The sequence below is a fragment of the Astatotilapia calliptera genome, chromosome 8 (assembly GCF_964374335.1).
Source record: "Astatotilapia calliptera chromosome 8, fAstCal68.1, whole genome shotgun sequence".
NCBI classification, from domain to species: domain Eukaryota; kingdom Metazoa; phylum Chordata; class Actinopteri; order Cichliformes; family Cichlidae; genus Astatotilapia; species Astatotilapia calliptera.
In genome coordinates, this window is record NC_137429.1 from 25,694,188 (window position 1) to 25,822,735 (window position 128,548).

At 41.0% G+C, this 128,548-nt stretch overlaps 3 protein-coding genes and 2 long non-coding RNA genes across 7 annotated transcripts; 2 read left to right on the forward strand and 3 right to left on the reverse strand.

Annotated features, from left to right (window-relative positions):
* Positions 1–2,516: 2,516 nt before the first annotated feature.
* wfikkn2b (WAP, follistatin/kazal, immunoglobulin, kunitz and netrin domain containing 2b) lies at positions 2,517–5,704 on the reverse strand. The gene is made up of 2 exons (XM_026177653.2): positions 5,190–5,704; positions 2,517–4,685 (listed from the first exon to the last, which is right to left on the reverse strand). Exons 1-2 carry the CDS (start codon positions 5,373–5,375, stop codon positions 3,141–3,143), a joined length of 1,731 nt encoding a protein of 576 aa, XP_026033438.1. The 5' UTR covers positions 5,376–5,704; the 3' UTR covers positions 2,517–3,140.
* A 5,670-nt stretch (positions 5,705–11,374) lies between these two features.
* abcc3 (ATP-binding cassette, sub-family C (CFTR/MRP), member 3) lies at positions 11,375–69,363 on the reverse strand. Of its 2 annotated transcripts, none has more exons than XM_026177372.2 (31): positions 68,500–69,363; positions 49,569–49,745; positions 48,754–48,867; positions 43,387–43,524; positions 39,999–40,124; positions 39,692–39,753; positions 38,079–38,213; positions 34,363–34,611; positions 31,601–31,778; positions 31,273–31,434; positions 30,508–30,600; positions 30,178–30,381; positions 29,004–29,150; positions 28,824–28,911; positions 28,582–28,648; positions 28,376–28,502; positions 26,935–27,111; positions 26,544–26,711; positions 24,515–24,698; positions 24,312–24,420; positions 23,908–24,064; positions 23,532–23,739; positions 21,641–21,954; positions 17,265–17,464; positions 15,922–16,048; positions 14,869–14,970; positions 14,199–14,345; positions 13,948–14,106; positions 12,991–13,157; positions 12,715–12,909; positions 11,375–12,183 (listed from the first exon to the last, which is right to left on the reverse strand). In XM_026177372.2, exons 1-31 carry the CDS (start codon positions 68,533–68,535, stop codon positions 12,072–12,074), a joined length of 4,629 nt encoding a protein of 1,542 aa, XP_026033157.1. In that variant the 5' UTR covers positions 68,536–69,363; the 3' UTR covers positions 11,375–12,071. The 2 variants fall into 2 exon arrangements, with proteins under 2 accessions (XP_026033157.1, XP_026033158.1); XM_026177373.2 differs by lacking the exon at positions 21,641–21,954 and adding an exon at positions 22,747–23,057.
* On the forward strand, positions 13,049–14,195 carry LOC145430471 (uncharacterized). Its single transcript, XR_013911048.1, has 2 exons — positions 13,049–13,180; positions 13,915–14,195. It is a non-coding gene; the product is annotated as an uncharacterized LOC145430471 (long non-coding RNA).
* A 5,118-nt stretch (positions 69,364–74,481) lies between the features above and the next one.
* radil2b (Ras association and DIL domains 2b) lies at positions 74,482–112,341 on the forward strand. Of its 2 annotated transcripts, none has more exons than XM_026177377.2 (18): positions 74,482–75,128; positions 81,626–81,831; positions 83,090–83,264; positions 86,022–86,254; positions 87,231–87,652; positions 93,332–93,628; positions 93,749–94,141; positions 94,680–94,717; positions 94,803–95,029; positions 95,279–95,391; positions 99,095–99,359; positions 102,481–102,653; positions 104,686–104,830; positions 104,911–105,077; positions 107,746–108,223; positions 108,299–108,495; positions 110,862–111,001; positions 111,078–112,341. In XM_026177377.2, exons 1-18 carry the CDS (start codon positions 75,001–75,003, stop codon positions 111,169–111,171), a joined length of 3,891 nt encoding a protein of 1,296 aa, XP_026033162.1. In that variant the 5' UTR covers positions 74,482–75,000; the 3' UTR covers positions 111,172–112,341. The 2 variants fall into 2 exon arrangements, with proteins under 2 accessions (XP_026033162.1, XP_080161766.1); XM_080305640.1 differs by lacking the exon at positions 74,482–75,128 and adding an exon at positions 81,291–81,388.
* Positions 93,070–95,574, reverse strand: LOC145430475 (uncharacterized). The gene is made up of 2 exons (XR_013911049.1): positions 95,272–95,574; positions 93,070–94,944 (listed from the first exon to the last, which is right to left on the reverse strand). It is a non-coding gene; the product is annotated as an uncharacterized LOC145430475 (long non-coding RNA).
* Positions 112,342–128,548: the final 16,207 nt, after the last annotated feature.

A 128,548-nucleotide genomic window follows, 5' to 3' on the forward strand; every position in this document is an offset into this window, starting at 1 on the left:
TTTAGCATTCTAACTCATTCTTTCACTATGCAATCATTTGAGTACTTTTCTTTTAATGATAAACCCTCTTCTTTAATGCAGATTTTCAGTCTTTATCTTTTTGTCCATGTAGAATTGGTCATTAATGTAAAACTATGCAGATAAGCAAGTACCACTATACCCTGGTGACAACCACACACATACAGAATAATCCAACAAAAGATTTGAATATCATGGTAATTTAGACCTTTCAGTGACTTCTTTGAACTGGTCTTTTTCTTGGGTGGAATGACTGACATAATTCGGGCTGGATACTTGACCATTCATCTTGGTAGAATTTGTAGAGCCCATTTTAATTACTTGGTTTACAGTTAGCACACTCAAAAAAATTTCAGTGGGGTTGAAGCAGGAGCTTTGGGAGCCATTTCTTAATAACTGCAGATTCTGAGAGTTATTCAGCACTTAAATTCTGGACAAAAACCTTAACTGCTGCCCTCAGATGAGAATAAATTGGTTAGGATGTTCAGGAACAACCAAGGAACCACCATGGCTCAATCCTGCCAAAAATCAACACCTTCAAGCGTGACTATAATGTGCAGCTGCCCATATGGATGAGCCAAACGTCTTGAGATAACTTTAATGGTTGCATGTAACAAACAGTGAGCAATTTGGTCACAATGAGAAGACCTATATTTGGAGGATGAGTAAACCTGAGGCTTTCAAACCTAAGAAAATTAGACCAACTGTCAAACATGGTAGTGGTAGCATCACGCTCTGGGGCTGTTTTGCTGCCAGTTGTACTGAATATTGTTAGAATAATGAAAAAGTGGGGCTACTTCCATGTCCTTCAACTTCATGTCAAATCAACAGCTAGTTGGTTGAAAGTTTGATTCAGTTTGGGTGTTTCAACAGAAAATGATCCCAAACAAACAAAACTGGTTTGGAATAGATAACAACAATTAGCTTCTGCAGTGGTCTTCCCAAAGCCCCAACCTCAACCCTACTGAAAATGTATGGACTAGGCTTAAAAGCCAAGTCTGAACAAAGAAAACCAACCAATTTAAATTAACTCTACAAATTCTGTCAAGAAGAATGGTCAAATATCCAACTAGGATTATCCCAGAACCTCATTGATGGCTACTAAAAGAATGTGGTCAAGGTGAGTCTTGCTAAGGGAAATTTAACCAAATCCTGCTTTTCACCTTGTGTGGATTGAAGAAAATCCAAAATTTCAAACTTATGCACCAAGCAATCGAGCAATACAGTTGAAAACAGCTTTTGCTAGCTTTGCTTGACTCCTTAAATATACATTAAGAAACATGGCTGTTTTGTCTTGTGCCTTGAAGCCCTTCTTTGCAATGTGCAGAAGTTAGGGAATTATAGGGAGTAAGCAAAACCACTATGTAGCTTATGAGAGTCTATGTTTCAAAACTTAAAAGTATCTTGTTTTGAATTGATAATTTGCACAAGATGTGGAGGTGCCACCCTGCACTCCCCTGTTACACCCTTTTTGTACAGCTATACTTGCATATAGAGGCCCCAATCTCCGTAATTAAGTCCTTTAATCAGTTATCAGGTATATCTAATTAACTTGTATTTCTAAACGGCCATCTTTCCAAAATAGCATTTTGATCCATACAGTTAGTTTGCTTTTAGTTGTCAAAATCTGGAAAATCTGCAAAAACATACCAAAGATTAAACTATCTTTAGATCAGCTATGTGAATGAAGCAGTCAAACCCACAGACCTCAGTGTCCTGAGGAGTTGTCTGTAATGTCATCCCGTCCATAGTGGATGGGATGAGGGATTGAGAGATTCTAAAATGAATTAACAGCGTATCAGAGAGCAATAAAAGGTTGGCAAACTTTGTGTTTGTGTTGTTTATATCACTTTCTGATGTGATCCAAGGTGCTGCAGATCTAATATTTTTCAGTGTCTAGAGACTCAACAGCTGCTGAAGTGCAGGTCTGACCTCCCGGGGGGTTTTGCCAGTAAAGGAACACCATACATGGGCTGATCTCTGCCTCCATCACCGCTCTGGATGGGAGAAACAGAATCTCATCTGGGAAGTAGAACACCCTCGTCGAAGCCCACCAAGGCCTTTTCCTAGTAACCCAGAGATGCCGGCTGGCACGGCATGAAACACATAACTCTTGTATGGGAGTGGATCTGAGGTTTACGGCCTGGGATCCTTACCCAATTAGGCTGGACCATGGAGGCAAAACAAAATAGGGTGAAGTTTTTACAATGCCACATGGGTGTTTGGAATGGATGGGTTCTGTTTGGAGGTTTGCAGGGATGAGGAGGGGGGCAGGGTGGACTGTGGATATGCTATTCCCAAGTCTCTTTTATCACAACCTGTCAGCGGAGCTACACAGGTACAGTACACAGAGAAGCTGCTGTCTGTCATCACAACAGGTACAAAGGCACCAAATCTGGTTCCGCACTCCTGTTAGCCTTAAAAAGTAAGATCGCTATGACTGTGCCCTATAATCCCTCATAATATGGTGTTACAAGACAAGAAATGAGGAGGAAAGAGAAGATCCCAAATGTTTATTTTCTTTATACATTACACAAAATACAAAAGTCCACTTGATTTCAGAGAGGATGTGAGGTACAAAATCAAAGACAAGCTTCCATGGTAATAAATACCCAAGAAATAAGAGAAGGACGATATAAAATGAGCAGCTGCTTTGGAGAAAATGTGGTAAATAGAATATTCTACAACTCATTCTTTTGGATGAAATCTATGCAGTCATACTGCATATGCAGTATGGCACATGTCCTGGTGTGCCACACCGAGTAAATGTTAGGATGTTAAAAGTTCCTGGTCACATAACAAGTATTTAAAATGGAGAGTTCAAATTGTTTCATGCTTTGATGCCAAACGTCTACAAGCTATATTTCTGCATAGGTCAGAGAGGATATGAGGGAGGGCAGAGTAAGGTAACTCTCCTGTGTTCACTTACATGGCATTTGGGTTAATAACTCCAATGGCTGGACAAAGAAATGCTTCCCTGCAAACTGACAACACAAAACATAAACAACATCATAGTGAAACATTAAGAACTCCAAATGTAGCTAGAATGCTCAAAAGATCTCGACAGTACTGTGGGCAATGTTCAGAATATAACAGCTTAACATTATGTACAGATATTAGCCCTACTGAGGGCTGTTGGTGATCGCTTTGAGAATGTCACATGTGTTCTTAGAGATGACTTCTTTCAGTTTCCGTACCCGACGAGGGCTAGATGCTCCCACGTAACTCTCAGGCTGAAGGATGGCCATGCCATCGCTGACATTGCCCATGATGATGACCTGGCCCTCTGCAGCAGCAGCTGTGATGTTGGGGCATGGGCAGTTCCAGTCCATGTTGATAAAAGTGACCTCAAGGGGCTCCTTGCCAAAGAAGCGGAGACCCATCTTCTCATCTTTGAAGATCTCCTCCACAGTCACGAGGGCGTGGCCTGAGTCTTTCTCCTCTGTCAGCTCAGACATGCGACCCAGGATGACGAAGTCGCTGCGGCAGAAGCTCGTCACCATCTTGCCTCTCGGCTTGCAGGCCTTGCAGTTTTGGTTTTTGGGGAAGGGGCACATCTCCTCGCAGCCTTCTTTAGATTCAAAGTTGTTGTCATTTCCTTCACAACCGCCGTAAATGAAGGACTGACACTGCTGTAGGGTGGTGCTGTACGCCCACCGCGGCTCGTATGCCTTGCAGGGGCCTTGCAGGGTGGGGAGCCCACAGGGGCCCGACAGTTCTGGACCACAGCACTGCATGCACTCCTCGTATGTCTGGAACACCTTCCTGGGCTGCTGGCTGCTGTTGTGGCAGTGCGTAAAGGAGAAGCAGTTGTTGGATTTGGACTCGTAGTACCAGCTGACTTTCTGCAGCTCACTCCCACAATCATCTGCGCTGTCAAGGGGTTTCAGACATTCGTCAGGCAGGCAGCGGGTCTGGTTCTTGGGTTCAGGAGTTCTGTGTAACTCTGTGGGCAGCACAGTGAATGGGTGTTTGGCTTGCACTAAACCGGATGGGTTCTGAGCCGTGCAGGTGTAGACCCCTGAATCGCGCAGCTGGGCGTTATAGATGACAAGCTGACCGATGTTTGTGACCACCATGTTACCCCTAACATGATTGGGCCTCATGAGAACCCTCTCTACCCCATCAGGCATCTGCTTCTCCCATGTGATCTCAGGCCGGGGGCGACCGATGATGTCACACAGGAAGCTTGCCGTTTCCCCGACATTCACAGTCTGTGGAGTGGGGCTGCTGATCAGTACAGGTGGCTGAGGCTCGGTGGTGGGTGGGATAGTCGCCTGAAGGGTCGCAGTGGTTGGCCGGAGAGTGGTCACCTGGGGGAGAGAAGGGCTTGTGTTGGGCCACATCAGATGGAAGCGGCACGTGACAACAGTCAGGGTGATGCCCTTGGAGCACGCCTCTGCATCCATGTAGCACTTGTTGTAGTAGGTCATGCTGTCAGAGGCGCAGGTAAAATGTGGCTCCTTCTCACAGCGGTCCCGGCATTTGCACACCGGCTGACCGTCCCAGATGTCGCACTCAGAGCCCTGCTGAGTGCACATGAAACCAGCGCAGGTTGCTTCCTTTGGCATTCCCACGGGGCCCTTCTTTCCATCCACATAACGGGCTGCCACACAGCTTCGATTCCCACACACATTTTGACAACACTTCTCATAGGACTCGCACTCCTGCAAGAGGAGAAGGGGGGGAAAAAGTGCTTTGAATCCAAGATGGAACAAAACTAAACTTTCCATGTGAGATATAAACAGTTAAAAAAGTCAAAAGCAACTTACATACCTAAAACAGAAGCAGCTGAAAAATAACTACAACTAGAAAGAGTCATGCATGATATGATATTTACAAATTAAATAGAAATAAAACAGAAATATTGCACCAGTAAGGCACATATTCTAATAAAGTAAATAAATGTGTAATTGTTCTTTTTCTACAGTCATAATTACAGAGTCTGTCATCATTTTTGTGCACTTGTATTTTGAGTTTAGTCAATTTGATAAAAAACAAAACCAAGGACATCAAACAATGTGGCACACTACCATCACAATAATATAGCTATCCTGACTTTTCTTTCTTTCTTTTTTGTTCACTCTATTTGAAAATCCCACATGCACTATTAACAAAAAATAAAACAAACCACGATAAGCTTTCATTCCAAGTTACTGCCATGACATTACCTGGTCAGATTCACACTCTCGTGTGCAGGTGCTCATGGCGTCTACCCACAGGTTGGGGTTCATATCATTGGGGCAGATCCCCCCGTGCGTATAGTCAATGTGGGTCAAAACTCCGACCTGGAGCTCCATCCACACTGACACACACGTCAGGAACCAGATCCAGCGCGGAAACAGCATCCACCACATCTTCAGAGCGGCGCGCAATTCAACAAGTGCTGAAAGTTAAAACAACCAAACGAACAAAGTAATGTGTGTTTCTGTGATCCGGCTGTAAATCAGTTGTTCTCGAAATAAAGGCAGGTGTGCAAACGAGTCAAAGCGCATCAGTCTCCAGAGTCCGTGCGATGTGTGTCAGTTGATAAATTCACTTCTCTATTTATACCACCAACCCTCCGCCATCGCTGCTAACAAGACGCGCCAAGTAACTCGCAAAATGACAGTTATGAGTTTCTCCTTAGATGTTGAAAGAAGCTTAAAAAAAAGCGAAAAGCTGGCGGGGCACCTGCCTGTGAAAAGGATTGCTGGTAACCCCGTTTAACCCTTTGCGGTCCCCGCCGGCGCCAGGGCGCACCGTGCGCTATGACGCACGGAATAAAAAAGTCTCAAAGGCATTTTTCAGCTTACAAAAAATGTAGTTCTTATTATTTAACGACTGCAAAACAGCAAAAAACACATGTTAACACACATTCAGACTGTTTGAATTAAAGCTGCGGTTTTTACAGGTAACAAGAAGTGATGTACTTTGCCTTTACATACTATGAATATAGAATATTACTTATATCACACACACACACACACACACACACACACACACACACACACACACACACATATATATATAAGAAAAATGAGTCACTTTTACACAAAATAAAAAGACAACAGCTGAAATAATGAAAATTTAAACGATTCATATTTTAACTGTTCATCATTTAAGCATATTTGCAACAGCTAAATTTATCTGGGTGAAATCATTTAGAGGATTTTTCTTTTCTTTTTTTTTACAGATGTTGAAACTCATATTTTAACAAACACAATATGCTCTTGGAAAAGACTGCATTTTTAAAGAAAACAAAACCATGTCATAGTTATAATTTTATTCTAATATGCTTAATTTTTTCATTACTTAATATTAAAGACAACTGTTTGTAAAAATCTATAATGGGCCAAATAAAGGGAAATTGTGACCTGCAGTACTTTGTGATCAGCACTAATAAATGCAGTACATTTCCTTCAGGTTAGACATAATGATGATGTCGATAACAACAATTATAAACAGAATCCATTTCAATGTGATTGCATTCATTGGGATTCCATGAAACACACTGACGTAGCTGATTATATACTGTTCCTCACTTTAATAGACTTTCTGCACTGTGTAAAACATGATAACTTGCAGCCTGAGCTCAATAAAGCCATTTTAGCCATGTACAAGTTCATGCTTCTACCTGCTTGATACATTGCACACTCTGTGGACTTTTTCTTGTCTCTGTAAATGCATGCAATCTGTGATACGTGACTGGTGTTGCACAACAATCTCTATTTTCCACGTAGCACAGTTTTCCATTTATACAGTCCACATTCTTCAGCCGTCTGCATACATCCTACAAAGCATGTCTTTGTACACAGGATTACTTTGAATTTATGCAAATGTACAGACTTGTTCTTAAATTCCAGAAAAGAAAAAAAAACGGTCTCTGAATCTTGGCTTGAGGACATTATTTGACAAGAACAAAGCTTAATTGGAGCACTGAAACAGGTTATCACCCAAAACGTAAGTACTCATTTGGGTTTGGGTTCATATCCAAGACTTAAAATAGAAAACATGAGTCCAGCTTTTCGTTCCTTAACAAGTCCGACTGGCAAACCAGCAGAGGTGAGATGAGGACAGTGCAACTCAAAAACGGGGAAAAAAAATACTTTGAAGGTGTGCTCTGCAGTGGGCGTGAGAGTTGGCACCATGTTTAATGAATGAAGTTGTTATTATCATTTCTTCAGTCCTTTCCTGTGTAAACCGTTTCCTCCACAGTTCAGCTGAGGACAGGGTAGCTATTAGACTGCCTTCCAGTGCAATAACGGTGGACTCATGCTGAGTTTAAGTATGTGTGTGCAGGAGATTGTTTGTTCTTCATGCAGACGTGGTGATTTTTGTGTAAACCTGTGTGCGTGTGTGTATGACAAGCTAATAAATAAAGCCTTGTTTATCTGGATCTTGCCATGCTCCGGATCCTGTAGAAGGATTATTTTAGGTCCATTTCAGTGCTAATCATAAAAAACATATTCCCATATTCTCCATGATTCACTATGTCACCTTATATTAGTGTTTACTGGATATGTGTTTGTGGTTGGGGCAGCTTACTGTACTTATTGTTATAGGATATTCACTAGGGGCAAAATGTGTGCGTGTACACAGGTGAAAATACCTGTCGCTCTCCCCAGGACAGAAAGAGTTACAAATGAGAGGTTTCATAATGAGGGAGGATTGTAAGCTGTTAACTGTTGTCAAACTCAGTAAGGCCAGACACATCTTGGGGCTACAAATAATAAGCTTATTTTGTAGAATCACAAAAATTCTCCAGGTGTCAGGAAAATTACAAAATCATGAAATGGCACGCCCTCGGGTGAGAGGTTATGTGAGGATTACAAGCTTTGATATCAGTTTTTTTTATTTAGACTATTAAAGTCAACACCTGTCAAAGTAGAAGAGACAAAACATCATCATAGTTTTTGAGATTACCCCAGTAATGAAGCTCAGCTGGCTGACATTAGACCTTTGGGTTGTACAAAAATTTTAAAAAGTATTTTGAAGAATTTAGCAACAGGTTGGTGAAGTAAAACAAAATCCAAAGAAACAACTTTGACTTCAGCATCTTTAGCAAACATCTGCATGTTTGGTTAAAGCGATATCAGCAGAAGTAGGGCATCTGGCATTAAAAAAAAGTATATATATATATACTTCGTTTTTTTTTAAGAAATCTGTGCCAAATCAAACACTACACATTATCTCATATCATCATCCATCTGCTGTGGCGACCTTTAATGTTGTGGCCCCTCATTTACAAATGGTAAATGGACTGATTCTTATATATGCAGCCACCCCCACCTACACATCTACAGTGTATATGCCAAAAGAAGCTACCAGGAAACTGACTCTAGCTTTATATTACCGTAAAATCTGACTAATGTCAGCCTATTCATTTTTCAAATTAAAACCAGTTATGCATTTCTCAAAAATCTAGGCCTCTTCTATGAATTTCCTGACATCTGTGGGTGGCTTAGACATATCAAAAGAACATCTTGCTCTGTCTGGTACTCCGATATTGAGCAATACTGAGCAACATTCTGACAAGGCATCAAAAAATAACACTCAAACCTTCTTGCTGTATCACTGTTGTGCTAAAGTTGTTTTTAATCTTCCTCTCACCTCTGGGTCTGATTCTGTACATCTGTGCCAATAGGCAGGGACCTTATCAAGGAAGCTGGCAGCACAGCTTTCATTCATGCCGCCCTATCAACATTTATCAGTTTTAGCATGTTGGAGACAAAGAAAGGTGTGTGCCAGGGAAAAATACTGAGAAATGTTAACTGCAGTGTTTCTGTGTGTGGGGCAAGAGACATCTTGCTGTAAGGAATCTAAGGTGAACTTCTCTTCTTTGCCCCGTCATGGTCTCTCTTCCTACTTTCTCTTAATCCCCAATCAGTTCTGAGAACAGACAACCCAATTTCCAATAACATATCCACAGAATCAATGTATAAAACAATAGAAAAAGCAACAAATCCCTCTTGATCCACAGTTAGGAAAGCTCTTACATTAACTCTCTTGTCTTATTAGATTTTAATTTATTGTATTTTTGTATTAGTTTCTACCAGCACTGTAGTAAAATTACCATATTTTTGCCTGTTAGGATACATTAAGGAAAAAACACAAGTTCCTTCAGTTGTAAGTGAAGAAGTTGGGGCAACAGTCACTTTCCTGGCTTGCTGACTGAGTGTGAGCACACTCTAGTGGATGGTTGGAATAATTACATAATGACTGGCACTGACGTTAGATTACCCCCCAAAAACTGGTGATTTGCAACACTGTCTCTTCTTAATTGTAAAAAAATAAATAAATCTTTGCTGCATCACTGTATAAATGACATTCACACAAAGCACAACTGAAACAGTCTTGTTTTGTTTTACCTGGAAAAAAAATTCCAAATATGTAAAAGATCTAATTTAAGAAATCTGTACTGACTACAAGGCTACATGGGAATGATTCATTAGCCACAACTTGAATGGAACAACCCTCTGGACATCATCAGCATACATTTTTTAAACTAAGGCTTCTCCAGAGTCACATAACCAATTATAGAACTGATTTGCCTTCCAAAGCAGTAATCCCTGTGACCACTGAGACCCCATTTGGATTTTTAGGCCGCTGTGTAAGATATTCTGAAAGTCCCGTCTGCATCCCTTTTTATCAGGTCAATGCAACCTTTGCTTAAAGGTTAACTCTAACAAGTTTCACTTCATATAATTCATCCACACCTGTATTCCCGAGTTCCAAACGGATTGACCCTGGTGCTGGTAACTTTAAAAGAACTTTCTGGGTTTCTTTTATTATCTTTGCCAATAAATATCCCCACAAAAATGTGGAAGAAAAATTAGTTGCACACTTCAACCCATGTGAGTAGTATATAATTGGTACATTTGCATGTATGTGCACACAAAAAGTTCCCACTTACATACTACTCCTAAATTCTACAAATAAGGTCTTCGAAGAACTCTCATCTGGTAGAAAAATCCAAGAATTAAACCATCCTTTTTTTTAAACCTATTAATATTTTGTTTTTTTTTTAAGGCTTTTCTGTTTGGTTGTTTAAAGGGGTGGGCTTTAACCCAACCCCTAACCCTAGACCAGGGGTGGGCAATTCTAGGCCTCAAGGTTTTAAATGTGTCCTTGATCCAACACAGCTCATTTAAACGGCTAAATTACCCCCTCAACATGTCTTGAAGTTCTCCAGAGGCCTGGTAATGAACTAATCATTTGATTCAGGTGGACACCGGCCCTCGACGGTCACCCTGAATCTGGTGGATGCTTTGAGATTAACTAGAATCAGACACTAAACAAAGACTCCTGCAGAAGCTTATATGATACATTTTCTTGCAATGGCGTTATCATTACTGATGATTTATTAAATCTTTATTACAAATGTCCCAAAAGATGATGGTAACCTTTCAGATACGCATTATGTTTTATTTTCTTCAGGTTTTTCTGTTGTTGTGGTGTTTCTGTCATGAAATGTTCTTCAGTGTTGTGAGTATGTGACGAGTTGCAACCAACAACAAGAACACTTGATATGAATGTGTAACATTTTAGACTTGGTAAGCAGGATTGGCTGGGCTTAAAATATGAGTAATTCTAAATATATTTTTCAGATAAACAAAAAACAAGTCAATCTTCCAACAAGCTGTTCAGTTTCACTATTGGGTTAGTGGAGGGACGTCAAACTCATCTCAGCCACATGCAGCCCACTTTGACCTTAAGTGGGTTGGACCAATTCATTCATTTCCATAGCGCCAGACGACAACTGCCGCCGCAACCAGTGAAGCTTCCCTTCCCAGAACTTTAGCTGCACAAATTAAGGGCCTCTATAATTCAGGTTTTTCTGCATCACAGAGAAGTTGCTGTAGAAAATGAAAGAAGTTCAGAAAGGCTCTTTGGACTTGTAAGAAATATATGGGTAAAACTGCAGATAGGGTTGTGGCGGCTATTAAGAAAATATAGTTAATATAGTCCTCTGGGTTTTATGTTTGACACACCTGGGCTAGAATAACCAGTTTACAACAAACCTGTTATGTGCCCAAACTAACAACAGAGCACATTAATCTCTTAGCATCCACGAGGTCACAGCAACCCATCTAGGATAAAGGTTCCACACCCAAGTGGAAAAACGTAAAGGTTTTCATTTGAAAGGCAGCATTTAAAAAAAAAAAAAAATCAGACATATGGCTAAAACAAAATAAACCCCAAGCAGCCTCTTTAACATAAAAAGCAAATATCTTGATTGTAAAATGTTAAAGTCATATCATATTTGACCCTTTGGCATGCAAATGACAATCCCATCTGGAACCATGACTTCAATAAGCAGAAACAAAAATCTGAAGTTTTTATACCCCAGCACCATTTAGAGACAGCACAACAATTTCGTTCTTCCTTTTTTATATATAAAGGCATTTTCATATTACATATTTTGGTGGTACATAATTCAAGTTTTTATAGATTTGGTTCACAGAAGAATCACATAAGTAACTGAGCACACTTCCCTAGATAAGACAATTCTTTAAAAGTAGCTTAAATAATAGTGCAGTACAAAAATAAGTGGGTTCATCACAAAAATGTAGGGTTTTTCTCATGTGAAAGGTACAGTGGCACATTATTCTTCTTTGTAGAAAATATGACATTAAAAAGGTCCTCCTTTTTTTGTTGTCGTGTTGTTTGTTTTGCAGCAGAGAGCCGATTAGAAAACGATACATTCACTGGCTTTCTTTATCCCACTGGCAGAAGGCACTAGAGAGCAGACTTGGCTCAAATGACATTTGCACTTATGGCTTTTTTTACTTGCAGGACAATCAGAGCCAGAAACTTCCTACTGAAACATTTGTTTATGTCCTGATGTGTTTTTGACAGACGCTGCAACTACTTGCAAGTGCTAAATGACCCAAGTCTGTAGAGGAGCTCAGGATTCATTCAAAGAGAGCAATAAGGTTCCTGAAAATGATAACAAGTGCACACAGAAAGTATTCTTCAGTTCCACTGCCAGGTTTCAAACAGACTCAGACTGAAGTGAACTGAGCTGAATTCCAGACTCTGGTTTACAACATCGGGACAAAAAGGCAGTTCTACTGTGCCAGTCCTGCATCTTTAGCCATGCCGTAGAAGATTCCTCTCTTAGATATAAGGTTTGTAGGAGTATCAAACTCAGCTATCCGTCCCTTGTCCAACACCAGCACTCTGTAAGAAGAGAGGAAGAGAGTGTGATTCATTCACAAGACCTATACAGGTTTTAAATCAGTACATTCTTATTTTCTTTTACACACACATCACATTATCAAATTTACTCCTACTTTGCTTTTGGTAGAAAAGCATCAGTATTGTGTGTTACAGTTCTAAAAATCTCACTTACTTCAAAATAATGAGCAGCTATTTCTAAAATAGTTTTAAAGTGGCCCATTTCTGCCCCTGGGACCTGACTAGAGTAGCTTTGCATGATTCAAAATAATGAATAATAGATGTTTTAGCCACATTCTCTTTGAGGGCATCCTCCCTTTAAGCCAAGGATGATAAGAATGGCTCTCCCTTGCAAAAAAGAAGAGTTGAACAGCAGGTCGGCTACAACCACAGTTTTGTTCCTGAGATGACCATACTAAGGATATCCATCGTCTATGAGCGTTCACCATTGTAACAGTACATATAAATATATGACAGAAAAAAGGAAAAGCAGGTGGTGCATTTTCCCTTCAAAGTAATCGGTAAGGTACTAACCTTGTGTAATCCATTATTGTGTTGAGTCTGTGTGCAATGGTGAAGACGGTGCAGTCTTCAAACTGAGTCCTGATGGTGGATTGGATGAGGTCATCTGTCTCCAGGTCGATAGCAGCAGTAGCTTCATCCAGGATGAGGATCCTGGTCTTCCTCAAGAGGGCTCGAGCTAAACACACTAGCTGCCTCTGGCCCACACTGGAGACACCAAAATCCAGTAAGTGAAACAGCATTTACAGACAAGCCTTGCTCACCGTGCTTCTTTGTCTCTGAACGTACCTGAGGTTCTCTCCTCCCTCTGAACATTCGAGGTCCAGTTTTGCTGCCTGGTTACTGACAAACTTGTGGAGGTGAGAATGTTCCAGGGCTTTCCACACCTCTTCATCGCTGTACTTCTCAAAAGGGTCCAGGTTCATCCTCAGTGTCCCAGAGAACAGCACAGGCTCCTGAGGCAAACACAGAAACACAGGTGAGCAGGAATAAGCTACCACAACCCTGGCTGGAAAGGAAAACCGACAGATGGACATTCAGCTGGGCTCTCACTCTGATATTATTCGATGCTACAGAGTGGCAGGGTGAACTTGGGTGGGTGCAGGGTGGTGGTGGGTATCACTGGTAAGGTGCAAAGCACTAGCTTTAGTTTACAGCACACAGACAGATCAGCAACTAAATTAAGAATTAGCAGTCTCCAGAGCCTCAGTCAACATAACAACAATCTAAATAACCCCGTTTATGTGACTCAAGCTGTTTTCACATAATCTTTGAACAATTTTTACAATAACATTTTTACAATAACAGGCTCAGGGAGGGGCAGATGGCCTGGTTCTTCCTGTTAAAAGGGAGCTTTTCCTTCCCACTGTCGCCAAGTGGCTGCTCACAGGGGGCTGTTTGACTGGTGATTTCAGATGTTTCCCGACTAGAGATAGTGGAATATAGAGCTTGAGACAGCAGTAGCAGATATCACAGTTAATAATATTAACTGCGCTATGTCCGCATTGGCTTAAAAGTTTTGGTCCTTGAGTTATACCAGACCCTAATAAGTGTTAGAAGTAAATAGATGCTTTTTATACTGTAATTACTACTCTGAATCATTTAGTTTAGTTTTTTTCCTGTTGATGTATGAGATCTAAACTGTACATATTTCATTGGAAAATTAAGATTATTCGCACAAATACTGACATATAATCCTTTTCAAACATACAGGTGCTTCATTCAGGCAGAATTTGACAGTCGTACCTGTGGAATGATGGTGAGTTTAGACCGCAGGTCGTGCAGGCCTATCTCTGATATCTTCACGTTGTCGATGGTGATCTCGCCTCCCGCAGCTTCCAGCAATCTGAAGAGGCAGAGCGTCATCGAAGACTTGCCGGCCCCCGTACGACCTACGATACCGATCTGCGCAGAAACACACGGAGTTGTGTTGAACACCCCACTGAGCCATTATTCTGCACTGATAAATAAATCATCTCGGCATATCCTCCCCACACCTTCTCTCCTCCCTTGACTCTTAGCGTGATGTCCTTCAGAACGAGGTCCAGTCCCTCTCGGTACCGAACGCTGTAGTCGTTGAACTCCACATTCCCCTGCATGGGCCATTCAGGTGGGGGCTTCTTGTCCTCCACCTCCCAGGGGGCCTGTAAACACAAACACAGCTCTTCATGGTAGGAAAACTTTCTGAGCAACTCATTAGCCTATTTGGCTTGGACCAGAACCGATTTGTTTATCAGGCTAAGAAGTCAGAGAGCTGTACTTCTTTGCACAGCCACTCGGAGCTGCCAAATATTTATTTCACCTCTGGGATGCACCGGATGCTTCAAACAGAGGCTTTCAATAACAGCTACACCAACTAATGCACAGAAGGGGCACTTTCTGTGATGGCTACTGAAAAAGTACACTCTGTACAGTATAAGTGCCCTGTTTCTCTGCAACAGAGGGGCCCTTGTTGGCAGCAGGTAAGCTAACATTTCTGGAACTAGTTACAGTTTATAGGTCTTGTGTTGCAGAGTTGAGCAACAAGGCAGGTTTTTTTTTTTTAACGTGGCTAAATTCCTACATTTTAACCGTAGCACAAAGCCAACACCACTTTAAAAGCAAACACATGAACAGTCCCATCTTCACAGAGTATTAGAAAGGTGCTTAAAGGGATTCATGACATACCTCTGTCTTGGTCTCAGAGTACTCCTTCACTCTCTCCACTGCTACTATGTTGTTCTCCAGTTCTGAAGTCATCCGCACCATCCAGTTCAAAGACATGGTCACCTATTGAAACAATGCCTTATGAAACACTCCAGAAATTTACAATAAGGGATGCTGTGTGTCCACTACAGCAAAGTAAGGCAAAGCAAAACAACTTCCAGAGCCTTGTAAATAAAAAATGACTTACATAAAAGACATTAAGACAAAATGAAAAGGAAAAAGTTTTAAATTGAGCAGAAAACAAGTAGGCCCTTCACATGAACGTGAAGCAGCTCAACTAGATACTAACGAGCTGAACTTACAATATGAAGACTTATTCACATATAACTTCATTCAATTAAAGCTGTATAATATTTGGTGAAGTTCAAGGGAAGCGTTAGCATGCAAGTAAAGTAAGGTTTATTAGCTAAAACTGAGCAAAAGGATAAATGATGTTACTAAACAACCCCATCCAATAAAATTGTGATACAGAGTAAAATGCAGATACATTCAGAAAGCAATGATCTGCTTTAAGTGAGAAAATGAAGCTCATTCTTAATTTGATGACAGCAACATATCTCAAAAATACAGAGACAGATCCATGTTTACCAAAGTGCAACACCCCCCTCTTCTTTAAGCAACAGTCTGTAAACACTGAAATTTCTCAAGCACATTATAGATCAGAAGAGTAGTAACTGTGAGGCACAGATGATAAAATATTTAAAAGGATAAATGCTAGAAACTAAAATTTGAAATAAATTAAGATGCTTTGCTAAACAACAAACATGAGTTTTCATAAAGTTAAAAGTAACTGATAAAGTGATAAGAGGCAATACTGAGAACACTTATAGCGCTCTGTATTTCAAGCAAACAATAGGCTAAGAGGATAAAACACTGATTTGATCCATGGTAAAAATACCAGTGACTGCAGCTTTACTGAGAAAGCATTATAAATATAAAAAATGCTATAAAGTGACATTATTACTGGTTAAATGAGATATCTAGGTCATATTCTTGCAATAGCTGTAGTAGTACCTGTAGAGCATAGGACACCGACAGACCCACGAGGCCGGGACTAAGACTGTCCTTTCCTGTCACCGCAAACAGGCCAGCAAACAACACAATGCAGTTTCCAATGAACTCAATTCGCACTCCGAGCCACCTGTAAAACAGCAGATGCAGTTGACCTTAAGAACACCTGAGAAACTAAAACACGGGATAATTCAGCACCTCGTGTTACGACAATAATGACTTATACTCATTACTGGGATACAAGGGGCAGTGCCATTGATAGAGCCACAAGTTTTAGAAATATTATTTATTGTGGAGCAACACTATAGTAAGTACAGTATATTTTCTTATGTGTGTATAGACAGTGTGCGAATTCCTTTTGTGCTTTTCACTCTTTGCACTCAGACAGTGTTTCACATTAACGCCATCTTTCCAATAAGATGGACAGATGTTAGAAAATCTGCTTTTTTCTTAAAAAAGGATCAGGTGAGAATTTTGATATTGACCTTTCTCACTATGTGTTAATAGACCTCTCTGCATTGAACAATACTTGTTATTAATCTCTGGTTCTCTTCCACAGCACGTATTTTATCCCGTCTTCCTTCTCTCACCCCAACAGATGGCCCCGCCCCTCCCTGAGCCTGGTTCTGCCGGAGGTTTCCTCCTGTTAAAAGGGAGTTTTTCCTTCCCACTGTCGCCTTGCTCAAGTGCTTGCTCAAGTGCTTGCTCAAGTGCTTGCTCATAGGGGGTCAAATGATAGTTGGGTTTTTCTCTGTATCTATTATTGTAGGGTCTACCTTACGATATAAAGCACCTTGAGGCGATTGTTGTTGATTTGGCGCTATATAAATAAAATTGAATTGAGTTGAATATTACCTATGCTACACCCAGTTAGCTTAGCTTATCATAAAAGCTGCACACAGGTGCAAACGATTTGCTAAGCTTTGTTAGAAGCCACCAAAATTTCACTGTGCAATTTGAGTTTAAACAGTCATTGTAGTTAACCATAATAAACCTACAGACACGAGCAGGATTGATTTTCTCATCTTGTCACTCAAACTTAAGGCTGAATAGAAGAGAAGAAGTCTTTGAGCATGAGTACTCCTTACCTTTCTATAGTTATAAACACTAGATATTCGCCATTTGTGCACACGAGACAATGAGATTTTTAAAAAACCCACCTTATAGAACTTTAGGGGCTCCATAAGTAACAGATTATGTGCAGCCACAATTTGAAACAAAATTCAAAGCAGAAAGAATCAGCCAAACAGAGACGCAGAATTTTTACATGCAGTGGCTGTGCACAGAGCGACACAAGAACTCAAGACTGGAACACAGCTGCTTCTCTGCTGGAGCAGGATACTTGCCTGTTTGACACTATACCAGGGTAGTAACTCTTTTGGTTCTCATCCACTTTGATATCGCTCATCAGAACAAAGGCAGAGTGCCTGCCATATGCTCGGATTACACTACAGCCAGTGATGGTCTCAGAGAAATGGGAGTATATGGGAGAGCGGCTGACCGACTCCAGACGCTTTAGCTGCCGAGACGTGGCAACGTAAAATCTCTACAAGCATTGAGGGGGAGAAAAACAGACAATGTTAAAACACAACAAGGCTTTCCACGTGCTCAGATATGTTTAAATATGATGCAAATACAGGCTCACACGCATACACACGCACACCCACACAGAGTAATGAAGAAAGCCTATGTTAACAAAACAACTGCAGATATTTGACCCTGAGCTTTTAAGCATTTAAGCATATTAAACTAATACAAATAACAAGATTCACTGATAAAATCCGCAAAGCTGACAGAACAGGTGATTTTTATCTGCAGGTGTTTTGTTTTTCATTACACATATATCTGCATCCAAATCAAATTTATACACAAACAGCCGTAATATTTCTGAAAGTGTTAGAAGCTTGAAGCGATAGTTCTGCTTTTCTGAGTATTTGGTAGTTTCTGAGCACAGTGAGATTAAAGACGAATATGGCAGAGAGACAAGCGATGCAAAGTGGATGCCATGACAAAGCTGCAGGAACAACATTTAGTGTTACTGTTAAGCTGATATTAGTTGTGTGAGTGTGCAGTTAGTATCACGTAGTGAGGACACAGAATATTCCCTTAAAGACAAACTGAGAGTTGGGTAAGCAAATCTTTGGGCAGTGACGCAACTTTTATCATTTTTTCCCTTTATGCCACATTTGAAATGAAAGATGCAATTTTATTTATTAAAAAAGAAATAAATCGTATAGACAGTTTTATATGTTCATGATGTGAAATATGACTAGATAATTAACCTACGTTATAGATATTTTTATTAGTTACACAGGAAAAGGTTAGAATATGAGACGTATATACCTCATGTGGTCATGGCACAACATGTGGCTAAATGAGCCCACTTTAATCAGGCTTCCCTTTGACTACAATGGACTGTAGGAAGATTAATGGCTTAATAAACATTTTAGATCATTTTAAAAGAGTTAATGTGTACTTAATAAGATAAAAAAAAAAGACATCTGCAAACATCTGCGGAAAACAAAGATAATGGATGAATGATCACAGGATTCCTTCCATGGTTTAAAAAAAAAAAAAAACGTAGATAACACTCTTTAGGATGTCCGTAAATCATTATCCACACCTATGGTAAATCGAGATGCCACAAGAGTAAATATAGAGGGTTCACCACAAGGTGCAAACCAGCGATCAGTCTCAACATTAAAAAGAATTGGGCACTGGTTTAAATCACAGGTTGAGTTGGAGCCAGGTGAATCTCTCCCCAACCGGTCGCGGCAGATGGCCCCGCCCCTCCCTGAGGTTTCTGGAGGTTTCTGGAGGTTAAAAGGGAGTTTTTCCTTCCCACTGTCGCCAAAGTGCTTGCTCATAGGGGGTCATATGATTGTTGGGTTTTTCTCTGAATGTATTATTGTAGGATCTAACCGTACACTATAAAGCGCCTTGACACGACTGTTGCTGCAATTTCTGTATGAATAAAATTGAATTGGATTGAATTGAATTGAATCATTGTCCTTGAAATGTCTCACGTTTTTGTTGCACTGGCAGAATCGCATGTTATTCTCCATCTACATGCTTCTGTTGGGTCAGATTACTCTGGAAATGTTAGTGTTAATTTCCAATCTTCTGTGGATAATATGCAGTTATATTTTCTGCCGACAGGCTGTGACGTAAACACAGTCTCACATTGCTGGGCTCACTCAGATTCAGCCAAGCATTGAAGTTTAACAGACAACTTTCTTCATCTACTACATCTTCTGTGGCATCAGAGAGCTTAAATTGTGAAAATTGTGTCACTTCCCAGTCACCTCCAGGCTAACTGTATTATCCTGAATCAGGGGTGGGCAATTCCAGGCCTCGAGGGCCAGTGTCCTGCAGGTTTAAGATGTGTCCTTGAGCCAACACAGCTGATTTAAATGGCTAAATGACCTCCTCAACATGTCCTGAACTTCTCCAGAGGCCTGGTAAGGAACTAATCATTTGATTCAGGTGTTTTGACCCAGGGTGACATCTAAAACCTGCAGGATCCTTGAGGCCTGGAGTTGCTCACCCCTGTCCTAAAGCCTTTCAAAATCCTATAAGAAAAACCTGTAGTGAGTTGGCACCTGACAAAAAGAGATTCATACTCATTCATATTCTAGTCACCTAGTTATTGAACAGCTGTTTGAGCCTTCAACTAAATGCCTGCACACTTAACTGAAAGCCAAAGGGCTGACACTGCACAATTTCATCCGATGAGTTAGATAAACCTGTGATATGCAATAGAAAGCCGAGATAACCCTGATACCAGAAAAGTAAAAAGGACACCATGTGTTAAAATTGTTAGTTTGCCCTTTAACTGCATATAGGCAACAAAGTGTTGCTTGAGCACTGAGACAACCACCTTTTCTATGAGTCTTTAAAACTGACGACGTAATCAGCAGAAATTTATTTTGTGAATGTTAGTGTTGATTTGTGAATGTTAGTGTTGATTATATCTCGTAGCATTTAAAACGTATATTAACACAGCAGTGCTGAACACTATAGAGAGATACCACCAACACTAACCACTGCTGCTGACACCAACACCACTAAACAGATTAGAAAGGGCTGCTCTCACGGCAGAAATGTTTGCCCTGTCCTCGGTGAAGTTGCTCATCTTTTGTGCATGTGATTGTTTAAAAAACAGGATGTAAATAAAGAAATGTAGTTCATGCATGAGCTTTTTAATAAGTAATACGAGCTCCCAAACTAGAACCAAATTACACTGGATCCTTCAAGGCTGGGGCCAACACATCTATTGAAATAACCTGACAGCATTGTAGCCAAAATTATATTTTTTTGTGGTGTATATGGGACAACATATATGATGATACAGATATATCTGTATGAGGCCAACAATGACAGTTAATTTAAAGCGCAAAGGCCCAAATATGTTTTGCGAAATGAAAAATAAAATTCCTTAAAAACTGTTCTTTACTGCTTTATGAAACCTCGCAGAGGAACAGATAAGTTTCTTTTTGACACACTGAACGATGTTAAAAGCAGGAAAAACATGCACGGCTCTTTATCCACATCTGATTTTCAGTTAGTAATATTATTTCTGCCCTAAGAGAAGCCCTGCCTCCGTGGATCGACTGTAACGAGTGCTGGGCTGTATACCTTTATATCTGGTACACAGAGACGTTTCTCAAGGCTAACAGGTGTTTTTTTGGGCTACAAAGTTTAGAAGAATAACTTATAAATGTGATGCTTCACTCACAAGCTCGTATGCAGGAGCACTGACGTGAAAACTTTTTGTTATTCGACTTGCTAAAATGACGAAAAGTGGCATCATATCAATTCTTGAATCAGAACTGACAGGAATTTTAGGAATTAAGCCCATTACACGATGAGTGTGTTGCAAAAAGTGACACGAAATTCTGAATTTTTCAGATATGAACTTGTAACATACACACACCGAACCGAACGAGTTCACTGAAAAAACAAACGTGGACGTGAAATGAGCTGGTCCTGATGTTTGTGAAGAAGAAAAGGAAGAAACTTGAGATTCTGGTTTTATCCGATTCTCGTGAGAAGGCAGCGGCGGGGAGAATTTCATGGTTTGATTCCAGAGTTGAAGCTTTCATACATATCTCAGCATGTCAGTGGGGCTATTTTACTATTGTTGGGACAGCATCTGACGACACAGAAATCATTTCACAGAGCTGACTGACTTAGAGACGTACAGCTGTGTCTCTCGCAAAGTACTATTATTTTACCACGTCTATATTCAGTACCAGTGCGCGCTTTGAGATACGAGTGCCAAATGCAGTGACGTGATTGGTCAGATGTGTTCATGCAGTAACTATAACAAGAACAACAACATGATCTACTGTGCAAATACTTGTGTGATAGATATTTCAGGTCATACTGCCCAGCACTAACTGCAATCCAATTCACATTTGTTGATTACAGCAAAAAACAGTTTAACTGACGTTTTGCTGCATTTTAAACCCATAAAACAACTGAAATAACTACGGCTCACACAGTCTTAAACTACAGACTGGCTACTGAGCGACTAAGGCCACAACAATTTATGACTACTGGACTAGACCAAACCACACAGCAACTAAATCTAGACGAGTAACGATCATTGCCTCAACCACATGCAGCTGTTTACTACCACACACACACACGCACACTCAACAGCACTCGCAGACATGCATGTTATATTAATGAGTTAGCAGACTCTTTTCCTATTTACCTGAACCCACCAATAGAACACCATTAACGGGGCTATGACTATGAGGAACATTGGGGTGAGGGCACAGCATATGAGCAGCACATTCAGTGTGTACCAGAAAGTGCGCATCCATATGTCAATATTGTCTGGGATCTGGGAGTCTATAGCATCCACATCTTTGCTGAAGCGGTTTAGTAACCGCCCAGTAGGGGTGCTCTCGAAGAAGCCCTGCGGAGCTCGCAGGACCCCCTGAAGTAAGTTTCGGTGTGTGAGCTTGGCTGCCTGCAGCATACTGTAGGCCCGGCACAGCAGGCAGTTAATCAACAGCAGCGCACCTGCGAGACAGGAGGGGAGGGGGTCAGGTGTGACAACACAATAACGCCTGCATTAAATGGATGAGCAGCCTGTGAGACAGCAACTTTCAGTGTCAGTGCAGGTTTCCCAGAGTCAGTCCTCTACGCCACTTATACACCTCATAAGTGGCATTTTATCATCATATTCTTTCATTTATGCTTCCCTTTTGTGCACATGGTGCTTACTTTTAATATCTAATGGAAAACTACCAGATGTGGAAATTTTAAAAGACTAAATAATTAAAAATTTCATTAACTTCAACAGAGAAATGTGAGATACTGCTATCATTTCACCTAAGAAGGTGAGGTCACACTGGCCTTCGATAAAAATAAAGTTTATTTAGTTGTGTTAACAGTGCTTCACCACTAGAGGGGGGTATAGATCACTAAAAACTGACTGACGTGACTTTGATTTTGTTCACGATATAGTGATGGTGTGAATGTGTTTAGGAGCGTGATCTGTGAGGTGTGTGTGTGCATGTGCATCGCAGCAAGCTGCAGGCAGGACAGGAAGTGTTTTGGCTGTGGAGAAAGAGCAAAGTGAGTTTACAACTGAAAAGGAAAAAATGACAGCAGGAGGTGCTCATCATGGACAACATTGCAGGCTACAGAGGAAACAAGCCAAACCTGACGGTTACAAATTTTGCTGCGGCAAACATGCAAGCAGCATGCCACTTGAGGAAGAGGAAGAGCCCCACATTTTCAAGGAAAAGAAGAACTGAGAGGACACATTTGGCACGCGAGCCACACTGCCACCCGACCCCACCCAAGTACCTGGACAAAGACGTATATGACAGCCAGGGGTACTATGACAACAGCAAAAATGGGTGTGCTGGAAACAATAACTAATATAGTGGAGAGAGAAACGAAGAAGGTGCCCAGGAACATGAGCACAGTGGACGGCAGAGCCTCATCTATCACGTAGATGTCCTTGGAGAAGCGGTTGATGATGCGTCCTATAGGGGTGGTGTCAAAGAAAGACTGGGGCGTGTGGAATTTGTTGGTGAGCAGGTTAAAGTGCAGCTTCTTGGCTGCACCGATGTTCCCCATGGCTAATGTGAAGGAAGCAATCATGATCAGGATACCTGGGATTAGGTTAAACCACAGGAGCAGAAGAAAAATTGATTAGGGGGAGGAACGTTTCACTGTAGAACGAGAAAGCAGCTGTTATAAATAGACATGGGCAGCTTCTGTCCTGAATGTGAGGTAGTCAGGGGAGCAGTTCACCATGAAAGGAGCCGCAGTTAAAGAAAAAAAGGATGTCTCTTGTATACAAGAACAATGCTCAGTGTATTCCAATTAACGATGCTGTAATCAGATTAACTCTCCTTTGGCTCACAGCATCTCTCCAGAGTTTACTGTACAAAAGAGAAGCATTTCAACTGGCTGCAAAGCAAATCTGTTCCGATTATTTCAGTAAAACACAAAGAAAAAGCTGTGAGGGTGGAAGTGGAAGTATAAAGTAGGCATTCAGGTTCAACAATCCGACATGGCAGCTGTTTGCATTTCCGCATAAAATACATGCATTTAAATAAACATTCAGCATCAGCGTGTCTTACCTTGTGCAAACCCCAGTGCCGCGTACACCCCCACCCTCATCTGAACATTTTCCGCGGTGCTATTCGTCACGGCGTCATTGGTCCACTCGCTGAGCCAGATGTTTGTTCCGATGGAGGCAGCGCTCTGACAGCCATACAGGAAGCAGATGACCACTGACAGCAGTGGTCCGACTGCCTTGACGTACTCCAGGTACACCTTTCCTTTCACCTGGGATCAAAACAAAAGATAATTCAGGGGTCGATGTGGTCCAACCAGTGAATACCAGGTTGCTATGTTGCAGTGAACGCTGAGCAGTCGTGGGTCAAAGGTGGAGAACTTTAAAATGAGCAGTTATATATTTGCAGGTTAAAAAGAATTGAAATATGATGCACCGACCTGGCCGGTTTCTGCCGTTTCTGCCTGGATGAGTTTCTCCATCTCGCGCGGTTTCTTCTTGTCTTGCGACTCTGAATGTTTTCGCTGGCTGCAGCCATGTCTCCTTACTGAACGGGACCTGGGGTTCTCTCCGTCTGAGGACATAATGCTCATCTGCCTGTAAAAAGGGGCACAGGGCAATGAGCTCACGCTACTGAACAGGGTCAGGATAACTGGTGGCGATAATGCATTTATTCAACTGCTATTTTGTGCAAAAAGACTCCATATTTTTCAATTTGCTTAATGTTTTAAAAAGCTCATATAATTCTTGAGAAATTCCTGATAAAAAAAAGACAAAGTTTGGAGTTTATGCAACAACCGTTTTATCTCATCCAAGTTTAAATATCCAGTTTTTTTCAATTTACCTTATAAAACTTCTTTTTGCTTCATTGATCATTGGTTCACTGTCCACCATGTCTGTGTGGTTGCTAAGGGCGTCATCGGGGAACAATTCGTCATCTTCAATGATCTCATCTGTGAGAGCAGAACACCAGCATGAGATACTATTGAACCATCAATCCGTTCTGCACCAACATGAGGTGATATGTAAGGGGAGGAAATGCTGTACCGCTGGCCTCATCCTCCTCCATAATATCCTCCAGGGCATAATTTCTGAGGAACTCGGCGAATGCTCCGTTCTGCTTGAGGAGATCCTGATAGGAGCCCATCTCTGACACCCGGCCATCCACCATCACCATTATATTATCCACCTGAGGCAGGAAGCTGATGCCATGTGTCACCAGGATGCGTGTCTGGAGTCAAACACAAGAAACTTCTGTCATGCAATAAACCAGTATGACAATTACCATTTGCATGAACAAGACCAATTAAACTGCCGAAAATGAAAATATTAGACTTAGTGGTTTAATTATTGAGGAAGATCATCCTTTAGCCCAAGGCTATAATCTGGCATATTTACATTTGTTATGTTCATTAATATGTATTGTCCCTCTTTCTAAATAAAACTAAAATTAAATTAAAATTAATATTGTCCATCTGGGAGGGGGAAAAAAGCACGCGATCCCAAGCGCTTATTTTCTGCGTACAGCCTTGTGCAACAATCCCTCGAAAACCACATTTGCAGGAACCGCCGATCTGTCCTGCACATTAGGTTAGAGGAGCTTTAGAGCAAGCTGGATTCCAGATATTCACTTTCATGGTATTTCTATTATTACAAGGTCAGGACTTTGACTTGGCTGTTCCAAAACATTCGATTTCTTTTGTATTTGACCGTTCTGATGAAGAATGACTTGCAAGTTATGTTTGTTTTGTTATGTTATGTATGTTTTGCTGCATGACTCAGGTTTTCCTGAGATTTGGTTCTTGGGAAAAAAAACATCCTGAATTTGCTGAATCTGGGTGATGGGAAGCAGGTCAGGCCAAAAATAAACTTCTCTCAACTTCTAGCAATTTAATCCTAGAAAGCACTGAGGTGACAAAGCCATGTGTGACGATTGAATCTCAGAAGATTATCACAACAACTCATCTTCTGGGAAGCTCAGAGATATGTGTGCATGCACTCATAATTTCCTTTCAACTCTCCTTTTCATACATCCCTGTTTCTTAAATAAATACAGGACGCACACTCACACCTGACAGGAAACACCTGCATTTAATTTCACCAAAAGGCAGAGGTCTCCACACCCTTCCCCTCATTTTTTTTTTAAAAAATATTGAACCGCTGTGTACTTTTTAGGTTCTTGTTCCTACTTTTAAAAGCTACAGCCATTACAATTTAGCTGAATGCACTTTTGGTTCATAGTTCTCTTTAAAGTAACAAAAGAGAGAAGGAAAAAAAAACAACCCAAAAAAAACCTAATGAACCGGCAGAGAACAGTGAGTAGCATCTTACTAATGAGGGAGAAAAAGATACAACTGTACATACTATATTAAATACTGCATTGTACAGTATATAAATAAAGAAAACCTGAAGGCCAGCTGTTAGTCAGGTTCAGTAACTTCTGAATATGACTACTTCCAGCAGAACGCTGCCACACAAAGTTACTCTTTTTACAAACTGGTGTCATAAATATGAAAAATCAGCAGATTGGAAAGTGATCAAACCTCATAAAACTTCCTGTCCAGTAGAAAGATAAGACACAACTTCCTCTTCTGATAAAATTACAGCTCTGCGAGGCTGTCCGTTTCACACTGAACTGCAGAAGTTTATAATGGTAGTCTAAAGCACTTGGGTGGTCAGGAAGAGTAGGAAAGTACTACATAAATACAAGTACATGAAACTGTTCAGACTCTAACGGTCGCATTCCGGCACAGAGCCAGACAACCACCTGATGTCCACCAACAGAAGGCCGGTGGATCGATGCCCAGCTCCTCCAGGCCATGTGTTGGAAGTATCGGCGTGTAAGTTACTGAACGGAGTGTGAGTGTATGCAAATATTAGATAAAACGCTGTGTGTGACTGGGTGAATGACACTTAGTAGTAGTAGACTTCAGCAGTAAAACTGAGCCGAAAGTAGCAGTTCATTTACAACATAATAGGACAAAGATTCATGTCATATTTACTGGTTGTGTTGTTTACAGAGAGCCTTTACATCATCAACTAACCAGGACAGAAGTTGAGTTTAGAGTCTCCTCACCTTGCCCTTCAGAGCCCCTTCTGGGCCGATCAGGTTGTCAAAGATGTGTTTGGACACGTGGGCGTCCACCGCGGACAGCGGATCATCCAACAGATAGACATCAGCATCACTGTACAGAGCTCGAGCCAGGCTCACCCTCTGTCTCTGACCACCAGACAGATTGATGCCCTGCAGGACAAAAACCAAATAAAAAGGCCGAGGCTGAATTTATATCAGAGTTCCTCGAATCAGAAGCCTGATTACATTAGCAACGAGTATCCAATAAATTCAGGAGAGATCTTTGATGAAAGTCATCAACAAGTGCTGAGAGAAAATTGGAAATAAAACAGATGCAGAAAGAGATTAAAAATTAAAATCAAGGAGACTAAACTCGCTCCCTGTGCTTCTGTACCTTCTCTCCTATCTCAGTCATGTCTCCTCCAGGCAGCACCTGCAAGTCTGGGGTTAAGGCGCACGCTTCCAGGACAGAATTGTATTTCTGCTCATTGTACGGGTTCCCGAACAGGATGTTGTCCCGCAGGGTGGCGTTCTGTATCCAGGCCTGCTGAGGTACATAAGCCACTGACCCCTGAGGATAGAGACAGACAACCAGGTTCTTCTCACTTCCTCAAATAGGAAACCTTTTATTATCAGAATAAACCATGCCACATTTTCTAGAAATGATTCCCACTGCAATAGGACTGATGTGCCCTTTTTAAATGTAACGTTAAGCAAAATAATATACACATATATTCTACTCAAGACTAAGCTTTACAGTACTAAGTTATAACTTCCTTTTTGTCTAACTGGATTTTATATTTTATTACTTCCAGAATTGAGCCTAAGTTAAGCTAAGCTAAGAGACTGCTAGCTCTCCTCATTTTTTTCCCCAAAATGTCAAACTCTTATGAACGCTGTCTGCAATATTTTAAAGAATGAATGTACCCATATATTAAATACATGTTTATGTTAATAATGGTCTTAAATGTATTATGTAGACTGTTTTTAATTAACAAAAATGTTTAAAAGATGAGAAATTGAAGCCAAGTCCCATAAACCTGCATCATTTTCAAAGAAAAGCACGGGGCAACCTTATGGAGAAACCTTTAGGGAGCGGCCCTCAGCTCATTTGCTTTGTAATCTTGGTAAAAAGGTTCCTGAAGACTTTATGGGCTGCAGTATATTCTGTGTCCTTTATCTAAAACAGAGCAACTTGTCAGAGCCACTCCTCGTGCTTGACGTCTGGTTTTAAAGCAGCTGCATAGTGTCGTCACGGTGACCGTCCATTTTCCCACCATTACTGTTACTGAACCACAAAGATCAAAGAGCGTCATTAATTTTAGGCACAATGGCTACAGTCGTTTTTTTTCATTCTTCAGTATCTGTGTTGATGTTTACCTGCAACATTTCAGACATAAACTGGAGGTTTATGCAAATATCAACATTCAATAAAATGAAAAACATTTGTAGAAGTTCAGATATTAATGTTCATTCTGCCAGCGATATTCGGGAAATTGAAAATGCTTGTTTTGTCTGTTTTGTTTTGTTTATTTGTCACTTGGCAGTAGTAAATAAACGCATCTTTTCAGAGGACAAATATCTAAAAACGAGTTTATTGAGTTTATCAGAGTTTTTTAGTAAGTAAGTTGCGTCAAAAGGAGCAAAAAAATTTGATGACAACTATTTGATCATTAAACACGAGCCGTTTCATTTTACATCTGGCCAACTGATCCAGCTTTCACACGAAAATATCAAATGGCGAAACTTTACAGGAAGGAAAACTGCAATAACTGGGTCAAAACCACCTGCTGCTTCCCGGTATGTTATTCAAAAAACACTAGGGGAATTCCTACCCGAACAGAAACCTCTCCCTCCACTTTTTCCATGTCACCCAGTAATGCTGAGATCAGGGAAGACTTCCCACAGCCAACATGGCCCACCACAGCCAGCAGGGAGCCCTGGGGCACCATCACGTTAATACTGCAAGCACACAATCAAATATTTTACTAAAACAAATACGGTGAATATAAAAATACGATGTGTGGCTTTCGTAGCATACTTGTGTAGAACAGGAGCGTCGTCTTTGCCCCACGTGAATTTCCCATTGACAACCGTGACTGCAAACTCTGTTGAGCAACAAAATGACACAAGTGAGAAAAAAAATCCAAGTCATCCAAGAACTGGCCAGGCAGGAGTCACTAGGTGAAAAAGAAAACAGTGAACTTGCACTCAAGCATAATGTAATCTAAGTGACTAGACAAAGCAAAGTTTTGACAAGTTAATCCAAGTGTTTAATTTCACCTGTGACTGTGTTGCTCCTGTTTACGGAATCTGGATCCAGCTCATCATGACTCAGGAAATTTTGGACTCGCTTCAATGAGACGCTCGCCTGAGATGTAGAATAAACAGATGCATGCAATGAATTCTGCTAAAGAAAACCCGAAACACGAACACAGCGCAGGACGTGAAAAAGGTTCCCACCTGTACCAGGCTGCTGATGACTTGGGGAAGCATGTTGAGGGGAAACCTAAGGATGTTAAAAAGCGAGATCGACACGAAGGCCGTCTCCGCATCCAGGATGTTTTTTTCATCCACAGTTACATACACGGCAAATGTTGTCAAGGCAACCTGGAAACACATGGGAAAAGCAGACCACTCAGACATCAAGGTTCATCGGTTTAATGCAGAGAGGAGGCAGAGCCGTGATGCCAGACAGTCAGTGACTCAGCAAGGATCTAAATATCAACAGCACCTTTAAGGCTGAAGTGCTCATTTACCCAACTAATAAAACATGCGTCCACAAAATGTGACCTAAAGAAGATAACAATTGCAGGCAGGAGCACATGTGAAAAGAAACGCTGCTCACACACCATATGAAGACTTTTCTCCTTTCTTCTTTGCACAGAAACTTGACCTCAGGGTAAGGCCATGTGTATATATACACGTGCTTCAGTTCAGTTTCCTGTGGTTTTGTTAGTCCGCTGCAGAAAGACGCCTGCTGAGTGGTGAAAGTCAAAGCACTAGAAGCACTCTGGTTCTTCCAATATTGTCTCAAAAATCACACTTTTCTTAATATTTTAGCCTTTCGCAATTGGGACACAAACTTTCTGTGGTGGCTCCAAGTGCACCAGAATACTTAGTCACTGTAGGTTTATCCAGAGCTTTTCAGACTGCTTAACAAACTTTGATGGGAGATGTTTAGACTCATCATAAATCATTCGAGTAAATTATGTGTATGTAAATTAAACTGTAAATGCTAAACAAACAAATGGGGTTAGTGTGATCGTATCTGCAAATAATCTTATTTCAAATATTTTCATATCAAGGCCTAAAACCCCCTAACGAGGAGCTTCCTAATAATAATGCCAACATGTGACATTCTTATACAAGTTGGAAATGAAAGTCATGTTAATGTAAAGCAGCTTCCAACCAGTAAAGTTATTAAAATATGACTTTAAAAACTGACCTAGAAACTGACAAAGCTCTTTGTCAAGGCTTTTATTAACAAACCATAACAGACAAAAAGCTGTGCTGAAACCTATAGTGGTGTCATAATAATAAACTGTCAAATTTGAACAAGTTTTCATCCTGTTTAGATTTACTGTGTAGTCAACTTTACTTCATGAGTTTCTTGAGTTTTTTGGGGGAAGCCTACCAGGAAAGGCGCACTGGTCCAGGCCATGGTGGACAGTGCTCCGAGGTAGGCCGTCTTGCGTAGCACGATAAGCTCCTTTTGCCGAATGGCCAGAACCTTTTCTTTGAAGGAGCTCTCCCACGCGTACAGCTTGAGGACTTTGATGCCGTTCAGGATCTCGTTCATCAGCTTGATACGAGCATCTTTGTGCTGCATCTGCTCCACCTGACGATGATGGTGAGACCAGCTGTTTTTACTTGTGAATTTTGATACTTAAAACACAAAGGGGACTTATTTTTAAGCAAATCAATTGTGTGAATGTCTCATTCTGTTTGTTTTACACTGAAATACCTGATAGGCTCGAGTCTTCATAGCGATAAATGCATTAAAAGGGATCAGCATGATCATAACAGCCACCCCAGCAAGCACAGATGGACCGAGGATCTGTAAAATAAACAAGAGTCAGCAAATGATTAAATTTATGATACAAAATAAAGAAGAACTCTCCTGTGTGTAAATAAAAACGTGGCAGGTCCTGGATAACCACTACCTCCCACGGTCTGGTGAGGAAACTGTAGACTGACTGGATAAAGAACTTGATCCAGTGTGGCTCAGCTTGCCACAGCTCTGACCACGAGACCTTCCAGTCCATTCCCTTCTCCCACTGAGCCCACACCCCTTGCTGTCACAGTCTGTCTCTAGCTGTGCAGGTTTCCTCCACCCCTGTTCAGATTCCTTCCTAAACCAACTGGGTTCTTTCTTCTTCCCAGGTTTTGTTGCATCATGGTATTGGCATGCTGTTGCCAACACCAAAGTCTGCCGCAGCGGCTCTTCTGCCTGGTCAGCTCCTCCTGAGCCCTTCACTTCCTACCTGTCCTCACCTTTGTGGTGGTTGAGGAGGCTCTCTTACCAAACAAACCACAAATTTTTCTGACAGGCTGCTGAATGGAAGTCATAGCTTGGAAGATGACGAAGATGATCTCAGTGACCGACAATGGTCAGACAGCTTCCGAATTACAGTAAATTTTAGCTGTTATTCTCATGAGTGCATTAAATAAAGTCCCCTTGGCATAAGGAGAAGACTCAGTGTAACAGAAATACAATCTGTGCATGTACCTGCCAGAGGAAATATAGTGCCAGCATAATCTGAAGAGGGGCAGACCACAGCATGTTAAGGAAGGTGGTCAGATCCATGAACCTCTGCGCATCCACAGACATCAGGTTGACTATCTCTCCCACAGTAGATGAACGCTTGGCTGCATTAGTTATCACTAGTGCCTGTAAAAAAACAAACAAACAAGCAAAACAGAAGATCAGGGAACAAAACCCTTAACACCACAAGAATATTTTCTATGAAGCAATTGATTTCTCCCTTCTAAATTTAAATATGAATGTAATTTGTTTGCAGAACAAAAAAAATCTAATGGGATCGTTTCCTGCATACCTTCCTGTAGATAGCTCCGATGACAGCAGTGCGCACATTCATGCCAGTGACAAAACAGTACTGAAATTGATGGTGGAGTATGAGGGTTTGCAGCAGGGCCGTGAAGAACATAAGGCAGGCCAGCGTGTACCCCCACCAATTAGGAACATCTTTTTCTTTAATGAACAAGATCAGCATCCTGGAAAGATAAAGAAGAGGAATAATTTGATTAAAGCACATGAAGCTGAAATAACCAAAAGTGTAAACTCCTGTGTAAGCCCTCCATCCTCCATCCATGCAGACACACACTGCAAAATGTTAGTGTCATTTAGCGCACTATGATCCAGGTATCCTACAGTTTGGACTGTACAGACATCTGTTCTTTAACTATGGCCTTAAAATACTGGGGAGAACTGCTGACCTTCAACACCTGAAAAAAAAGATTAAAAAAAAAAAGTCTGGCATTCACAAAAGAGTGTTACTATTAGCAGAGACCCTAGCGGCTTTGTTGACTCATGGTGTGAGTGTGTCAACACACCACTGTTTCCCAGGCCTCTAATTTCTTCTGTGCTCGCCTGTTGAAATCAGACCAAATCAAACATGTTCTTTAATCAGCCGTCCTCTGACACCGTTACGAGGACACAGAAGTCACGAGGCTCACGAGACTTGGAATGTCCTCCGACAATCACCTGAAGCTCCTTTGTTCAAACTGTGCTCATGCTTTTGCCCTCAAGGCGAGTCACGTTCCCCGAAATCTCAGCTAAACCAAAAATCTAGTCTGTTTTAACTTTTCGTGCATTTTACTTCATTAGTCTTGCAAAGTTTTTAAAGCTACAGACTTATTTGTATCTTTTTGAGTTAGCGACTCAGGACACACGTTATTTAGCTTAGCATGTCACCTTTAAAGCTTTACATACTATATATCAGAAACTCACTTATTCCTGACACTCCCTAACTTCCCTAATGTCGCATTCCAGAAGGACTGCTATTTCGTGCTATAGGGACAAATAACAGAACCTGTTTAACCTGAGATAGATACACTTAATCTGCAGATTATCTGCTCTTTCCATGGGTGATTACAGTATGTAAAGGCAGCTTAAAGGCCAGAGCTAGAATGACAGGTACATTCTGTTGTAACAGTAGATTTTTCATAGTATAGCATAGTATATAAACCAGTAAAGGGCTCAATGGCATGTCAAAGCTGAACATGAGGGACAAAATAGTTGTCTTTAATGTTTAAGTGTGTGGCAACTGCTTCTTCTGGTTAAGGGTTTTGTTATTACTGTGGTTATACTCTTAGAAACCACTTTTACAAGTTTGATTATAAATACAGTGCATCTGAAGAGCGCTCTTTACTTGCTCCACAGTTTGTCCAGTTACAGCCTTCTTCCAAAATGAGCTAAATTCATTACCACAAAATTATGTACACAATACCCCATGATGAAGGTTCCTGCTGACCTGAGTGACCTGTCAGGGTCGAGGCAAAGATGAATGCAGACATGTACTGAGACATCCTCGATGATAACCTGCTCCAGAGCACTCCTGACCTCAGACTGGAACAAAGGATTTTCACCCAAACGAACAATGACTCTAAGTACACAGCCAAGATAACAAAGGAATGGCTTTGAGACCACTCTGTGAATGAGTGGCCCAGTCAGTGACTAGCTGGGCACTGATGCGCTCCATCCAACCCGATTCAGCTTGAGAGGTTCTCCAAACAAGAATGAAAGGTGTGCTGAGCTTGTGGCATCATACTCAAAAAGACTTGAGGCTGTCACTGAGGATACCAAAAGTGCTTCAAGTACTGAGCAAAGGCTTTTAATTCTTATGTGCATGTTTTATGCACTTTTTCCGTTTTTAGTAAATTTAAAAGAATTCCAAGCAAAGTTTTTGCCCACTTTGTCATCATGGGAACTGTGTGTAGAATTTTTAGCAGAGCAATGAATTTATTAAATGTTGAAAAAGACTGTAACATGACAAAATTTGGAACAAGCAACAACAGCATCTCTGTGAAAGGAAACATGCTGTACATATAAAATATAAATAGGAATCACTGGATGGCGTTACCACCGACATTCTAATGAATGTTTGGAAGGACTGTAAAGTTTTCCCTTCACTATTTTTTTCCCTCTTTCTCAGACGGTATTAACTTCCAAAAATGGCTCAAAATTAGTTTTTCTATTTTACATATAAGGCATCGTATTAAATCCTGAGATCCATTTTTCCATAGAGGAGAGGCTGGAACTTTAACATTAAGTTAGGATTTTACTTGGGCATACTACAAAAATAAATGAAAAAGCTGTCTTATCAAAAGATAACTGTCAAATAAAAGGACAGAAAATTTGAAATTAAAATTTCCCCCCACTGTGCCGCAAGTAAGAATGATACATCAGTGTCAGGAGGGAATGTTCAAACACATCAGTCCCACAAAAGACACATGCAGGAAAACTATCTGGGAAGCCATCTCTGACAGCTTATCTACACAGTGATAAGGATTTCTGAGAAAGACTCCTATCATTGAATTTGCACCCTGGGCTACTAAAGGCATAAAGAGGAAACATATTTACATGAGGAGTTTGCATCCTGAACAAGGCCAGTGTATGCCTTTGAATATAGACAGCTAACATGCTCTGCATAAAGAAGACCGAAATGCAAAAACACAAACGCAGCATGCAAAAATGTGTCCTGGAAATGGTATTCACTGGAACAACACTGGAACAATAGTTGTTTGTGTGCTGTAGTAAAGAGAGCACGCAACAGTAGAGTAGAATCTTTGTCTTTACTTCAGGAGCTGTGGGTTGACAAAGGTGATGATGTCCTGCAGGAGCTTGTAGCCTGAGCCAATCAGAAAGTAGGGTCCAAAGGCCTTGACGAGGGCGCGAAGGAAGGATGGCTGGTGCGCGACTTTCTTACTGGACAGCAGCACCTCTACTTCCTCTGGGCTGCTTTCGCCTTCTCCTCCTCCTGAGATGTGGTTGGTGGTTGACGGCGGGGGCTTAGCGTACGTAGCCTGGCTAGCCACACTCTCTTCACTGTAGGGGGGAGGATTTGGGTATTTAGGATGGGAATGAAAGAAAAAGAGCAAGAGATTCAATACAATTACATTTTATTTATATAGCACCAAATCATGACCAAATCATCACCTCACGATTTATATTGTAAGGTGAAGATCCTATGATAATACAAAAAAACCCAACAATCAGATGGCTCCTAGAAGCAAGCACTCGGGAGGAAGACTCCCCAGTAACAGGATGAAACCCCTGAACTAGGCAGAAAGAGGCTTTTGCACTGGACCTTCACCAGGACCCAAGCATAGTGATTGAATCATGTGAGGCCAAGATAACATGTTACTCAAGATTCAGAGGTGCTTTTTTCTGAATAACATCTGTTGTGAACAGATAATTGGCACAACAATTTGGATCAAAATGTTTGGAAGGAAAAGTCTAACTTAAGTTTCTTTAATGACACATATCCTGACTGTTTAACTACAGCAGCAGAAAGTGGCACTCTCATACTGATAAAGCAGCATGTTATGTGTCTGACTCCCTCTGCCAAATATTTAACATTTGCTAACCCTTTCAGCAGGCTTTCAGGGTCAGCACTGGCTTTCGTTAAAGCCACATGCTAGGCACAGGCACAGTTCAGAAACGAGAAGATGCTGCGCTTCACATGAAATCTCATACATCTTTGGCATTACAGGTCTTATGTTAGAAGATTTTGCATTTGTGTGCTGTGCTCGCAAAATATTTGTCTCCAGATTTTTAAAATATTTCAAAACAATTACTAGTAATAATTTGATATGAGTTTCGAAAAAGTAAATTAAACTGCCAGAGCTCCTGACTATCATTGGATTTAAATAGCTTTACCGTCTGAGGTCCAACCCCAACAACTAAATCTAACTAACTCCATAAGAATGCGTAAATTTTGACACATCAAAAAACTATTCACATTTGTTCCAAAAAAATGAAAATTCTGCCTTTTGCCTCCCAAATACAGGGTTATGGTGTGGTTAGGGTTACCACCTATGCTAACGTAAACCTCAGATCATAATACTGGGGCGATCGTGGCTCATAGAGTTAGCAGTTCGTCTTGTAACCGGAAGGTTGCCGGTTCGAGCCCCGGCTCGGACAGTCTCGGTCGTTGTGTCCTTGGGCAAGACACTTCACCTACTGGTGATGGCCAGAGGGGCCGATGGCGCGATATGGCAGTCTCGCTTCTGTCAGTCTGCCCCCTGTGGCTACAACCGTAGCTGCCTCCACCAGTGTGTGAAGGTGAAATTGAATGAATAGTGGCATTGTAAAGCGCTTTGAGGGCCCTGAAAAGCGCTGTATAAATGCAATCCATTATTATTAAAGTCAATTGTTCTCTTGGTCAAAGTGACTGCTATTATATCCGTTTGATATTGTACAAACTTTTCAAATGCTTTCTTAGCCAATCACTTTCCTTTGATGAAAATACCAAATGCATTTAGGAAAGTGTTCAACAAAAGATACAGGAGGTAATATTATTGACCTTTAGACGTCGTCTCAGGTTGCTAGCAAAATTTCTTCAATTTGAAGCTAGTTTAGCTGCAGATTTGATGATGTTTATAAATGAGAAAAATGTTTGCCAGTTTATGGCAAACATTGGAGGAAACGACTGACTACTCAGTCCTAAATTGCAAAGACACTGTAACCCATTAAAGGATTCAACTTAAATGTAAAGTACAGTGAACTGTTGATACTAAATCCCTGGAAATGTAATAAAAAAAATCCCAGAAAAGCAGTAAATCACTGTCACGTACTGACTATAATTTACCATAGCTGATGAATTACACTATGAGAGCAACTGCCAATGTTCAGTAGCTAAACTGTTTTAGCTCTAAATTATACCGCATAAACAAATCATACTTCAGATTCCCTCTGCAAACCTGGATCCTTCCAGCCTGACAGAGGTCGGAGTTCAGCAAAGTTGTCAAGCGTGTTTGCTAAAGCGGTACAACGTGTAGCTGGAATGCTGTTCCCAGCCGGCAGGCAAGGAAAGTAATTTCTCCTGCATGAAGCTGAACAAACTCAAAAGAATAGAATCCAGCATCCTTAATATGAGAAAAGTCATTCACTTTGCAGAGCAGCGGGAGGTGGACTTAATCCTCACAAGCTCTGACAGTAAAAGCCCGAGATATTCCACAAACGTACAGGAAACATCAGAGCAGCGTTACTACAAACGAGCTGCTTTCCTTTATAATGTTGCAGTGCATTTCGTATAACCTCTCTGATGCCTGCAGACGCTCTCTGTGTGAGTTGTTGCTGCAGTCTGTGTGCATGGAGTTTCCCACAACTCTTTAAAGTAGAAACGGTGTGTGGTAGCTTCAGATACTGATACCCTCCTGCTAGGGTTACAAAAGAAACGCGCTAGTAGTTTCACTTGTGCAAAAAGGAATGAACCTACGCCTGCATGCGCACAACCATACACAAAGAGCTCTGCCCTCTACGACAACATCCCTTCCCTTTTCTAGTCTAACAAAGAACTAATAAATCTGCCCTTCCTTTGAAAGCCTGAGCCCGGGGCTACAATCAGCTATGGCTTTTTTTAAATTCACATTATGTGGATCAAAGAAAGCATTTATAGAAATTCAAATTAGTTTATAAATGTGAACTCTTAGGTTTTCACTGACTGCTCACTGCTCAGACAGCCGGAATAAATGACAAACAGGAGAAATGTAAACGGTCTAGAGGAATACATGCACAACAAGAGAAAGGCACACAACAGAAAAGTCAGCGTGTTGCAGGAAGACAAAGTAAAAAGGTTTTAAAAACACAAAAAGGTGCAATATTAGCCGCTGCATACGTCTGTGTGCGCCGGCATCATTGGACTATGTTACATTTAAAAGTTTTGTAAATGTCATTGAGCCACAAAGAGAACTTAAGGCGGACACTGTTCAGCATCCCTTACCCCATCTTCAGCTGGCTCAGAATGTGCTCTCACTGGCGAGTTAGCAGCCAAAAACAACACATTGTCTGTGTCCTTGCTTGGCTTCCAGTAACATTTTGAAATTGCTAAGACCTTATTCTAGCATCAGCCTTCTCCAATCATCAGATCAAGGCCTTTTAACTATTCCCCATTTAGAACAACACTTCATCAGCTCATCAGGCCGGTTGAATCCCAGTGAAAAGGGGTTTGTACAATTCTGATGAGCTTGAAAGTCAAGTTGGTATGACCACCTTTTTTTTCTCATGACCCCCAACACCAGCAGCCCCAAACCATGACAGTGCAAGAATTTAAAATATGGATTCATCACTCTATCGGACCCATGGACACTGATTTTCAGCCTAGTTATAAGTCTGCAGCCTTTTCTCACAGCTTATCTTCCTTGAGAGTGACTGAAGATAGTTCTCCAGGTTTAGTCTGAAGCCTGGAGAACTGTCGTGTAAGACCACCTTAAAAGACATCAAAGCCTGTCTTATTTTAAGCAAAACACAAAGAAATGAAGTGTAGCTCAAAGCTTTTAAGTTTAACATACCTTAACTTTGCCTTGGCCTCCTCCTTCTCCCACTCATTAAGGAGCCTGGGCACCATGACTTTGGAGCTATCGCGCTTGTTTAGAGACCACAGGTCTTTGGCCTCCAGGGGCATTTTGTAGCCCTTTACAGCCATACTGGGAAAGAGAAGCAGCAACTTAATTCAATCTGTTACATTAAAGCAATTCATTGCTACAAGTGTGACTGAAACAAATGAGACATTATCTAAATGGTTAAAGTGCATGTTTGCCTCTTTTTTCTGTTTAGTTTGCTTTGATTCATTGCCAACATGTAACACTAAAATTCTTTATCCCAGAGCCATCTTACCAATACATGTTGTCCTCAAAAATACTTAATTGAGTTTACTGAATTAGCTAATGATCATTATGTATAACTGGATTGAATTTCACCGGAAACTGGCCTCATGTTTTTTTCCCCCACAGAGATGCATGTCTATGCAAAAATAACAGATAATAATAATAATAATAATAATAATAATAATAATAATAATAATAATAATAATATGATATTGCAGTATTAAATAAGCTTAAGCTACATTATGAACTAAGTAATTATAATCACAGTGCAAACTACCCCCATGTTTTGACATCATGTGATATAGTAAGTAAACAAACTCTTCAGTGACAGGTTTGGCTGAACAGTGATTCATGAAAAATTATCAGGAAACAATATTTGTAGCATGGAGTAACGGTGCCAGCAACATTTCTTTTTTTTCTTCAAAAGGTATTAAACAACTAATAAACTGTAACCAATAAACTGTACAATGAAGGAGTAAATAACTCTTACATTTAGGTAAAGTTGAGGTCAAGCAATACTAAATAATATAGCCACAGTATGTGTGCATTAAAAAGAGGACTGAAGGGTTGAAGCACTAATATGAATGAAGGAATGTTAGCATGGTTTATGATGACCTTACATTTATTTATTACCATGGCAATTGCAGTCACTATGAGAGATGTGAACAAAGATCACACTTTTATCATTCTGCATGTTTGAACACAGTGAATACTGTGTAAACAGCCACTAACATAATGACATATATTATTAATTGTGGATTAGCTAACATAGTATGGAACAAGCTAACAGCAAAAGTAACAGCGATTTCTAAGCTTCTTCATTCATTGTTTTTTATGACTGCAAACGTTTTACATTTTACCACCAGCTGTGGTCGAGGTAAGTCGACACTGCTTGTTCAGTTTCACTGCGTTTATGATCACTGCAATAAAAAAGGAGAAAGGAAAGGAGAAACTAGCGCTAATCTAAACAACAATAGTATGAAGCCAAATGACTCTCAGGCTAAGCTAAGTGAGATACGTCCAAATAAATTAGATTGACTTAAATTATCCTAAAACATTTTTCTTGTTTTAAGAGGGCTAATCCATCTTGAGAAAAAGCCCCAAACTAAAGATTTAACAGACTAGCACGTCCTACTATATTCACAGAACTACAAAAACTGCTTGAAAAATGAATAGCAGGGTCTAAAGATGGAGAAACGAACACCTCAGAGCCTTTAAAGCCCCAAAACATTTAGTGTATACCACAAACTGTTGGTCTGTGGAGGTTGGTTTGGTGGCAGACAGCAATGTTAGCTTACCTTGTGAACCACCAAAAAGTGATCCTTGAGAGAAAACCTGCTGTAGCTTCAGGGCAAGGATTCTGGGGGAGGGGAAAAGAGGATGAGTGCGCATAATATGAGACCAGGGAGGTTAAATGAGGATAAAGAGGACATACTGAGAAGCCAGTAACAACTGAATTCAGTGTGTGACTGTGTGACCTGCTTTAACAAGCACAGAGCTGCCCCGGAGCGTGCTCAGACTTTCAGCTACTCAGAACACTGACTTTATGGTGTGAGCAGGAAATCACAAAAATTATTTATGAGCGGACTGTGACCGATGACTCACAGGGTCAGTGACAACATTGGAGAAGAGAGGAGGTTTCTCGTTGAAGCAGCAGAGAATGAACTCACAGACCACCATGCTGAAGTAGAAGTAGAAAGTGGTGAACCGCAGCTTATCTGTGACTTCGCCCTGTAAAGTATAACAAGAACACACACGCAGACACCAAGACATCAGCGTTTATCAGTTTTTGGGATGAGATGGCTTTTTTGGAAAACACACCATGTCCTTGAAGTACCAGTCCACAACATCAGTCACCTCAAGGAGTGTTTAAATCCTAAGCTAAAGACCCAACAATATTATATAGAAACCTCAACATTCACACGACCCCTGTGAGAAAGCCTTTGGCGACACTGGAAAGTCCAGTTCCCTTTTAACAAGAAGAAACCTCCAGAGCAACCAGGCTTCAGGGAGGGGCGGCCCTCTGTCATAACCTCCTCTAACAGATGAACAATGTTATTCCTCGACTGCACCTTTCAGACCTGCAGCTATATCAGAATTCACAGGTGTGTCTGGGTGTTGTCATTGTGTGCAAAAGGTTCTTTGTGACACATGATGATATGAGTTACTGCTTACAGCAATTTTACAGCTTTATGACAAAGTAAATGGAAATTTAAAAAAGAACCTTCCTTAAATTCTTATTCAAGTCCTATGCTTTGGTGATGAATGTAAAATTCACCCCTTGCAGTCAGGCAGCAGGCAGCCCCACCCATGCATTGCTACGATCATCCAGGAGAAAGGTAAGCATGAGTTGTAAGTGTGTGGGTGTTAGGAACATTCGCATGAATGGATGGAAGCTGACCGCAGGATATTCGTATGTAAACACCTTTTGACATATGAATGGAGGTAGAACCGTTGGATCTGTATGTGTGTACAATAGTACAATACTACTGGCAGCTAAAATAAGCATTGTCACAGTGAGCACAGCAGTGTGCTGAGGTTAGGATTTGGTTCAAAGGCTAAACAACCCTACAAGGTAATAGAATGGCTTTTCCATTCACTAAACATCCACACAGAGGAGAAAGTATCACAAAAGCCAAAAGTCTGCAAAAATCAGGCACCCCCTTTTTTGCCACTATTCAATTCAATTTTATTTATACAGCACCAAATCATAACAACAGTCCCCTCAAGGCGCTTTATATTGTAAGGTAGACCCTACAATAATACATGAGAAAAACCCAACAATCAAATGACCCCCTATGAGCAAGCACTTTGGCGACAGTGGGAAGGAAAAACTCCCTTTCAACAGGAAGAAACCTCCATCTAACCAGGCTCAGGGAGGGGCGGGGCCATCTGCCGCAACTGGTTGGGGAGAGAGATGGTCTGCCATGAACCAACACAACAGATGTGAATCTGAAGATCTCAAACGCATGAATGTTGTCTGGTGCAGTGAATTTGTATTTACCATTCAGAAAGCACGCTACGTTGCAGCTATCAGGAGAGATCAACGCTGGCACCAAGAAACAGAGATGAGACAGAACCTTGTTGAGGGTCACGGGGGGACACATTTAGCCATAAATCTGATTATCCTCCACATGTAAAAATGTGAATATGAACCCATGTAAACACGCTAATTGGGGTAAGCCTTACTCTGATTATTGACTATAATCCCATCATTACGTGCACGTTAACACAGCTTTTGACCTTTTTATAACAGAAAACAAGTATATCACTTAAAGATTTTATACAAGATTAACATTCCCCACATGACAGTCATTCCATTCTCTGTTCTCCACAATAATATTAACTCGTAAAAAAAAAGAATTACTTGTGCATACATATATCAGACATCAAAGCCTTTCATATCCAACACTGAGGCTGGTCATCTTTTTGAGTATTAAACGACACCAGCCACAAACAGAAACATCTCCGCAGTACAACCTGCTGCGGAGACTCAGGTCGTTTGGGGTGGAGGGCCCACTCCTGAAGACCTTCTATGACTCTGTGGTGGCTTCTGCTATCTTTTATGGTGTGGTCTGCTGGGGCGGCAGCATCTCTGCTGGGGACAGGAAGAGACTGAACAGGGTGATCCGAAGGGCCAGCTCTGTTCTAGGATGCCCTCTGGACCCAGTGGAGGTGGTGAGTGACAGGAGAACGGCGGCTAAGCTGTCATCCCTGTTGGACAACGTCTCCCACCCCATGCAGCAGACTGTGACAGCACTGAGCAGCTCCTTCAGTGGGAGACTGCGGCACCCACGGTGTGGGACGGAGAGATTTCGCAGGTCTTTCCTCCCCACTGCTGTCAGACTCCACAACAAAGACTTTAACTGAACAAACACACACATCCACACATGTGCAATAACACTAAGTGCAATAATCCTTTCTGGCATCGTTGTATTTTTACTCAGTTGTATATAGCATTCGTATTCTATTTTTATCTTATTGTATATTTTTATTCTATTTTATTCTACTGTATATAGTATATTATTTTATTCTATTCTGTACAGCTGTGTACTGTATTTATTCTTATTGTATTCTAATTTTTGCGTCATAACTTTTGCACTGTCCACTTCCTGCTGTGACAAAACAAATTTCCCACGTGTGGGACTAATAAAGGTTATCTTATCTTATCTTATCTTATCTGCCTGTACAGCAGCTAAATCGTCCACTATTCTCACTAGGCAGTACCAAGTGTATGGTACCTGATTATAAATAGTAAGAATGGACCAAACCAGTAAAGACAAAGATTAAAAATGCTGCAATGCAATGCACAGTCTAGTTTTTATTAGGAGCAGTTTTGTTCCGTATTCATAACGCCATGATTATGAACAAATATAGATTTTTGCTGACTTAAATAACACTAAATACACTCAGGTCTAAAATCTTGCATTATTCAATAAACTGCACCATTCTTCATCATGTGCACAACTTGCAATCAACTTTGACATGAATCTTTACTGTGTAAAAACAGCAGTTTTCAGCCTTTGTAGTACAACAGTTTAATGGGTCACTAATCAATTTCCCTTCTCATGGACGGGAAGCTTATCTGGGAGTCATGCAAGTCCTGCAGATTAGAGCCTTGCAATTGTTAAAACCAGAATTCGCAGAACTACTGGGTCAGCAGCGCTTACAAACAACTGTTCTGCATCAGTCTCCACCGCAGCTCCATACTCCCTGCAGGGTTTGTTTGCTGTGAGCTGCAGCTCCGCTGGTGAGCGGTGCACACTGAAGGTAAGATAAGTACACTGGGAACAACAGGCCTACTATTCCCTTTTTGCTTAGTGGTGCCCTGATCTAACCCCTGCCAGAGCATCCACCCACTGTAAACTCCAAAACAACTCTTAAGACAACAAGACTGGGGGAAGGAGATTCAGACGGGTGAAAAAAGGGCACCAGGCAGAGAAGATGATGGCAGACAAGTAAAAGGTATTTGAGGGCAACGGCATGTTCTCACCTGGCTGGAAGCCTGTAGGATCTTGGAGCGGAAAGGCACGGTGGCACACAGCAAACACAGCAACCAAAAGATGAAGAGGACCCCCGAGGACTGGACCCCGCGTAACCTCTCAAACTGGATCAGAAATGTGGCCAACAGCTGAGAGGGAAGGAAGGGGTGGGGGTGACACACAGAGAGAGGAAAAAGGATTGGGAAGGGGTGAGGGGCAGAGGGAGAGACGGTATTAGATTAGCCATGACAGAATAACTGAGGGCATGTGAGGTAAACCACACACAAACTGGGTCAGTGTTTCAACTTTGGGTTAGATATGCTCCTCGTGGAACCGCAGCACTCAGGGCAGTTTACTTCAGGAGGACCGCTTCACTGTTTTCCTATCTGGCTTTTCAGTCAGCTTCTGCTACATTATTTCTGGTGATGGAGAGGTAAAGACAGACTTTTAAAAAAAGACAGTGAGATCAAACTTGTGCTAATTACCAATTTAAGGACCGTCTTTAAATTAAGAGTGAAAGCGTAACTTGCTTTTCATCCTCTGTTAGACTTTTTCAGAGGTGGATCCTTATATCAAACATGCTCAAAATTTAAAATAATAACATCAGAGCTCCACCTACCTACTGTTCAAATCTTCTGTTTTCAAGGGGCAGCCAATCAGAAGAGAGTTGGCTTACAGGGAGAAAAACTAACACAGCTGATTTCAGACAGATGATGAACCCAGAGGCTGCATCAAGTCCCAGTGTAACGTAAATAAGTATTTAAGCTATTAATGAGCAAATGAACTCTGATAGAATCCAATAAGCTGCATGCTCCTTTGAGGATGTCCTCATTCAGGACATTCGGTACACTTACTCATTCTTGTTATCCTACTTTCTAGTCCGCCTACAGGAGTTATGCACAGCCGGTGTATTTTTAGTGCAGTGGCTACCTGAGATGGGCAGTAACGCGTTACAAGTAACGCGTTACTGCCCATTACTGTAATCTGATTACTTTTTTCAAGTAACGAGTAAAGTAAGGGATTACTATTGCAAAATCGGTAATTAGATTACCGTTACTTTCCCGTAGGAACGCTGCGTTACTGCGTTACTAAAACCGTGATTTTTTTTTGCGAGAATGTCTCATGACAGTGACGTAAGCAAGTGCGACGTTGGTGACAGCAGCTGTGTGCAGATCAACAATGGATAATATATCAGTGCGGGAGAGAGTATGAGCGTGCAGCGTTTAAAGTGTGGAAGTACTGACCTTACTTTGAGTTTGATTCCATAAAAAGTGACAAAAACATTAGCGTCCATCGTGCGTGGGAAGAAAACTTCTTTTTACAGCGAAAAAAACCCCTAAACTTCCGAGCAAGCACCGAGTAGCTACGACGTGATGGGAAACTCACAGAGACACTCGCGCGGATTCTTCAACTGACCGCAGCACACCTACAACAGGGTAACCCTCCGCCTACCCTGCTCCTGCTTTACAGGTGAAAATAGAGCAAAAGGACCGCTGAGTCTTTGACTTTATTTATTTTCTGCTGTGTTTTACTTGCATCTGTTTGAAAGAGTGAGTGTAAACACAAAAAATATTTTATTTTATGTGCTGGAATGTGTAGAAAATAGGTTTAAATGTTAAACTAATTTATTCAAGTCAGAGAATGTTGCATATAATTAAATGTTTTGCTTGATGCATAAAGTTAAAAGATTAAAACTGATAAAACAAGTTAAAAAAAGAGACTTTTCCATTTGATTACATTTTGTATGATGGATTATGTAGAAAAAGTAGAATTGGGCTGAAAGATCTATCACTTTATCACCTCTTCAGGTTGTAAATCGTGTTTTTAAAAAGTAACTAAGTAACTAAGTAACTAAGTAATTAATTACTTTTGAAAATAAGTAATCAGTAAAGTAACGGGATTACTTTTTGGGGGGAGTAATCAGTAATTAGTTACTGATTACTTTTTTCAAGTAACTTGACCAACACTGGTGGCTACACAGACAGTGAATTGGAAAGTGCATCTGCATCCATACATCTTCTCATTCACCCTTTGATAATGAAATTTTGGATCCTAGTAGACTATTGCACATTTCCAGATGTAAAAAGCATGTTAGGACTGCAATGCTGTCCATACACACAGCCTTTTCTTTTTTTAGCCGATGTGACTCACCTGTGTTTAGCAAGTAAACTTTTCCTTTTTCCTGTCTAAACTTAGTCTGTCAAGCAAATATTGGCAAATATTTATCACAGGATAAAAAAAGGCACAAAGGTCATAAAGACTCATGAACATCTACACCAAAAAACGTGCTAAAGTTTCAGAGGATGAGCAAAGTCATCATTAAAATGTTCTGCAGCAGTCGATTTCTTTTGTAAGGATTTTTCTGCCTTTATTAAATTCTTTCACCTCAAATCAACAAGGCCAGCTCTTTAAACCTCACAGCTACATTATTTTCACCATTCAGGATTTTTTCCTTTTTAAAGTGCAGACTGAAAACCTCAATGTCTTTGACTGAAAAGATTCTCTCATCTTTTCAGTCCACTTTTTTTCTTTTTCATTTCCTGCTGCTGCGTGACGTTTTTCATTTCAGTGCTTCCTGTCTAATTTTACTTTGGGCAACCATTGCAGTGTGCTTGTCCGACTTTTAGTGGTTCTAAAGGATTTCATCACCTTTTCCACCAGAAAACTTTCTCTAAACAGTAAATTTATGCCAACAATAACAACTGAAGTGATGGAACATTCCACTGCTGTGGAGGGGGAGACGAAATACAATTTTCCTGTCTAAGAGGAACCTGGAAAAAAATACAGCATCACCATTTACACAGTATCTGGCCTCAGGTCTGTAGCACTGGCCTGGTTAATGGATTTGTTTGGAGAAAGGAAAAAAAAAACAAAAAAAGAGTGCATATGACTTTTCTCCTTTTACTGCCTACACATGTTTCTTTTCCAACTATTTATTTATGAGTGACTTATGTATGTATGTATGTATATATATGTATATATTGTACTATTCTTAGTTAGCGTATTGTCTGTCTTGTCTTAATGTTGGTTTAAAATGGAGCACTGTAACAAAAAATAATTTCCCCCAGGGATCAATAAAGTATTCTGATTCTGATTCTGATTTAAGAAACAGAAACTGTTTCAGATTTGTTTTTACGTCCTGGAAAAAAAACTGTTTTGATTTGGAATAAGACATGCGACATTTGAAATTGCAACAACTTCACGATGGTGTAAACTGTTTATCACAAGACTGCCAGCTGTATCCAGTGTGACAAGGACATTTCTGCACATGTGCAGAAATGTGCCAGAGTACCTTCACTTCTGCATCTTGGTTTATTTGGTCCAATCTTAGATAACTGCATCTGAGCACTTATCACACTGATGGATGCATTTTGTTTTTAACAGTTTGGGATTTAAAGAGGTAACATCAACAGTCTAACAGATCATTCATTTACTGGACATTAACAACATTAAACCACATGGGAAAATGTATATTAGCTGAACAATATATATGTTTGACCTTTCATAAACAACAAAATGTATCTTTTAATCAAGCACATGAGTTAGTAAACTAATCAGGTATTGAAAACCCAACTCAATGCCCGCTCCTCCAGTCTGTCTTGATCTGTGGCTCAAATGAAAGCACTACTGGGATACTGATTAGCTCCAAATGAGCTAAAAATTGCACCAAAAACTGCATTTCTTAAAATTGCCTCCAGAGCCTCGCTCAGTCCCATGGACTCCTGTGTTAAAACACCCAACTTTAAAACATTAAATTTCCCTTACTTAACAACTATTTTGGCATCATTGTCTTTTTTTTGTATAACTCACCCATTCATTTGTCAAGGCTTACACAGTTAGGAGTTGTTTTATCTGCAAGTCTGCCAAGTTAGGCAGCTGTAGCTGGTAAGGCTCTTAGAGAGGTTTTAAACGTGTCCGTGGTGTTGATGGTTTTTGGAGCATTTTATTGGCATTATCTGACAAATAGAAAAGGCCACCAACAAAGTTACTGCTGCAGTTAGTGAGTGAAATTCTAGCATGTTATCTAGCACGTCTGACATGATGGCAAAGAGGCTTCAGTGTGGAGTCTAGGATTCATTTCATGGTCTCACGGGCACTGTGCATATCTTTTATCAATATTTTGTGTATTTTTTTGGGTGAATTGTATCAGTTCAGAGAATTTCCATTTGAAGCTGACTGTTTTAATGGCATTTTTACGGCCATCTCTATTCTCTTCTGGTGTGTTGACTCAGGGTAAGATCTAAAACCTGCAGTACACCGGCCCTCAAGGCCTGGAGTTGGACACCCCTCTTGTATTGTGTCTATAGTGTCCATGACTGCAAGTTGAAAAAAGCTGAACCATCAGAAAGTCTAAAGTTTTGCTGCCAAACCCTGTACATTTATGAGTGTGGAATGATGCAACTACAGGGATTTCAAATCAAAGTAGCATATATGAGTGTGAGAAACCCTTTTCTCTTGCATAGTTTCATTTGGTTTTCTTTTTGTTGTTGTTGTTGTTGTTTTACAAAAAACAGGGAAGTCTTTACTGTGGCATTATGTCTTAAATGTATCAATCGGAGAAACATTTCTGCGTTTGTGACCCGTGTCTTTGAAGTACAGCGATACAGGAATGTTTCCCCACTTCTTGTTACTTCAGGAAATCAAACAATAAATAGCTGAAATACTGATCCTTTGGATTTCCTGACAAAGACCAAATAATTTAGCTTTGGCCCACGGACAGACATAAGCAGGAAATGGACACAGAATTACACAGTGATTGCTACGTTTTCCTCTTTTGTTTTATTATTCTAGACCATAACTGCACTTAAGATGATTTAAAAAAAAGTTTGAGGCCTCCCGCTCCTTAAGCTCTGAGTCACATTGTTTGTCTATACAGGCTCCTCCACATCTCTGTGGACGTTTCTGTTTACACAAAACTCACTTATTTTGTTGTGCTTCATAGCCGAGTTACACTTGCTTAGAAGAAGCTAAGAGAAAGGATTTCAGCCTTTCACCCACACGCAGTATTTGAGTGTGTGCATGTGAACATGAACAAAGATTCGGATCACACATTAACTGGCCACAGCTGGTTATGGATGTGTAATGTCAGCTTCGATTTTCTGTTACAGTCATGTAAAAACACCTCTGGAGCACTGAAGGCAAGCTAACTGCCCATGTTGCTATTTCACTTTATCCATCACACGAACAGCTGCTGTCATTTTGGCAAGCCAGTCTCCGTGACTCTTATCTTTTATCACTCAGATATTAATCTCTTGTATATGTGGCCTACATCAGCCTGTATTTGAATATGCAAAAAAACATTTGTATAATTCTTAAAAAAACAAAAAAAACCAAACATATATATATATATATATATATATATAAAACATGATCCTCACCATGGTCATGCCAAGCACGAGTGGGGTTACATAGTAGATGGGCGGCTGATTGCCCTCGTGCAATGTGTAGAAAAGATCTATCCAGCACACAATCCACAGCAAAAAGCCAAATGCCTGAGAGCAAACCGAGAGACGAAGGGAGAGAAAACAAACATTGAATTATATAAAAACAAAGAAATAAGACACAGAAGTCAAAGCCATCAAAATATGAGGAGATTTCTGGCCAGTCTTGTGCTTGGTTTAGTTCGTTAGTTAGTTTGTAATATATTTATTTATACTTCAAGTTCTAGACGCTCTCTGCTGGTCGAGTTAATGTGATGATATATGATAACATGTATGATAACCTGAAAATCATTTAACCATCTAAAACAGAGAAACAAAGTACTCGGTTACTAAAATTGATATACTCTAGTGCAACCTTAGTTTGCATGACGTTACTAGAAATCAAACACATAAAAGAGGCTTTAAAAACTGCATTCATAGAACATGAAATGCTCCTCTTTGTACTGCGGTTATACCATATATGAGAAACAGATTACATATTATTCAGTAATTATTTAAATAAATGAACACAATGTACAATTTATAGACACTAAACGTGAATATATGAAAGATAAATGTTGAATCTAACATGGTTTAGTATTGGACCCTCGGGTTTTTATTTTATAGACATGAATATACGAATTATCTTGCAAAATCTCACATATTGCAGTACCTCCCAACTAGTTTTAAACACAATAATGTGTACTATGTGACATTACCATACACTGAACTATAATAAACTAAAGTGATGAGTGTATGAAATGCTCTCTCACCGTCTTGAACCTGTTCAAAAGTGACATCATGATGTATCCTTTCTTGTTCTTCTTGAGACAGAAGATGTAGATTGGGCTGACAGCCCACAGATAGATGCACTGCACCCATGAGAGAACAGAGAGCTGAAAACACTCTGGGAGGTCAGGCCAACTGGAATTAAATGTCCGGTTGGATACCTGTGGACACAAGAAAACAGCGGTTTAGTTTACATGCCTACATCTCACTGAAAGACCCACAAAGCTAACACCTTGTCTAAACTGCACAAGCTGGAATCCCACCTCCACAACCTACAGAATTTAATCACACCAACTGGTTTCCTTAAGTTAAAACTCTTAGTAAACATCTTGTGAACATCTGCTCATTGCTACAAATTGGGGGGCAGGAAAACATGATGTGCTGGCCTGCAATAATATTAAATCTATAACTTCAAAGGTGACCAGTTGGTTAGCTACCCAGTGGAAGAAAGTTTTGTGTCTTTGTTTGTTTTATATCTGATGTTTGGATTTAAACTACACATATATATATCCAGTGAAAGTAACCTGGCATTGTGTTAATCACTTTCCTTAATAATCAAACTCAAATTCAATCAGTATGAGGATAAATGTCAGGATAATTTGGGGATTTTAATAATTTCTTTGAACTGGATATTTAAAAACTTCAAATTACCATAATATTCACGATCATAATGGGTATATGGGCAAACTGCATTCAATACAGTTTTATTTATCTAACGCCAACAGGACTTTATTTTGTAAGGTAAATGTGCATTAATACTGTGGATAATGTTCACCTTGTCATTTTGACTTTTCATCCAACATTTTTTACTTTAAGATTAAAGCCTATCGGCCAATAATATCTGCCGATTGATAAATCAGTCCGCGTCTATTTTAGATGAGCCGACACTGGTCCACAAACTGCACTGACGGGAAAGCAGAGTGCAGTCCACCTGCATTAGTAGGTGGAGGTTAAGAAACATGTACAAAGTGTGCATCACTTCGGATAATGTGTAAATATTAAAACCTTTAGCATGATGTGTCAAAGACAGATGGCTCGTTTACTTGCAGCTGAAGAACAATATCTGATTAGCCCAGAGGACATCCGGAGGAGAACGCCAAGTAAACATTCGCAGATACGCAACTCTGACAATGCAGTTATGGTGCTCCCACACGGCTGAAGGCCCACCCACAGATCGAACCAAGATAAACACAGCTGCCAGCATCTAACCACTCTTCATACCTTGCCACGCCCATCTGCATGGCTAAGTGTGTGCTTGCGCATGTGTGTGTGGCTGTAGAATGTCCCTCTCCACTTCAGATAGTCTTAACATTGCTCAAGAGCGAGCAGTGAAACCAGTGGTTCTGCTAATCTTCTTAAAGATTTCCCAGACCGTGAACGTGAGCCTTATAAACTTGTTATTTTTAAACCTAAATTCATGAACTTCTCCCAGTGTGTGTTTGCAGTTTTTACCACAAAAAAATGTATGCACTTTAGCTCCAATAATGACAGGAAACTAAAAGAATTCTCAGACCGTGAATGTACTGTTTATCAGCAGGGTTTCTCCATTTCACAGTCCAAACAGAAATGAATTTTCTGACTCACAGGATGTTAAAGTCCACAAGCCAAAACAATAAGCTGTATTTTACCATCAGATACACATTTACTTCAGTACATTGTCATAGAGATAATAATCTATTATGTTTAACATCAACTTTAGGAAGAAGCTGCAGCAAAACTTCAGCAAAATTATTTTACTCAGTGTAGCTCAGTGAGTGAGCAGATGATCATATGCTACCATCGTGGCTCAAGAGTTGGCAGTTCGCCTTGTAATCGGAAGGTTGCCGGTTTGAGCCCCGGCTCCGACAGTCTCGGTCGTTGTGTCCTTGGGCAAGACACTTCACCCGTTGCCTACTGGTGTTGGTCAGAGGGCCCAGTGGCGCCAGTGTCCGGCAGCCTCGCCTCTGTCAGTGCGCCCCAGGGCAGCTGTGGCTACAGTGTAGCTGCTATCACCAGTGTGTGAATGGGTGGATGACTGAATGTAGTGTAAAGTGCAATACAAATACTGGCCATTTACCATATGCTGTATGATGGGACAGCAGTATTCCCCACTTTCCTGCCTAGATACACAGTCTCTATCCATAAAAGGCCAAAAGAATAATCTTAAAAATAAAAAATATTTCACTCAGTGGTTAATCAATATAAACCTGAAAACAAACTATTCTAAATCATGCAGGCCTACAGACAGGTCAGTGACCCGCTGTAACTGCCAGTCTTTTAGGAAAAATCCAATTCCAACCAACTGGCAAGTGGTTGCAGCTTCCGAGCTCTTACTAGATGAAATTGGTTGTAAGAAGGCATGTGTTGGTGCATTAAAGACCGCCCTGCAAATGCATTGGTTGCTGCACACAGTCCTTTCTACTGAAAAAACATGTTTCAAAAGGTGCAGCTTTTACTTTGAAGGTAAACGTACTCCATTTCAGGTCAGCATCACATTTTTTCCTAGTTTCACAACCGCTCTGTGGTTAGTTAGCAAATGTTTGCAAACAATCATCTTCTATGCAAGCTAACCCTAACCCTGACCTAGGTTAGGTAATCTGCTAGCAATCACAAGGAGAATTTCTGTGGAGCAACTCTGTTGTCACTGATATCACCCAGCGACAGACAGCAACCTGTAGTAACCACTTGCAAACTGCAGGGGGAAATACACTTTCTTCCATAGTGAGTTGACGTTGCCAAGGAATCCCCAACTAGTCTCTCGGTCTGGGTCCAAAGAATCCAAAGTTCCAGATTTGCTGAAGATTTATCAAAATGTTAATACTACGAAAAGGAATCTGTTTGGGATTGTTTTGGTTTTAAACTGCTCAATGAAGCATTTAGATAAAAGGACACCTTGGTGCTCCTACAAGGACAAACAGATAGAGGGAACATGCTGTTAAATGCTCAGTATGCACAACCTGAACCCTGCAAATAAAGCTCGGACAGTCTCGGTCGTTGTGTCCTTGGGCAAGACACTTCACCAACAGCCTACTGGTGATGGCCAGAAGGGCCGATGGCGCAATATGGCAGCCTCGCTTCTGTCAGTCTGCCCAAGGGCAGCTGTGGCTACAACTGTAGCTTGCCTCCACCAGTGTGTGAATGTGAGAGTGAATGAATAGTGGTATTGTAAAGCGCTTTGAGGGGTCCCGAAAAGCGCTATATAAATGCAATCCATCATTATTTTTATTATTATTAACAAAGAACACTGGGTGCTAATGGCATTATATCAGCTTCAATAGTTTGGACTGGTGTAACCAGTCCAAGCTCTTAACCCTGTATAACATACAAGTTGTCATTTTTAACTTCACTTTTTATGAAAATAACACAGGGAAGTGAAAGTGTGGCATGCTAATTAGTGAGAAGTGTCAACAGGTGGCTGTTGTCACCTGTGGATACAACTGTGTTAGCGCCCGTTTCCATTTAAGCTAACCATCTCCTGTCTGGACTAATACATTTATCACACAGGCATGAGAACAGCACCAATCTTCTTCTCTGGTTCTCTGGAACAAACAACTTTTTTTTTAATGATCCATTCAGGTTTACCTGACACATGGAGGACTACTGCAAGCAGATGTTACTTTTCACCTAAATGAAGTAGTGACTTCTGCATGCTTTGCATTGCAAATGTGCGCATGACACAGCAACTAATAGGTCCTCCTCTCCATTTCTCCTTTCTTCAGGTCAACCTGAGCAGCAGGACAACATATTATTTGTGTTCAGATTGTAGTATGTAAAACACTGCTGGTGTAAAAGTGTAAAAGTGGTGTAACTGTAAAAGCTTAAAATATTACAACTCTGTGTGTCAACTGATATTGATTAAGGAAAAACAAGTTAACAAAATGTGTTTTAGAAGCCTTAAGAAACACCAGAAGCTTCTATCAAGCAGGAGATTAATGAAAGGGAAGAGACAAGCTACTTTCAACACTGCAGCTGCTACTAAAGGCAGACTACCGGTACTAGACTTCATTCTGTTTCACAGACTTTCAAGGTCGTTGTCTTCGCACTAAAGACCTGAATGCTGAGACTTTAACAAAAGGCGAGATGTAAAGGTTCAGAGAGCAGGAGGATTTCTTTTCACAAGACTGAGATAAAATATTAGTAGAAGCAGAAGCAGACCGGAGTGTTAAACTGCAAGCCAGATAATTTTCTCCCTTATGAGTCTCATCATGTGGTAATACCAATCACACTGAGCGATAAGAGCCAGGAAAGATTCAATAGCGGCATTTGACTTAAACATCCTGGTACATCGGCTTCATGGTAATCAAATCAATCTGATTTATACAGAAGCTGCTCTCTCGACTCATCAGGAAACGTGTTATCTTTGACTAAAACCACAAAGAAGAAAATTGTGTCACTCTGCATGTCAATCACGCTCGTTAATCAGAAGTCATTAGCTATGAGAATATCCTGCTTAATTCTATTTTCTTAATCTTAGAATTACTAAATCTGATTTAGTGATCAGTTTGACCCAAAACAAGTGGATGAGATCATAAACCAGGGGTCTCTGGCTTAAATGAGCTGTGGGCCACTGCTGGCACTGTCATCTCATTTCAGGGAACTTTGCTGTTCAAGTAGTACAAAAAACTAAACAAAGAAAACACACACAGAAAATTTAGTGTTTTGTTTGTTTTTGAAATTTCAAATATTGTCTACGAAGACAAAACTGCAAATGCAAACACAATTTTCCCCTCACTCTTAACCAACTGAAGCCTTTTATTGAACTACCAAATAAACAAATTGGTCCTCTGTTTCTGGCCACACACGTGGCCGCACTTCTGCTATAAATTTGTTCGTATTTACCAAAGTAAGAATGCAGACTTAAGTGTACACATTAGTTTCTGACTGATAGTGAAAGCTGTTTTCTCTACAAAGAACTGAACTAACACAGCCAATCCCTCCACATGTCTGTGCTCCCCACATGCTTGTTGCCTCCATATTAAATATTTTGTTGCTTTTTAAAGAACTTATTTTAACATTGCACTCAACAACGAACAAATCCTTCCTAAAAAGAAAAAAAAAGAAAAGTAACTTCAAAGGCCAAATTGCATTTTATTTCTTCAGGTCAATGTATCAGCTCAAGTAGGGGTGACGTGGGCCGCAAGTTTGGCCACTGCCATAAACTGATCAACAACATCAGAAGTAGGGCTGTTCAATTAATCGAATTTTAATCACGATTACGATCTGGGCTTTCAACGATCATTAAAAATGACTGAGCCGATTATTAGCCCCTCCCTCATTTATCCGCGACACCTTAAAGGCCGGTCCGTGAAAATATTGTCGGGCATAAACCGTCCGTGGCGCAAAAAAGGTTGGAGACCGCTGATTAAGAGGACCCGAGGGAAGCTCGGAAAGCTAAGCAGAAGTTATTTGGAGAGTGACTGCCGTTGGTTGAAAAGAGAGTTTAAAAAAAAAACTTCAGTGGTGTTGCACACTATTTTATATTATTTTTTAAAGTCATTGTTAACCCTTTAAAGCCGGTCAGAGCAGCACGCTCCGTTTTGCGTAACTATTTTTAAATCCCTGTAGAACCTGAACCGTGTAAGCTAGCGCAATAATTTGTTTTGCATATGAAACCGGAGGAGTTGTACTTAGATCTGATGCCATCAGCTTGTCCTCGGTCACGGTTTCGTTCCACATATAGCTTTGCAAAAATTGCATAAAAAGCGCTTGCAGGAGCAAAAACATAATATTCCAGAAACACGCTTTGCCGTTCCCATCAGCTGTTCGTAACACTTCCCACAGTGAAATGATGCACCTGCTGTTTTCTTTGCAAATTTGCATCATAGGATTGTTTTTTGTTTTTCCTGCAGTATATAAAAATTGCTGTATCTCCAAAATAAAACTATGAAGACACTCAAAATAAATTTCCTGTTGTTGTAAACTATTTTTTGCAACTTTATTGTATTTAAAGTTTTGAGGGATAAACCTCTTAAATTTCTCCAAGTAGAAATATATGTAAACAAAACAAAAGCGATTTTCAATTTTTTTTGTAGTTTATTGCACTTTTTTGCAATTTATGTAATTACTATGGACTTAATGCATACATATTATTAAAATATGGGCTATAACAGTTGTATTGATGTATAGCAACTTGAAATGCTCCCACAAATGGCACTACAGCATGTAAAAAAAATAATATAAGCTCTGGTGGACTTGGTTCTATAGTAGGTCTTAAAGGGTTAAATAAATATCGTCAAATAATCGTGATCTCAATTTCAGTGAAAATAATCGTGATTATCATTTTTGCCATAATCGAGCAGCCCTAATCAGAAGACACTGCAACAAGTAACAAGATCCTGGTGGCCATTAAAAAGAATGCAGCTTTAAGGCACTTCACGCTGGCTTTCTTTCTAACACTAGTATAGAACAGACTGAATAAGACAGTATTCATGCCATATTAACATGAACAAATAAACAAAGTAAAATCACTAAACCACAATGACAAACATTCTAATTAAAAGGTCTTTTAACAAAAATTTTAGCCCCCTCTCGTCTTTTTTTCTTGAACTTTTGATGTTGTAAAATCAAAACACCCTGTGAATCCAAATAAATCATTTGCAGAATATCAGAAAGTGAAAAGCTTTATATCTGAAATTATGGAGCAATATAAAAGATCACTTTATCACCTGAGCTTCAAGTACTACCACTTTCAAATACAACGAGCGATGCAGCTTACAGTAGTACAAAATCTCTACTGTACATGCTGGCAGTTTGACTTTTAATACAACCAGTGAGTCAGAGCTGCTCTTTCCTCGCTGAGACTCGCTGTCTAATTTGTTTAGACTTGTTGCAACGTGTGCTTTTAAGATGACTCAGTATGGTGACACAGTCATTCTATTGCATACCCCCATCTGCCCCCCAACCTTTCAGTGATTTAATGAGACAAGCACATGTCAGCAACCTCAAAACTGAAAATCTCAGCACTGTGACTTAAATATCCAAGTCACAAAATCACTGAAGTGAAGCTTTTCGATACATTTCACATCACTAAATGATTAAGGCCTTTGCTAAAATACTTGACTGTCGCCATGTCAAAATCAATTTTACTGTCAAAACTTGAGGTGATTTATAAATGGTTTATATTGCAACTGAGACTAAAATGAAAAATGAAAAGATTTCAAATGAACATCACTTGAAGTGACACTAAAAATAGCCACTGTTGGTAAAATATAGATTGACAGTAAATTAAACTGTTAGCTGTAAACTGATAACAGAAGTGGGAAAAGCACACACGAGTGCCTCTTCTAGCAGAATCAGATACTTGCATTAAAAAAAACATTCAGCTAAAAGTTTGAAACTACCGATTCAACTTCTTCACTCAAGTTAAACTGAAAAGCTTATTTTTGCCAAACTAATTAAATCTCATGTCATAATCGAATAGTATCAATGCAAGGAATAACAATTTTATGCATAATTTTTACATCTAATCCACTTAGTTTGACCAGAGAAAATCCGCTCTATTTGCTTCTGACTACACTGTAGGAGGGTGAGTGGTTAAAGTGAGATTTGGCAGGTGTGCACCACTACCACCAATCTGAAGGTGTGAAAAATGAGTGGTGGTGCAGCATGGGGTCACAACGATAATGATTTCTATTGTGAGAAGCAGCTTTTCTGCACAGGTTGTGATCAGCTGATCGGCGTTGCTGCTCTTTGTGGATTTCATCATTAGAACTTATGTTACACAAGCCATCATGTCAAATTTCCCATCCCGAGTAAGTATAAAGCTACTGTGTGTTCAGTCAGTGAATCGACATCATCAGCTTAACTGAACATGAGCGCTGTAGAATCATGAACACAACCTATGGATAGTTTGGCTCTTACCAAACTACTTTAATCCCCGATTTATAAATCATACACACGTTACATACTACATTCTGACTTTGTGATCATTAACACAAACTCTAATTTTGTAATAAAGCTTTTATTGTTGATTAGCAAACTTAACCTCATTCTCATGATGTCTAATATTACAGGATCTTAAACTTACCTTGAAGTTAGTTTTATCTATTGTAACTTTTCACCAAAAGTGAGTTAACTGCCATTACTTTACTAAAGCGAAATACATACTTAAAAAATAGAATTCCGTTACTATTTAATTTTCTGTAACCATTTACGATCTAATAGTTTTTTGTTTTCTTTTAATTAACGCTCATTCAGGTGTCCAGAGATTTAATATCAAAGGTTTGTAGGACCTTTGATCAACACATCAACTGAAGATAAACTCAAGCAAATAGCAAAATGAATATGGAAAAAAAAGAAAAGAAAAAGCAGGACACAGACCACCATCTCTAGATTTGGAGTCTTGTGATTTTCCCACTAGCATCCCACCTGCCTTTTTGAATACTTAAAAACATAAGAACAGCTATAAATATTATTTAGGTAAAGTATTTGTTCTCTAAAATAATCCACTGAAACAGTCAAAACTACTAACTAAAGCTAAATGAGCTATCAGTTCACCATTTAATAATGACGATGGTGATTATAAAGTGCTATCACTGAGCTGTTAAGGCAGTTTATTCAATAAAACACTGTTCTAAGAGTGGAATGCTGAACAGCTTAAGAAGTAATGGAGCAGAGCCACAGGTGGCGTCTAATTTTTTTTAATTCATCCTTTTTAATCCTGGTGCTTACAGTTGTTATGCTAGTAGCAAATAACTGAATATGCCTACTTCCTAACGCCACATTCCCAGATGTTTTTCCATTTTCCCCATGTGTATTTTTTTAACCAATGACATCATTTGAACACATTTATGAAAGTGGTGAATCTCAAGCTTATTCAACATTTACTATGTACATGCAGTGTTTTGGTTTATGGTTTAGTGTTCATTTGATTTTCAGAAGCATAAAATTATCAACAAACCTGATCAGGTAACTTACAGTGATACACAGAATACAATTATCTACGGCAAAAAAAGGATCAAGCATCTGGCACGCTCGTCTTCTAAGTACCTGTAGCGACATGCCCAAAGCAATGCAATCATATGATTTGTTTTGGCACAATCTAACTTTCTTACACAACCACATGCGCTTAAGATCCAGCCTTTAATTTTACAATGAATTTTAATCCTTAGACTGCTTTTTATCAGCAAAGTGGTGCATGCTCATCTCCTTATGGAAATCTTGGACATCTGTACCTGTAAAACTGTCGTTTGCATAGCTTAGCATAAAGACTGGACTTAAGGAAATAGAAAGCCTGGCTTATTTCAGTTTAGTTTTCATACTGTATGAGTATGAAAAAAATGAGTTACCAAATGGTAACCGGTGAGTTTTAAATGCATTAGGCCCATTTTGATGTGGTGGTAATTCTGATCAAGCACTTTGCATGTTTTCCTGTGGTTATGAAACTGCACTTCAGATATGTATGAACACAGCTTGGTACACTTTGCCTTGGGGAGACAAAATTGCACTCTGTGCAGCAAATGCATTAGGCCTGTTTTACTAACCTCATTTTGTTGCTAATGACTGTAAATATAATGTTGTGGCTCTGGTTTCATACTTTAATTACATGTGGTTTAATACAATACACCAGGGTACTGAAAGCCATAGCAAGGGAATTACTCGGTACTGAGACACTGCAACTGTTGTGCAGGGGAATTGTATTAACTTGTACTTGTACTTGAATTACCATCAACCAACACAGTTTAGTCAGGCTTATGCTTTCTAGTGTATCTAGAGGTTTGAGAAAATCAACAGGCCATCTCCATCTGTTCTCTGTTACACTGAAAAGCTGTCCAGCGGTATGAATGGGAGGCTGACGACAGTAAAGACTGCAGGGGGACAGGAACTGCTGCTGGCTGTGTTTGCTTACACCGACGCATGGAAAACATTAGCATTTTACCCATGGATCTTTGGTCTGTATAGTGGGCATTGCTGAAATAACTTAAATGCAGACTACAGTATAGATTTTCATATTTGGAGCAGATAAAAGATGATACTTTACAGATGTGTTGCGTAACTTGGGGGGCAAAGGGCCTTAAAGAAGATACAGCAAACCGTAGAGGAAAGATAAATCGGACCAGCCGGCTGAGAGAAAACTGAAAACATGAAGAACTCTGAGCGGCAGAAAGACTGCTGTTACACTTTAAACCCACAACGTTATGGGTTCACGCAGAGAACCACATTTATTAAAACATGGTATCATGAGCCTGTAACCTCCCTTACTCATTCAGAGCTGTTAACCAAGACTTGTCACAACTGTGTCGATTACCAGCTTTTGCTGACTTAGCAGTCTCTCGGTTCAGGAAGTAGACACTGCATCGGGGGAATTTTTCCTAGGGCATCATTACTTCTCCATGCCAGAGTGGACAGATATAAACTGACATTAAAATACCGGAATTCATAATACACATGTAACTACATTTTTTTTCCTACAACAAAAAAGCAGAATTTGTTTTTAAGGAATTTAAAAAAAAAATCAGACTTCAAATAGCAACAAGCAACTTCCACTCCATTGGGCACCACTGTCACAAAGTTTAGATCAATTTCTATTGTACAGCAACTACTTGAGGAGGGATGATTAGTTTGGAGCAAATCGACTAAGGATAACATATTTCCTCAGACTAATCCAAAAGTAAAAAGGCACAAATGTGCTGTCACATAGACTTTGGCAATAGAGCTAGGAGGCCCTCATGTGTTACCACAGGGCTACGTCCATCCAACCATCCAACCTCTACCGCTTGTCTGGGTCCATGTCACTGGGACAGCAGTCTAAACAGATGCCCAGACCTCTCTCCTTGGCCATCTCCACCAGCCCTTCCAGGTAAAGGTGTTCCCAAGCTTGCCGAGAGATGCAATTTCTCCACTGTGTCTGCCCCGTCTCCCAATTGGGACATGCCTAAAACACCTCAACAAGGAGGAGTAGTAGCTCCACTCTCAGCCTCTCCTGAATGACCGAGTGCTTCACGCTATCTTTAAAGGAGAGGCCACCCACTCTTTAAAGAGTGGGCGATCTCATACAATAAACCAACAGATTCACTTTCACCCTCACCACAATCTGTCAATCTCCCAGTCCACTGTGGCTGAGATACTTGAACTCTTTCATCCTGAGGCTTCCTAACCTGGAGCAGGCACACCAACGTCAACAACAAGCTATGAGGTAAAACAAAAGTCTTTCTTTTGTCTGTGCAACTGGTGGCAGACAGATCTGCACAGCAGACCTGAAGGGATTGCAGGCTGATCTAAAGATTGCAGTTATAAGGTGATTAAATATTAATAGGATGTCATTTTAAACTGTTGGTTACTACTGTTAAGATGGTCAGCTGCTATATAGCTATAAAAGGCTGCCAAATGAGATGGAGGATAGAAAGCATAAAGGCCAATACTTTACTTTTATGGATAATGAAGAATAAATAATGTAAAAATGAATGAAGAACAAATGTGCACAGTAAGTTTCTTGTCAAGACACACTGAATGCACTAAGCACATCTGCAGACTCATCACCTCATCAGTACTCTCACTTCCCTGCAGCGTGTGACAAGGGTTTAAAAGCTCAAAAACCGCTACGCATTCGATGTCTACAGTTTAATACCAATACAAGAACTTCCTCTTTTTCAATTTCAATTCAGCTTCAGCCTCGTAGTATCCAACCTCTGCCTAAGAGCAGCACATGAGACAAACTATTCCAGCCTTACACAACAGCTTACACTACACTTTAAAGTCTTTGAGAAGACGACGCTCAGCTCCTGCACGGCTGATCTTCCCCAAGGCACTCAACTAATCCAAGCTGCTGCTGACAGTTTGAGTTGTTGGTATATAAGGCTGCTGATAAATAGGCTTTGGATCAGTCTGATAATGTGTGCGCTGCATACCATGCATTCTGTCTGACTGTGCTACGCCCTCCTGTATGAGTATGGGTTACAATAAGTGGGCATTTCTTCATTCTGGCCGAATACACATCAGGGTGACATTAGTGTAATAACCTTTACATGCGCATTTAAACCTGCCCAACCTCAGCTTTGATGCTTACTTTAATAAAACTGACAGAGGTTTTAATAAAGTGCTGTGAGGCAGAAAAGTTCTTCGCACTTAATCAGTTATTGTTGCCACTGCTGAACACGTTCTGGCATTTTCATTTATTTAAATATACTTTGAACTCGGGGAAACTGCAGAGTTTCTCACACACACACACACACTGTACCCTTTACTTGGGCGCTGCAAGAACACTCACACTTGAAAACATCCAGTCGCTGATAACCACCTAGCTCCAGTCCTTTTGGCCGTCTGGTCAGGCCATTGTTGTGGTGGTCCCTGAAATTAATTCAGCTGCTTCTCTGGAAATTCACCATCCACCACCGTGCTACCGTATCCTTTAGCAGATCATCTGCCACCATCTAACCCTACCCTTAGCATCCTCCTCCATCACACTAACCCTCCTCGTGTCCTCCTTTGCTATATCCATGAATCTTTCTGTCCTCTTCCTCTTTTCCAGTCTAGCAGCTCCCTCATCTCAGCCTCGCCTTTCAAAGTTTGTCCCCAGTCTGCTCAACCTGAGTCGTCCCTCTGATGTCCTCATTTACAATCCTGTCCCTCGTGGTCACTCCCAATGCTGGCTTTTAATAAATAGCTTAATCGTGAAGATGTCCTACTTAGAAAATGTCCATTAAGCCATTTAAGCTAATCAATGTGTTCAATTCCAATTATCTTTCAAGTAATCAGTTCAAAAGCTTTTTTCTTATTAGCAGCCAATATAGTAAATACTGGAATGCATCTATTTTACTTTAAACAGAAACATACAGTTATTATCTATATTTCTTTTTTATGTGTACCCAAAAAGCATTTTCCGCATTCAAACTTCAAACACTGTTGGGAAAGGTTCAGGAACATTCTGCAGTCCTCCTTTCTCTATTCTAGTACAAATAAGGAGACAGTCTGTGTCAGAGGGGCTGCTGCTTCCAGAAATACTCCATTTGGTTTAAGTGTTTAGGCCGGGGTCGAGCATGAAGAGGCAGCGCACAACTAGACAGAACACGACAGTTAGCAGCTGTATTCTCACAATGATACACAACACAGACTTTGTACAAGGGAGGTTATCAAAACAGTACGTAACACATTACAGTGGGGCAAAAAAGTATTTAGTCAGCCACCGATTGTGCAAGTTCCCCCACCTAAAATGATGACAGAGGTCAGTAATTTGCACCAGAGGTACACTTCAACTGTGAGAGACAGAATGTGAAAAAAAAAATCCATGAATTCACATGGTAGGATTTGTAAAGAATTTATTCGTAAATTAGGGTGGAAAATAAGTATTTGGTCACCTCACCTCAAACAAGGAAAATCTCTGGCTCTCACAGACCTGTAACGTCTTCTGTAAGAAGCTTTTCTGTCCCCCACTCGTTACCTGTATGAATGGCACCTGTTTGAACTCATCATCTGTATAAAAGACACCTGTCCACAGCCTCAAACAGTCAGACGCCAAACTCCGCCATGGCCAAGACCAAAGAGCTTTTGAAGGACACCAGGAAAAGTATTGTAGACCTGCACCAGACTGGGAAGAGTGAATCTACAATAGGCAAGCAGCTTGGTGTGAAAAAAATCAACTGTGGGAGCAATCATCAGAAAATGGAAGACATACAAGACCACTGATAATCTCCCTCCATCTGGGGCTCCACGCAAGATCTCATCCCGTGGGGTCAAAATGATCATGAGAACGGTGAGCAAAGATCCCAGAACCACACGGGGGGACCTGGTGAATGACCTGCAGAGAGCTGGGACCAAAGTAACAAAGGTCACCATCAGTAACACACTACAACGGCAGGGAATCAAATCCCGCAGTGCCAGACGTGTTCCGCTGCTGAAGCCAGTGCATGTCCAGGCCCGTCTGAAGTTTGCCAGAGAGCACATGGATGATACAGCAGAGGATTGGGAGAATGTCATGTGGTCAGATGAAACCAAAGTAGACCTTTTTGGTATAAACTCAACTCGTCGTGTTTGGAGGAAGAAGAATACTGAGTTGCATCCCAAGAACACCATACCTACTGTGAAGCATGGGGGTGGAAACATCATGCTATGGGGCTGTTTTTCTGCCAAGGGGACAGGACGACTGATCCGTGTTAAGGACAGAATGAATGGGGCCATGTATCGTGAGATTTTGAGCCAAAACCTCCTTCCATCAGTGAGAACTTTGAAGATGAAACGAGGCTGGGTCTTCCAACATGACAATGATCCAAAACACACCGCCCGGGCAACAAAGGAGTGGCTCCGTAAGAAGCATTTGAAAGTCCTGGAGTGGCCTAGCCAGTCTCCAGACCTCAACCCCATAGAAAATCTGTGGCGGGAGTTGAAAGTCCGTGTTGCTCGGCGACAGCCCCAAAACATCACTGCTCTCGAGAAGATCTGCATGGAGGAATGGGCCAAAATACCAGCTACTGTGTGTGCAAACCTGGTAAAGACCTATAGTAAACGTTTGACCTCTGTTATTGCCAACAAAGGTTATGTTACAAAGTATTGAGTTGTATTTTTGTTGTTGACCAAATACTTATTTTCCACCCTGATTTACGAATAAATTCTTTACAAATCCTACCATGTGGATTCATGGATTTTTTTTTTCACATTCTGTCTCTCACAGTTGAAGTGTACCTCTGGTGCAAATTACTGACCTCTGTCATCATTTTAGGTGGGGGAACTTGCACAATCGGTGGCTGACTAAATACTTTTTTGCCCCACTGTATATTCATCAAAGTGTTTATATAAAACATTTCTCCCTTTAAAAAAACAAAACAAAACGTGATTTTCATTTTTTTATTTCGCATGACACTGTTCACAGCAAGTCGATAATGAAGATTTGCAGGTGGTAGCAAACTGCTGAGTCCAGTGCTGAGACTGAACTTTCAACATCAACTTTGAAACCAACAGGGAAGTCTTTAAAAAGCTCAGAAGAACTAAAATTTGCAATCTAATGAGAACTTGATCCATAAAGGAAGATTATGTGGGGAAGCCCCAAAAAGCAGCTGTCAGATGATTTTACGGAGACAGTTCTGGCAGATGGTGTGCAGGGCTGGCATGTGCAAAACGATTTGCATGTCTTTTGAGCCTTTTTGTACTGCTCGGTCACTGCAAAGCCAAACCAATAGGACTGGAACCACCTATGTCACATGACTGTATTTCAAACATTGGCTCAACATTGGTATTAGCCGATATCTGTATTGGTTGACATCGGCTTTCCTGGTCGATATCAAATCATTGGTATTTCACAGTCTGCAACCGCTCCAATAACTATTTAATTGTTTCAGTCAACAATCATTTTCTGGGCCTTTTTTAAAATGGGGAAATAGCTGCATTTTTCTTTACACTTTGAAACTGTTAAAACTTTCGTGAAAAACTGTAAAAGATATTTTGATGATTATTTAATATTATACACTAAATGACTCATTTAAAAACCCATATGGCATTATCAAAAAGTGGGATTGTAGCCCTTTTATTAAACACAACCTTTTTTTGTCTTTATAAATATTCAGAAACCAGAGTCACAAAATTAAAACTCACCACAGAACACAGGGCACATTTTCTCTAATGTGGCTTCACGCTGAGTTACCACAGAGGTAACAGCATTACAGACAGCCTACCCAGTGTCACACTGACACAAATGTTAAATACAGGGGCGGCTTGTCTATAAACTCTTATGTGCTTTATGATAGAAGTAAACAGGTCAGAAACAAACATCAAAGCCAGCTGTTTTACCATTCAAATCTTGTCAGTGTGAGGTTTCAGAGCAAAAGATTCCCCCGCATAGTACTTCAAAACTCCCTTTTATAAATGCTGTGTACACGCTCATTCACACAAAGGCTAATTCATAAATCACCCGACAAGGAAATGAGCAGTGCAAACGCTGATTTTACTACAGCCATGTTTGAGCAATCATTTAAAGGGGAAAGGTGCACACTACACCTTTTGCAAACAGTGAGGGAACAAATAAAGCTCTCTCCCATGTGCTAAGGGGCATACACTCAGGAAATTAAAGGGACAACTAGTGACCATGGACGACAATGACGTTCGATGACTTGGAGTGACGACAGGCAAAATAACCTTTAGTAATAACTGGTGAACTGTTACCAACTTTAAAGTGAATGATTGAAATGACCATCGCTGGAATGGAAGGATCACACATGGTCACAAATTATAAGGCTGCCTACAGAAGCACATCTACAAGCGAATCGCTTTATATGTGAACGGGGGCTTTAGTAGTTAACCTGACTTGCACTGTGCAAGGGGATTACAACTGCCGTCGGTCTGTTTAAAGCGGACAGCAGCAAATAGGATAGGCAAATAGGCCTCAAGAGCGAGCCGGCACTTAATGTGAGATCCAACCAGATGCAGGTCAGCTGAGTAATATCACGAAGCAATCAGGTGCTAAACGCTGAGAATGGCCGTTTCAAGCCAAAATTTGATATTTGATGTTCACTTGGAGCTCATTGTGTGAGATTCAAAAATTTTGGATTTTATTCTTTTTAAAATTAGTTTTCATTATCTTTGGTCTGTGGTCATCTTTGGCTTTCTCTAGCTTCCTTTGTGTGTATATCGCATCTAGTGTAACTACACCTGACTTGAGCCACCAGTCCAGCACCTGCTGGTTAACAAGCTTCTTCGTTTTGTGCTGTTTAGCAGTTGCTGGCACACATCCATACTAAACAGCCAGACAACCCCGCCAAAAGCGAACAAACAAAAAGAATCCTTTTTATCTGAATGGGTCAGATCGATGTTTATATGCGCAACTGTTGGTCATCAATACACAATTTGTGGCTAAACCATGAAATTAAAGCCTTAAGAAGCTATTCGTTTAATTCTTTACAATATGGCTGCAAAATATTCAAATTAAAACAGCACATTGTAAATGGTCTTTCAACCACAGGAAGCCAGGCAGGCTATAACTAAGAAGTACATGTGGATAAAAAGCATCCAGGCAAATCTAGTGTTACTGAGCGTGGCTGTCGGTTACCTTGCAATGTGGTCATTTTGGAATCTGCATTCTGCAGTGAAGTGACCATTGTAACCTCCATGAGAGCAGCATATTACCGTCACCCACCCTGGGAAATACTCATTTGCCGCAATGTCACTTCTTTAAAACAGACTTCCCCAAACAGAGATAGTCATAGTAGTCAAAGCTAAATGATGACACTCTGTAGGCGGTGTTTGCATTCTCACAGAGGTGGGAAGTAACAAAGTACAAATACTAATAATCAGATTTTCAAAACAAGACTCAATACTTTTGGTTTAATTTGAGGGGAGTTATTTTGTCATGTGACTGCAGGCCTTCAAACATTAAACCGATTTAAGCCTGAACCGTAACACATGAAAGGCAATCCTGTTCATGTGTTGATCACCAAGGGATGTGGCATAAAAAACTGTGCCATAGTCAGAGGTTAAAGTGAGCCAGTGTTTCTATTTATTTTTTTGGCACAACACTGGAACAAACTGTGCGTGGAAATACTCTTTTGTACAGGATAAACAGGTTAGTTTGCTGTACTGTGATGGATCAGTGTGTGACTGGTGCGCAGCAGCTGTGGTTCCATGATCAGAGTTAGGTTACATTAAGTGTAGCAGAGGAGAATCTGAAGTTAAGCTGATGATGCTGAGAATTATTGGGTATAAAGACATTATAAACAGTGTACTGTCAGTGTAGACGATGGAAATCAACCAGGACAGCTCATGAAACATCTGCTTAATTCAGGTGTGTAAACCCACAGCTGATCACAGCCTGTACACTAAGAAAATCTACCGGAGCTCTCAATAGAAATTATTGAGAGTTGTGATTCTTTTCCTCACACTGAGCCACTACAACAGATTTATTGGGTTCTCCACCTGCTGAAACTGCTTTAACCTCTTCTCTACGCATTTTCCTGTTAAGAGGCAAAGTCAATGTAGGCAACATAAAAAAACGCCACTTTTTTATAACATTTCCTTCTTTTTCTCTATTCTTGTTACACTTACTGATTCAAACTGAGTGTATTTATTAGAATTAAAATTCAGGCAACTTTTTTTTCAGGCAACTATTAATATAACACAAGGTTCAATTAGCTTTGTGTACAAATAGTTGGAAAAAATATTCTTTAAGGAGCTACTTTTATTTTCTTATTTTGTGTACATTTCAGAACTTGTATTTTTTCACTTTTACTTGAGTAAAGAAGATGAATCATTATTTATACTTTTACTGGAGTATTTTTTTAACAGTACAGACATTCTGTACTTCTACTTAAGTACAGAATGTCTGCACTTCTGCCCGCTCCGCATTCCTAACATTAAAGCGGGGGAAATGAAACTCTGAACCGTGTTTACATTAGGAGCTGCAATCATGTTTTATGGCATTAAACCTGCAAGTATAAGACAAACGACGCACTACACCGAGCATGACCTCAGTTTCCTCAGTGTCGCATCATCAACAGCAGAAGGGGAAAAAACAGAGTCACCAAAATATTCCCAGTGGGAAAATGATTAGTGCTGATGCTTAACTGTGAGTTTATCCCTCCTTTATTCCCAGTGAGGCTAATGTAGCAAGCTATTTAGTAGCTCTTGCCCATTCGATCATCTTGCTACTGTTTATGGACTGTTAGAGAAGTTTAAAGACCCCGACATGTCTAAGGAGTGCCGCAAGAGCCATTAAACAGAAGTTGACAGGTACTTATCCAATGTATGAGGTGTTCTTTTGCACGAGTGACCGACTTCTCTAAACCGAAAACACGCAGTTCGCCGTGTCATTAACTGTGAGCTTATTAAACCGGTAAATGCTATTAGGTGGGAAAAAGCTTATTTATAGACAGCTGCGACGGAAAGAAAACAAGAGCAGCCGGTGACATAACACTGTTCAAAACCACCTGGTAGTGAACGAACTATACACCGGGGTAGGGGAGTATTCTGCAGTATACCCCGATGTTCATGACAAACCACCGAGCGCAGAAGGGTACTCACCCAGAACGGAAGCTTTGGTCCGCACAACCGCTCCATCTCGGTCACAGCGGGAAGCGGGGAACCACCGGAGAGCTCTGCGTGCACCTTCTACAGTTTCTACAGGTCGAGCTCTTTGTAGCCAAACGACCTGCTTTCCTGTTCCTTCTCGTAACTGGACGCTCTCTAACCGTCACATGCCACACATACGAGTGCACTGTAGCGGAGTTGGTTCGGGTGTCTGTATCGCGCTCCCCTCTCTCTTCACGGCGTGGACCGACTCGCGCAGTTACTGCTCCGGTACTTCCGCACTGCCACGAGAGAAGTCATCCAGAGTCAGCTCGAGAAGTAGTTCGCTGGAGGATTTAGTGACAGTAAAAGGTTGTACATATTGCGGAGCTCCACCCCTTTTGCTGCTCCCTGTCTCACTTTTACCGTGTACAGTCAACATGACTCGACAGTATTGAATAATGCTTAGCTTCCGAGTCAGATCATTAGGGTTTACACGCGATAACTGTTTGTAGTTATGTTTTGTTTTTTTTTTAAAGGTTTTGACTTAGATTTTTTTGTGGCCAGGATAAGAGGGCTTGGGTTGCTCACATTATCTTCACTGAGATCATATTGTGAAGTGCTCCAGACTGGTCCCGCATTCATTCTGCAGCATGACAACCACTAGAAAACATGCAGCAAGAGTCATAAAAATCTTATCCTGCAACAGATGGTATGGCCCACACAGAGCTCTGATGTCAGCATCAGGCTATTAGATGAAGAGAGTGAAGACAACCTAAATCCACACAAAGCAAGCTCTCCGAGATGTTTAAAAAAATATTTAAGTCCTTTTAGTGCACTGTATGTGAAATTGATGAATGGTAAATAAACACTTGTTTTTAAAAGCAGCCTCAAGTAATGGTGTATTTCAGAAAACGAATGTGTGCTGGAGGGCACAGCTCTGTGACGGTGATGCTTGGTTACATATGGACACATGCACTTAAAGAGAACATACAGTAGGACCACACCTAACAAATATATCTTCAAACCTGTATGACTGGAAAGGTATTTAAATAAAAGTCCTTAAATCTTCCTTCCACCTCGTAAACCTGTTACACTTCCTCTTGGACTGGTTCAACATGCTTAAAAGGTTATTATAAAATACATTTTCCTGTCCTACAGATAAACTCTGTTTGAGGTATTGTGACCTTAAGCTCATGTATGGGCCAAGTCAAATCAGCAAGTCCTAGTATTCTGTCATTCTCACATTTCTTCTGATCTCCAACCAGATATGGCACATGGCTGCACTTTCCTGGTTCTGTTGAAGGCCTTCTTGTTAAAAGGATGTTCTTCCTGTTGTTGTTCCTCCTATAAAACAACTGAAATTAAATGAACTGAAAGGTAGACAATCTCGAAAAGTGTTTCAGCTTTACCTATGTATGGCCCTGTGATGGAGTATGCAGCTATTGGCAAACATGTCAAGCTCTGTATAAACCACCTGAGACATAATGTCTTCAAATGTTCTCTTATAAAACTCGTTTGAAGCGTGATTGCTTCATTGTCCAACTCCACAGATACTTCCTGAGGATTTAGAACAAGCTGCAAAGCACTGATTACACACACACAAAAAAGGCCAGAGAAATGGTTCATGATCTGAAGCGTACCACATTATTTATCAGTTTGTCCGTCTGAATTGGCTGAATTGGGTATCCCTGAATCATCCCTTAGTTATGCAACTATAGGCTCACACTGCTGTGGGTGCTCCTGTGGTACTCTGATGTGGTTTCAGTACCACTGCCATGTGGTTTCTGTATCAGTACAGAATGTTACATTTCTGCCTTCTCTCTCTTTGCTCTTGCTTTCTTCTTTTCTCTTTCCCCTCACTCCCCAAACAGTCATTGCAGATGAATGCCCATCCCCGAGCCTGGTTCTGCCTGACGTTTAATCCTGTAAAAAGGGAGTTTTTCCTTCTTACCCTAACAAAGTGCTTGCTCATAAGGGGCCAACTAATTGGTGGAATTTTCTCAAGTATACTCTTTACCTTAAAGTACGTAGCGGCTTGAAGCAACTGCTGGTGTGATTCAGCGTTAGCTACACAAAAATGAATTGAACGTCCCTTCTGTGCAGTTACACTCTGCTCATTTGCGGATTTCTGCATTCTGAGCCAAGTCAAAGAAAGGAAAGCGGAAGTCAAAATACTTTTACTGAATATTGCAGTTATTATCTTATTTACAGGAATCAAAGCTTTAACAAATACATTCCAAATAAGTGCCCAAAAAGCAGGCTCCTTGCAGAAGTACAGCTACTGAGCATGCCTGAATATTTCCTCTGCTGCTCAGTGTTGCTGTGTGTGAACAATCAGAGCCTAGATTTTGCTTCAGAATATCCACTCCACGCCAACATTTGGTTCGCCACATAAACATAGATGCACCTCTGTGCCTTAAGAATTAACCTCAGAATCAAACACTGCTAGTGTATCTACTCTGGTCAAAAAAACACGCTTCATACTAACGTCCACATTTCAGTTTATTTTCCTCTCACAATGCTGAAGCATCGTGAAAAACAGAGAGAAATAAAATCATTTCAATTTTACATATGACATCCATCTCAGAAACGTGTTCCCTTTAACAGAGTACGTAAGTGCTTAGCAAAGTTAATGCTCATAATTCTACAGTCTGCCGTGTTATCGTTCTGCCTCTCCCGCTCACAACTTCCGGTTCCTGTGACTCACGGAGGCGGGGACTGTTCGACAACAATTTTATCAGAAAAAAATTATTTAAAGAAATGCATCCATAAACTTGTAAATTATCTTGTGGTGTTTCACTATAATTGTACACAAATATAAAATAAACAAAAAGAAAATAAACAGAAATCAAAATGAAGATTTCACATACCAGCTTCTGGTGTTGTCATGGCAACCCACTCAACGGCATTTCAGCGTGGCTAGGTGGCTTTTATTGCCTCTGAATATTTATGAAAGCTACCTATGGCTGAAAGTTTTTTTTTTTAAAACAGTGTTCATTACTCCCAACTGTCTTTACAACAAGAGTTTTTTCTTACACTGTAAAAAAAAAAAAAAGTAAAGAAAGGTAAAAACAACAAAACAAAATACTGCAGCATGAAAATGTTCCACAATGATGGAAAAAGTCACACGAGTCTGTTGTTTAAAATTTGTAGTGTTTGGTCATGCTGAGATACTGAGCTGTGAAGTTCTCTGTTAAAACCACCAGCATACATCAATTCCTGTCACCTGTCAATCTGTTGAACACACCCAGGAGTATATGTAACTCCACACTGTAATAAATTAAAATCTTTAATTTAAAATTTTTGCAACTTTTATAGAAAAACAACTAGCTGTCAATCCATCCACCCTTTTTGTCCACCAAATTATCCTTAATTGTCTCAGCCCTTTGGATCTGTGTTTAAATGTGCACACCACATCAGATGTTCCACCAACCAACACAGCCAACTTCAGTTTAGTTTTTTTCCACTCAGTAATATATGAATTCTGCTATTGGCACCTCTGATTAAGCTGTGTAAGCTAATGTTTTTGTCAAAACTGATTAAAATACCAGAGTCATGCAGTGCATTTCCAGCAGGTCAGTTCTGGTCAAATTATAGACGTCAGAGTCAACATAAGCACAGAGCTCTGCTTTATTTTGGCTCATAACACAGCAGATGTGTTGTTTTCTGTTTTGGAGATAGTGAAAGAAAGGGAGATTTGTGTGTAGTAAAGGCATTTTTAATTGTTCCGCAAACAGCAGCACTGACTTAACTACTGTTAGGTAAGTTTGTGAGGTATGGGCTGTAAAGCTTTCTTAAGTCTCCTGCTTGCAGGTGTCACTCCTCCTTCTCCAGCCGGGGATCTGATTACTAGATCTTAAGCCCTTCTGTTCTCTTCCTATGTACTGAGAAAGCCTGACCTTGGCCTACAGGCGGATTCTTTCCTGCTCACGATAAGATGGATAGCCTATCCAGTGAAGTGCAAGTAAACGAGTCCACACGAGAGAGAACCTGTACGGTGTGAACTTGCAGTGACATGCGGGGGAAGCCCTGCGTAGTGTTTACACTACAGGAGCTGTTACAAGATTCAGGTATCAGAAGCGTCATGTTATCCAAAAGGGCCTATACAGAACAGCTCCGCCCATTTATCTTTCCACGCAAACCACGAGGGAGTGCTCTTCAGCTCACCAGCGGGTGTTTGATGTGTTTTTGTTTAAAGTGAATTAATGAGTTAGAGAAAAGTGGCCTTTGTGAATTGAACAAAAGAAGCAAAAGTGAATTAAATAACTACTATACAGGGTTTAGAATATATATATATATATATATATATATATATATATATATATATATATATATATATATATATATATATATATATATATATATATATATGAAATATGTAAGGTTTTCAATTTTTTGAATCCCTTATAAACAATGTCAGTGTACAAGCAGAGCTTCTGTTCAGGGTGTTACACTCGGTTATTTGTAACGCACAGTGCAGTGCACCATCTAGTGGTCATGTCTCTAATCGACGGTCACGTGGTGTTGCTCTTGGAACTCTTCAAACAAAACAGCTGCTGGTGGACTTTCTGACGGACGAATGGAAAAACATAAAAAGCAACTTTAAGCTTGTATCTTATCATTCTAGTGTAATATTGTATTAGCTCTTACATCCACTAGTGAAATTTTGTATGGAGTGGATCTTATTTGTTGTGTAGCTACTTTCTTTTCTCATTATGGGTAATGGGCTGAATAACTAAACCTCAGTTACAATATTGTGCAAAAGTCTTGAGTCACCTCTTATTTGTTTATATTTTGATACGAAATTGGAATCACATGAAACTACAAAACACATGTGATACACTCTGATGTGAGTTTGCCAGTTATAGCAAGAAATGTCTTCTACCCAGCAACCTAAATGACAGCATTCAGGGCAATCAGCTAATTTTACACATTGGTTTTATGCGTTAGCATATTTTTACTGAGAACACTGAATAAAAGTATTATAACATTTCTTGTCACACATGGACCTCTGATGATGACATAAGTCAGCAATTTGGTTCAGGGTTTAATAACTAAAAAGGATTTACCAAGCACTAAATCTTTTTAGTTATTAAAGGTTTAACAAAAGTATCTTAAACGTAGTGCCGACAACTCAAATATGATTGTTTTTTCCATAATAGCTCCACTTAAAGATGGGCAAAGACTCCAGTAATGACATAATATGCAAAAGCAATCCCTCGAGCTTAAAGCTAAAGCAGCTTTAAACACTTTTTTAAATACTAGCTCTGTGTGTTACCAACAAGAGGGGATGTTACTATATCTCAAGCAGAAACCTACCTGCTGTTCAAATCTTCTTTTTTTCGTGGGAAAGCAAATCAGAAGAACTTTGGCTTTGACTACTTTTGGACTGAGTCAGTCCTAAACTAGTTGGTATTGAGGGGTTACACCAGGGACCTGTATTAGATAAATAAGGACTAATTTGAAAGGTAAATCATTGCAAAGCTAGAATCTAGTAGATTTAAGAGTAAAAGAAAAAAATCGGAACTGCAAATTAGAATAATAAGCCTACATTAACAAAAAAATAAATAAAAAAAATCTTGCTGTGACAACACGTTCTCACTCCCAAAGCGTAACATTTTACGCTAGGTGACAAATCGTCAACATATTACGTTTTCGGCTACCCACCACGTTCCTAAATGACAACCTCGGGAAAATGAGGAATTATGAGAACCGTATGGACTCAATCTACACATGTTCTTCAAATCGCTTAGAAACACGCTATTTAACATCATTAAAGTCCTGGTTAAGGTCAGGAAAAAGGTTATGGTTAGGGCGCTGGCTGTGATCTGCTTTCAGCCAGAAGATGGAGTGATGGACACAGAAATCTTGGATTCACTCACTGCTCGAGTTCCTCTGTCTGCTTCAAGCACAGACGTGAATTTAGCACATCTTCCACAGCAAGAAAAGCGGTGCAATGCTGTGAAAGCTGGGATTTAAAAGGTCAGACGAATTCTTCAGTAAGGTTTTATTTTGAAAGTTTCAGTGCGGGTGGGCGGGTGTGTGCAGCCTTGGCACTTTCAGGCAGTTGCGCTGTCGAAACACATCTGGAGAGCGGGTTCGTTATGAATTTGAAACAGGCTGCTTCCTTTGGAAGCGGACAGGATACGTCATAATGGCAGCAGTGTTCATCAGATGTGTCCGCTCCCTGGAATGACATCAGTAAGATATATTTCGATCACGTGTCAGCGTCCCAGAGACAGTTAAGAGATGAAGTTGTAACTGGAGAAGCTTCGTCGCTGTTGTTGGACTGAGCAGTCCGTCAACAGCTGGATGAGGGTTGGAAACATCTGCAGCGCTTATTCCGGAAAATGAAGCAGCAGCTGGATGAATTTGCGCCTCGGTTCCTGAATGGAACATGTCAGGAATGATGCAAGGCAACACCGGCTGTTCTCCAGTCGAGCACTAGAATAACCAACTCTGATCATTTAGAATAAAACCACTTTAACGTAGCACCAGGTGGATCAGACAGGAATGAGTCGGATTAAAGATTCCTCTGAGGAGCTGCGCTCTCTACCACCAAGACCCCCGAACTTACCTGCAGCTCTCCCAAAAAGACGGTTTGTCAGGCTGGGGAGGAAGACCAGTGATGGCTCTCAGCAGTGAGTATGAAACACGTGCTAACAAATGCGTATTCGTGCCAAATTGTGTTCATGTGCACTTTAATTAACAAGTTGTTCACCTGACCAAACTTTTGTCTGCCTCAGTGCACCTTTACTTCTGTCTTCGTGCTTCCTGTCATTTGATTGTATTGTTAGGCATGCTGTCTGAATGTTGTTGTATGCTGTTATGTATTCAATCCTGATGTGTCCTGGAACTTGCGATCCCTTAAGCCACTGGATATAACAAAGCATGAGGTTCACATTCACACTGACAGACTGTCTGTGTATTTGAACTGTGAACTTGACTTTAATTGTAACAAAAACAGATGATCCATGTTGATTGTTCACCTGACAAAACATTTGTATCCCCAAGTGCAAGTTTACTTCTGTCTCTTTCTTCCGATTTGAATGTTTTGTATTTCATGTAATATTAGTCCCAGTCACTGTGAACAGGAACTGATCGGAAATTTTAAACTTCAAGTGACTGAATGGGGTCATTTTTGGCTCAGTCGTGACATAGATTTTTAAAATTATACACACATGCATTTGTCAGTCTACTTCTATAGCATTTCACAGTTCAGTTTTCCACTTCTTACTTTTTTCGTAGTGTTTTGCAGTCATCCATGGCAAACAGACCTAGAGTTGTAAGAGTGGTAATGCTTTATAATATAGCCATTTACTAAAAGCACAATCATTAAGTGGAATTTTCAGTTTTCAGTTTTCAGTTTTATTTGTCATATGCAAGTTAGCACAGGGTCAACATTGCAATGAAATGTGTTTGACGAGCAGCAGTCACTCAGCAGCATGGTACAGTAGAAGAAAATATAATAAAATATAATAAAATAAAATAAAGTAATAAAAAATAGAAAAATAGTAAGGAGCAAAATATTAGAGAGACGTGGTAAAAGAGAAAAGATGACTAAATATATATGTATCTATAAATATAAATATATGTACACTAGTGATTAAATAAGAAAATCTTGAAAAGAAATATGACGGGGGGCAGATGGGATATTGCACAGGAATGAGCAGCAGAAAATTACAGTATTGCACTTTTAAATATAAATATCAATAACAATAAAGTGGAGTGACCAGTGCAGATTAAACAGAGTACTTGTGAAGCTGCAGGGTAGCTTCTGAGTGCGTCCTGTGGACTGTGTTGTGTGTGTTTAAGTGTTGTGGTTGAGGTGTCGTATGGCTTGGTGGTAAAAACTGTTTTTGAGTCTTGTAGTCCGAGCAGACAGACTCCTGTAACGTCTGCCAGATGGTAACAAGGAGAACAGCTGATGTGCTGGGTGGCTCTGGTCCTTGATGATGCTGTGTGCTTTACGGAGGCATCGCTGGAGATAAATGTCCTGAATGGCAGGAAGCCTCATGCCAGTGATGTGCTCTGCTGCCTTCACCACTCTCTGTAGTGATTTACAGCTGCTGGCAGAGCAGCGTCCGTACCAAACTGTGATGCAGCTCGTCCGCAAGCTCTCAATTGCACACCTGTAAAAATTTGAGGTGATGTTGGCGTTCATGCCAAACTTCCGCAGCCTCCTCAGGAAATAAAGCCGCTGGCGAGCTTTCCTGATAGCAGTGTCTGTCTGAAGGGTCCAGGAGAAGTCGTCTGTGATGTTGACTCCAAGGAACTTGAAGCTGCTGACCCTTTCGACCTTGACACCGTTGATGTGGATGGGCTGGTGTTCTCTGACTGGTCGTTTCCGGTAGTCTACTATCATCTCTCTAGTTTTGCTGATGTTGAGAGTCAGGTTATTTTCCAGACACCACTCGTACAGCGCCATCACCTCCTCTCTATAGGCCATCATTGCCTGTGATGAGGCCTATGATGGTTGTGTCATCCGCAAACTTGATGATGATGTTGGACTCGTGTTTAGCAACACAGTCGTGTGTGAACAGGGAATATAGGAGGGGGCTAAGCACACAACCCTGTGGCGTACCTGTGTTTAGGATGAGTGGTGAGGAGGTATGCTTATCAACTCTCACCACCTGGGGCCTGTTTGTGAGGAAGTTTAGAATCCATCTGCAGATTGGTGTTTCCAGCCCAAGGTCGACGATTTGATGTACATTATTTGAAATTACTATTAATTATATTTAGATACAAATACTTAATGGTAGGTGCAATGGCGTGTCCAGCGGGGTGGCCTGGGGGGGCACAGGCCACCCCCCAAACCAGACTGGCCACCCCAGGTGCCACCCCAAAGGCAAAACAATAAAATTCAATCAAATATCAAATGTCCGATTATGTTTTCACGGTGACGCTCAGATATCCGAGTGTAAGTGAATGCAGCATCGCTTCTGCGCTATGCGCATCACGTTAGCAAAGGTAGGAGAGCCAAGCGCGAAAGACGGCACTGCAGGAAACAATTTTTCGGTGAAAGAAAATGAGGACAGAATAAATGTCCCGGTAAGTAATATCAAGTTTGTTGAGTTTAGTAAACTTCGGTGAAATTAGAATACCAAGGAAAAAAATAACACTTAAAGAATAATTGCAGCTGTGGAATATTTCAGACAGTATGCTACTGAGGGCAGCTAACATAAGAGTTATGCGTTATAAGATATAATCTAAGTCGTAACATTGCTGTATGGAGCTGCAGATTTGGTTGCAGGTTAACATAGCTGGACTGGCCATCGGGCATACCGGGCATATCCCCAGTGACTTATTTTTTATTTTTTTTGTAATGGCATGAACAATGAGAGGTGGTGGATTGGCCAGATGCAGGTCGATGTGTAGAAATAACTCCGTTGTTTGGTGGTGGCTATGACGGGGCTTCCACAGAGGCAACAGGTGGATGAGGGAAGGGGAGGCAGGAGGAGAGACCCGAAGCAGCCACCAGTCCGAGTGTCAGGTGAACTGAACTTCAGGTAAGAAGTTATGACCTGCAGTCTATCTGGGTCAGATATAAACCAAGTTTAGGTGGAGTTTATTTTCATGTTGCTGACTTTTTACTGTCAGTTGCAATAACTCATACTGCGTTCTAGCCAGTTTGACGGAGTTTTTATACAGCTGGGTGGGTGCTATGATGTTACTGATAGTGAACTTTATTTTATTCATAAGGTTAGTAGAGTTGCCAACGGCTCCTTAAAAAATGGAATGGTCCCTCATTCAGAGAAAATATTACACGTTTCGTATTGAGCTGAGAAGAGACGCAGTTTGTCCCGGACTTTAGCTAGAATGGAAAAAAGACACAAAGCTGGATTTATTCTGTCCTTACGCTGCACAGCTGCCTCTTCTCTCATTCTCTCCCCCTCCCTCTCCTGTTGCTACTTCAATCATGAAACTGATCAATGATCAGCTGATCGGCTTTTCTCTCTTGTTTATCGCCCACTTTGCGCCAGAAAGAGGAAACCAGCAGATGTCGCGCTAAACAACAGCAGCACGTTTAAGCTTGATCAGCTGTTGTTAGAATGTATTGAATATTAATTTCTAGTATCAGCTGATGTTTGCTGGAGCCACAGCTGTAAAGCTGCTGGTCATGATGTCTGTTTAGATATGTGGTGAGAGGGAAACATGAAGATGAAACCAGGAGATGTCCTTACTGAACCATCAGAGCTGAACAGGTGATGGAGAAACAGGTTTACCTTTTAGGTGACATGAATGAGTTGAAGTTATGAACTGTTTCTGAGAGACAAATAACACCAGGATCCTTTTTTATGTAGCAGACAGCTGGTAACTGTGCAGGGGCGGGTCTAGCAAAGTTTTGCCAGGGGGCCAGGTAGGGCATTAACAGGGAAAGGTGGGCACAAAGAAATACTTTTCTTTCTTATTCTCATTTAAAATACCTAGTTTTTATTAAATAATTATCTAAATCTTACAACCAAAGTTTTTATCTGACGTAAAATGTATAGAAATCATACATATACCAACAAGACTGTACATCACTGTCACAACAGGGTTTGTTTTCAGTCAAAGTCTTTATGGCTTTACTACCTGGTGGGTCGGTCTGTAGTAAAAATGCCCAATTTTTTTGTCCCAGTCCAGCCCTGCAGGTTAATACTGGCAGTGTCACCATGCCAGCTGACTGTATTTCATCATCAGCCAGTGTTGTTCTTTATCAATATTACCAAAGTTTACGATAAGGCAGCATAGAAAGTATTTACTTGCTTTCAGGTTTCATTCAAATGTTAGTCTTTTCAGTTGTTTCCCCACTTTTTTCCTGTTTCAAAATCAAACACCAGTTTGTGAGAAGATTATCTTCTTTTTTTAACAGGCAGAGAAAGTTTTGCATTGGAACTGGCTAATTTGTCAATTGTTTGTTACAAATGTTCGTATTTTAATTTTCAAAAATGTTTTTGCCCAAAACATATGTGCACTATATGTCAGTAAAAATACTATGCAAATATTGCTGTCCTTGACTGCTGAGTAAACACTGACAAAGCACTGATTGTATCTCTTGTACTTTATCAACGCAGTATCTAAAAACTTTGCACCGTAGTGGTTAAAATCTCATTCTAATAAGAGTTAAAAGTGCATTTGGTTATTAGGTTTATAGGATTATTGAATTATGGTTAAGGGTTGGTAGAATTTTTTTTTAAAACATTATCTGCCAATTAAATCTGCCACCCTTCTCCAAATCTGTGCCCCTACCTGGCCCCCCCAACAAAAATTTTCTAGACACGCCACTGGGTAGGTGCACTTGAATAAGTGGGCAACAAGTCAGATTTTGTTAGGAAGCAAAGAAATATTTGCACTCTAAGTAAATTTAAGTAGTATGTAAGTAATTTTAACTAATGAATACTTGTTTTCCCACAAAACCATCAGGTAATTGCACACAGCTCAGTTAGGCCATACTTCATATTACTTACAGGATCATTTCTGTCTCCTTTTCTGTAAAATACCTGTAAGTTAGGCAAGGTTATCCCACTCTAAAATACAGCCACACTCTAAAAAGTACAGGGAAATCACACAGTACTTAAAATTACTTATGTAGAACTTAAAATTGTTCTACATATGTAACCACATAAGTTACATTTACTTACCGCATAATTATTTCTTTGTTTCCTGTACAATATGACTTGTTACCTTCTTAAGTATTTGTATGTAAATATACTTCTATTGTTATTTCAAATAAAATATATTGAAATATTATTTAATTACAGTTGACAGGCTGCACTATAAACTGTTACTGTAAGATTTACTTCTCCAGTACCTTGAGGCAGAGTCATCAATTCTACGCTCATCATCCACTTTCTTACATAATATCTGTTCAACCACTCATTGACACAGATATCTAATCAGACAGTCACACTGCAGGAACTCCATTTAGCCATTTAGCCATAATTAAGGTGACCTACTGAATTTCAAACTGATCATGAGAATAGGGAAGAATGATGATTTAAGTGACTTTAGATGTGGCGTGGAGATTAAAATGAAAATGCCAGAGCTCAGAGGAGAATGGTCAGACTGCTTTGAGCTGATAAGAAGACCACAAACTGAAATAATAACCACTAATCAAGTGCACAACATATGTAACCTTGAAACAGATGGGTTACACCAGCAGAAGACCACACTGGGTACCAAACCTGTCAGCTAAGACCAGGAAACGCAAACTATAGGTATCATACACAACAAGAGCCATTACAAAAGTATTTCATCATAAAATAAAACGAGGTTTTAAATGAAAGATATTCAGCAAAATTCACCTTGCTCTACAGGGACTTATCCCTTGAAGAAACACAACCATAAAGATGCCAGCAGTGAAGCTGCACTAACACATACATGGACAATGATACTGTCACACTGAAGTTCAGTTCAAAGTTGAAAAAGCTCAGGCAAGTGGTTTTTAATTCAACATGGACACATGAACTTAAGTTTGGTACAGCTAGAGCCTTGCAGTATTGTTGCACACTACTACACACACTACACTATGATGAACTCAGCTACTGGTGCTCGTCTTCCTTTTTTAAGACTATTGGCCTGATTCAGAAGCTGAAGACCAAACTGAAAAAAATGCCACTGCGTATTTCTTCTACAAATAAACCCACATTTTGAGCCGAGAGAACTTGAAGGAGCTTTCATTATCCTCTAATGCAACTGCTTATGTGCAACTAGGAGTGCTAAGATTATCAATCAGACATGTAAAATCGTTTATTTCCAAGTGGTGGCGTAACTGCAGAGAACCTTTGAACCATAATGATAAGTAGCTTAGAGGCTCAGTCAGAAGTAAAGCAACACTTGATTATTTCATTCATGTCCCAAGAGAGCTTAGAGAAGCATGGTGAAGGAAACCAGGCAGCACTGCATTACGGTCAGAACGGTATGTGCCTAGCATACGTGCTGCTTTCAAGAATGGACATGATACTTTATGATTCGATTTGCTTTTTCTGATATCTTTGTTTTGGTTCCCTTTTTTTGTGGCTGATGATTGTCTGATTGATTGAAGACGCAAACATGTCTTCCTTGATCTTGAACCGATGTGATGGCTTTATCAGTCCTCCAGCTGGTAAGTGTTCAAAATGTTTCTCAAACACTCTTTTTTTACTTTTTTATTTAGCAGTTCAGCTTCATCCACTGGAAGTTCATCTGCTAGCAGATCTGCTGAGGGCGTGGCCATAAGACAGCCCTGCAAAAGCCGCATTCGTCGGAACACCCACCGCCTCTCAGGTGTCTTTCTCCGCACCCCCACCTCCACCTCAGGCTCCATGGCACTGACTGCAGGACTCAAGTCATCATTGTCTGTCCACACCAGGAAGGGAAGCAGTACGTCACAGTGACTTTACTTTCTCCCTGCATGTTTACACTCAGGATTTGTTGTGCTAATGCTACAGCTAGTGTTTTTAGCACAGATGACTTGTGGCTCTGGGATAAGTGATGATGTGCAAGACGATGACCCAAATGATATCATCAGAGCTATTTTGGCACTAGTTTGCAAGCGCTTTAGATTAATACCAAAATCTTGCATGCAGGCTGAGCCAGTTTAGAAAATAAAAGTCAGAGTAGCTCTGCCTCTGCTGTTTTCATTTTAATAATAATTGTTTTGAGTAAATCAAACAATACCACTAAGTTAAACTGGCTGCATCAGTTGTGCAGTTTGTGTTATAAAGAATATTCATCAGCGGGTCATGGATGTACAGTAAGGGGCTGTGGCTCAGGGTGTAGAGCAGGTCATCTACTATCGGAAGGCAGGAAATGTGATTCCTAGCCAGCCAAAGTGTCCTTGGGCAAGATGCTGAACCTGAGTGAACCTGAGTTGCTCCCATTATGTTCATTGGAGTGAGAATGTGAGATAGAGAGCACCTGGATGTAGAAATAAATGCTAGTGTGATTATATAGTGCTTTGAGTGTTCACGTAGAGTAAAAAAGTGCTATATGGGAACCACTGCACTTACTGTACATTAATTTTCACCATATTTTTTCATTACATTGTCCTTCAATTTTTGGAAAGTCACAAAAACAAAGTCCATTCAAATGCAAATATGCATTCTGAAATTGGTTAAAATGGTTTTGAATGACAATCAGCTAAAGAGAAACTGAGGAACCAGCCTAAACTGCATCAGTTAGCATTAAACTTGTTTTACTGCATGCTTTTTTACTAATGCTCCGTGAAGGGGGACCTGTTATACTTTTTCAGGCTTCAGGCTGTTCTATCCACTCAATTTCTGACAGTTTTTCTTCTACTCTTGGCTCTATATGATGTGAAGATAGAGTAGATATACCGAAACTGGCCCTGAGCACAGAAGCCCCACCAACCTTCTGTTCAAACCTTTTGTTTTTTAATGGGCAGCAACTCAGAGGAAACCTGACTTAACCTGACTTCAAGAATGAGGTTAAAAAAAAAGTAAATATAGTATTTACTAAATGTGAATCATACAAAGCTACTCTAGCAGAGTTAAGAATAAAACATGGAGCTCCTTTAATAAAAACTAATTTTTGTAATCACATGTAAAAGTTTGGCCTTTCATCGATAATACCAAACCACAACTGAGTAAAGCATTAAACCTTCCTTCCCTTTCTGCAGTGATCTCTGCAGATGCTTTAATTGCAGAAGACCCATCTGAGCTGTCCAATCAGATAACTGCCCCAGGAATCCTGAAGATCTTTGGAAATGAAATCCTGGAAGGAGCTCACTATAAAAGCGTCCTCGCCACCACGCACTCCAGTGCAAAAGAGCTCGTCAAAGAGGCCCTTGAACGGTGAGACCATGTGTTATCTGGGAACATGCGTCTGCCTGCCATATGTGCCTGCTTTGTGTGTTTGCTCATGAGCCTGGCTGAGTTATGTATATCCATATGCTTCTTCTGCTGGAGCGGAGTTTGTATATCAATGCAGTCAGAATAGTTTTATAGACTGGCTATAGTGCCTGATGAAAGGTTAGCGCATTTACGTTTCTGTGTTTAGTATTGTATATTTCAGATGAACAAAGTTGGTATGACCCGTTGCTCTGTTTGTTATAACTGCAGTATAGTGCACACAGGGCCACTGAGTTAGTATTGCTGAAAAGGACCAGAGAAAACCACAGGCTTGTGTTAAAGACGGCCAGTGTGGCCCAGCTCCGAGGCAGCCTCTAGAGAATCAGTGTCTGTCAGCGTTTGCTTATATTTCAGCCAAAAAACATAATGGGATGATTAATGCAAGCGGTATTCACTTTGTAGAGGAAGGAGTAAATCATGACTCTTTTCTCTTAGTGAAAATAATTCTCTGCAGCAGTGACATTTAAATATGCCATTACTACTTTATGCATTTAGTAACGGTTCAGCAAACACTCTCAAATAATTATTTTTTTGTGTAATGAAAACAGGTTTATTGTAATATTCATAAGATACTGCTTTGACTACTTCAAAGAAACAGAATAAAAGGAGGGTCTGTTACATCTGGAAGACAAATGTGTCAAAGCTGCATTAATTCCTTTAATGTTAACCATTGACCCATTACAATATGTAAAGTTAAAAATGGTGCCAACAGTGAAGAAACCACTAAGAATCACCCCTAGTTTCTACAGCTTCCATCAATTATACCAAACATTTTAGCCTCTTGGAGCTAATTGTTGAGTTTCTAACAGCCTGAAGCATTTTTTACTTGGTTCACTCCCAGCAAACCCATTTCCAGCTCTTAAAAACCCACTACATGCACGGCAACAAAGGCAGACATAGTTAGCAACTAGCTGGCAAACAAAGTTGGGTTTTAGCATCTTTAAATACAGATATTTCCCTCAGGAGCAAATGGAAATCGAATTAAAGCCCAAAGTAAAGTGAATATTGGATTAACATTCAACAAGCAAGCACAAAACAACTCTAAAGTTAAATATTAACTCTGTTGTATGGACAAATGTGCAACTAGTTGCTAAGAAATCTATGCACACATAATAGTTTGTCAATGATATGGTAGATTTGTTAGGTTGGATGTATGCACTCTACATAAAAAGATGAAAAAGTGAAGCAGGATTAAAGGCTTGAAGATTCAGTTAACAGGCAGTGCTTGCTAACATTAGCAGTAGTGTAATGGCTTAGCAAACAGTAAGTTAGTCAGTTTGACTTATTTGACCTTGTGTTTGTTTGTCTATGAAGGTTTATCAGTCAAAATTATATTGATAAATTGTAAAGTTAGTACAGTACTGTAAGACGAAGACTTTCTTTTAATTTGTAAGTGTTTTTAGCAATAGAGCTCCAGATTTTCTAAAGGTCTTTTAGTTTTTCTCTTGACGTTAGCTGCTGATTCAGTCCCGTCCTTGTACCTGACATTTTCAGAGGAATGTTTTGGGTTTTTTATTTTACTTACTTGTTTACCACTTAACACTGATAAATGAATCATTCAAGCACAAAAACTCATCTAATTCAAGGGATGAATCAGTGTTGTGTCTACACATTATAGACAACTTAGCAAAGAACAGTAAAGTTTGTTACTAAAAGCTTGTCACAAGCACACAATTTGTTCCCATTTTTTTTAGCTGATCCTACAAAAGTGCCGAGGATAACAAAATCTAAGGGGCATAAAATTTAATTTTTGTACCAACAGGGTAGATTCCCAGAAATATATTAGCCTGAAAATTGACATATCTCAGCATTATGCAGTGTGTCCTTAAAAAATGTTGAGGAATGTTTAGTGATGGATGAAAGCAAATGTGCCAGATGAACATTATCTAAAAGTCATGTTCTTAAGAAACTGGAAAAACCTGAAACAGGGTCAGATAGATGCATTTCACCCCCTTCATTGAAGCCTCAACAGAAAATGTTTCAGTGGAGAGCTCAAAAAGTGATTCTTAAGGAAGGAAAGGGGAAAGAAAAGACTTAGACATGCCAAATTATGCAAGAATTAAACTGAAAATCAATGGCAACGGGTTTTAGGGGGTGATTAATCTTGTCAAAACTGATGAAATTATGAAAACAGATGCTTTAATTTCTTTCTCAACACGTGAATAATACCAAACATTTTACCAATGCTATTAGCAAACCTGAATAGAAAAACAATATAATCAGTAAATTGCTGCACTTCCTTTCCATTATCCTAGTAAAGTATAAAGAAATTTATTGCACTTTTACATAGTACTGCATGTAATGTATATAAACACTTATGTGAAAGCAGTTGCTTTTGGTGATGAGCTAATATTGCACTCAAGAACAGTCTCTCTCACTTGTTCAGAGCATTTAAGCATTTTTGAGCTCAGTATAAAGTTTTGCAATTTGCTGTCACTTCTTTTAAGAAATTTGTTTCTAGACACAGCAGAAGGGTGTTTTACGCAAGAAACATTTAATAAACCCACTGTGAAGAAACAGGCATAGTTAGCTGCTAACAAGCGAACATAAACCTTGAGTGCTTCTGAATGTAATGCTTCGGTCTCAAGAGAATTAATGATATTGTCCAGGAGAAATTCTCAGGAGAAATTTTGCTGCCTACTGTTTTAGTGCTCTGTCTCTGGGTTTGAAAGGATGATAACATGGCTAACTGTGATCTAGGTATGGCCTGAGAAAGGAGGAAGCGGAGTCCTACGTTCTCTGTGACACCATTGGTTCCATTAGTAATCATCCGTGGAGAACAGAAGGTTTCCGAGTACTGGGCGACCATGAAAAACCCCTCCTCCTGCAGTCGCTGTGGAAACCCAGAGATGGTTTGGCAAGACGATTCGAAATCCAGAAGAGAAGTTCAGTAGAGGAGAAGACATCCAAAGAGAAGGATACCATCACTGCTGGTACGCTATAGCCACAGGGCAATAAGGAGTTATCGCTGCACACTATACCACATCCTGAACCAGGGTGCATGCCCTGGAATAGGAGTCTTCACCAGTAAATGAAGCATTGTCAGTGTTAAGCCCAGTTTTAAAGTTCTCACAGTAAAAATGTGGTTTGTTGGCACGTTGTTGTTCCAGTGAAAGTAGGCCAAGCCACATAGGCCAAGCTATATTTTAATAGGTCTACTATTTCTTTTTTTCCTTTCTTTTCAATTTCTGCTGCAAATTTGGGGATCACATTTGCTCTCAGTTCCATTAAAATGTTCTTTAAAACTTTAAATGTAATTGATGTCGCAGACACACTTGTTTAATTAGATTTCTTCCAGTGACACACCCTATCTTTTGTACTTCACTGCTTGCTGCAAAATGCTGTAAAAGATTTACACTGCTACAATATCTAATTGGCCTTACAAGGGATGATGTGACAGAAGAAAAACACCAGAACTTTCCACAGATACCTGACACAAACACTCCGTGGTACTGTAACAGCACTGGCTGGACTATTTTCTACAATCATTTCTACTAGGGGCCCCAGCTGTGGTTGACACAGCTGTGTTCGTAGTGTAAGACTGTGTCCTGTTATGTGTTTTGCTTTTATGAATGGCACAGCTTGTGATGGCCTTCTATCGGTGTCAGCTTGTAGATGCCTGCTGCGGGGGTGCCGTTTTTTCTTCTTTTTTTCCATGAGCTCTCTTTCTTTCCACTGTGGTCTGTTTCCTGTATGGTGCTTCTGTGTTCATCCTGGCATAAACACACCATGGACAAATGACCGAGGCTCACACACACCTCACCTTGCTTCAGGAAGAAAAAAAAGGGTGTTGCTCTATCACCACATTCCATTAGCCCTGAGCTCTGTATATTTTTACTGCAGCTCAGTTTGGATGTAGTTACAACGCTATTCCCAGCTCTCTTATTTGTTTATTCATCTCCCTCTCAGGTATCAATGCTCAGGCTCGTAAGCTGCAGAAGAGCCGCTCCAGAGTGACCTCCACCCTCATAGAGAAAACCATGAGCCGGAGCCAGAAACTGTGGAGGAGCAAAAGTGAGATGGACCTCTTAGAGACCAAACACGACACAGATCACGAAAAACGTGTCAAGGATGAAAGCGAGTGCCCGAATCAAACGTCAGTGCAAAGCTTTGAGCATCCAGAACAGAATCACATTCACAGCCTTGCAGCTCCCTCAGAGGGGGCCAAAACAGAGAACCTCTGTCCGTCAAGGCCGAGAGGCGAGCAGGAAGTAGAGGAGTCGGAGAGGGAGGAGACAGAGAGCAGCGACGATAACACCACACAGTACTCTATTCACCCTCCTCACGACTGTCCATACCTGCTACTGCTGCAGGGCTACAACCCCGCGCAGGTATCATATCCAAACACACGCTCTGCATCTGACCCCGAAAAGCAGTTTTCCAATCATATGTCAGCAGCAGTAGGAAACAGCAATGCCTGTCAGTGCTTTGGCTTTTTATACATGTTCGAGTGTTGAAATCATCCATTTAAAGAGTTTAGTAGCGGGTGAGTGGTGTTTTTATATGATAAAAAAAAAAACTAAAAAGACAATAGTGTACGTTTAGGGAATGGTCTATCTGATGTCAGTTTTATTTTTTCTGGCAATTTGCCTCTTCGGCCAATAGGACAAGACAGGAAACATGCAGAAAGTGATAATCAAACTGAAAAACTTTTGGTTACACTGTGTACTTTAGCTACTGTTTTATTTACCTCACCTTCAGAACCTTCAGCAACAACCAGGTCATTATTTATATGATCGCACTAAAAAGATGTAAACTAGCAGTGTATTTTACAGTGTCATTGCATTAGCATTACTGATGCACACAAGCTGAATTGGCATTAAAGTGTCATGACAATTCAGCTATTACATAAAGTTTATCTTTATAGTTAAGTAATCAATGCTTTAAAAGTTTCCCGGGGATAAAATTGTGAATTGTGCTCATGAAAGGTGAATCCCAAACTATATTTCAAGTTATTGTTACCACTTAACTTTGATGTCCTCTACTGCTACTGCCAGAGTTCCCTCATTTATTTGTTCTAAAAAGTTGCAATAGCTATCATATTATGTTTACAGAACCAGCAGCATAACAGTACACTACATACAGACCTAAAAAGTGTGTATGTGCAACATTTAAAAAAATGGTCCTGTTCATAATAACTACACATGTGTTTTTACTTACTGTGTGGAAGTTTGTCCCGGATGCTGAGTTTGGGTAACACTACCAACTGTTCACTCCCACAAAAGAAACAAAAACAAAAAATAATGGCAGACAACAGTATTGGCAAACTCATTTGGTTATTTCCCTTAAATTCTCTTCTTAGGCTTTGCCACTGTTGATCATCTGCATCTGTTTGGGACTTGAGCAATCTGCATTATTTTTATCCATATGCATGGCAAAGATGTAACACTCCTCATTTATCCTGGTCCTGGACCAGCATGATCACTACATTGACCCCCCCAAAGGGGCTCACCTCACACTTCCTAAATATAGCCTGTATGTATAAGATGGACAAGGCCACTGTGAGGTCACCCATTGGTTAGTGAGGTCTCATTCTGAAGCCTCAAGCAAAGCATTTTTCTTGTGTCCCTCTTGGAGCTTAAACCAGACAATTCATTTCGCTTTATATTGTAAGGTAGATCCTACAATAATACATACAGAGAAAAACCCAACAATCATATGACCCCCTATGAGCAAGCACTTTGGCGACAGTGGGAAGGAAAAACTCCCTTTTAACAGGAAGAAACCTCCAGCAGAACCAGGCTCAGGGAGGGGCGGGGCCATCTGCTGTGACTGATTGGGGTGAGAGAAGGAAGACAGGATAAAGACATGCTGTGGAAGAGAGACAGATAAATAACAACTATAATTCAGTTGAGAGAGGTCTGTTAACACACAGTGAGACAAGCCAGTAAAGAACTGTTAGGTAAATGTTTGGCAAGCTTCTCAAACCCTATAATGTTAACATCTTAAGATGTTTTGAATGGTAACACTTTCTAGGATTAGGATTAGGAAACTATACTTTTTTGCAGTTGGCCAGAATGGATCTTAACATTTTATCTTGTACTCATAGTTACATTTTCACTATAACAATGATTCTGTTTCCAGTGTTGGGGGTAACGGAATACATGTACCGGCATTACGTATTTAAAATACAAAATATGAGTAACTGTATTCCATTACAGTTACTGTTTAAAAAGGTGGTTATCAGAGTACAGTTACTTTGCGAAATAAAGGGATTACACTGCGATCTTTTCCTGCTTCATATGTTAGGCTATGCCCTCTCTATTTTTGGTAATTCCACGCCGGTGGAAATGCAAACAAAACACACATTGAGAGGCCGTGTCTCAATCTCGGGGCCCATGCCACCTCTACTTGCGGCCCGCATAATGACGTGAAGAAATATTTTTTTAAAAGTATTATTCAAAAAATTATTTAATATGAAGGCAATAGGCAGAGTGTTACAGCCATAGCATGTATGGAACATGTAAATATAATAATAACCACTGCAGCCAAAAAGAGTGCCTGACGAACCCAGTTGTAAGTAAGCTATTTAGACTCGACTGTACACTGTGTTCGTGTTTTCCTCCAAAACAATAACTTCCGTTGGAGCAGCCTTTCAACGCCTCGCTCTGTCTCTCGTTAGCAAAGTTGACCCACACAACAAAGTAAAGCTAGTTTTCGGCTACGAGCCCGACATGGAACCCGACATATTAGCCAGAGGTCTCTTTACTACGGTTCGCAGCCGCGGGCCTGTTTTATTTACGCGCCGAGTAATTTTCTATACGAAATCGCTGCATAAAGTGCAGCCTCAACTAATGTCCACCCTACTGTTACTCATTTTATATTAAGAGTATTCTGAATCCAAAGCATTCAGAATACGTTACTCTCATTGAGTAACACAATGGAATACGTTGCTGTGTCTTTTATGTCAACTGCTGAGCATGCTAACTTTTGACTGGAATAGGCAGTTTTAGCTTCAGTCTTTTAGCACCATGCAGTTTTCACCAGACAATTTAATGCGTTGTTAAGTTGAAATGCATTTATATAAAATTCATAGAACGAGAACTTGCTTTATCAGTTAGCTAGGTAGATTCTACACTTAAAAACCGCTATAGTCAGTCAGTAGCTCTGCCTCTGTTAGGTGTGGTTAGCTAAAACGATGAGGTATAATTTTTGGGCACGACTCAGCTAACGGTAAATTTAGACTGCTCTACAGTTTTAGCTGCATGTACGTTGTTTTCAGCTTCTTTAAAAAATATTTCCATATGCAAACCATTACATTTTAAAGTATAGTGTTACATGTGCTGTAAAATCCATTGTTTTCTTAAGTGAAAGTGAGAGGCAGCGGAAAGAATCATTATTGTGAAGGTCAGTGAACAGCACGTAGAAAAACTGTCAGTATAAAAACACTGTTCAGGAAACAGAAGAAGACAAGCCTGGCACTGCTTCCTGACTGATTACCAGTGGTTTTTTAACGGTGGCCAACAGCCGCACACACGCAGGCACACACACACATACACAGATTCTGCAGTGCTTTAGCTCTGCGTCACAGCTCTTTCCCAAAATACCCTTCATAAGAATATAATCATGTACCCCCAAGATATACTATTATAAAGGTTTAAAGAGTTTATTTGTGCATTAATTCAGCTTTAATCTGTCCAGTTGGAAAACACAAGCATCACAAGGGGAATGTCAAACATAATAATCTCTACACACTATGCTTGCCACTCACTGGGGCTAATAAAACATTGTTTGTCTAATCCGGCTTGGATCTAGATTTTAATTCCAGTACCTCCACATGATCAGACTGCTAAGCTTTGTTTGAGGGAGACTGTTACATAGCTGATGGTGGACTGACGTAATGCACTAAATTCAATCTTTCTTTTTGTTAGTGATTAACAAAAGGGCTAAAGTGTGTAGTTGTGTCTCCAGATCACAGCACTATCCATAAAATGAACTCAAGCATTACAAAAGCACTCATTACTCAGATTTGAGCCTTTTTTTTATAACATTTTTTACAGACCAAACAAAGTCAAATGGATGCAGTCTGTTAACATGTTGCAGATATGTTGCTGATTAACCACAGACTGTGTATATAAGATCGATGTAGCCGACTTCACGTTACCCTTTGGTTTGTGAAGTTTGCAGCATGTGTCAGATCAGCATCATTAACTCAGTAATGCTACCACATGAACATAATGGCAGTTAGCTCAGTGGACACAAATGTGTGAGGTTTGAAGTGTGTGCTTTTCTTTCTTCTGCTCATAATTTTCTCAAGTTTTTTTTTAATTGTTGTTTTTTTCCACTGTCTATATAATTGGCAAATAGACAGAAGAAAATGATTCTTGAATGCAAACCTATTACTAGAAAGTCTAACAAGGACATTCAGGCGCTATTTAAGAAGCACCTTGAGCTGATGACAGAGTAACATCTGCAACATCTGTTCAACTTTAATTTTGACGCTATTCTTCAACCGCAACTAGACTGCTGCTGGCTCTTCAGTGATTGATATGCTTTCTTAAACTTGGGCAATCAGAATATGTATTTTTTCTTTTTTATTAAAGATACAGTGTGTAAAATCTTTTCTTATCCCTCCAAATTCCCACAGGAGCGCTCGCTGCCATGTATTTTTAATGAATTCATTCCGAGTTTGTGAGAATGCATCAGTTTTTTAGAAGATGTACATATACACTAATCAATGTATATTTATGAGTACAACTGTCTTTTTTTCTACTAAATAATGTCAAAAGATTACTTACTGTACCTTTAAATTGTGCTCCCAAGTCTCTGCAATCAAGGTACAAAGAAATTAATCAGACAAAAATAAAAAAAATATATCAGTTTTTACCTTCTCTAAAATATAGGTTTAGCGTTAGCATTAATAGTAGTGTTCCACCTACGATGACTTAGACCTCAGAGGTCTGTCTGGAATGTCTATGGCATTCACACCAGTAGCAATTTGCTTTATTGCTGATGGTTGGTTGATAGCGGACATTCCAGACTTCGATTGCCTGGATAACTGGATAACCCTCAAATATATTTACAATCCTGTCATATGGTAATTAAAATATGGTTTGAGCTCAGTGACAGTCACTTCCGTTGCTCGCCTCAAAGTTCAGAAAAGTTGAACCCTACTGAAGTCACTGAATGTCACAGATTTTGTGTCAGCACAGATTTCCATGTTGGCCTTGCCTGTGTGGACACACCTTTCTGTTACTAAATGCTGTTTTTTACCACTGTTTATACTCAAGTACAGCATGCTAGCATTCACTGTGCAGACACTTGTCATTGAATTGTATTAAGCAGATCTTTGCATTCTTGTTTTTTAGCTTTCCTACTATCACTAAATCCTCTTCAGGCAACCATTCATAGGCTATATTAGAAGTATTGGAACCTGTCACTGGGTCATTGTGCAAGTTCTGATTTGAACCAAAACTATGATCCATTCTAAAGCTTTTGGTGCTTAAACACAGCATGTCTTTATACTGTCTTCCTTCTCTCACCTGAACCGGTCACCATCTTAACCAGGCTCATGGAGGGGGGGCCCCTCCATGAGCCTGGTTAAGATGGAGGTTTCTTCCTGTTAAAAGGGAGTTTTTAGTTCCCACTGTTGCCAAAGTGCTTGCTCATAGGGGGTCATATGATTGTTGGGTTTTTCTCTGTATGTATTATTGTAGGGTCTACCTTACAATACAGAGCGCCTTGAGGCGACCGTTGTTGTGATTTGGCGCTGTATGAATAAAATTGAATAGAATTGAATTAAACCAAGTAGATCTGGAAGTTAAATGTAATCAAAGAAGCAGGTAAAACCAAAACAATAATACCAAAGTAAAAAATAAAATAAAAATCTCACATGGGAGGTCAGGTAATCATAATGCTTCTTTATATACTAAAAGAAATTCTTTGAGCATGCCTGAACAAAGCACCAGCAGACAACGGCACTGTACAGGGTGGAATACATTTGAGAGAAGATGAGATATAGTGAACTCTTGGTGATTGTTTGGTAACTTGTCATTTATTTCTTCACTCAGGACTTTGTCATCTACCTCCTTGCCAGCCCAAATATTGTTGTTGGTCAACAAAGCGGTCACAAGGAAGGGTCAAAGGCTGATATCCTTCTCTTTGCCGCTGATATTCTTCCGAGACACTGCTACTTCCTTCGCCACAGCGCCGTTGCACCCACCGTTCTCTGCCCGCGTCAGGATGCCGTGGTCACTAAGAATGGAAAAGGGCTGAGAAATGAGGAACCGCTTTGCTCTGGTGATATTATTGGGTTGGGACAGCACTACTTGTTTCTTTTCAAAGACCCTCTAGCTTCAATGCACAAGGTAACGGCAGATTACCTTCACAAGAACCAAAATCTTTTACTTTTAATCAATTTGGATTTTTTCTTAAGTGCAAATCCTGCTTCATGTTTCATGTTTCTTGTTTCTTTCTGGAAAATAAAGGAAGTGATCAGTGATGCTCTTGAACCCAGCCTGTCTGCCGCCTCCTGGACTCTAGGTCACACCACCTCTGCAACTACAAGCGAAAAGATCCTCTGTAGCACCTGCATCACCTACCAGAGCCCAAACTGCAAACTGCCCTTGAGCGGAGGGCCTCCATTTCTAAAATCACCTGAAGGCCACAGTCTGACTCTTACCTATGCAGCTGAAGACGAGGACATTATTGTGAAGGAGATTGTTGCTATGGGGAGCAGTAGCAGCATCAGTGGTAGACCACCATTGACTGTTGCATTCCTGTTGTGCATGTGTGTTCAGTATTCATCAGTTTGTCTTCAAACGTCAGACCTACGCAGGCTTCTGCTGCGTATTGCAAGTGGAGTTCAGAGTGCCATGTGGGTGAGTTGTAGTAACAGACATAAGGAGCTCGGCCACATTTTAAAGTGGAGCATAACAACAACAAGCAAAGAAAGTTGTTCCAGATGTGTTCAATGTCAGGAAATCAGAGATTTCATGTTTAAAAAAGGATGTGCACAGGTTAATATTTAAAGAGATCCATAGCTGGTCGCCATGATGTGCTTACAGTCTTTTTCAATCATCTGCTTCACTGCTAACCAAAGGAGAGGTCACTTTCAAGTGTTGCTGAGTGCATCCAGCACGAGCACACCGAGACCAAAGAGAAAATGTCTGCAGGGAGAAAATCAGGCTTAAAATTCTGTTCCAAAAGTTAATTTCCCAAAGCAGAACTTTCTTCAGGGAATCATTTCTTAGGAACTCAAACTGCTGTTCACTGTAGCAACCAAGGACTGAATTACTAAATTAAGTTACTATCTGAAGAACAGAGAAATACTGTGTTATATCCCCCAGATGGCTCTGGCTTACAATTTTACCTATTGCTATTTTAAGTCACTCCAAAACTTTTAATCTTGTCGTGCAGGAGCAGACCAAGGAGCTGGCTGCAGTTCAGCCTGAAGTGTAAGCAGAGCTTTCTTTATTTCCCCGACACTAATTATATTACAGTTCACAGAGAACACTGCACAGCTTTCCTCCTGTGTTGCAGTCTCAGGTGCGAAGGTTCAAACCCAGAAGACCCCACTCTTCTCTGTCTTCAAGAGCTGATCCCTGGACTGCACCCCCTAGTGGTGTGGATGTCAAACAGCCTGGAGCTGCTGCAGCTCATTCAGCACCAGCTGCCTCTTATTCTGGAGTGGAGAGCCCGAGAAGAGGAGGAACAAAAGGAGGAACCAGAGAAGGAAGATGATGAGAGCAAGGAAGTAAAGAACTTGGGTTAGTTGTTTAGGTGCTGTAGAGAGCATGTAACCATGATAATAATGAAAGAGGAGCTATTCTGCTTGTTTCCAACTCCGGATTTTTATTCTTGATCTCTGCTGGCATAATTTAAAATTCATCATATTCGTTATTTATCTTATGCTGGGCAGTAGTGCAACCAAACAGTGCAACATTATGAAGCACAGTCCACATTTCCAACCATATGATTACATGACATTTATGCGTTTCTGAATGTATACCTTTCAGTATTGTTAGAGCTTCTGATGTCCTGCGTCCGTTCAGCCAGCGAAGAGACGATAGCTGTCCTAGAGGAGGTCATCATGCTCGCCTTTCAGCAGTGTGTGTACTACTTCACTAAGGTAACAGACTACTATCAAGGAAGTGACTCAGTGGTGCGGTTTACAAATTGCTGATTACATATGTCCTTGGTTTAACTGGAAGGAAACGATCTGACCTGCATAGACAACTTGTAGATCATCTGGTCCACCCATTGCAAATGGCTGAGAATAAAGAGCTTAGTTAGCATTCCAGTAGCTTTCTAGCAGACAGAGCAGCAATGCTGCCAGACCACACTGAGTGCATTGTGACATGGGAGAGAGGCGGGACACCAAGGGCCTTTGTGTGTGTGTGTGTGTGTGTGTGTGTGTGTGTGTGTGTGTGTGTGTGTGTGTGTGTTAGCAAGGAACCATTTCTTTCAACTTTTTATTTGTAGAGAAAGGACTTTGTGCACATATTCTCATGCTAACAAAGTTTCAAATGTCTGTATGATGTGACAGTTGTACTAATGAAGTAATGAAGACCTACTTTTTTTGCACCCTTTTAGCTTCTTTTTTTTTTTGGTTTTCAAGCTTTGTAGCTTTTCTCTTCTTTTTTTACTCTTTCTTTCTTCCTTCTTAGTTTGGATGTTTCTTGCCAGTGAAAACACACTGTATTCCAGTAAGTTAGCACCTTGTTAGTAAACTATGATTCCACCTTGAGCAATAAAAAGGCCAGGTTTCCCAAAGGCAAAAAAAATAATTATTAATTCAAATATACAAGTGAAATGTCTGTATTGGTATATGGTTGTCTAATTTTTCTAGAAGTTTAAGAGTTAGTCAAGCTCCTTTCCATTATTTATGCTAAGCTAGGCTAGTTGTCTCCTTGTTCTAGGTCCAATTTTAGTTCCTAGACTAAAGACTGATGTTCATACTTATCTCACAGTAGGAAAACTAGTAAGCACATTTTGCCAAGTTCCTGACACTAAAGGTAAATCATTTACAGTTCTTAGTCTGTATGTTTGTATTGATTTATGTTGTGCTTTATTCACACAGTGTTCCTTGGGAAAAGAGAAAAAACATATTTTATTGTAGCCACAGTATCCAGTTGTGCACTTTCACTAAAGCGCCACACCCATGGAGCTCTGCCCAGGAAAGATTCAGATAAATTTCCAGTTAAGTGTGTGGGTGTGGGTGAAAATAGCATCCAAAAAAAATTAATCAGGAGACTGTCCTATTTTGGAGTCATACAGTTACATCTTTAAGCTGATAGTTGATATGGAAGTCTCCTCTTCCAGTTACCGTGATGCTTCAAACGAACAATGCAGATTTAAAGAGTTCTGTCTTTTCAAGTATTAGGCCACATCCAAGACATCATTAGCAAATGACATTAGCCAGCCTGACATGCTGACATGTTAAAGATAGAAAAACAGAGGTCTCACATAAATTCTGGCAGCTGCAATTTTCTTTTCTTAAACAATTTTCCTGTGAAGGAAGGAACTCAGTAATATGACCCTGGTTCTTTAAAGAGGAAAAGTGTTGGAGGATATGGTCTAGATACCTGCCTACAGATAGTAATTTCTAACATGATGCATAATTTTACCTTTTAGAAAATTTAATGTTCAGCTGGTTCACCTTAACTTCTCTCCTGCACCGTTTTGCTTATAAAATACTTTATTGGAGTATATCCAATCAACTGGTAATATTTATAATTTCCTTTTCATTGTCAGTTAGTTATCTCTACAAAACAATTTACAAATTAGAGCAACTAATAGTTCGTTCGGCTGTGTTATATAATGGTACAGCAGATCATGAAGAACTTCAGGGGACACAGGAAAGCACCAGTTGTCCCAGTTTTGACCAGATATTAAATGTTAACAGGGTATTACAACAAACTGCCACCTTCTCCACCAAAATACTGTTGCTGTTGGTTTTTTTTATCCATCTTGTACAGCGTCACTTGCGGTGAACTTAAAATTGCTGAAGGAAGATAGATTGATTGGTAAAGTCAAGTACAGTTAATCTCTGGCTCTCTTCCACTGCATGTCTTTATCCTGTCTTCCTTCTCTCACTCCAACCGGTCGCAGCAGATGGCCCCGCCCCTCCCTGAGCCTGGTTCTGCTGGAGGTTTCTTCCTGTTAAAAGGGAGTTTTTCCTTCCCACTGTCGCCAAAGTGCTTGCTCATAGAGGGTCATATGATTGTTGGGTTTTTCTCTGTATGTATTATTGTAGGGTCTACCTTACAATATAAAACGCCTTAAGACAACTGTTGTTGTGATTTGGTGCTGTATAAATAAAATTGAATTGAATTAAACCACGTAGATCTTATTTTAACTGAATGTATCTTTTAAAACTTTATTTTATTGTAATCTATTCTATGAATCGTTCATGAGCCAAGGATGGGTTAATGTGAGGTATTATTTGTGCTGCATAATCTTGATTACTAGACAAAAGAGAAGAGGATAAAGTTATTTCTCTGCTGTTTGGGCAGATTGAACTCGCTTTCTTCTCACATAGTCTTCTTTGATTTTTGCTTTTTTCTGGTCTTGTCCTGTTAATCCAGGCATGTTTTGTCATCCATCATGAACGCCACAACTTAGAAAGCTCAGAGCCATGAGGCCTGTGGTGTGACCACTGTTAGTCTACAGTAGCGTTTTATGTAGTGTAGCTTGTCTGAGGCAGTATAAAGTTATATTAAATCCTGACAGGTTGCTCCACAAGGTGACCCAGGAAAAACCTCTTGTTTGATAACATTATAACTCCTCCTAGATCACAGCAAATTCAGCTTTAAATCTCAGCAGACATGCTAAAAGTTTCTTAAATCTCTGTTTATTTAGGAGTTTTTCATGGCTTTCCATCTGATGTGAGGGTTATTGCTGCGGGATGGAAAACAAAAGGCGCCACTGGTGAGCAGCTATTGCAGCTGAAGACATGTCGTGATGAATAAAGGCGCACTTTAACAGGCTTGTGGGCAGACTGCGTGTTTACGTGTTCGTCACAATGAATGCAGTTTTATGTTTTTTTACCCCAGGCTAATACGTGCCATGGATGCATGTGGTAATCCCAGAATCCAGTGCTGCTGAGTGAATAAATCCTCTCTGCCCTGATTCCACTGAGAGATATTTTCCAACCAGCAACATTTGCAAGATTATTTGCTTTATTGTTCAGCCATTTCCAGCGTCTTATGTGCAGTGGGATCCGTGGTCGTTACGTTCTCCTGTTCATGTTCGGCCTTTCCTAGCTTCAGAGCGTTAGTGAAAGTAAACTGATCTCCTCAGGGTGGATTGCTTCAAAACCCTTCACTCAGCAGTTCTTTTTGCAGTGCAATGCCAAGCCCACACGAGCCATATTCAGCTTTTTAGGAATGTGATCTATGGCTGGAGTTGGCCTCGGATGCTTGGTGGGTCTAAGAGTGAGATCGGAGAGGAAGGGAGATGTCTGTGTACAATTAGCCTGAACAAAGCGGCCGTTGTCCGGGCTCGCCCTGAAGAACACCAAGGGCCTTTCACTGAAAGGAAGGAAATGTTAAAAACATTATGTCTTTTTTATTTCTGCGAGCACTGGTTGGGTCTACCCAGTCTTCTATCAGCTATGTTATAGTGTGAGACAGACACGCCAGGAAATTGTGGGTGGTCTGAATTCTAGGTTAGGGGGTTACGTGTTTTATTTTATCCTGCTAATCAGAATATACACCACACAAAGTTAACTTTTCCAACCTCAAATTGACCCACAGGAATTATCAACAATTGCCAGCTCCACATCAAAACTGAGTGACTCTAAGCTGCACATTTGTTTTCTGTCTCACAAGGTCCTTTACCCACTCCTGCCAGGACTTTTGGATTGCAATCCGTTCAGGGAAAATTCTGACCTGAGTACAGCCAGTGAAAGCGCTCAGGTCCTGGGTAGCGGAGGACTGCAGGTCCCTGGGGAGATCCAGCAGGTGGTGGAGGTTTTGACCGAGTGCCTGACACTAGTCTCCGACTGCCAGGTTCACCCGGAGATTTCCTCTCAGCTCATCAGCTACCTCTTCTACTTCATCAATGCATCACTCTTCAACTCACTCATGGAGAGAGGTACGCTGGTTGCTTGGGGTGTTCCAGTGTCTGTATCATAGACTATATTAAAGATGGATGTAGCCACTGTTTGCTGCATTAACCTTTGAGAGGTTTTTTTAGGCAAGGTGACCATATTTGGATAAGAGAAAGGAATGCTCAGTGACGAGTTAGAAAAGTGCATTCATAGGCTAAATTACGCTTGAATTTCAAATGCCACTAGAACATAAAACAACCTGCATGTACAGAATTACTGGTCAAATTTGTAACGTCTGGTTAGCCAGTTACGACCTTTAACCCTCTGAGGTTTAAAGCCTGATTTAGACTTCTGTGCTGAATCTTTGTAGAAGCTACAATGTAATCTACTGTAAGTCAGCAACACTGTTGCCAGCATTTATGTGGGTGCTTGTGGGAATGCTGGGAATTTTTTCCCTCCTGGGTCCCCACTATGTGTTGTGGTCAGAATTTTTTAGGGGCAAACATATTTGTCCGTCAAGTTTTTCCACATCATTGTACATTCCCTCACATCCATTCCCGTAGTTTCATCAATCTCGCTTCAGGAACTTGCTGACATTTGTGACTCCTTGTGCTGATGCTGCGATTATTATTCCTTATATTGACAATGACTGTTACCCTTGCACTGATGAATTCAAAATCTGCAGTGAAACAGTAGCATAGGTCGAATCGATGATACAGAACAGGCCAATCACAGTCGCTGCGGGTTGCCTTAACGCAGCTTGTTGTTAAATTTATAGAGAAGTGCACGTCCAATTACGCCGTAAGCTGCCTGCAGTGTTTCACAGGGGTTTGTGGTTAATAATTATGTAAGTAAGTAAAGTTTACTTACAGGGTACTTTTTTTTAGACAAAAACAGGTCACAAATTACTTTGCAGAGATATTAAAAAACAAGGTCAAAATGAACACACCTTAGTCATGAGGATAACACAAAACGCAAAAACAGTAGAGCACTATCTAATTATAATTACAGTATGTCGTTATGTTTTTATTTATTTACTCTGCAAAGTCTCTGCTTTCAGGGAACCAATTATTCCAACCGACGCAGACCAAAAACTATGTTTTAAGAAAAAACTGTTTACTACAAGCACGTCACACCACAGACATCACACCAGTTTAGGATTAACATAACGTCCATGCTGATGGATGTCAAGATCCCCGATTGTGCTTCGGTAAGAAGCACAATTTGGTTTGTGGTGTGATGCACACGTAGTAACCTGTTATGTTGTAAACTGTTTGGCTGTGCTTGGAAAAGAAAGACAAATTTACTGCATAAAATATCGTAACTTGCAGACCTCTGCTTTGCCAGCTGATTGCTTGGTTTCGGACGCCAGCTTTTCAGTCTGGTAACTCAAGCAGGCTCTCCTCCACACAGTCCTCATTTATAAAATGCTTGGACCCCAAACGTTATAGCTGGCAGGTGGATTTTCCAATTTCAGTACAGGTAGCTAAACAAGGAAATCCACTTACTGCTTAAGAGACAGAGACTGAAAGTGGACACTATATCTTTGGTTGCTTAGAATAAAACTCATTGTTGTAGACAGAGGCAGCACAAAAGTAACCCCCCTTAGACTGCCTTTTCTCCTTGATTTTCACTGGGTTATTGGTTCTGTCACTAGTTAGTTAACATAAACTTAAAAATGTCTGTGAGCTGCAACCAACCAACCCGGTGACATTATGTTCTGTACTGGCACAAGATGGCGCTAAACATGTTCTAAAAACTATTAAGGCTTATTTCTTAAATCCAGCCTCACAGACTGTGTTAAACATATGGCAGCTTTTAAAAGCAGGGCTCCATAGTGTAAATTAGCCTTTATAAATGTAGAGTGTTAAAGTCTGGAACATTTTTTTCTTGACATGCATTAAATGACCTTAGAGAAATCTCAGTAGCTTTCACTTTTTATCCAAATCACAAAATCTTTTAGTAGTTTCACATAGTTGCCTTCAAGTTCTTTCAACACATTTTTGCTGGTTCGAGCGTCGTCTTTCCTGATAGTCTCAGCTGACAAGTAGTAAAAAGTGAAGTGGATAATTTTATAGGTCAGCAGAATCATTTCACCTTTTCAGGTCTTCACAGTTTATACCACGACTACTTCTCAGTCTTTTGTCTACTAGTGAATTATCCTCATCAGTCACAAGAAGATCAGATTGTTACTATTAAATGGGAAAACTGTGTGAGTGTTCTGCCCTAACTTTGTAATAACATTTACACTGAGTCACATTTGTCATGAATTTCTTTGCACTTCATCTTTTCTTCTATACTGGCACAGAGATTGTGATGCATCATGTATGGCTTAAACTTACAGCGTGTTTGGCATCTTTTCCCGTATATCTCTTGGCTCATAATTAAGTTCTTAAGGCCTGAACGTTTATGTACTAACAGAAGTTACATTTAGCTGTAACTGCCCTGCCCTCTAGTGGCCATCAAGAGATTTAGCAGTGGCTGCAGAACTTGTTCACTTGTCTCCTTTGTATTTCTTCTGAAGTATGAAGGTGCCGACTTAAACCGAAGTGCTTCTACTGTGGGAATTTAACAATATGCAATAAAGATAGCAGTTGTCTGTTTCTTATAATTCAACAAACAAATGAAAGAGCTAAACATACCCAACTGTAATAACCATAAATCAATAGGTTACAGCAGGTTTTTACCAACATAAAGAGAAGTTGAGATTTCTACATTTTCAGTTATCATATTGGCTAAAATATAACCATGTGTGTAAGTAATTAATACAAGAGTTAAAAAAAACATTTTAAAAGAATCATATAACAAACTCATTAAACCTTCTAAATAACCCTACCCCCCAAAAATTGGGAGAGGTTGACAGGGATGTCAAAGGTCCTTAAACTATCAGCAGGACTGATACCTGCTCCTTTGTGGAAGGAGGAACAGCAGGAGCACTGCAAGAACTACAAAATGACCTCCACCATGTTGCATCTCACACTGTCCAGGGGCTCAGTGATGCCCAAGTCCAGAACTGGAAGGAGATCCCCCAGGAAACCATCTTCAGCTCATTAGGAGGATGCCCCAATTCTGAGCTGTGCATATATAGTTGGGAGACTAATATCTAAACTTACTGTACATTATACATTAGTACATAAAACATGTTTAATACTGTTGTGCACACAGGATCTGAGCCAGGGTTCTATCAGTGGTCCAGAGGTGTGCGAATACGAGCCAATCTTGACCTGCTCCTTGACTGGGCCCATGCAGCAGGACTGGGAGAATTAGCCTTGGAGCACACACACACACTCTCATCGGCTGTCAATCTGCTGGCAACGCCTAGAAAGAATTTACTGCAGGTAAAACACACGATGTTGATTTTGTTGATTTTCCATGCGAGCAGCCCAGGAGAATTTCAAGCTGCTCTTTAACACTCTGACGCTGGTCTCTCAATCTCCCGTTGGAGAGCCGCGAGCCTCCCCATGATGGTATCAAACTTCTGTTCCGTGGTGTTGTCATTCTTTTGATTCTGAGACCTCACAACTGCAGTGATCCGTTCCGCGATGTGTTCCAACTTTCGCTCAAGGGTCTCATTTTGAGCAGGCCTCTCTCTGATGTATCCCCCCATACGCTCAATGGTCTTGTTTTGAGCCTTCACAGCAGCTGTAAGCGTCTCCAAGGTGTTAACCATGCTGCGTTCGTTGTGAGAGGTCGCGCCTCGTCCCATCGCTTCGATTCCAGCGGGCAGCCTTGGGGGGGTTTGAACAGCCGGTTCCGCTCTCTTATTTCTCCGATAAACCAGGGCCAAGCCAGCTCCGATCAGCAAGAACCCTGTTATCATGGTTCCGAATAGGTAGATATCTTCAGCGTCCTCGATCGACAGTCCCGCCAGGCACATGACCCTCCAGTTCTGCCACCCGTCCATCGTGTATCCGGCAGGGAAAGTCCCTCCAGGGCACTCGGGCTCTCCCGAGCCCAGACTCCTCGTTGAGAAAAGGGTGTCAATAGCATTCAGAGACCAGTTGATCAAATCCATAATTCTCTTTTAGGTTTTAGAGAACGACAGTGAGAGACTGTTCCAGGGAAAGTAATACACACGAGACAAGACGAGGACAAGAGGCTAAGCAGGGAAGATAAGGGTAAGGAGGAGAGGAGAAAAAGTGCAACCGCCTTCGCTGAGAGCCAACGGACATTCTAGGTCCCTACTCCCACCTTTGGTCACAATCTCGGGGTAGTGACCCAAAGAATGAGATGCAAGCGTCAGAAATGAACTATCTCTGAAGGGTGGCTGGCATCTCCCTTAGAGATAGGGTGAGGAGCACATGCATCCAGAAGGGGCTTAGAGTAGAGGTGTTACTCCTCCACATCAAAATGAACCAGTTGAGGTGGTTTGGGTTAGCATGCTTCTTGGGCGCCTCCTTGGTGAGGTGTTCTGGAATCTCCTACCGGCAGGAGGCCATGGGCAGACCCAGGACACCATGGAATTATGATATCTCTCAGCTGGCCTGGGAACGCCTCTGTGTTTCCCTGGAAATGAGCTACAGGAGCTGGCTAGAGGGAGGGAGGTCTGGGCTCCTCTGCTTAGGCTGTTGCCCGGCCCAGATAAGTGGAAGAGAAGGGATGGTTGGATGGTTTGATGATGTTTCTCGTTCCAGTATTTAACTGACATACTGCACTTAGCCTAAAGGCATCTACTTGCTTGCCCTGTGTTTGCTTAACATCATATTTAAACATGAACTAATTCAACAAAGTGCTGGAAACATTTCTTAGAAATTTTGGTCCATAGCGATGTGATAGCATCCCACAGTTGCTGAAGATTTGTTTGTTGTGAAAAATGACATTCCCCAACCGAAAACATTTCAGACCAAAGTCTTTCTTGATGGATAGACAGCTCAACTGCTGCTCAGGAGGTAGAGTGGGTGGTCTGATATTTGGAAGGTCAGTCCCGTCTACATATTGAAGTGTCCTTGGGAAGTATACTAAACCCTGATTCAACAGTCTGTGTGCAGTTGATAAATTTCCTAGTTCTGTTTAAACCTGTGGATGAATGTGGGTAGTTCATCAAGTTCAAGCTCAAGCTGACCGAGACATCAGGGTTACCCCAGTCAGGTTTGAGGGACACTGGCTTAAGGTCGTTGGTCCCAGTTTTTAGGTACTCACCTTTAAATGGCTGCTTTTCACAACAGCATACAAACCTTTCCGTTGAGCAGCTGTAACTGTATTCAAAAAAGACAACTGACTTGTACAGCTTCTTATATAGCGCTTTTCTTTTTTTAAAGAAAGTTTTTATTTAACTTAACAGATGAAAATGTAGTAGAAGAATCATTCTAATGCACTGTGTGTGTGTGTGTGTGTGTGTGTGTGTGTGTGTGTGTGTGTGTGTGTACACAGAAAACATGGGTTTCTCTTCGCTTAGACTATCCTGCCCTGAGTCCAGCCCAGCTGAACCATCTTTTGAGTCTATATAGCCCAGCATCGCCTTGTAGACACACCTGGACTCCTTCAGTGCAAGAACAAGCTGCAGCACGCCAAACAGGTGAGAAGTGAGTGTACTGTGAACACAATAATCTTACCTTTCATTTTTTTCATTTTAATACACTCCGTCTTCTTGCTTAGCTGACATTCTTGAGAGCTTTGACACCCACCATCCACTGGTGCTGCCAGACGTGGGCTACCAGCTTCAACTGAGAAGAGCCGTAACAGATTCAGCCCTGAGGAGAGAACTGGACAAGCTCAAAGAGTTTATTTCCACCTTAAATCTCTCAACTGCTGAAGACCACAAGGTAAGAAAATTGCAAAAAGAAATAATATTTTATATAAAGCATAAAAGTATAAAGTTTGCACATAAAGTCAGATTGGAAGCCTTTGCTAAAAAAAACATATATCAGAAAACTTTCTCGTCATGCTAGCAGCCTTGTGAGGCTATAGCAGCATTAGCTTTAGCTTAAGCGCTAGCACCACTAAGCAAACAGTGTAAAACCAACCATGTTGATTTTTACTGTGTTTACCTTCTTAGTCTGTAGTGTTAGTCTGATGACACTTGCTAATTAGGAGTAATAACTGCTAATTAATAAAGTTCAGCAGTTCTTAGTCGATCTGACCGGTTTCTTAGCTCTACTGAGTGTTTCTTTCCAGTAACTAGAATATATTGGGGTATTTAGCAAGTACAAATTCAAAGAGCTAAACAAAGATTGCACATAGAAGTGATGTCCAACAGGTAGCCACATTATCGGTTTCAAAGGAAGAATGTTATTTTAAAAAATGTCGCTTTCAACTGAAAAACAACAAAAAAAGTCTAGTACCACTCAGTCCTTTTTCAAGAAAAACTTCTTGTTCAGCTTTCAGCTTGTCTTTAATATTCAAATTCCAGTATTTAATAGCTATACACTAAGTCACTGAGAGTAACAGTCAGTTAGCATAGAGACTGGAAGTCCCAGCTAGCCTGGGCCCGTTTAAACGTTAAAACATCTGTCGATGATTTTATGAAAAACTAGAAAGCTGATCATCTGTGAAGGTTGTCAGTCATCCAGGTCATCGTAGTCTAAGGAGCTTGGAAAGAAAAAACTCTCCTGAGTTTTAAAACATGTGGTTATCCTAATTGGGCTTTCATCAAGTCAGCAAAGAGGCACCGAAAAGATGACCAGACAACAACTAGACAGACAACAGGGAGGATCAGAAAGACAAACGCAACAACATTGTCATCCCCTATGTAGCAGGTTTATCAGAAAAACTCAGGAGAGTCTTCTCCAAGCATGACATCCCAGTATACTTCAGACCCAGCAACACTCTCAGACAAAAACGAGTTTATCCCAAAGACAGAACTCCTAAACACAAAATTAACAATGTAGTGTATGTGCGAGGAATACTCAGGAATGCTCAGACCTCTACATTTGAGAGACCAAACATAAACACATGACACAACATAGAAGAGCCACCTCCACAGGACAAGACTCAGCAGTCCATCTGCATCTAAAGGACAAAGGTCACTCTTTCGAGGATGCCAATGTTCACATTTTGGACAGAGAGGACAGATGGTTTGAAAGAGGAGTGAAAGAAGCCATCTATGTCCACTGTGATCGACCATCTTTGAACAGTGGTTTACAACACCAACTCTCTGCCATCTATAATCCAGTTTTGAGATCCCAGATGCCTTAACGCCCACTCATATCCTGGGCCTTCTGACCTCAGGAAATCACATGATAGGGTGGGGCTAGGCTTCACAATGAGCTCACCCGAAACCTTGGCTGATTGTGACCTACACCCGTTTTCACACCTTGGCTCGTGTGATTAGGTAGAGGATCATTAAGGGGTTCATTGACCCTCTACAGGGGACACTCCCACAGGGTTTAAATCCAGGACTCTCCACCATTCGACCTTAGAAGCTTCTCGGATGAGAGGTGAAATTGTCATGATCCTGGGTCTTATGACCCAGTGTTTTGAGTTTAGTTTATTTGGATGTTTATGTGATTAAGCTCATGAGTTTTTCTAGTTCTTTGTTATTAGATTCCCCTTGTGTCTTCCAACCCCTGTTAAGTCTCCCTTGTCCTTCATGTGTTTCATGTCTGTTATGTTGTCAAATTCATGTAGTCATGTCTGCGTTTCATTATGTTTCCTATTTTATTTTCTAAGAGGTTCTGTGTTTTGTTTTACTCTTTCCCTGTGGCGTTATGTCCACGTTGTGTCTACTGTGCCTTTCTGTCCCATGTTTCAGGTCCCTATGTTCTGTCTTCTCAGTTGCTGTTAAGTTTGCATGTCTAGAGTTCAGTCAGTGTGTTTCTTGTTTTACTTTGAAGGTTCATGTCTCATGTGAGTGATTCTAGTTTTGCTTCCCTTGTCTCGTCCAGCCTGACTACTCCCAGCTGTGCTCTCCTTCTGTGTCTCATTCCCTCGTTATCCCTCTGTGTATTTAAGCCCTGTGTTTCTCTTTGTCAGTGTCGTAGTCTCCCTCATGGCTGTGTTTCCGTGCGTGTCAGTTTATCCATGTCCCAGTTTAGTTTAGTTTAGTTTAGTTTTCCATGCAATTCTGGAATAAAGCAGCTTTTTGAGTTTAATTTTGTTGTCGTGAGTTTTGCATTTGGGTCCTTCTCCTGCCTGTACACAACCGAAACATGGCAGAAATGTCTTCAAGCAACTTAAAGAAGTCCAGATGTTTTTTCTTTCCAAGCTCCTTAGACTAGAAAGCTAATCACATATCTATACCAGAGCAAGGGCAGATGTTAGGCCTGAAAGTGACCATTAAAAGTGAAAAATCAACAGCTCGAACACTGCAGGCATATTTGTTGCACATTTCACAGTCACAAGTTCTTCATCAGACAATAATGCAATAAAAAATAAATCTGGTGACACCCTTTTTATCGTTTACATCATGTTACAATGAACTATACTATGGTGGCTGTTTTTATGCTCATTGGTGTATCTATTCATGCTGTTCTAATGTTATTTGTCCACCAGGGTGATGGGATTCAAATGGAGGCTAACCTGACTAATGTGGCTAATCTTCAAAACAGCAGTCTAGAAACTTTGAATACATTACAAGCTGATTTGAACTTATGGGAGCCTAGTGACCAAAATCACCATTCCCCTTCAAGTACCTTTGCTCCCTTACCACCTTCACCCCCATCACCGCCATCACCATCATCGCCTTCAACACCATCACCCTTTCCTCTCTTCACCAGCTACCTGGATGAGTTCAGCTCCTCTGGTGCCAATATTTTGTCCCAAAAGCTAAGAAATCTAGAGCTGCAGACAAGAGAGACTGAGACCAGCGAGTCGAGGAGGTCAGTCCTGGACCCCTCCTGCCTCCTCACCCCACCTAACAGTCCCCTCATACTAGGTCGAACTGATCAGGTGAAGGAAGACCAAGACAAATGGATGAAGTCTGATGATGAGACACTTCCCTGGCTCTCTGGTGTAGATGCACATGATGAAGGTATAGAAAGACATTTCCATTCCTAGTTTCTTCTCTGCGTCTTTTTTTGAACATATCATTTGTTTTACTCTCCAGGTGGATTAGTGTTTCAGTGCTTAGCTGCTCTCAAAGTAGACCGCTTAAAGTCCGATTGCAGCAATATGAAAACACTCGTAGAACTAAAAGAAGAAGAGGAGGAGCACGGAGATGAAGAAGAAGCAGATGAAGAGGTTTTTAGCCTGGAGCTGGAGCGAGGTGAAAGAGGGATTGGTCTTGCTCTAATAGACACAAGGGTAAGTCAACGAGAATTTAACCTGTAGACAGTTCGTCACAGGGCTAGCAGAATCTGTGGCACAGCTAAAATTTTATGACGATGAAATTCCAAGAGTAAAGTTGAAGATCTATTTCAAGAAAAAAGTCGAAATGAAAATGAAAAAGATTACAATTGTACCACAGCTGCTATACCCTCTGAGTTACTGCAATCGTACGTCAGAATCGGTTTTAGCAACAAGGAAGGAAGTGATTTCTCTTTTAGCACATAGAGTTAGTGTGGTGAGGAGTATGGAGTAAGCTGTGTCTGGTCAAGCTTTGTACGAAATGCTGGTAATGAACAGATGTGAGGTTGTTGATGGTTATGCCATCGTGCAATAAAGACGATGTATGTTGTGGCCCGATACTGCATCACAGCGCTCATTTTAATAAAAAAAGATAAATAACATTTTTATGTTTTTGGAAGAGGAAAGAGAAACATTTTAAATTAAAAAATATATATAACAATAAAAGGTTCAGAAAGAGATAATAGAATTCAATTTTCACTGCTTAAATATTTGTATTTTCCCACACAGGAAAAAAATCTTGTGATTAAAAAGGATTGAATTTAGCAGTTGTTGCTGGATAAGGACAAATAGCTAGCAAACATGCTACTGATTATCAATTATCAGTTAATAATCAGCTTTATGTTTTGTTTTTCTTTTTATTAGTAATATGTTAAACTTGTTTAAATATTTGCAACATTATAATTATTTAAAAACTGTGTTTTACCATTTAAATAAAAAAATGTTATTCTCTTATCTTATTCTATTCCATTATTTTTCTTTTTGCTGTTGTTACTTTGCACAGTCCACTTTCTGCTGTGACACAACTAATTTCCGAGATGTGGGACTAATAAAGGTTTATCTTATCTTATCTCTGCTAACATAGCTGTAAACTTTTACAGCTATTACAATGAAAAGAAAAAGAAATAAGGTTTGAGTAAGCATTGAGCCACCAACCAACCTAATAATGAAGTGCCTAAAAATACAATTTAAAATGACTCTTTGCTAGGTATGAAAATGTGCCCGATATCCTCTGAAAAACTTTGAAAGAGCTTCTGAAAGTCTGGACAGCTATTACTCAAAAACACTTAAAGTTTGGCTTCTTTGAAGCAGAGTACAGTACTGTGTAACGCAGACACTAAAGCTGATGCGCCAGAATGTCATACGAACGATTCCTTAAATACATGGGGGAGCAAGCGAGTCAGATACCAAGGGCACAAAGATGAAGCAGGTCTGATCAGCAACAGTTTATTTCCCGAGGCAGTAGAAATAAAACAACCCAAATACTAAGAAAAAAGTATACACCAAAGGCCTATCTCCCCTCACCACACTCCCTGCCGGTAACTGATGCCCTCAGGGGTTGGTGCGTTGGTGGTTCTTGGTGTCCGGGGCTGGGCGCTCAGGTATGTACCAGCTCACTCCCAGTGACTACTTGGCGGGGCCTGGTGCCTGTTGCTCGGTCAGGCCTCTTCCGGAGCAAAGGGGGCCCTCGGGCCTCCGGCCTCTGGGCCTGGGGCTCGGTTCACTCTGGCACAGCTGGCCGCCGGCGGAGCCGGCGGGCACGCCACTGCAGCCCCCTCTGGCTTCTGCTCCGTGGCCACCAAATGGGACAGGCAAAGAAAAGAAAAAAGTATACAATAAAATGTTCTCCATATGCTAAAATTCCCACGGAGACTAGATAAAACAATTCTAAAACCCATAAAAATACCATTTTCTACTTGCACTAAAATCCACTGGTGTAATTGTCCCACAACCCCAGATGAATGCTCATTATGGGTCCACCAGCAGGCCAGAAATTCCTTCTCCAGAGCGGGCTCCACGCCAGCCTCATCCCAGAATGACGAGGAGGAGCCTCCTGTCCCCCTCTCGTCCCTTCACTGGACCCGTCACATCCCAGCCCACCTCGCATTTTGCACCGGAGTCTGTCCCTATCAGCTAATTGTCCCATGCCCAGCCAATCCACAGTGGATTAAAACAATGTAGAATAAAACGCTAAAAACCATGCAATACAAACATTAGAATAAAATCATGCAATAAAAACTACACTCGCAAATAAACGCTAAAATCAAAATAAAACCAATATAAAAGATAAATACAAAGTTCCACTGTGTGACAACTGTACTTGAGTTGTTAACAGCAGATGCGTAACACTAAAAATATATCTATAATACATAATACATAATAACTATATATTATTATGTATTGTGGCATGAATTATATTACTTCATGCCATTTATATATAAAAAAATATAATGCAGGTAAAAATAAGGACCATTTTGAAAACCTCACAGTCAGAAACTGTGAAATCTTTGCTTTAATCGAGAACTCGACACCTCATGTTTCAGGACACTTCTTTGAAGGCGAAGGGCATCTTCATTCGTGCAGTGGTCCCAGACTCTCCAGCTGCCCGGTGTGAGAAGCTGTTACCAGGAGACAGGATCTTGGCTGTTAATGGAATCAGCCTTCTTGGACTGGACTACCAAAAGTAAGAAATCTATCATATCTCATATTTAAAGAATTTGGCACGAGCAACTTTGTTTTCATATCTTTCCCTGTTTCAGCGGGAGGGAGCTGATCCAGTCGTCAGGGGCCAGACTGAGGTTACTCGTGTCCAGATCAGACTGGATGGCTAAGATTATACAGAATGAGTGCTGACGCTACATTTGCTGAGAGACTTGTGACACACCATCAGCACTTAAAGATGATTCTGAGAGCTTTTGGAACTTTCAAGTTAAAGGATATGGACAATTTAAAGAAAATCTTCAATCTTCTATCAGGTTTTAGATGTTTTGCAGCTTTTTAATTTACATCACAGTGGCATCATAGTCCTTTTTTGTGTATGGTCAAGGTTACATTAGCGTTATCATTTCCATTGGTAGAAGACAAGACCTTTTCTCTCCATGCTCTCTCCAACTACAAGACCATCACCACAAGAACAAGAAAGCTGATGCAATAACACACATGGAACATTTTTCACAGTGTTATTTAAGTTCAACTCTCTTGTTTAGTCATTAGACATTTCTGGGTCCAAGTATTTCTTCACTTCAAAAGAAGCAGACGAGCCCTGAGGCACTACTGGGAGTAAAAAGCGTGGCTGTTCTCCGAAGTTTTGCAATATCATTTAACATTCAGACATCCAGAAGTAAGTAAGTTAGCTTGTTGACATGTTGATATACCATACTCTGATTCAAATATATTTTTAAAAACAACAACAAACAAAAAATTAACATGTAGACCACTGCAACAACTGTAAAGGTAAATGAAGGCAGAAATCTGTCTTCCAGCAATGTTTGGAGGCTTCTTGACATATGATCATCTGCTACTTATGACAATAAAGCACATATAAGCATATCGACTAAGTGAAGATGTAGGATGTGGATTCAGTTGTTCTTATTGTACATGTCAAAGAGAAGGCTCTGAAAATGGACAAAACTTCAGTCAAGAGAACATCTGAAATAAGACCATCTAAAACAATGTGTTACTGGATGGTCTGGATTTCTTACCATGAACAAGTCCTGAATACTTTGAAAAACAAAGGGTTTTTTCTAATTGTATGTGTCTTGGCCCTTCATTCACATGTCAGTGTTTAGATTTTCAGACGTTTTTTTTTTGCATTTATATATGGACAAGAAAAACAAAGATTTTGTCACGCAATGTCAAAGTTGTACACCTTTTTGATGACAAATTGTGTTAATGTTTGTAGGTTTCTTACTGGCTAACGTGTCTATAAACAGTTAGGATTATATCACTGCAGCAAAAGTGGAGAAAAAAAAACAAAAGCAGAAAACCCCTTTTTTAAAAATAAAATATGCAGATTAAAAGCCACTTATGCAGTGCCTTCACTTTTTCAGACTGTATTTTTTATATTGTCTATGGCTGCATATCAATAACTTGTAAAAAGAAAGATCAAACTCAACTTAAGAGAAAGTTGTTTATTTTTCTTCAATCATAATTGGAAATTTCTCCTTCACATGTTTATATATATACACTTTTTTTAATTTTTAAATGAGAATGGACAGAACCAAGAGACAGGAAAGAGAAAGAAGGAAAGAGAAGCTGGGAAGTGAGTTTACAGAAGGAGAGGGAAAAGAAAAATAGAGAAGAGGGATAGAGAGAGAAAAGACGCTGTAATCATAGCAACAACCAACATATGCATAAGTAACACTAAATAATAAATACTGCATGTTGCCGAGCAGCACACAGTACTAATAATGCACGATATGTTTAGAGGCAGCAGCCAACCCAGACAGTGTGTGTCTGTGAGGAACCATGGGCACAGCTGTGCTTGTGAGCGTGTTTGTATTCAAAAGGTTTCTCCATGTAAGTGTCTAATAGTACATGTGGGGAGCCATAGTCCTGCCCCCCCGGACATGAAGCAGACATGGAGGAGATCCAGGCCATAGCCATCCAGAGGCCCCCCAGAGCACGAGAGCCCAAAGGGGGACCACCACAGGGGCACCTAGAAAAGAGCTGAGGAGAGCCCCAGACAGGAGTCACCCAGCAGCCACAGTGGGCCTTCAGCGATGACCATGCAGGCAGCCGGCCAGCCAGAGCAGACCGAGTCCTGGTCCCAAAGATCCGCGAGCCCTCATTGTAATTAAACATTTTGAGCCATCACCTCAAAGCAAGTCAAAATCAAATTTACAAGATTCCCTCATTTCTGTGTACTCCAACTGTGTAATCCAAAGACATGACATTAGTGTAAGTGGTAACTCCAAATTGGCTAAAGGTACGAATGTCAGTGTGAAGGGTTGTCTCTCTCTTATCCCTTTGGTAATTGGCTACATGGCCACAGTGGGGATATGCTCCAGCCCAACTGATACTCTGAATTGGATAAATTGGTAGAACAGGTCACCTACTAACTGGAAGGTTGGTGCCTTGATCCCAGTCTGGTCCAGTCTGCATGCAAAGTATCCCTAGGCAAGATAGTAAACCCATGTTGCTCTCCGATGCATCCATCGGAGTATGAATGTTAGGTAGGAAGCACTTAGAAACAGTAGAAAAACATGCTTGTGCGAATGGGTGAATGTACAAGTTGTGTAAAATGCTTTGAGTGCTCAGGATACGGTAGAAAAGCGCTATATAAGAACTAGTCCAGTTACATGTTGCTGATTTGCTAGTTATGTTATAGTTGAGAAACTTGTAACATCACACATCATTTAAAGAATTCCACCCACATTTTACCCACACTGGTTTGCCTGTTTTCTGTTAACAAAGTCTGCAGACACAGTCAGTTGCAATCAATACTTTTGTTACCATGCGGATGGGAGAGCAAACAGACAGCCAACACGATGGTTGCATAGTCATGCACCTCTTTTATAGCATCACACAAACATCTCACATAAGCTCTATCGCTATGGTATCATGACGCACTCATAGCACACTATGCTCACAATGCGATGAGCCACTTTTGCATTATCTATGAAACAGTAGGTGGTTGTGTGCCAGGAGCGTGCTCTGTTCATTGCCCCTCACAGTCAGCAGATACATGTTAATCATGTTATGTTATGACGTGTTCTGCATTACATCCTGGTCTCTTTAAGGGCAAAAGTTATAAGGAGGTTATACTGTTGACATGTAGAACACGAGGCAAAGCACGACTTCATAAACAAAGGACTTGAGGTTAATTGACATTCCGAGCTAAAATTTTCCATTACAAGGGATAACCAGTTGACAGGGGATCCCATAGCCACAGCACTCTACACAACCCTGACCCATCTGGAACTGAAGGAGATTTATGCCAGGCTTATTTTCATTGACGTTATGTACTGTAACAGGGCGGCCCTTAGCGGCTTTATCTTCCCAGAGCCAACCACGAAGCCCAAGTACTCCACTTCTCTCTTGGCTATGGAGCACTTCTTGGGATTGATAGTCAGTCCAGCCATTCTAATGGAGTGTAGCACCTTCTGTAGGTGAATGACATGCTCTTCCCAGGACTTGCTGTACACCACCACATCATCCAGATATGCTGCAGAGAATGCTGACACATCTCTCAGTACATGGTCCATTAATCGTTGGAATGTCGCTGGCGCACCTTGAAGCCCAAATGGCATGACTTTAAATTGGTACATACCAAAAGGAGTTTTGAAGGCTGTCAGCTCTCTCGCTTCTGGTGCCAAAGCCACTTGCCAGTATCCTTTACACAGATCGAGTGTTGTAATGTACCTTGCTGATCCAACTCTCTCCAGCAGGTCATCCACCCTGGGCATTGGGTAGGGATCAAACTTGGATACTGCATTCAAATATCTGAAATCAATACAGAATCTCAGGGTGTCATCTTTCTTTGGTACCAAAACAATCGGGCTCACCACTCACTACTTGACACCTCAATGATTCCCAGGTCCAACATCAGTTTTATTTCTTTCTGCAGCACTGGCACCAACCGTTCTGAAATTCTGTAGCTCTTTTGTCGAACGGGTGCATCCTCCTTCACCCGTATCTTGTGCTGAACCAGTGATGTGAAGCCTGGTGTTTCTCGAAAGAGCTGTGGGTCCACGAGTGGTTTTATATCAGCCTGCTCAGTAGGAGACAAATGAGAAAGGTCAACTGAAGCACAAACTTGAATGTTAGTTGGAAAGAACTTCTCAGTCACCTCCTCATCCTTAACTGAACGCACCAGTAACTGATAGACCGGCTCTTGTCGGCTGTGGAATTCCTTCAACAAGTTCATGTGAAATGTCTGATATTTTTTAACTCTTTCTGGCATATTCAGTTCATAAGTGACTTTACTCACTTGTCTGACGATCTCGTATGGTCCATGCCATTTTGTCAGCAGCTTGTTATCGCTGGTGGGAAGCAATAACAGTACTTTCTGACCTGGAAGGAAGACCCTATCCCTGGCCTTCTGATCGTACCATGTCTTTTGATGTTTTTGTGCAGCTTTCATGTTGTCTTGCATCAATGATGCCATTTTCTCCAACCTCTCTCTCATGGTGATGACGTAGGCTGCGATGTGTTCGCCCTCTGCTTTGGATTCCTCCCAGCAGTCCTTAAGCAGATCCAGGGGGCCTCTCACTTGGCGACCATATAAAAGTTCAAAAGGCGAGAAGCCAGTGGAAACCTGCGGGACCTCCCGGTAGGCGAACAGAAGGTATGGCAGCCATTGATCCCAGTCAGCACCTGTGTCAGAGACAAACTTACGCAGCATACTTTTGAGAGTCTGGTTGTATCTCTCCACTAGCCCGTCCATTTGGGGGTGATACAGGGTGGTCTTAAGTCCCTTTATCCCTAACAACTTATAAACCTGCTGCAACAACTTGGATAGAAAATTCGGTCCACAATCCGTCAGAATTTCTCTTGGTATGCCTACCCTAGAAAAAAGCTGCAGAAGACAATTAGCGACGTGACGGGCTTTAATTGATCTGAGTGGGAAGGCCTCAGGAAACCGTGTCGCATAGTCACATATGACTAATATGTAGCGATGACCTGTGGATCTCCTCTCTAAAGGGCCCACGATATCCATGCCTAGCCTCTCAAACGGTGTTTCAATAATTGGCAGTGGTTGCAACTGGGCTCGTGCTACTCCTTTGCCTGAGGTCAACTGACAATTTTCACAGGAACAGCAAAACTCAGAAACTTGGACATACATCCCTGCCCAAAAAAAACGGCTACTGATCCTATTCAGTGTTTTGTGAAAAGCTATATGACCTGCCCATGGAATTGAATGACCCAAATCCATAACTTTGTTTCTTAACTGTTGTGGGAGTGCTACAGCTTCACACTTCCCCTTTCTCTGGTACAAGATGCCTCCTTTAATCAAGTAAACAGTGTCCGCAAGACAGGGTTTGACCTCCCACTGTCAGGTAAACCTCAGCAGTGGGGCACCTGTGTTCGTCTCCATGCACACAACTTATTGTAGCCCCAACCCCGCTTAGCTTTTCTCCTGAAATTATGCTAGAATGTACAAGAGTTTGGAAGCACCCAGAGTCAAGCAAAGCTTCCTCTTTACGCCCATTAATTAAAACAGGGACAGTACAAGCTTCCTTTCCTACCGGCTCTGTGGCTGGTCTTGGAACTGCACACAAAAGAGATGGTTTTGACTTAAGGGCAGGGCAAAATTGTTGTGTATGGCCAAAGTTATGACAGTGATAACATTTAATATCCTGAACTGAAGACTTAAAGGATTTCTTCACATTGTGAGGTCTATGAGAAGGGAGCTGCCTAGAACTAGAAAGATTTCTAGCCTGAACTTGACCAGAACCCTGTTCACCCCCAATGGACTTACTTGGTTGGGCGTAGTGGGTCTCCCGGCTGAAGTAGGTGCTCTTGCTTCCTTTTCTGGCTGAAGTGAAAACCTCTGCGAGGCTAGCTGCTTCCTTTGCCGTCTTCGGATCATGCTCACGTATCCAGATCTCCAGCTCTGGGCTAACCATTCTCAAAAACTGCTCCAGAATTATCTGCTCAGATATTTCTTCTACAGTTGATTTTTCAGGTTTAATCCATCTTGAAAACGGGTCTTTCAATCTTACATAAAGTTCACGTGGCGTCTCACCTGGTTCAACTTTCAGAGATCTGAAGCGGCGTCTGTAGGTGTCAGCAGTGAGCTCATATTTTGCCAGAATTGCCTCTTTCACCTTATCATAATTCTCAGAGTCTGTTAAATCCATAAGAATGTAGGCTGTGCGGGCTTTACCTGCCAACAGGGGAACCAGACGAATAGCCCACTCATCTCTGGGCCATCGACACACGTTTGCCATTCTTTCAAACGTAGTCAGAAAATGTTCAATGTCATCTTCTGTAGACAGAGGAAAAAGTTTTGGTTCACTTAAAGACTTGGACCCACTGGCCACTGGAATGTCTTCACCTTTGAATCCAAGTTCTTGTTCTTCAGCTGTTGTAGGGGGCGCTGGCGCCTCTGGTGGATCAGGCTTATCAATTACAGCGTTAACTTGTAGCTGGATTTGCTGAAATTGATGCTGCATGCCTTTCCACCTTTGCTCCTGACGTGACAAATCCTTCTCCCACTTTTGGTCTCTGGCTGCTTGAGACCGCATAAGAGATTTCACCAACCCTGTCAACTCCTCCAATTTGTCCTCAGGGCTTGTTGCTGCCATGGCCTCTATCTCAGATGAAGCTCCAACTCCTTCATCAGGCTGCTCCTCTTGGCCTGGCTTTCTTCCACCTCTTGTCATCATCTTCTCACTGTGCCATGAGTGACACACTTCTGACACCACTTGTAACAGGGCAGCCCTTAGCGGCTGGAAACACAGTGAGATGGACCAAGGCAAGTGTAGTGGAACAAAAAAGCATTTATTTCCTATACAGCTCCCCTTACAACAATTAATTTGTCAAGCTTCTTCACAGCACAAAAAACCACACTCTAATGACAACTGGCAGCCTTAAATATGTTCAGCTGTCACAGACTAAACCATTATTCCACTCTCAGGTAAATTCTTAAATCCCAACCTTCCACCACAATATCCAATATATCAATAAGAATAAATAAATACATAAATACATTTTCACATTTACATATTAATAAATATTTCACACTTTAATGTTACACCAAACCCAATGTTATAAAAACCCAGAAACCCAAGCACAACAAGATTCACCACACTCTCTTTACCAATGGTCTCTCCCGGAACCTTTAAATGGTGTCTGGACCCCAGGGGAAACATTTGCCCAAACACCTTGAAGAGGACACAGGCAAGAAAGGTGAGTAATCATTATCTTACAAACACTTATTTGCGCCACTTTTATCCCTAGATTTCACACACACACTTGCATTAGTTTTCCTTACTGGTAAACCTTAATCAAAATCTCAATCACCATTCTTTTCTCCTGACAGACAACCACCACATTCCTTGATGAGGAGCAGCTGTGCAGGATCTGAAATAAGGCTACCAACTGATTTTAAAATTCCCAATAAATAGTCAATAAATATTTAAACTTCTTGTGTGCAAATCCATGCTTAAAGTGCAATGCTAAATAAAGTGTTTGATAAGGTGCTTTTAATAAAGTGAAAGGTGTGCTCTAAAGTGCTATACAGATAATATAATATAAATAAATATAGTAAGGGAGTCCTCTTCCTTACATGTACATATATATATATTTTCTAGTATTTCTGATATTTGGAGAGTTGTGTAATCATTTGTACGCATGCTAAAAATCCACATAAGTACACCACCATAACCAAAAAAACCCCACACTGAACCTTTCAGGCAACATCAGCCTGGTTGCTTAAATGAATCTCTGCGTTCATTGTTGATCCCTTGTGGGCGACACAAAGTCTCACTCTGTACTTCACTTACTTGGAGCTTGTCTTGTTGGAGGAGGGCGATTTTTACCCCTCACTTTTCCTTACAACCTGCATCTTGTTTGCTAGAAGAAAAAAGGTACTCATTTAGAGAACATGTTGACAGTCGCCAAGCAATACTTTTGACCTCACATAGTTTAATAAAAAATGGTTGCAGATTATCAAAAGTCTTATCCAGGAGAATACATTCTGAACACCTGTACGGAGATTGCTAGTCACGCAAAACATAAGAATTACGAAATTAAACGTAAACTTGGAATTCCTTTGTAAACCAGTGTAGCATTTGTCATTTTGACACACGGTCCACACACTTTGACACACTTTTCTGCTCAGGTATAGCCTTACTGTCGATAGTCTGTGCAGGTGTGAAGGCGTTAGCGCGGTTAGCTCGTTAACGCGTTAGCGCCATGCAGCCCCACACACGGGGCGATCTGTGCAACTCGCTAACAGAGATATGCCATGTTAATGCAGTTATGCCGTTAACGTCATTTTAACGAGATTAACGCTGACAGCACTTATTATAATATTAAATTTGGGACACATCATCAGTAGTGGACCTTGGATTCATTGGGCGTTTCAGCCATTATCACTAGACACCATCCAGGAAGGCCCTGCCAAGGTTGATCAGGCCCAAGAGTGTGTCACTGGTTTACGTTAGATTGTTATTTCTCTTCTACTTTCTTCTATTTAGTTAACTACAATTTTTTTTCTTCTATCAGTTCGAAATGAAAATTAATACTTACCCTTTAATATTTAAGGAGCCTCACTTCTTCAAAGGGATAGAAAAGGTAATAGAGAGAAGTAAGACAACTGACAAGACAGGAGAGAGGAGAGCCGGATGGGGGCGCCTGATCTGGCATCCCCCCACCGGATCGAATCGGGCTGTACGCTCTACTGAAAAGTTTTCTGTCAGTGCACTGCAAGAGAAATGTGTGGCATGCTGTGGCTACTGTAAAACAAATGCTTCTGTTTAGTTCATCAGCGACATCCCTAACACTGTATATGTATTCATCTGTGCAAAGAGGGAATTAATGGAATTTCAGAGAGCACTTGAAGAGATGGAAACTTAATAAAGAAGGCACAGATGAAGCTGAAAAGAGCAAAGGACAAGGGTCAACAGAGTTGCCAGTAACCCTGAAATGAGGTATATGGGGACAGGGTACTTTGACCGAAAACTAAGGACCTTCTGATGACTACTGAATACCTTTAGTAAATATTTGAATACCCAATAAAGTCAAAGTACCTATCAGTAAAGTAAATAAATAAACAAATAAAATTGCCACAGACTATATCCTGTCTATACTATGCACAGCAACATCAATGTAAATACAGGCACACGTATTAAGACAGGCAAACACACAAACGAAACAGATCTGTTCAGCTCAGTGTTTTCCACCAATAGGAATGCGTGTGTAGTCATCCTTCAGGAATGTTCTTCGAGTGTTAAGCAACAATTTGAAATATTTTTTACTGTGAACAAAAACATTTTATTGAAAATCCTGTAGGATGTATATCACAGCAAAACGTATAATAGACACGCCAAGTCCATCGCATCCACCGTGTCAATTTCACATTTTAACTCTCTGAAACATGAAATGGACATGCATGCAGATGTTGCATTAACGTATGGGAAGATGTGAAGAAGTTAAAATTGGAACAGGCTCATGAAGTTTATAGTGGTTTGTCCGCTTAATCTAAAACTAATTATACTCTCCTGAAAGATGCTATGAGGAGGTGTTTGGATCCTTGTGATAGTGAAGATTGCAACTGTGTGAATTATTCTACATGGAGGAAGTTACATAATGAAACAGTCCAGGAATTTTGCATTGCCTCACATAGGCTGGTATGTAGAGAGTACACTTCTACTGATAATGATACACATATGTGACACAAGACTTGCTGGCAAGGGATCATTTTATTACACATGTGGGATGTAGGATTTTGCATGTTACTCTTAGCAGTTCTAAACCAGCAACATTAGCGGCTGCAATAAATTTGACTGCAGAATTGGAACTTATTAGAGGTTTGCAAAATGGCCACTTGGCTCAGGATAGTAATGTAGTTGTAGAACAAAAGTCAAAGAGGGATGAGCAGCTGGAAGTTTTACTTGGTGTAGTGGAAGGGAGAGCGGTTCAGTGCCTGAAATTGGAGCCCACGCATTTTGCTTCTATTCCCACAGTTGTCTAAGGAGCTTGGAAAGAAAAGCGTCTGGACTTCTTTGAGTTGCTTGAAGACGTTTCACCTCTCATCCGAGAAGCTTCTTCAGTTCTAAGCAGGGGCGGATCTAGAGAAATTTTCTTAGGGTGGCATGAGGGTGGCAAAGAAATCAAATGGGGTGGCAAAATCAAAGCCTTTTTTTTTCTCCAAACACACATGTAGGTGGTTATATATGGTTAAAATGATTCAAATGCAGTAAGTATACATGTTTTTCATATATATATATATATATATAGTCTATAACTTAATTATTGTCTGTAGCCCACATAATTACACACTTTAGTTACATAAAACGTGAGTTTTGATGTTATGTACTGTATAGCCTGTATAATAAATAAATATGTAGCCCAATAAGTATAAACTCCAGAAAGCTACACAACATGGGGCGGTTCATTTACAAACACAAGTCTAACTTAAGTTTCACACTGTTTTTTGTTAGAAAACAATCACATTGTTACAGCTTAAATTACACAAAATGTCAGAAATCTGCACTGTCATGAACAAAAATGTAAACCTAATTTTTCATGATTTGTTGGATTAACCCACTGAGGTCTGAAATAAAACCGGCCATTTTTGACTCCTTTTGAGTTTACGTTTGTGTTTCACCCTCAGATTGTTTAATTTTTTCCCCCCCCTTGCCTTGTTTGGTATCATTCTTTTCAGCTCAACTTAATTTAGTTGTTTTTCACTGACATACTGCATTAGTACTACTATTACTATTAATAGTACTATTACTGATCTGAAATCACACAAAGAACTTAAAATCCTAGTAGTATTTTTTTACTGTAAAAACCCCCACAGACATCTTGAGTAAATTTTTATAACTTGAAATGCAAATATAAAATAATTGTACATTTTGTAAACATATACAACTATTTATCTAAAAATGCAGCCAATACACCTGCTGTTTTTTTTTCTACAACCATTTAAAAATATTACTAAAACTAAAATGAGAGAACAATCAGGTGTTGCAATAAGATGCCCCACAAATGATGTGTGCCAGTAAAAAAAAAGTTTGTCCACCAAAAGACAGAGAACAGCACAGGGATAAACCTGCAGGCCTGATAACAGCAGGTGTATCACTCCGCTGGTTTTCTACTTAGTGACAGTGTTTACATTGCAAATGTGCCTTTGTGACATTCATTAGTGCCCTCACTGACACACAAAACAAAACGACTACACAACAGAACAACTACACAAGACAACACAACACTAAGAATCCACTCCACACTAAACGTTTCTTTACTGTTTTCGTGCTTTCCTTAGAAAACGCTTTAAACACACACACACAAAAACGTGATGACAGTATTTAGAAAAAAGCGTGCCTTATATATATTATCACAACTCTAGATTTACTGGCCTGTAATTAAAATTTAAAAACTTTAAAGTCATAACTTTCAATGTGGGCTGAAATAGAGACTCAGGGTGGCTGCAGCTTGTTGCTATGTCAGCTTACATCAGTCATGTGATTTGCAGGTGCAGCGTGGACCACAGAGGGTTAATAACACTCACCTTCCTTCCATTTCCAGAGTGTAACATCCAACCACCTGTGTAAAATCCGAAATTCCCATGGTGTTGTTCAAAATGTGCTCTGGCACAATCAGAAGCATTGCTTGTTACTTTTCTTTCCAAGCTCCTTAGACTACGATGACCTGGATGACTGAGAACCTTCACAGACATATTCCCAGTTATTCCCACTCTTCTCCCTCAGCCTGCTAGTTCCAGTAACAGGAGAAGGGTTTTGGTAGTGTGACTGTAGTCCACACATATGGTGAAATTGCCCTTATTTCCAGGAAAGGAGGCGTGCATAGGGCCCAATACCTGTCCATCCCAACCCTTTTAGTATCTGTCAGAGGCTTGGAAAGTGCTAAAGAAGGTTCTGAATGCATCGATGGTAAATTAGGTGGGTTTGTACTGGTTATTACAGGGAAATCATATTCCATTATACCTAAATCAGTTTGGTTCTGTATTACTAAGGGGGGGGGGGGGGGGGGGGATCTGATTTGCAAGAGTATAGTAATGGGAGTGAAGAGCAGAAAATGGGGGGCTATGCATATTCTTGGGGGTTGTCAGTATGTTAGTTTGACTCTTTAGCCCTAGTTGCTAATTTCTTTTGGTTTTGTTAGGTTTTGTGAGGTTTTGACCTCACAAAACCTAACAAACGCATTTGACAGACATGGTAGTTTTGCATTCATAGATGAGGCGACGAAGATAGATAGAAAGGGGACTGGTGTTCTAGTGTGACGAGGGGAGGCTAGTTCCCTTCCTTACTTAGTATAGGGCTGGGAATAAGATGCCACCTATAAGTCCTTGCGGACTTTAGTTGCCATTGTAGCGCCAAAAAGTCATTGATTCAATTTAAACTGCTATAAATAACTTTTAAGCCTATGTATATGTGAAACGTACATTAAATGTATCCCTCATGAATGATATCAAGTTATCTTGAACCACAAACAACATTCCTGTCACAAGGTAGAAGCCTCAATCAGTTTTTTGACAGAGTGACTTTAATATATCCGTTATTTAACCCATACAACATCTGATTGACATTAAAAATGTATTTTTTAAGACCGATCCGGCCAAAGGATAGCAGAAATATAACAATAGATCTATAAAGATATTTTAAGTGGCCAAAAAGGACGGGATTGGTTAGGTACAATAACACAAACATATTTAAAAAACATGTAATTTTTTTTTTATATATAAGCCCTTTGCAAATCATGTACACTAAAGTCTTTTTACAAATATAAGTAAAGACATTACACATAAAAAACACTGAAACACAGACCAGATCAGATCCCAAGGGAGGTCTGGTGTTTCTGTAAGATCCGTATCGTTGTTTTATTGTCGGAGGGAACGTAGACGGGGAGAGATGATCCAAGTTCAGGCTGGGAGCTGTAATCGGAGCTCCAACCTAATGGTTTTCACTGCTTGTGTGAGGGGCTACTAGCCCTGCTATGTAGGGGTAGAAGGGCGCACTGGCTGCCTTGAACGACTAGCGGGTGGTGGGATCTAAGTCCGTACCCCCCTCTAGCGCGATTGACCCGGACACTTACTTCAGTAAGAATGGGGTTAGTTACCTGGCAACAGTAGGCACAAAAGGAGGACTCCAGGCCCGGACCTGCAATGATAGCAGCGCCTGCACACGGAATACTAGCACGGTCCCACTTAACTCCGTCGTCCTGTGCCTAACCAAATAACTCGGGTGCCCCTACTCCAAGGCAACCTGGGTCGGACAAAAGCATTCAACAACGACTTTTTAAACCACGTGGCTCTTTTTATTTATCTGGAGAGCCCTCAAAAAAACCAAACTTGGTTAACAATGTCCACAGGGCCCTGGAGAGCAAAGGGAAAACAGCAAGGAGCCTCCCCAGGACCAAAGAAATGAAAGAAATAAAATGAGGTAAAATAAATCAAAACAGACTGGTGAGACCCAGAGTTGGGAGTCCTCGACTCCACACAACCCACCCTAGTCACAGGAAAAACACTCACAACACAGCAGAACAGTAAAAGTTAACACAGCAAATATTCTGTCTAAAATGGTTGACACAGTCTCATCACATCATTTACAATGTCCGACACACCAAAGGAACATTTTCAGTCTTTACAGTTCATCCAGTAAATTGTCTCTGGGGTGGGACGGACAGATAGTTCTAGGGGTATGTGTCATTAACCGGAGTTGCAGTCTGTTAGGCTGTCCAGAACTTCCACAGCCGGAATAGAATGTTCATTCTCTGGTCCACATCAAAGCAAGGAAATAAAACACAGAAACTGTACCTTTGCCCCTCCTGAAATGGAGCGTAATGAACCCACGGGTAGGTGAAACTTTTACACACAGCCAGCTGAAGCAGGGTGAACAACCGGAGCGTCGTCTGGGTGGCAGGGTACTCCAAACACCGCCGACATCGGGGCCCAAGATGGCGGTCCCGCGGGCTAACGGAGCTACGGCAGTCCCCAGGCCGTGCGAAGTGAGGCCGCCCAATTCCTCTCCCGGAAACTCGCTGATCCTTCGCCAGACAGCCAGCCGCGCTGTCTCGCTTTCTAAACGTTCTTGTCGCCAAACTCCACTGGCAACGCCGGGAAACTGAGGCCGATTGGAGGGGAGCGGCCGCTAGCCTTAGCTCTCGATTAGCCCCTCTGCTAGCGCTATCTCCGCCGACGCTTCGCCCCGACGTTACACCCGTAAGGCCGCTGTAGCCGGGGTCAGAGTGCATACACGGACGGAAACCCAGCCTAGACTCGCTGCGGTACCGTATACTGTCCCGCTAACCTCCCGTTTATACTTTGTTCGGGTCTCTTCCTGACCGCGGCCCTTTCCTAGCGTCTCTTCTCATCCGGACACGTGTGCTTTTTTTCCTCCGCTCGTCTCCTCTCCCACCTGCGCATGTCCGTCTTCTTCACGCTACGTCACTCCCTCTTGGCTGCTTCAGGCTGTAAACAACCCCGTGACCGTTTTCTAAGGGTTGTAAATATGTGCCCTCACATTTCCCCCCAGCTAAACCCTGCCACACCAGCGACGACTCAAGCAGTTCATCCCTGTAACAAACACAGAATAACACATATTAACTCACATGTTCAGTAACACTCTATACCATTCACATATGACTCGCATTACATTGCAAATGAGCATAACAGTAATCCATGGCTTCATTTCGTAACATAATCTCTATACCTCGCAGGCGGTACCCCTCGGGTTCGCCTCAAAGGGCGTTCAGACTGCAAAACCTCCCCTCGCTCCTCGTGCACCTCATCACTCGCCTCTGAGGCCCCATCGCTGTCCTCTGGCTCACTTAGGGCCATAACTGGTTGTACCTCCCCCGCTAAATCCGGCTCTAACCCCTGGGCGACATAGTCGCCGATCTCGTCCGCCCCTGGGGCAACGAGAGTGCTCGGGTCCGACTCACATGGGAGTGGTAGAACACAAACCCCCTCCATGAAGTCGGCATCGGACTCCACTTCGGCTGGCAGCCTATTGGCCTGCTTCGGCTGCCATGTCGGCGCTTGAAAGGTGCACAATTTGAGCTGATCCCTATGCACGACCCTCGTCGAGCCACCCTTCTCTGGCTTGACCGTGAACACAGGAATGTCGGGGTGGTTTTGTTTCACCACCAAATAAGGGTTGGGTTCCCACTTGTCCTGGATCTTATTCCTGCCTCTGGGCTTGTGGTTGCGCAACAGCACCCGATCACCAGACTGAAGCAGGGCGCCGCGGGACTTCCGGTCGTAGATCCTCTTCCTCCTCCTAGAGGCCTCCTGAGTAGCCGAGCTTGCTACCTCCACCGCGGTCCTAAGCCTCTCATGGTGGTCCCGGACCCAGTCGTCCAGATTGTCCGCCTCTGGTTCCCTCATGTCTTTCCCTCCCAGGAGGTCCAAGGGCATTCTGGCATCCCTCCCGAACAGGAGGTAGAAGGGCGCATAACCCGTGGAGGAGTGCTCACGAGAGTTATAAGCCATAACCAACTCTGGCAAGTATGTTTTCCAATCCCGTTTCTTCTCTGGTGGCAGTGTCCTGAGCATGTCGTGCATGGTCCTATTAAACCTCTCACACTGCGCGTTCCCCTGCGGATGGTAAGGGCTGGTGCGACTCTTGGCAATCCCGTAGGCCCTGCACAGCTCTTTTATCACACTAGCCTCGAAGCTCCTCCCCTGATCGGAGTGCAACCGGGCCGGGCACCCGTAATAGGTAAACCAATGTTTCAGCAAAGCATTTGCTGTCGTCTCAGCAGTTTGGTTTCTGGTGGGGACGGCAACGGTGAACCTGGTGAACATGTCTGTAAGGACAAGGACATTTTCGTAACCCCCACAAGACTTTTCTAGCACCGTATAGTCCATAGCGAGGACCTCCAGGGGTGCGGTGACATTGCTGCAGGTCATGGGGGCCCTGTGGTTGGGGAAGACATCCTTTGCCAATGCGCACCTCCTGCATTGCTGAACCCAATCTTGAACATCTCTACTCATGGTAGGCCAGTAATAGCTCCTTCTCATCACCGCGAGGGTGCTCTTTGCACTGAAATGCCCCCCATGCTCATGCTGGTTCTCGTATACCTTACGTTGTAAGGTCTCTGGGACAATGAGCTGCCTGATCTCCTCCCCATCACGAGGGTCACTGACATGCCTATACAGCACACCCTTATAAAGCCTAAGGCGGTCGAGCTGTTGGTGAAGCCGCCTCGCGTCCGGTGTTAACGCGTGGAGCTCGGCATGGCTCATCTCCGTGCCCCTCTCAACCACCCGATACACGGGCCCGACAACCGGGTCGCTTTTCTGAGCCCCTTCGACCTCCTCCCAGCTGTGCCCACCGAGAGCTTTCCCAGCAGTCGCTTGTACTCTGGCTTTCAGATCAGCCCTACCATCCTTCTCCAACCTAGCGGGCCACAGACACGCACGCACTTCTTCCGGGCCCACTTTGATAAAGTCCTTGCCTGTGTCCTCCTGCTCGGGTTCCTCTTGGTCAGGGATTCTGGAGAGGACGTCTGCATTCGTGTTTTGTCGCCCAGGCTTGTAACACACCTCAAAGTCATACTCAGCGAGTTGTGCTACCCACCGCTGTTCGACAGCCCCCAGGTTAGCCGTTGCCAGGTAGCGCAGCGGGTTATGGTCCGTGACTACTGTGAATCTGGCGTACATCAGGTAGTCCCTGAATTTCTCTGTGACAGCCCATTTAAGCGCCAGAAGTTCCAGTTTAAATGCGCTGTAATTCTTGTCATTCTTCTCGGAGCCTCTCAGCCCCCGACTCGCGTAGGCTACCACACGCTCTACGCCCTCCTGTTTTTGACTGAGCACAGCCCCGAGTCCGTGCAGACTCCCATCTGTGGTCAATATAAAGGGTAGGCCAAAGTTGGGATATGCCAGGATTGGAGGGGACACCAGGCATCGTTTCAGCTCGTCCAGGGCCTCCTGGCACTCGCCGGTCCAAACAAACGCCTGGGTGCCCCTCGACGTGTTTTTCAACCCTTTCCCAACCAGGGCATGCAGAGGCTTGGCCAACTGTGCAAACCTTGGCACAAACCGCCTGTAGTAGCTCATGAATCCAAGCACCTGCCTCACCTCTCGCACGCTCCTTGGAGCCGGCCATGCCTCCAGGGCCTTGACCTTTTCTAGATCTACCTGGACGCCTTTAGCAGAAATCACGTGGCCAAGGAATTTAACCTCCGGCCGCAGAAGGAAGCATTTGGTCGGCTTCAACTTCAACCCGTGCTGCTTCAAACGTTCGAACACCGTCTCAAGCCTCTCGCAGTGACTATCAAAGTCCCGGGAGAAGACTATAATGTCATCCAGGTAGACAAGGAGTATATCAAAACTGAGGTCCCCCAGTACCATACCCATCAGCCGCTGAAAAGTGGCTGGGGCGTTGCACAAGCCAAATGGCATCCGAGTCCATTCAAACAGGCCAAATGGCGTTGTAACCGCCGTTTTTCCCCTGTCCGTTTCGCTCATGGCCACTTGGAAGTAGCCTGCGGTCAGGTCCAGGGTCGAGAATAACAGCGCATTGCCGAGCGCATCCAACGACTCTTCGATGCGGGGAAGTGGGTAGGCATCTTTGCACGTCACTTCGTT

Bases quoted from the DNA above. Each gene is read 5' to 3' on its own strand.
- abcc3 (XM_026177372.2), bottom strand. From the start codon at position 68,535: ATGGAGCGGTTGTGCGGACCAAAGCTTCCGTTCTGG. The intron at 43,525-48,753 runs GTGAGGATCATG...CTTCCCTCTCAG, and splicing joins TCGTGCTTGGCATGACCATG to CTGTTGGCCACATTTCTGAT. The intron at 21,955-23,531 runs GTAAGACACGCT...CCTGTCTCGCAG, and splicing joins GGCACTGGGGTTTGCACAAG to GTGCGCTGCTGTTGATTAAC.
- radil2b (XM_026177377.2), top strand. From the start codon at position 75,001: ATGAGTCGGATTAAAGATTCCTCTGAGGAGCTGCGCTCTCTACCACCA. The intron at 93,629-93,748 runs GTAACGGCAGAT...TGGAAAATAAAG, and splicing joins CTCTAGCTTCAATGCACAAG to GAAGTGATCAGTGATGCTCT. The intron at 94,718-94,802 runs GTAAGCAGAGCT...CCTGTGTTGCAG, and splicing joins GCTGCAGTTCAGCCTGAAGT to TCTCAGGTGCGAAGGTTCAA.
- wfikkn2b (XM_026177653.2), bottom strand. From the start codon at position 5,375: ATGTGGTGGATGCTGTTTCCGCGCTGGATCTGGTTCCTGACGTGTGTG. The intron at 4,686-5,189 runs GTAATGTCATGG...CTCCTCTTGCAG, and splicing joins GAGAGTGTGAATCTGACCAG to GAGTGCGAGTCCTATGAGAA.